Source organism: Crassostrea angulata, chromosome 6, assembly GCF_025612915.1.
Source record: "Crassostrea angulata isolate pt1a10 chromosome 6, ASM2561291v2, whole genome shotgun sequence".
Classification (NCBI taxonomy): domain Eukaryota; kingdom Metazoa; phylum Mollusca; class Bivalvia; order Ostreida; family Ostreidae; genus Magallana; species Magallana angulata.
Window position 1 is genome coordinate 52235129 of NC_069116.1, and position 121896 is coordinate 52357024.

General features: G+C 33.2%; 8 protein-coding genes across 14 annotated transcripts; 2 read left to right on the top strand and 6 right to left on the bottom strand.

The window, feature by feature from the left end:
- Window positions 1-12290: 12290 nt before the first annotated feature.
- LOC128189776 (uncharacterized) lies at window positions 12291-13593 on the bottom strand. The gene has a single exon (XM_052861529.1). The coding sequence runs from the start codon at window positions 13566-13568 to the stop codon at window positions 12582-12584; it is 987 nt and encodes a 328-aa protein (XP_052717489.1). The 5' UTR covers window positions 13569-13593; the 3' UTR covers window positions 12291-12581.
- Window positions 13594-35131: 21538 nt separating this feature from the next.
- On the bottom strand, window positions 35132-37246 carry LOC128187760 (uncharacterized). Its single transcript, XM_052858320.1, has one exon. The coding sequence runs from the start codon at window positions 36394-36396 to the stop codon at window positions 35251-35253; it is 1146 nt and encodes a 381-aa protein (XP_052714280.1). The 5' UTR covers window positions 36397-37246; the 3' UTR covers window positions 35132-35250.
- Window positions 37247-38612: 1366 nt separating this feature from the next.
- LOC128187761 (serine/threonine-protein kinase Nek11-like) lies at window positions 38613-55547 on the bottom strand. Of its 4 annotated transcripts, XM_052858321.1 has the most exons (15): window positions 54953-55546; window positions 54484-54649; window positions 54201-54349; window positions 53534-53695; window positions 52347-52496; window positions 51674-51752; window positions 51380-51453; window positions 51159-51287; window positions 47080-47155; window positions 46844-46967; window positions 46604-46627; window positions 45986-46165; window positions 45219-45464; window positions 40835-40919; window positions 38613-39683 (listed from the first exon to the last, which is right to left on the bottom strand). In XM_052858321.1, the coding sequence occupies exons 1-15, from the start codon at window positions 55105-55107 to the stop codon at window positions 39482-39484; spliced, it is 2001 nt and encodes a 666-aa protein (XP_052714281.1). In that variant the 5' UTR covers window positions 55108-55546; the 3' UTR covers window positions 38613-39481. The 4 variants fall into 4 exon arrangements, with proteins under 4 accessions (XP_052714281.1, XP_052714283.1, XP_052714282.1 ...); XM_052858323.1 differs by lacking the exon at window positions 46604-46627 and having other exon boundaries at window positions 46880-46967; XM_052858322.1 differs by lacking the exon at window positions 46604-46627 and having other exon boundaries at window positions 54953-55544.
- An 89-nt stretch (window positions 55548-55636) lies between these two features.
- Window positions 55637-61503, bottom strand: LOC128187762 (dual specificity protein phosphatase 3-like). Its single transcript, XM_052858325.1, has 3 exons — window positions 61172-61503; window positions 59386-59609; window positions 55637-57309 (listed from the first exon to the last, which is right to left on the bottom strand). The coding sequence occupies exons 1-3, from the start codon at window positions 61348-61350 to the stop codon at window positions 57107-57109; spliced, it is 606 nt and encodes a 201-aa protein (XP_052714285.1). The 5' UTR covers window positions 61351-61503; the 3' UTR covers window positions 55637-57106.
- A 275-nt stretch (window positions 61504-61778) lies between these two features.
- Window positions 61779-73333, top strand: LOC128190399 (phosphatidylinositol glycan anchor biosynthesis class U protein-like). The gene is made up of 12 exons (XM_052862439.1): window positions 61779-61986; window positions 68789-68853; window positions 69276-69347; window positions 69706-69768; window positions 69960-70063; window positions 70406-70506; window positions 70641-70738; window positions 71013-71170; window positions 71704-71847; window positions 72138-72262; window positions 72351-72493; window positions 72971-73333. Exons 1-12 carry the CDS (start codon window positions 61857-61859, stop codon window positions 73085-73087), a joined length of 1320 nt encoding a protein of 439 aa, XP_052718399.1. The 5' UTR covers window positions 61779-61856; the 3' UTR covers window positions 73088-73333.
- A 342-nt stretch (window positions 73334-73675) lies between these two features.
- Window positions 73676-81216, bottom strand: LOC128190398 (tRNA-dihydrouridine(20) synthase [NAD(P)+]-like). Its single transcript, XM_052862437.1, has 14 exons — window positions 81101-81216; window positions 80806-80934; window positions 80084-80129; window positions 79599-79690; window positions 79417-79460; window positions 79004-79064; window positions 78505-78552; window positions 78273-78338; window positions 77772-77929; window positions 76988-77156; window positions 76245-76369; window positions 74761-74910; window positions 74581-74668; window positions 73676-74449 (listed from the first exon to the last, which is right to left on the bottom strand). The coding sequence occupies exons 2-14, from the start codon at window positions 80923-80925 to the stop codon at window positions 74090-74092; spliced, it is 1527 nt and encodes a 508-aa protein (XP_052718397.1). The 5' UTR covers window positions 80926-80934; window positions 81101-81216; the 3' UTR covers window positions 73676-74089.
- An 8-nt stretch (window positions 81217-81224) lies between these two features.
- On the top strand, window positions 81225-101441 carry LOC128190397 (nuclear pore complex protein Nup93-like). 2 transcript variants are annotated; one of them, XM_052862436.1, is made up of 23 exons: window positions 81225-81299; window positions 81589-81776; window positions 82263-82380; window positions 82556-82618; window positions 82848-82976; window positions 83107-83181; window positions 83438-83530; window positions 83854-83993; window positions 84362-84589; window positions 84861-84920; window positions 85034-85111; window positions 85442-85617; window positions 86325-86516; window positions 92108-92234; window positions 92331-92403; window positions 92557-92601; window positions 92962-93078; window positions 93416-93534; window positions 93664-93781; window positions 93911-93994; window positions 96612-96682; window positions 97035-97098; window positions 101011-101441. In XM_052862436.1, exons 2-23 carry the CDS (start codon window positions 81595-81597, stop codon window positions 101128-101130), a joined length of 2472 nt encoding a protein of 823 aa, XP_052718396.1. In that variant the 5' UTR covers window positions 81225-81299; window positions 81589-81594; the 3' UTR covers window positions 101131-101441. The 2 variants fall into 2 exon arrangements, with proteins under 2 accessions (XP_052718396.1, XP_052718395.1); XM_052862435.1 differs by having other exon boundaries at window positions 81268-81286.
- Window positions 101442-102317: 876 nt separating this feature from the next.
- Window positions 102318-119665, bottom strand: LOC128190396 (ankyrin repeat domain-containing protein 11-like). 3 transcript variants are annotated; one of them, XM_052862434.1, is made up of 13 exons: window positions 119582-119665; window positions 114389-114554; window positions 111508-111787; window positions 109963-110154; window positions 108470-108612; window positions 108103-108313; window positions 106357-107919; window positions 105369-105586; window positions 105005-105133; window positions 104554-104652; window positions 104287-104430; window positions 103976-104068; window positions 102318-103851 (listed from the first exon to the last, which is right to left on the bottom strand). In XM_052862434.1, the coding sequence occupies exons 2-13, from the start codon at window positions 114455-114457 to the stop codon at window positions 103681-103683; spliced, it is 3312 nt and encodes a 1103-aa protein (XP_052718394.1). In that variant the 5' UTR covers window positions 114458-114554; window positions 119582-119665; the 3' UTR covers window positions 102318-103680. The 3 variants fall into 3 exon arrangements, with proteins under 3 accessions (XP_052718394.1, XP_052718393.1, XP_052718392.1); XM_052862433.1 differs by lacking the exon at window positions 119582-119665 and adding an exon at window positions 119292-119461; XM_052862432.1 differs by lacking the exons at window positions 114389-114554; window positions 119582-119665 and adding an exon at window positions 112645-113771.
- Window positions 119666-121896: the final 2231 nt, after the last annotated feature.

Sequence of the window (121896 nt, forward strand, 5' to 3'; positions counted from 1 at the left end):
TCTAGTATAATACAGTGTAATAAACTTCTTATTAAATTTTTTCGAAATATACTGAACACAATAAACAAAATTGCAACGTGTAGCCAGACTTTTTCTTTTTAATGTAAAAAAAACAATACTCAAAATTTTACTGCTAATTTGATAATTATTCACCCTTTCAAGAAGATTTCAAAATAATGATTACTATGCCAGAGAATAAAAAAACTCGATATCCCTAGTCCAGATAAATGTTTTTAGTTTGCAACATGTTGAAATTTTATATTTTTAATAAATCGATGTCGGGTTTTATCTGAAAATCTCTCAGCATCCTTCCTAATGAGCAGGCAAGGAAGAAATTGAATTTCTTAATTTGAAGCGTTGAAATTGAAAATCAAACTTACCGCAATCACGTAGTAATAAGCAACGAAATATCTTTTTGGAATCTATAACTATAATTTTCTTCTTTTATTAAGACGTCACTTTCTCAATCAAATAAATCATATTCTAATTACAAGAATTTAACATTCATAAAACCATGAATTAAGCTGGTGATTTCTTTTCACATTCTCTCTTTTATTTATTAGCATCGAAATTCTGCAGATTCAATTGACTACCTGTTGGCTCAATTTTCGTCGAATTCGTGGACACCTCTTACAAATCTCACAATACTCCAAGAATTATTGAATTAGGATGATAAAGTTATAAATCCTTTTGTAGGTATAAGATAATACACGAAATCACGACCCAACGAACCAGCAAAATTTAAGCAATCCACAAATATTGGCCCCAACAAATTTTAAAGATTCCACAGTATCAGGAATCTAGTTTTTTCTTTATCAGTTATCAGTTAAAACACAAAATTTTGTCAGAAAAATGATGTCTTTTTACATACAATTAGTCAGAGAGGTAAAATAACATGCTCTTAGGTACTTTCTTGAAAAAAAGTCATAACTATAGACCTTTTACCCTCTTTCATGACAATAATCAAATATTGTAATCACTCTCATGTTTACGGCTCTATTAGCTGTCAATTAAAGATTGAAAGTCAGTGTCAACATCTAAGAATTTCTTTCTAAGAAAGAGATCGCTCACAAAGAATGCTAGTATTTAAAGACTGCAAGGTATGTTTTGTTCTAATTTTCATTGGTAGGGGAGCTTTTGTATGAAAGTATTGGAAATCATAGAAATTTAAAAAGGTAGATTAAAAAAACTCTGTACTTAATAATAGTTAATGGCTTAAACAGTTATGTCTTAAATCTTAAGGTAGTGTCATTTACAAAAAATGGATTATTGGGAATTTAAATTTGTAAATGACAACAATTACAAATTTACAATTACCAAATTTCTACACGACAGTAAATGTACATATGACAGATAATCTGTCTTCTCAAATGGTAGTTAGATTTTTCCAATATTATTGTAAGAAAAATATCAAGAAAAAAACCCCACTGAAAAAGAACGCAGCCAGCTAAATTGAGGCCACAATTCGCTAGAATCAGTGTATTAAACGATTATGTTTGCAATCGGTGTGATGTATTTTGAAAACTTGCATAACACAGATTACAACCCTGATATAAGATCAGCAAGATAGGTATTAATTCCATACTAAGCACACCGAGATTCCTGGAAATTGCATGTTTTATATCATCCCCATACTTCTAAAAATGGACGAAACCCAAATTTTTTTTTCATAAAGTTAGGATAGAGTCCCTCGCGTGACTTCAAGAACTAATAAAGTTTCTTTGTCAACTACTTTGATTTACATCATGTCTATGATATCTTAAAAATTCAAGAATTGTTTATTAAACACAAAGCTAGTCTTAAGGGTTTTCAAAAGAGAACTAGCAAATAAATAAGTATGAAATACACTCTCCGTCCCAAAAAATTAGATATTTTTAGTAAGTTGGAGATGGACTTTCATTAGCATTAATTTAATGTGGCCAATGAGTTCAATTAATATCCAGTATACTGAATTTTGTGCATACCATCCAATTGATAAGTTGCACAAATACAATGCAAAATAGATAAGGTTTTTTTAACAATGAACTTCGTTGTTACTTTGATGTTTTTAATTCTTAAAATAAATTGATGTCGTCTAGCTATTTTATTCAAAAAAATTAAAACGTGCATGTGTTCAAATTTTTGCATTGAAATTATGCAATAATTTTATTTATTAAAATACATTTATTATTTTGTAAAATAAAATCAATCAGAAGTTATGATACATAATAATTGCTGTGTATGAGCAGTTTCATAATACTTAACACACATTTCTTATGGTCAAGAAATTTTACTGGTCTACTTGTTAAGTTGGGTTTTTTTTATCTTGACATTTTTCAACATCTGCTTATAGTACCGCACACGCGCATATTCTGCGAAATGCAGTTTAATTCTCAAAATAATTCAATTTTTAAGACAAAAGGTACATCATTTCACGTGCACAATGCATTCTCTTTTACTTAAGAGTAATTATGCATTATGCAGAGTACCTTCTCACTTGTTTTCAAAATATATCATCATTAAAATATCTGAATTAAAAAGAGCATGTAGAATATATGACTGAAGGATCTTGTTGCACACGGCTGTATTTCGCAATGTATGTACTGAATATTTATGCAGATTATGATATATATTTCATCAAGTTCATCTGGTCTGGTAAACGCAGCGTAGGGACAAATTCAATGAAACTGTGTGATTTAGATGTACTCTGTGGAGAGTTTTGTAAAACAAGTTTACCTTAAGGACGAATGAAAACGGGTTTTTGAAGTTCAAAAACGTTTTAATGCGTAAACACATTTCAGTGTACCTGTAAAGTTTAAAAAAAATAATCTACCGACAAGATATTTTAGAACCTTTTCAAAGAAAAATTAATTTTTATTTTATGAAGGATCATAATGAAAATTTAGGTTTTTTGAGCTTATAAGCGAATCATTACAAATATACAAAATACTTTTTTATTTGATCATAATATACGTTTTGTATCATACCACGTAGTTAAAAACATTTTGATGTTCATTATGTGCAAACAAAGTAAATAAAAAACCATACCGCTTGGATTTCATAAAAAGGCTTTTAAAACTCTCAATAATGCAATTTATGTATTTTAATTTGGTATTTGAAACTATTTTATATAAAATAAGGACTCGTGTGAAATGTTTTAGAAAGTATAATGAAAAGAAATCAAAATAAACGTATTATAGCCTATTTTACATCATTTTAAAACGTTTTAATAGTATAGTTTTTAAAGCAGTATTACGATGTTCACTGGCCTATTATTTAAAATGTTGCTGAAAGAAATCTTTTTTTTTTGTTGGAAAAAAATTGAAAATCACGTTTCCTGTTACATGCATGTACATTGGTTTATTTTAGTGTTAGGTATAGGGAACTCTTGTGATTTTTTGGATGAAAATAAACTGTATTTTACTATGCTGCAAATTTTCCCCCAATGAAAACCAAAGTCTGCCATCTTAATTTGATTTTGTATTTGTGTTAATTAATAGCGAAATTTAAAGCTGCTTGGTCCGATTTTATATCAAATTTTATGCACGCTTTTAAACGATGGCTATGCTTAGTATATGTATAATAATAGACATTGCAGTAGTTTTACCCATCAATTATGCCAAATTTCAATGAAGAAAAATACGTACAAAATTTGCTAACAAAACAAACGACATTAAAAGGTACCGCGTTATTTCGCCTCATGTTAAATTTCACCAGTGACGACGAGACGGGTATGGTTGTATTACGACTTTGACATCCCTTTAAAAGGTCGAAATGATCAGACAAATAACAAATAAACATGTGTACGTTTTGTTCGCTAATATTTCCAAAGTATGCTTTCTTTACAATCGATGCATAGAATGCGGGTTGAATAACCCCAATCATTCGGGGGACGAAACCAAGCGGTTTCCTTTTCTAAATATTCCCTTGATGCATTTTGGTTTGTTTTTTCGTTTGCCCAAAGATAAATTATTTTTATTTACTTTGAATATTTCTAACTTTGAAAGGAGACTGATTCAGCTGGTGTAAACAGGAGAAAGTCCATAACTTTCTAAAATAAATGATTTGTATGGAAACAATTTTGATACTGTAATTACAAAAAAATCGGACCAAGCAGCTTTAAAAAAGAAACCGAAATAGAATTTGAATATGCCTAATTTAGGTTTATTAACTTCATTTTTTTTAAATCTAGCATTGAAATAAGCAGGGTGTGGCAGAAGGTAAAGTAGGTAAAGTAGACGAACATCCTTAAATCCTGACACAGGGCGTCGTTTATGAAAATATTTTTTTTGAGTATCTCTGTAATATCTTCGGAATTAGTACCATCACATGAGATGAGTATGCAATAAAGACCCTTTTTGTGCTTATTGTTCCATTGGCAACTACAGGTCTTCTACCATGTTTAGGTAGCCATATTGTGTTCCCAATTTTTCTTACTGGTTCGAAATAGTAAACCAAGTTTTGTCACCAGTAACAATATTTGCAAATTGTCTTTTCCATCTGGCAGAAATCTTTCATACTTTCAAAATACGCTTCCAAATGAAATGCACCTGCGATAGCGATATGCCAACAGCCAATATCATGAATCGTGTATCTGCCATTACGTTCAATTATTTCCCTAACTTTTGAGACATTTGCGTTGCCTGTTACAGTCACAAGTCGGCCAGATTTTGCTGCATCTTTATCGGACCTTGTGCCGGTCTAAAATTTCTTTCTCCACCTACAAACTGTCTCATAAGATACCTTATCAGACCCATAAACTTCCCAAACTTCAGTAAAAATCTGCACTAATAAATGACCAGGTTTTGTGCGAACTTTAATATAAGCTTTAAATTCTTCAATATTCTCAACCGTTTACCAAATAGTTTTACAACATTGGTCAACTGCACAACTCATTCTACAGCAAGGGGGTCATTATTCTACGTCAAAAAATGACCCCCGGTAATTATTCTACGGGGGTCATTATTCTTCTGTACACCTGCTTTATTATAATGACTATAAATTTAAAATATGTGGAGCAGAAGGCTCGTGTTTATACCGTTTGAAATGTATTGAAAAAAGCTACTAGTATTCAAGAGTATCATCATCCACCGAATCTTACGAAGCGTTATTGCGTTGTGTTACAATACAAATTACATATCAAACAGCCCTCGTAATATTGAAACATTTTTTTTTAAACCTGTCTACATTTCTATATCGTTTATAATCTTTAATAATTGACGTTCATAAAGATGTAGTCGCAGGTTAGATGGAAAGTAGGGCATTATACAATCAACATTATGCATGATGAGCCTATTTTTGCCCAAATAAGCAATGATTTTCGCACCGTTCTCATTAAAAATATGCAAAATAAAAATCCATACCTCTAATATCTCATAATAAGGACCTCAAATTGGGGGGGGGGGGGGGGGGATATTAGATAAAAGTCCCGTTTTGAATTTTCATCTTGGTCTCAAATTCCCTGAGATTATGTATTCTAAGAAATTAAATTTAATGGTACGACCTTAGGCATTATGGATACATTTTTTCCTCAGAAGTGAAGAGAAAAATCCCTGAGATTTGTAGCTGATATTTTCTTTATATTTCATGAAAAATGACAGTTTTAATTCACGGATTTTCACCTTTCTTGTTTCAAAATTAAGCCATGGTACACCTTATGAAACTAAGTTATTGTTATGAGGCACAATTGAAATAATTCATATTTCAAACTTCATATATTTTCATTTACTAGCTATTGACCTTAAAAGCAATTTTTAAGTTAATACGTTAAGTCAAATAATAAATAAATAAATGCGTATTTTCAGTGGGTTTTTTTAAGTAAACACATGATCTCAAAATCATAAAATGTGTCTGCTTTATTAACTGGTCTTCTAGATTTGAAAAAAATATCACCAGATTTGATTTAATCGCCGACACAATATCTATAATGTTGTGGATTAAAAAAAACTTCTTGAGAACATATGGAAAGTAGATTATGGAAAATTAGGAACATATGTATCCAGAAATTATTAAGATTCGTACGAAGTCATCAAATAATAATATATTAATATTTTAATTATACCCCTTTCGAAGAAGGGAGGGTATATTGCTTTGCTGCTGTCTGTCGGTCGGTCGGTCGGTCCACCCACAGTTTCCATTCATTCTCTTTGCAAAGGATGCACATATTGAATAGCATCTAGGTCATTTCGATTTTGGGTATGATCGAGCAATTTTCGACAGGGTTGTGCCCCTTGGACGTAGAAAAATTCCAGTTATTTGCAGTTTCCGTTCATTTTCTTCGAAGAGGATGCACATATTGAAATGAAATGTGGTATTCAGCTGTATCGTAATAATATCAAGGTAAATTTTGATTTTGGGTACGATTGAGTAATTTTCAAGTTATGCCCCTTGAACGTTGAAAAATTCCAATTATTTGCAGTTTCCATTTATTTTCTTCACGTAAGATGCGCATAATGAAATGAAACTTGGTGAACAGGTTTATCATAATAATATCTAGATCAAATTTAATTTTGGGTAAGGTTAAGCATTTTTGACAGAGTTATGTGCCTTGGACTTTGACAAATTTCATTTATTTGTAGTTTCCGTTCATTTTCTTTGCAGATGTTTCCAAGGGAGGGGGCATAAGTGTTTTACAAACATCTCTTGTTTAAACTGCAAATCAAAGTATTAAAACATCAAAATATTTCAGATAAATTGTGAGATTAAGGAGTACTTACGAAATCAGTCACAGAATGCACATCTAATTAATTTTGGTTGTATTTAGAAAATGATATTATAATATTTTCCTTGTATTGTCTAATCTCCTTCGAAGGTGGATACCTAATACAAAGTATCTTGACCGTTTTACGAAAGCCAACCCTTGGAATAAATTCCATGCAGTAGACGTAATTGGATTATCCACCTTAGTACATGTACCTACGTTGCAAAGTGTAGAAACAACAAAGACTGCAATTTAAGACTACATCAAACATACTTGATAGTATGTGCTTCATTTGTGTGTTTAGCGTACATAAGTATATAATTTGGGGAAAGTTCACTCATTCTAAGAAGAAAGTACAGTTTCAGTCACATTTTGCCCTGTTTTAAAGTGATTTTTGAAAATTTCACCAAAAATGAAAAACGTAGTATTTATTTAAAGAAGAAAACCTAGGAATTCAGAATATATTTATAGATATGATTGGACTTTATTAGGCATGGGACAATGACTTAACATGGAAAATATCACATTTCATTGGCCTATAATGATATGGAGCTAAACTATGTGGGAGTTTCACAAGAAAACGGAAAAGCTAAGACATTTGCTAACGAATATTTAGATAAGACACTTTTCAATTTATTTTCAATCAAATACATTTAGTATATATCAGCATTAGTTTATTTAACCTTACGTTTAAGATACGTTTTATATGAGGGTACCATTATTTGATTTAAGAAGGACAAATCGTTTCAAATAAATCAACCTCGTCTATCGCTTGACTAAAGCCCCCGATTAATCGACTAAACAGAGTGAAATTGACACCCAATCTAAAACTTTTATACGCAATATTTTTACCGTTAGGCAAATATTTACAAATACATTATAAAAAAACATAACATTTTTTGTTCATTGATTTTAATATATAGAAGACTTTAAAAGGTAACTTTCCAAAATATGATATCATTTGACGTTAAATATCTGTTCAATAAAATAGAAATACAAATATGACACCTGTATAACAACTCAAATATATATTTATATAATTAAATGAAAATTATAATAGGAATTGGGTTAGTTCAATCGACAATAATAATCACATTGGATATTTTTATGGTATTTCGGCAATTACATTAAAAAGTCCGAAAGTTTAAAAAATCAACGACTTTGCTCAACACTTCACTGCATTCATGCACATTACACTTGACGTGTTTTTGTACATCAAACATAGGTGTACTATGAGATAAAGATACAGCAAATCCGACAACTTTTCTTATTCATAGGCCTAATTGAGTGTTCCTAATCTGACTAAATCAAAAAAAAAATACACAATACCTAATTAAGAGAACAATATTGGTAAATGCAAACCCTTGCACTGAAAAGTTGTAAAATCCCGTCAATATTGAATTTTATGATTTGATGATTATCAGAAAATGATAATATTAATAACAAATTTTATGGAATAGGATTCCCATACAAGTCAATCAGAATTGGAGGTGACCATGTAGAATAACGAGGAAACTCTGTTGGAACCTCACTGATGTTGTTGTTTTGCATATTTATGTAAATAGCTTTCTCTCGTCCATGGGGCGTGGGTTTGGCAAAAGAAAAGGATTGTAATTTACAGTTCGACAAATCCAAGTATTCCAATTGCGGAAATTTTTCAACCCATCGCTGCAATTCCTCAGGGAGATGCCAAATTGGGTTTGAACTTAGATTCAAAGCTAAGAGCTTTGGATAAAATGAATGTAGTGTCATTTCTTCCATGAAACTCCTACCAAGGCTCTTAACGAATGATTTTTCAAGGTATACAAGATTATTGTAGTGACATTCGAATGGCTGAGATTTAAGATCTTCCCTTGTCTTGTGGTACGCTTCTAATAACATTGCCATCGAATCGTTTATCGAAATCATCGGATTATTTATTAATCTTAAAGTGTTATTCCGTGAAATATCCATTTCCAACAATTCTTGTCCACAAGTGTAGGATTTCTCAGGCTTTGTATTTATTATTGAATCAAACCAGTCTGGTACACTGACTTCTATGACATTGTTTACAATAACCCTTTCTCTGAGAGTATCTGTATATTGCGATTGAACATTTAACTCATTATAGAAACCTTTTAGATAACAGTTGTTAAGTCGCACTTTCCTTAAATTGCGCGCTCTAAAAGGCCACGGAATATACACTGATCCTCCTTGAATACACGTAATTGTCAAATCCACATCCCCAAGGACATCAATATTGTTCAACCATTTCCGAAAATCTCGAAAGTCCCAATTTTCGCTCACCTTAAAGAAGCAGTCTTGGTCGCTCCAAAATCGTTTCTTGCACGAATCCATGAATGTCACATGTGATCCTTGGGTAAATTTGATAAGTAATGTCAATAAAAAAAATATCAAACAAGAACGAAACCCCAGACTTACGCTGTAGTGATACATAACGGGCAATTGCAAGTTTGATATCACAACTAACAGTTTGCAACAATATCAAAGTTCTTAAATACATTTGCTAAGTAATGACGTATGCTTAAAATCCATTCACTAAACGATTACGTTGTTTTGTGGTCTTTCCACTTCAAATATGGGTCAACTATAACACATTGTGTTTACAAATCATATTGTTTGGAAAATCACATTCTTTGGGCATTCTTTGGGTTTTTAAACGAGGAAAATCCTATACTTTATATACCTTACGAAAATACCAAAAAAAAATTTTTTTTTGTTTTCTGAATAATATGTAACATAAAAAATTATACACACATGAATGAATTTAAAAATGTGATTTCAAAAATTTCTAAATCACAAATGAGAAAATCTGAAATTTGAAGAAATAAAACACAATTTTGAAATACTGAAGCAATTTGAGGGAGTATTTAAAAAAGGTTATGATTAAGATATACGTATAAACTATTCATGTAGTTGAGAAATTGTTAAGTAAGGAGGTTGGTCCCTGAAATACAAGTAATGTCAATCATCCGAAAACCTTATAGATATAAAGATGGAGACTTAAAATGTTCATTTATTTTATATGTGACCCAGGCTTCATGCCATTTTTTTTTTAAATATGTGGTCCAAAACAGAAATGATTATTTTTCTGAAATTATTGCTAAAATTTGGCATGGGCATTGAATTTCTGAAGAAATCAAACAAATATTTATAGTTTAAACGATTATTTAATTATGATTTTGATACATTATGAAGGTGAGCACATGTAGTGTATATGAAAGTAATATCCAATTCAACGTTTCAAAAACCTTTTTACTGGTGGTTTCAAATACCGATACATAATGAACACAAGAGCATAGGTTAAGATTGTTAAGAATTGTAGAAATAATCAAATTATGACGCAAATATAAAATTAACTACCAATGCCATCTTTCCAACACTTTGCATAAAAATAGATATTAATATAATAATTCATATAAAAGAAAGAAAAAGGTTGGTGTCAGATTTTATGAATTAAGTTAGCCCGAATTTCCTCTGATTTCGTTTTTTTTTTTTACTGATTTTCGATATTTTTTTTAATTTCAGTTTTTAAACTTTCAGCATCTAGATTTGATTGGCTAAATATGACCAAAAAAATCGAAAGAAATATGCACTACAAATCTGAAAAATGTATCTGCAGTGACAATTAGGACGCTAAAGTTTCAGCACACTACCGAGTTATTAAAAATGGGGGTTTTTTTCTTGAAAACCTTCCGCCACAAAATATCCCTTACATAACTCTGTAAATATATAATTTTCTTTTAACAATTTCATTCAAAAAAGTTTATTTGGCATTGTAAAATATAATTAACATCCTTACATCTAATACAATAACATTTAGGTACATTTAGTACATAGACATGTAATAACGTAAGTTTGTTGTTCTTGAAAATGCAATAAATTGTGAACAAAGAAGCATAGAGAGTATAATTATTGGGCGGGGTAAAAAGTTTTGAGAAAAGTACAGATTTTCTTTCCGTGCACAAATCATATCAACACGATTTTGGTGGCGGGGGGGGGGGGGGGGGCTGGGGGGGGGGGGTGGGGGGATCAGTTACTAGACTTTACAATCAAGCACATAGCATCAGGGATGGGCCAGCCCGCCAGTTTATCTCGCAGCAAACATAATTTTTCATAAGTTTACGTATAAAAATTTGAAGTATCAGAAAGCTGCCACCCCCACCCACACATTTGCTTGTCAAGATTTTTGATGATGAGTAGCCCCCCCCCCCCTTTCAATTTGCTTCCGACGCCACGGGATAGTTAACATGTTAATATTCTTTAAGCAGAATGTTGTCAATAAAGTGACGATATGACATTTCATTGACCTTAATTATTAGAGAAGTAAAGAATTTCTTAAACTTTAATGTTCATAGATATGAAATCAAACGTCTGCAAAGATATTTACTTGATCCTTTTAATTATACGAGTTATTAACAACGAGTAAAATGTATAACTCGCTCTGTTGAAATCGCGTCAGGTACATTGCAAGTTTAAGACCATAAACTGTACTCTCCTACATTTATATAGGTATATGTCATTCTCCCGGACACGTGATATTATAAATTAACTATTTCTAAAAAGCGTTTTAGAGAAATCATGACAGTAAATGCGCTAGTAGGAATAGTTCAAAAAAAAATTTGAAACTGAAACCTAGACAAACATATTTCAGTGGATATAATCTTTGTTATGGAACTTTCCCTACTGCGTTTTACTGTAATAGCATCGCACATGCGCAAATTATAAGTGTGCAAACATTTTAAGAGACAGCAATGGCTTTAGAAAATATCAATTATGATTTTAATTTCCGGGGTAACGGAGAGGATACTAGTACGAATAGTCCCTCTGTAGTTCTTATTGCAATTGTATAATACAAAGTTGCTGAAGGATTTTCAATATCGTGCAAACGTAAATATATCGGATAAAAACGGCTTACGTGCTCGATTTAAACGTAACCTTTTTAAATAGTTGCAAACTCACAAATTTTCTAATGAGTTGATAACTTTTAGATGCATACTTCTTACATTTGAGAATTAATGGATAAAAACCCCAAACCACTCTAAACTAGGATAAGGGTTAGATAAAAATAATCAATGTCATTCATGTGAATAATTACTCAGTGTTGTGAAAATATGAAGTTTATATGACAATATATCTAACACAGGTATCATAATCATTTTATATTTCAATATATAATGCTTGTTTATGATAGCGTTTTTACGTATTAGAGGGTTAATTTTTCATGAACATGGACATGTTTAATCCCTACAGTCTCAATGCTTCGATCAGCTTCTATCTGTAACTTTCTCAGCGATATCATACAGCTCAGTATCATTTGAGGAATGTTCGAAAATAAAATGGCAATCATTTTCTCTTTATTAACTGATTCAGGGTAAACGTTTTGAAATTCATTCAATGTCTATAAAAGAGTAGTTTCTCGGCATATACGTACATTTGTAGATACGATATGTTGAAATCTCTACTTTCATATCCCACGCGTGTGAGTGAATGGGGCAATAACATTTCATGAAACTACTCACTTTGCCTCCCTCTCTCATTCTTTCTTTTTTTTCTTTCTCTCTTCAAATGATCTATTATATAGATCGTTACAACTAATTAATCAAAAAAAGATAAATTGAAATACATCTTTGTTTAATTAAACATCGATAAATAAATAACTAATTAACGGCATACAATATGCGTAAAACTTGTAAAAACTTTGAGCAATTCTTCTTTCTCCCACTTACTCAGTTTGTTTAACATGCATGACTTATAAATGGATCACATTTAATAAACTATTCAAATTGACGTGACACAATTAGAACACCTTATAGGCTGCATGTTTACATAAAACAGTTAGTGGAATTTTTGTACAGCATTGAATTGTAATAATAACAGTTACATTTAAATAAATTAGTGTTTATCGGATGGGGTTTCCACGCAGATCCACTGAAATTGGCACCGATCGGTAAGAATATCGGTAAAAATCTCGTGGTGGACTGCTTATGTCATTGTTCCGCAAATTCACGTGAAGTCCTAAGTTTCTTCCGAAGCGTTTTGGGTCAAGAAAAGAAAATGTTTTTAAATCATTATTTGATAGATCCATATATTCCAATTTTGGAAAACTTCTGTACCATTTCTTTAATTCGATCGGTAAATAAGTTAACCTATTCGAACTAAGATTTAAGGCCCTGAGCTTCGGGTAATGTGAGTGCAGTGTTAAATCCTCCATGAAATGTTTTCCGAGTGACGGATTGTTTGAGTTTTCAAGGTATAAAAGATTTTTATAATGACACTCAAATGGTTGTGTTCGAACCTTTTCTCTGAAGGAATCGCTGATTTCTGAGAGAAGTTCCAGCATTTTACTTCCGGGCAACTTTGGAATGTTCAAAAAGCTGTATGTGTTATTACTCACAATTGACCTGACGAGCGTTTCTTGACCACACGTGTAAGACTTCTCAGATTGCATGCTTTTAACAACATTAACCCAATCCAATAAACTAACTTCCGTTACACTGTTGACGATACTTCGTACTTCGAGTGAATCTGGATACCTCGATTTTACATCGTGTTCGTCAAAGTATCCTCTGAGCAGACAGTTCTTGATTTCCAACCTCTTTAGATTGCGTGCTCTCATTGGCCAGGGGATGTACAGAGAGCCACCTTCGGTACACGTAATTCGAAGAGAAACGTCTCCAAGAGGATCGAGATTGTCCAGCCATTTCCTGAATTTTAAAAAGTCCCAGTGTTCTCTCACTTTGAAATAACAATCCTGATCCCCGAAAAAACTCCTTTTACAATACCTTCGAAAGGAAACATCTATGCCTTTAGAATATTCAAAGAAATAAGCAAGAATGAACAGTTTGATAACAGCAGTACGAGCGTTTTCCATCCTAATGTAAATCATAATTACAAACACAACAAATGGTTTTGAATGAGCTTTGATTGCTTATGTTTTTATACTTAATGTTCATGACCGCACGTGCTTAGATAACCAATCAGCAGAGACATGACAATGCTGGCCTTTCCTATTCCCGCGAGCGGTCAACTATAACAAATTAGGTAAATAAGTCTGATAGGTTGATAATTTGATCGCGGTAGTGAATGGCATATATGTACAATCTTGTAAGAAACATTTTCTCAAGGACTTCCATATTTACATTTATTTTTTTTAAATAGTCTAATGGTACAGATATTGGTAATTTTATCAACAATTATCACATTAAGATATTTTTTTCTGAGGCTGCTGGTCCTAAAAGTATTTATTAATTGAAATGGTTTTTTATAGTTTTATTTTGTTTTATTTTTTTGCTTGTCTTTTGTGTTTTGTTACTTTTTTTTTTTTTTTTTTTTTTTTGTTCTTTGGGGTTTTTTGTTTTGTTTTTGTTTCGTTTTTGGGGGGTTTCTTGTGATTCTAAATATTTAAAGGATAAAAAGTCTTAAAACTGTTTCAAATCCTTTACACATATTATGATAAAGCAATTGCAATGTGCTGTGATTTGCTAAAATGATATTAATATTATTTTACTGCAGAAAAAAATTAGGTCGAGATGATTCAATAGAGTAATGCGATAATGACGACATTTAATTTTAACCGCAAAGAGAACATACAAGTATCCATGTAGTTATTGTCTGAGATTGGTGACAAGTTAATAACCATTTCTTTATTGTATATAAATCTTCATTATTTCTCTAATTACTCCAACTTCTTCCTGTTTCATACTCATTATAAAATGATTTAATACAGTTTTCTTAAATTAAAATTATATTAAATGTTCATTATAAGTAGGAAGCTAATTAGAATGTAGTTAGTCAACACAACGTCATTGTCTAGTTACATCCGATCTTGAAGAACATTTAGTGATTTTTGAATGTAAATTGATTTAAAAATCTTAACATTTTGTTAAAGGACCTTGAATGACTCAAATGAACTAATTTATATGAATACAAGAGTTGTGAATTACTAATATAAAAGTAAAATCTTAAACCATACACAGCTAGTTCGATGTCAATGTAGCAATGTAAAGGTAATGTACTATTCAGAACATTTACAAAAAATGTAATTGCAATTACTTTATAGATCAAAGTGAATGATAGGAAGTGTGATCGTGATTGTCTGTATTACAACATGAAGTAATGTAAGTCCAGTCTCCTTGAGTGTTAAGGTAAACGTCATTCCTCTTTGATAAGCAAATGCTTAACGAGTGTTTTAATTCTTAAGCGTCTGTGCAAACTCTGTTGCATATAGAATCAATGTACTCTGAATTTCATTTAAATGTGTTCCATTTTTGGGAGTTGATTTTAATCAACTCTGACAAACCGAAAGTGAAACAGTGTTTGGACAAAAGCACAAATCATCGCATCGTCGCGTTCATGACATAATATTAGTTTTAAATTTAAAAAAAGCCTACTTAAAGGTAAAATGATCTGTTGTATCCGACAGGCCTGTTATTTCAAAACAGTAGGATAAAAACATTTCAGACGAACATTCGCAGAGAAGTATTCTGTGAAAAATTTTCATAAACTCATACTAAAAAATACAGGAAGTTTCATTCCGTAAATAATATACATAAATTTAATTAAGATCTATAGATGTTAAAAACGGATACATTTTGGCGCCTCTTTGGTGGTTTGATCCCAACATAGCAATCCTTACTGAAAATGATTGATTTCGCTTATTTTTGTTTAGGTATCAATTATACGCATGATGATAATTATTGTAAGAAAATCTATATTATCTGTGTTCGTAAACATACACAATTATTACTTACTTAAAACTGGAGAGAACAAAAATTCATGTAAAATATACTTCGTTAAGGTTGACAGTCTTTTCTACTAATAAATAAACGAACATTCTTTTTTAAATTTTGATTTGCTTGTAATTTTATCTTCAAATTTGATTGTGACTTTGCATTGTTTTTGCCAATTACGCTTTTCATATCCACTATAATTCTAAAATTCAGACTTAATTTACTTGACTAATTTTTGCTTCGGAATTTGTCAATCAAGCGCGTGTCAGTGATAAATGCATATTGTAATTAATTGATTTATGTAAAACAGCAGGCCTTCACCTTGACAATTACGAGTAAACATGCTAGTTTTGTACATGCTTATTATCATAACATTGTCATAAAATGAAATATAAAAGTGTTCTTATTTTTATGTTTGATGGTGATCGCTAAAAAAACAACTTAAGACAAATAACTTCAAATTAACTGTTTATTGAAAGTTACGAATAAAATAAAATAATTATTTTTGAATTCACAAATACAATGTGAGTTACAAAGAGCATGCCAAATCTTGAAGTTTGTGCTTGATTTGATGCAGGTTTTCAGATTTGAATAGCTTAGGGAAATAAGAATTAAATTGAAATGACATATCTTTTTTAAATTGAAAGATGCATAATGTATTTTCAGTGTCTCATTTATAGAACAGGTATATCGATTTTATTGTAAATACTAGATGACCAACGTATTTTTGTATATCTAAATAATTGCTGAATTTTAAGATGTTATTTAAAAAAAATATTAAACAATGAATAAACAATACATGTGTAGCAACTTTAAAGGATGAGTTTTTGGTCTTTTTCCTACTTTTTTTCTACTTTATCCACATATGGTTCACTACATCTTTGGTCACATTTATCAAAAAAATATCTGCCAAAAATATTTCTAAACTTTAGTATCACTGTACGCCTAGAACTAATGAGTATTTACAGAAAGTAATCTTCTTATGTCTCCAACTTTTTATCTGATGCAAAAAATAATTAGTTTCAAAATAAAAGTATTATAGAGAAATATGCATTCACATGTGCACCGCAGTTAAGAAAGATACATTTAAAAAAATAACAAATTTTTTGCAACGCACTTTCCTACAACTAAATCTGTATATTTACTAAAACTTTTGTGGAATATAGGTGGTTCCCAAAAACGTGACTATAAGAGAACAAACTACCAAAAAGACTTTTATAAAACTGACCGAAAAAAGTTTCTTTTTCCGGAACTAACGATGTTCAAACAAAATATCAGTTCTAATCACATTTTCCATTAGATTTATTTACTAGAGTATAATATCGAGACAAAAAGACTTTTACATGATTAATTTTTTTATTATAATTTTTATTCAAAGCGTTTCCATCCTTTTGATTTTGATTTTTTTTATTTTGTGTTCCAAGAATGATGCATTTTTTAAATAAAATCAATCGAGCGCAATCCCCATAAGATAAGAACATTTACCATTTTATCAACGAAGTGAAAGGTCAAATATTTGAGGTTAAATTCGTGTGAAAATTCTTATGCTTTGTTATTTTGAATAACAAAATAGTCCAATTGCCTTGATTCCTAACCATCTGTCAAGGAGATGCATATATAATCGATCTCCCACAAGTGTTACCACTTAATGTATTTTGAATAAAGTAAAACCACATGGACGTGCATGATGTCCCACTAACCCTAAGAATGGTGGGAAATTCCCTTAAAACTTACAATAGGTAAGAATAGTTTCTATACACTTGGTACAACTCTGTCCTCTATGTGACCTCAATAACCCCTGTAAGCAGATTGCGGGGTTTTTCTCTTATTTTCTTTTTTGACAAAGATTAATTTCTCATGCAGCTAAAAGCATAAATTTATTAATAGTGTTGATAGAAAGCAATCTTTTCTATCATTTTCCCTATTTGTAGTCAATGTTAAAATAATTTTTCAAAAAGTTTTGCATGAATGAAGAGCTCGTCGTGCGTACTCATTATACAAAGATAATCGTACAGAAAACTTTTTTTTGCAACAGGTAACTTAATATCTCGTTCGACGATAGTGTAAATTAACCTTATCCAGTTTTTTTCATTTTATCACAATGATTTAGCACTTTTATTGTCCATATGTATTTTTTGTATTTCTCCTACATAAAACATGTTTATAAAAATCAATCGTGATAATTAAGCACTAATTTATAATCATATTAAAGATATTTTGTATGTTAGAATGCTCAAGACCCAATAAAGAATACTTATTGGATTTCAAAGAATGTGATTTTTGTATGTCCTGCATTTCGAAGTTTTCAATTAATGTGTATTTTTCCAAGTTATATGCAGATACTATATATATATATATATATATATATATATATATATATATATATATATATATATATATATATATATATATATATATATATATATATATATATATATATATATTATCATGATAATAAAATAGCTTATAGAATATTTCTTTGTATTTAAAGTAAGAACTTGCGTTAAGTAAGCCATGTCAAGTTACGTTTTTTATTATATTATTTGTTCAACTTGCTCCTGTTTTTTTTTCATAAAAAAGACTGTTCAGAAATGAAAATCTATTTTCTGTCCTCTAATTAAAATGTTATTCCTAGCACTTACCTTTGCAAATTTAATTTCTTAAGCAAATATTGATGCCATGTGAAAGTATTTGTGGTTTTTAAATATTTTTGTCGTTTATTGAGAACAAGACACATTAAGAAATGGCTTATTCACTACTTTTGGAGCAGAAATTTTTAAAATCCTAATTCGATTTTAATGCAAAGGGGGAAGTCCCAGTTGTGTTTGAAGATTAACAATTAGTCAAACAAACCTTAAGTAGTTACGATTGTAAATCAACCTTCATTTCCATGTTGTGAAATATAATTCAACTATATTATTTGGTAATTAAATAAATTTACCATATATGCATAATGTTTTTTAAAAGTTTTTTTTTACAAGCAGAGTAATTAATAGACAAATTTGATTTTTTAATAAGTTACGTTTATCTTAATGTGCACAAAATTATAAATAATAAATGTATTAGTTGGAAACTTATTTAAAGACCTCGCTAATATTTGAATTATTATTGTTCCGTTTAGTTTACTAGATACATGTATTTTTAGTAGTCTAAGTTTTATTTTTCTGTTGATAAGATTTATTGATTAATTCAATATTATAAACTGTATCTTGAATGTTTAAGTAACATGCGAAATTAATTTTGGAGCAAAAACATTTCGAAAAATATGGCTCACTTTGGTTTTGAAAACAGAAAGACAAAATGTAAAAAATACCAGCAATGCTATATTTCCTTCGCAATAGCTACGCAAGGGAAAATAGGATGAATGAAACCTCTTGTCTGCTTCAACAGTTTATATTGGCACACAATTCTATTTCTTCATAACTGCAAAAAATTTGTTTCTTACCTTTACAATGTCTAAATCAGAAAAAATGCTAAAAATAAAACGCCAAAAGAGGCTTTAAACGACAAAAGAACTTTTAAATTACCACTTATTTTAAATAAGATTGTAAGATTGTCCAATTTTGGTAGGTAAACCTTAAGGAAAAGCTTGTAATACTGAAAAAGCTGAAGATATTGTCTTACACGAAATATTGCTTTTCATTCACTTGCTTTTTATTTGCATAGCTATTCACAACATTTCATTCTTCTTTTTGAGACAATATGCATGTACATACAGACAAGCTCAAACATACACCACACATTGAATACTCCAAGTAAAAATTACCTTTTAAAAAAACGTAACCACAAGTCTTCAGGCGACATCATTTTTTACATCGTAAATAAGAAATTACGTAACATTTTCCACCTTGCAGTCTCATTCACTAGCAATGCATATTTTGTTTACCAATCAATACAATAGCCAACCAACAAAGTCATTGTGATGTACTCTAATCATTTGAATTAATGGAATATAAATATTTTTTTCTTAATTCGGTCGGTAAATGATGGTTGTTTGTGTCCTTGCCAGAAGAAACAAATATGCAAACGCCTTTTTCAAAGTAGGTCTGTTTTTCTTTAAATGCTCCTTATAAACGTTGAATCAATGATTTATTTCGTGTTAATTCATTCATAACTAGAGGTCAATGTTACAGCTGAAGTGCTCTTGTCCTGTCCTTAGGTTCTTTTCTCAGTGCTAAATAGCTTAATAAAATAGTGGTAGCACGTACTGCAACATATTTGGTGTGTGCTGAAATTCCATGAAAGAGGCTGCATGGTAAACACAGATCTACCTTTGACTGTTAGATAGGAAGTTTTGGTCTTAATTGAAGTATTTTCTAATGATTTAATTCTGATTGTAACACCTCATTTGATTGGCTAAACAAATTCATATATATCGTATAACATAACTTGCCTACGTCACAATAAGACGCGCGTGCGGAACGTATTAATCCGCTTGACGTTACGTTTAAATTTTGTACAAATTAAATTATTTTAACTAATTAATGGGCCTTATCATCTAATTAAGTAGAAAATTAAATTATAAGGAATGAATTTAATTTCTACCTATGTTATACGAGTATAACTTAACTTGGAACAATTTACGTATTTTTATAAACCGCTTCGCGTTATCTGCCCCAAGTTATGTTATATCGTATAACATAGGTAGAAATTAAATTCATTCCCTAAAAAATCCAGATATTTCAGTTTTTAAATTATAAATATTTTTCATACATATCTCTCCTGAACTGCTATAATTTATGGCAGATTTAAACAAAAGTGATGCTATCATGTAGTCTTAGGAAAAATCAAACAGGTTAAGTTTTCAGTTATTGTCTTTTATTGTCATTTCTACAATATTTAATCAAAGGATTTATTTTCGGTATTAAAACACTTAGCTTTGGTTTTTATGGAATTCTACAGATAAAACTGGCGTTGTCACCTTACTATAAAAACTTTATGTGAGTAACGTATGCAAAGTTTGTTGAAGATTGTTGCATAATATAATCTTGCTAAGAAAGCTTTAACATTAATTATACTTTTCTATTGTAAAATCTGCTGTGCTATTCTAGGTAAACTTTGTGAATTTTTTGTCATATCAAAATAAAATTATACACAATTCTTTATTCATAGAATCATTCTTTGTTTAAATCAAACGAATGCCTAAGAAAATGTAACGTCTATCTTAATGTGCCTTCTAGATGAATTTTAAAGTTTAAAAATTAAAGCCAAAATGAACCTACCTTTAAAGACAGCGTTGTTAAACGTTGTACGGCTTTAGATGGAGTTAATGTCTTTTGATTATTAATATACGAGTGGATAGGTATCCCGATAGCACAACCAATTCATGTTTTATGCGTAGTTTATTAATGACTTTAATAGTGATTGAAGAGTTTTGTTCACCATTTTCTTATCTCTCAAACTTGCACATGTACTTTCTAACCCCACTGATGTGTTTTCACTAAAATGAAATTTCAAAGTACTTCATTTATGCAATCACGTAAAAACAAGCACCTCTCTAAACGTGGTAACTTTCTGATACTTTTCGTTTGTAATGTGAGTGTTGGAGTGTTTCTACATTTTTAAATAGCATCCTAATTTAAATCACAATGATAAACAAATATAAAAAGCAAACAGTTGTTCAGTGTATAGAAAATAATTTAATGCAATAATAATCTAAGTGAAAATAAGTAACATTTGGAATATAATATACAACACATTTTCAATATATACAATTTAAAAACACACAAATCTACCCTTGTGAACATTTTTCATAGTTAATATAAATAAGTTTTACGTCCTTCACTTGGGTTGGAGAACTACATACAAACTCCGTCAGCTGCTTATACAAAGGAAAGCGACGTCGAACTGCACGAAGATAATTACCGAGTCTCCCTGCGTTGCAGTCGCATTCGATTGGATTTTCTCGAAGATCTAAGATGATAGGCGACAAAGACAAATACTTATCTATATTCAATGGCACACTTCGAATTTTATTATTCTTTAGGTTTATCAATAAAGGCACAAAGTTCATGGTCTTTTCTATCGGAATGTTAAATGTAAAATTTTCTACTGAGTTGTTTGATAAATCGATCTCTCGTAGAGTAGGAAAGTATTCCCGCCAATTTGAAAACTGCACTGGAAAATTAACAATGTTGTTTGAGTTCAATATAAAAGTCCTCAGCCTTGGGTAATATGCTCTCTCTGTCTGTGCATCCATAAAATTTTTATTCAGAGTTTCTACACCGGAACGCTCCAACAATTGAAGTTGTTTATAATTGCACATGTATTCAACAGATTTCATTTTTTCTAGGAAAGTTTGAAAGGAATCAAGAAGAGATTTGGTTTGCTGTTCAGTTTGCGGCTTTATAGATACAGGTTTAAACGTCACGTTTCTCATAACAAGTGTTTCCAGTGTTTCTTGTCCGCAGTCTCTCTCCTTCGTGACTAAAGTTGAGACAACATCTTCCATTGTTGGAAGATCGACCTCAATTTCGCTGTTTACGATCTCCAGGTCCTTAAGAGAATCTGGGTAGTTCTTTTGGGTTTTCCATTCTGAGAGGTAATTTCTGATCAAGCAGTTGTTTACCTTAAGCTTTTTTAGGTGCCTGGCGCGATATGGGAAAGGCAAGTAGATGTAAGCCCCGTTGAAACAATGAATGTTCAGTGAAACATCGCCAACAGGGTCCAAAAGCTTATCTAACCAATGACGAAAATCGACGAAGTTGAACCAGTAAGCTACAGTAAGCATGCAGTCTTGGTCCCCATGCAGATTTGTGCGGCAGTATCTGTGATAAGGGTTGTCCAATACCGACCCTTTACTGAGGTTCATCACCGAGAAAGCTACCAACAAAACGAAAGTAATAATTCTCATTTTGAAAAATGTATGGTAAATACCAGCATTGGTGGCTGTTTATATCCCTTCATAACTTTAATTATATGTATTATGAAGGCCAATCATTTTTCAAAGTTCAACCCTCTCACAGAAATCATGGTTTAACTTTCTGACATTTTGGAACTCAGTAAACTATAATTGAATATGAATTATGTGTCTATTCGTCCATGTGAATACATTACCTTACCTGCAGTGAAGTATGTGCGCTTTTTATTGCATCGCTGCTTAGCTCCATATCTTCTGCATTTGAAAGATTGCGGTATTTTAATGAAAAAATGAACAGATTCATCAAAAGGGTGTCAAATATCACACATTCTTATCTGTGTCATTGTCACTTTAGAATCCAAAATATTTCCAATCCAGTCGTCTTAAATTCATCCATCATTTTTTAGCTTTAGATGTTTCTATCGAATAGTTTAAATGGCAACAATAATCTTAAGTACATTTACATGTTTGAAAAAAAATTACAATAAAATGTCTTTAATATTTTTATATATTATATTCAAGGAAACTATTTCAAAACATAAACGTTTTCACTGTATATGTACATTTTTTTTAGAAATTGTATCATATGTTGACAACATCTTTATGAAGATTTTATACACGTATTCAAGTTATCTCTAATCGGTCAATTTAACACCCCAGCGGTTGCTGGTAGTATCTACATGCTTGCTAGGTACTAGTAACTTCATAGAAAATGTCACATAAAACGGATAATCGTAGGTAATTAGACAATATGCGTTCATAAATTATTATAATGAATTTTATCTTCTTTTTTTGGAAAATTTTACATCACCAACACCAATTACAAACAAACTATTTTGAAGGAATTTTCATTACTTTGTAGGCCTACCTATCATCTACGCGATATATAGACGTAAAAAGTTTCTACTTTTGAACAAATGTTGAAGTATTTCAAAATTAGTTTAAATTTAGTACCTGTGATAAAAACTATTTTTGGAAGCGTTTGTTATTTTTGTCATATTTTCCTAATATGAAAATATAAATTGTTTAAACATGCATACTTTTTTTAACATAAGCCTATATGTCAAAATAAAATAGGTCATTTGAGAATTTTTCTGATTAAAGGTGCATTCAAAATATTTAATAAATTATGTAAAAATAAAGTATTTATTTCTTGCAAGGACTGTTCTATTATGGGGAGTTGTTAGTGTAATAGTTCCTTTATTTTTGCGGAATCAGTCCAGATTATTCAAGAAAGAAATAAAATTCTTGACTTTGGCAATCTTCACCTTGAATTGATTGTGTTTTTCTGTGTGTAACCAATATTTATTTGTTTACAACATAGAGGGAACGTTGTGTACTTTTGTTGAGCTTTGTGGTTTTTAAGCCATTGTCGGGACATTTATCATGACACACCTGTGCAAGGAAAATTCAAAGGTAAATCAAACTCGATTGGATGATATAGTATGAGGTTCTTTCTTTTTTAAATGCTTTACTTAGTTCGTTTCACAGTTTTCTGTCGTCTTGTTATAATATTTTTATGCATTATTATACTGTGCAAAGTTATAAATAATGGGTCATGATGAAAACATGGTAAAGAGCAATCTTTTTTATCTTTTACTATCAATCCTGAGAAATAAAAGGTTAAACGATGTTCATTTCAGAGATTTTTTTATGCATCACACATATAAATTTTTTGAAAAAAAATCAATCCATAGAAGTTTACTGTCAATTCTTTTATTCAGATATATGAATAGGAAAGTAAAATTTGCATTCACTGAACAAGTCCAAACATTTCATGAAATGTCAGTTGTTCAAAAGTTTATTAAGATTTATAAAATGCGATACATTATACATACTCGTATACATGTATTTTAGGATTTTAATATTTGTGCTCTTTTGTATGGTGTTCCGATGGGGCCACTTCGACCTTCGCACTTTCGCCTTCAGGGCTAAGATGCAAGAGTGCGAAGATGCGAAAGCGCGAAGTTGCGAAGGCGAAGGACCGAAAGTGCGAAGATGCGACGCGAAGATGCGAAGGCGAAGTTGCGAAAGCGAAGATGCGATACTTTTATCGCTCCTTCGCCCTCGCATCTTTGTACTCTCGCCCTAAGTGGTCCCATCGGAACACCATACTTATGTCAACATTATCAAAAATTGAAATTTTATCTAGTTACAATCTTCAGCCATACTCTGACAGCCTTGTCAGTTCTAGCAGTGGTATAATGAATTATTGGATTATTTATGACCATATCAATATTGCAGATTCGTATGTTAGAAATGGAAAATATCATGATGCAAATTTATAGCTCATGATATTTTAATTCCATAGCATTGTGCAGACTCGTAGTGTAAAATAAATAACCAACCATGACAGTCTTACAGCCTGAAAGAGACTCACACTGTGAGTAAATTTTAGAAAACAGCTTAAGACCAGTTTAACATCAAATTAGAATAAGCTAATTGTACAATCTCAATGCTTTAGGACAGGGAGTGAAAATAAAGACTGTTTTTAAAGATTATAAACAATACATATATCAGAAATAGAACATTATTTTAATCCAAAAAATAAGAACTTAAACTTTAGTTCACCATTTTTAAAAGATGAAATGGGAATATGGAATCAACATACAAGTTTACAATATTTACAACAATATGTACAACAAAAACATAGCTGACCATTCATAAGATCAATAAAACTAAAAACAACATGATAGCATCGCACCTTTCGTTGGCGCTGTAAAGTACAGAAAATATCAATTTATCTCTCTTATACATTACGTAGTAAAGTAGAAGGCCTGAGGACAAAAGTACTGGTGGAATACGAAAGCGTTTACAGTGTTTAGCTTGTTACGTTTTGTAGAGTCTAAAATTAAATATCAAATAGACAACTCTAAAATACATGAAAGAGTAATTCACTTGAAAAAAAAAACGTATTAAGATTAATTAAAGCATCACTGCAATTTCTTTGCAGTGGATTTTTTATAAAAGTCAAAATAACTGTCATAATCCATAAATAATGTCACTAGAGCGTGGCAATTACCCTTGAATCGCGCCTTGTACAATGTGATATATTAAAAGTAATGAATACTATGCAGTGAAAATTTTAGATCTGCGTTTAAAAAAAGACATTTTAATCTATAAATTGCAGCCTGACGCATTTTTATGATATTTTATGCATTAGTGACATTACTTTTGCATGTTAAGCCTTGTTGTTCATTTCTGTCTTTACATGAATTATTAAGTACATATATACTTCCATAGAATAAAATAAAAGCCAGCATATTACAATATAGAATTTGTTGTCGGCTAAAATAAAACAATCGTTATATCAATTTTATGTAGCCATTGAAATTACCTTGTTATACAGCCTCGAGCTCATATTAGGATACTGTCTCATACTTTTGTTACACCAGACATTAGTTACGTCAATGTAGTTGTGTAACTTGTGTTAAAAATGTTGTAACGATATGTAAAATATGGTTATAATGTCTTCTTCTTTTTGATTTAGCGATATAAATGGTATCCAGACAAAGCGACCCACGCTGTATAATCATAGGAAGCTTGTTTTGTTTCGTCTTTTACAAAAACGACGTAACTTGTCTTTTGATTTATTTGTTGGTATCGTATTTGTCGGAAACATTTGGATATATTCCGACATTTGTTTTCCTTGTAATTTTAATCAACAAATGTCTGGATTTTTTCTTTTGACAGTAGTAGCGTAAATTAGATAAGTGTTATTTTAAGCTGACATCTTGGAATTTTAAAGGAGCTTAAAAGGTGTCATCAATTGTTTTTATGACATAGTTTCATGTTTTGTCATTTATACTGTGTAAATCTTTGTTGTCGGGAATTTCATTCATTAATTTTCTCCCTAGTATGTGTACACGTATGATATCATGTGAATGTAAATAATTCCTTTGTCTCGGGGTTTGGTTATGTACTCATTGTGTTTCGAAATTGTTTACATGGGAGCCATCTTAGGTACAATAGATTTCTGTAGTTTAACAGAGGCATTAATAAATTATAATTAATAAAACTTGAATAAAATAATGTTCAACCATTCATAATTTTTAAGGTTGATGGCCTTTTCCATATACCACTTTTGTTTCCATTTTAATTCAATTGTTTTGTTTTTGGTATATATACTAGTTAAGCATTATTGTGGCTGGGAGACCCATTTCTTTTAAACTATTATGTCTTGTTTTTCTTGTCAACTGTTTGTGGATATTCCAGCTTATTTTGATGTAGTTAAGGATGTTTCTAAAAGTTTGTGTCATTTTCAATAAAGGACAATGTTTTTATTAGTTCACCTGAGCTGAGAGCTAAAGTGAACTTTTCTGATATCACTTTGTCTGTCGTCCGTCTGTCCGTAACCTTTTCACATTTTCAACATCTCCAGCACAACGATATCTTAGGCAAAGGGGATTCAAATTTATAAAGAATAAGGACAACGTCCTTTTTTATGGGGAGGTAATTAGGAATTGTTGAAATATTTTGAGAAATTTTCTCCGAAAAAAAAATTAACCAGAAAAGCTGAAACTTATGTGAAAACATCCTAAGGTAGCATAGACTCAAAGTTGCGAAAATCATGATCCCAGGGATAAGGTTAGGTCACAATAGGGGTCAAATTTTACATATTTTAAAATATATAGAGTACATCTTTTAAAAATTTCGTCTCAGAAACCGATTGGCCAGAAAAGCTGTAACTTGTGTGGAAGCATCATCGGAGTAAATTCGAGTTCATTCAAATTATGATCCCTCGGGAATAGAGTGGGACCAAAATTGTAGGGGGGTCGAATTTGTGCATCGGAATATATAAAGGTAAAATCTTTAAAAAAAAATTCTCTCAGAAACCGATCGGCCAGAAAAGCTGTAACTTATGAGGAAGCATCTTCCGGCAAGGTAGATTCAACTTTCATGATCCCCGAGGGTAGGCAGGGGCCACAATGGAGAGTCAATTTTTAAACTTAGGGAAAAGATTTTAAAAATCATCTTCGAAAACATAACTTGCCTAAAAAGCTATAACTTTAGTGAGTTCAGATAGTGTTGATTAAAATTTGTTAAAATCATTATCTTCAGGAGTACAGTTGGGCCACATAGAGGGGGTCCCATTTTACAAAGGAAAACATTTAAATTATTTACAAAAATTCAAACGTTATCATATATTAGTTTCTTTTATATACAAACATTTTGATATATTGTTGATTCTTTAAAATTGTTAAGACTCTGGTCCCTGGACAATTCTTGGGCCTCACAGGGGGTTCAATGTTTGATGTAGGTTTATATTTTATATATAAACAATTGTTTAATATCTTCTCGAGAGCTGCTATGCTCAAAATGTGATATGACTGTAAAATCATCCTGTTACAAAGGGGCTCAATGATTAACCTAAGAATATGCAGGGTATTTTTTTTCTATACATGATCTATTATATTACATTGTATAATAAAGCTCTGATTAACACGACGTACAGGATCTATGATGCAACAATTTGTAAAAGTAAAAACCCCTGGCTTCTGCCTTAATGTCTCATGAATATCGGGGGTTTTCCTTCTTTTTAACGTTTTTATCTACTTGAAGAGGACCTTCGAAACGAATTCTACCTCTTTTTCATTGTTTAAAATAAAATCAGTTCATCTCAGAAGATTTTTGAAGGATTATACATAGATATAATTCTGAATGACGGACAACTTGTCTCGAAAATTTGAGAATAATCTTTTTCCGTATTGTAGATCATAAAAAGTATAGATATAAAAAATTTGAGCAAGTTTTTGTGCGCTGTAAATTGCAAGCATTTGTATTCTCTACGGTTTATCAACCAGAATTTCCCCTCAAAACTACCTCCACACCTTAAACATGCTAATATGGCATTCGTTAATGCGGCTTATAGGTGTCTTGTCTGCAATGCTAGCTCCCATTCTACCCATAAGACAGAAAAGAAAACATTTTTTTGTTTTATTTTATACGCAAATTAGCAAAAACGAATACTTGTGATTATGGGGTTTATAACTTGTATATACATGTATATATTATGTAGCAATTGTAGAATTTAAATTTTCTTTTATGCAAAACGACTGTATTTAATTTCTCTCTGCGTTTTACATTCAAAATAAGCTAATCTTTTGCCATGGACACCAAAGCGTTACAAAGCGTATTCTGAAAAGGTACTTCTCGTGTGTTTTGCTCTCAATCAGAATTTTGCAAAAATCAGAAATATGAATTTATTAACATTTTCTTGACATTTTGTTCAAACTGCTTCTATATGTAATTTCCTTTTCATTATACTGTACATGAAATGGATTTACGTTGTTAAAATTGTGGCCTTTCTTTTGGTGGTCATGATAAGGTTTTCTTGTTGAACTTAGTAGTCGTAGGCCTATGGATATCAGCAGGGGTTCCCCGTAAAATGCCCGGATAAAATAGAGAACCGACGTAATTAATTTCACAATTATCAACCAACATTTTATAAGAATGAAGAAAGCGTTTTTTCTTTATATGATTTTCGTAATTAAAATTTGTATCACGCAAGAAAAAAAGATTTAAAAAAAAAAAACTAACAAAAAGATAAAATAATGCAATATACATTTGCATGCATACTTCATTATATTGGATGTTTCTAAAGCATAATTCTTTTATTATTTCTAATGCAATTTCGTGTGTGTGTGTGTGTGTGTGTGTGTGTGTGTGTGTGTGTGTGTGTGTGTGTGTGTGTATATATATATATGTTTGAAGATTCTAGCTATATCTTGACGTCCATTTGGGTTATATATTTTTTCAATCCAATATCTTATATCAATACATTGCTGTGAGGTCATTATTCTATTCTTGCAGTCTTGAGAAGGCTGGAAGGTCAACCATTTAACCATTACATCTGTCTAAAATTTTAAGAAATTATATGTTTCGATAAGAAGAGGTCCATTGATTTTTCCTTATAAATTTAATATTTTTTTCATATATTTTCATACAGAGTTTTTTTCTAAATGGTTCAATACAGTCTAAAATTGGCCACGACCATCAAACTCTCGTAACATTTACCTTTTTAAAACTATATTCCGCTGTTAGTAAGCTCGGTCTGTTTTATAGATAGGAGAGATGGTGGTCCTAGTCATATTTAAATCTCTTAGAGACGAAGAGCTTTGATTTAAGAAATAAGAAAAATTCAAATTTTAAAGTTAAAATATATTAGGAAGTTTTTAGTGCGAAATTATAGTTTATGGTATAAAAAGTGATATCTCAAATTTGAATGATCATCTAGTTCTTCTATTTTTCAAAATCCTGCTCTGTCAGGTAAATCAAGAAATGAAAAGAGTCAATCTTTACAGAAATGTCTTGCTTCATAAATTTTCTCTGAAAAAATATTTAACTGCATAAATAAATCAATGGCTTTAAACTATAATAAAGTACCACGTGTCTGACTTGTTACCATTAGTTACCATTATTTACCATTGGCAGTATACAGTTTCAGCAATGAAAGGGAGATAAATTCATTTAAGCACTTGATGAAAATAAAAACATTTTTAGCGGCTGTCAAGATAAATTCATACACTACATGTATATATTTTTTCAAAACTGCTCAATTTTTCACACTGGAAGTTAAAAAAATTTCATTTAAGATGTTTTTTCGTCAAAAAAAATTCTAACGACCAGCGCTATATTTTTAATTGTATAACATAAGATTTTAGAATTGTTTTATATTTCGTTTCAGCTTGTTATGGGTTTTATTGTGTTTTGGTTGATACATGTATATATATATAAGTAATATTATTTTTAATGATTAAGATAAATATGCATTTTATCTTGATTTAGACAGGTATTTTAGTTGCAGTGAGCTACATGTAGTTACCTTACTCTGCTAAAATTTGGCATAATTCGTTACTTGAGCGATGTAGCCCATATGTCACTTTTTATGGACCAAAGTTTTGAGGTGCATTCAGAAGTCAAATATGATAAATATTTTAATGGAACTCATTAGCGAATGCAATCTTTAAATATCTCAGAGTCGTGTGCAAACATCAAAAAAAGGAAGACAGTGAAATTTTAAACACATTTGTTTTGACAATTATAAATGCACTTCCATTAGTGTTGTTTTGATATTATGAAATAAAGAACAAAATCCCGTTCATTTGACTGTTGATATTGATGAAATTCCTGTTAATTTGACATGAAACATTAATCTTGACTGTCTTTATCACCTGTTGCATTCTTAATTATTTACACCAGTCTTTTTATCTATTAATGTCTACTTACACACTTTTCAAACACCGTGTTCGTTTTCAAAAACACCATTTTGCCAACGTTTGATTTTTGAAAATGATATTTTTAGTTATTTGAAGGATTCGGTTTGTTCCGTTAGGAGTATAAAGAGACGGTTCAGGCGCAAGCGTAATTTACAAGTTTCTTAAATTTTGTCATTGAAAATATCCTTGAAATAATGTTGTTATTTATCTACCATATTAGAATATATTTTAACGATTTATTTTCTTCTAACAAAGACTTAGTAACCCTTATGTCTTGAAAAGACAAAATGCCACTTCTTTCATCTGCAACAATCCAGTATGGAGCAGTTTTGTCATAGTACGAGAATTGAAGTCAATGTCGCTTTTGCGTTAGTAAGATATTACACGAACATCATTATCTGAATAACATTAGTTGATTTTTTTTTTTTTATTAAACTGGAATTTCTAAAATAAATTAATGACAAAGTGTAGCTCAATGGGTAGCTTTACTCTTTGTTTCTGATATCTCAATAAAAAGTAGCTTAATGTTTGTTTTTGATATCTCAATACATAAAAAGTAGCTTAATGCTTGTTTCTGGCATCTCAATAAAAAGTAGCTTAATGCTTGTTTCCGATATCTCAGTAAAAAGAAGCCCAATGTTTGTTTCTAGTGTTTCAATAAAGGGTAACACAAGGCTTAACTAACGTATCTAAATGACGGGTAGCTCAATGCTAGGTTCTGAATTTGTTTCTCAATGACGGGTAATAAATGTTTGTTATTGATATCCTACTAAAGAATAGCTCAGCTGAATACTATAACATCTCATCGCAGGTAGCTCAGCTCAATGCTTTTTACTGATATCCAATGAAGGATAGCTAGAATCGTGTTATTAATATGTCAAGAAAGGTTAGTAGAACATATTGTTAGGTTTATCTCGATGGAATTGTTAAATTTTTTCAATGTCATTTCAGTAAAAGAAAGCACTCGTCACTTTTATTAATCTTTCGAAGTTAAGTGTAACACAAAGCTTTCTACTGTCATCTAAGAAAGAGTAACTCAATTGTTAACAACCATTTCAGTAAGGGAAGCATAATTCTGGTCAATACCATCATAGTGAATGGTAGAATAAAAGCTTATTAAGAAATAGTAAGTTGAAAGCTTTTGTCCTACATATACAATAAATTGCACAAGTTATTTGTGTAGTACGAGTTTTTGTTCTTTGTGTATTTTCAAAACAAATATGATACTTTCTACTGTACTTTTAATTAAGTAGAATTAAACTAGTATGTTTATAAAAGATTATGTATGCATTTTTGTATGTATTTTTGGTTTTTAGACAGGGAAAACATTTACATCCATCAAATGTGTACCCCTCCCTACATGTTAACACCCCCCCCCCCCCCCCGAGAAAAAAAAAATTTCAAACGAATGTAACATTGACAAAAACATTACCCATTGTTTATACCGAAGGGTATTTCTTGACATATTATGGCATCTAGTGTACATGTATTTTTGTGTATTCTTTTCTGAAAAAAGGTTTTTTGAATATTCTAAATTACTAAGAGATGGTTACCAGATTGATAGCAATGAATTAGGTTGTCAATACATATAAAAAACATAAAAAATCGCTATGACTTGCACCGGAGAGCAGAGCAGTATATGAAATGCATGTAGGTAGGATGAAGAACCGCACTGAACTTGCCTTGGTCTAAATCGATCATGAGAAAAGTGTTTTCTCTCAACAGATAACTTAAGCTTGCTAGATGGTTTTTGGTATGCAAAACCTTATTGTTTAGAATATTAGTTCTCTTGGTTTATTGATGGAGGCGAGCGATCGTGTGAGTGATCCATTAGAATTCACCTGTTTGTTCGGCGAGAGGATTTTTCTGTAAAGTTCCCGGTCTGTCTGCCGAGTTCTGTCAAACCGTTTCCTTATTTATGACCTCAATTGGAGCCCTCTCACCTTTCGATAATTGTAAACTATCGATATCCATTTCTAAATTCATGTAAATAATTTATAATTGATACGTTAATCATATTCACCGAGCTCTCGATTTGTCCGATGCGAGTCTTGCCAACACTTGATTGCAGGTGTCAATTAGATTGTTCAATGCACTTTACAACAAAAAACAAAATAGTGCATTCCTGTTGGTTTTAATGGGAAATAGTACGCAAATGGAACTGTCCCGTCCATTCATAAATCATGTTTTTATGCTTTAAACTAACATTAACAAGGATTTTGGAGGAATCCTCGTGAACAATTTCAAGTCGCGATCAAGCGCTATGAATACCAATCATCACCCAAAATAATAGCATTCATGAGGAAAAAAATGGACCGAAAGCCGATTGCTCTAGCTGTAGGCCGCCAGTATATAACAGAAGAAAGTGCATTTTACAGAAATGCTGATTGTTGTACACATTAACAAACGGAAGATGCACAACCTAGAAGGAGCAGTTAACAGAAAATTCCAAATCAGACAAAAGTTGTCCATTGCAATTTACAGAAAACCCCCGAATTTTGTATACATAAAAAAACAGAGGCTTGGTATGTTCACGATCAAAACAGACCTATGTTTTATAGGTTCAATTAATTAATTGGTTGGCAGTTTTATTCTGATCGATTGCTCGATGGCGTAAAGTCAATACGGAATTATATGTTTCTCTAATAAAAGAAATCCCAAAAAACAAACACAACGACTACTGTAAAAGCAAAATACCGAGACATTAAGAGAGAGAGAGAGAGACTACGTGTAATGTGTGATATATTTATATCTATGTAGCGACAATAAATATTTGGTACCTAGTACCATGTACATGTACATATGTATATTCTCTTTGTTATAATACATTCATGTTACGGTAAGGAGAAATGACTTCAAACGAAAAATGTGTTTAATAAGTTCATTTCATTTCATTTCTTTAATAATTACATATATATCATGTTTACATTTTTGATCGTATGTTTGATACATGTAGGACTTTAGATTGCTGAGAATCAAAATGTGTACTTGTACAAACTTTGATTCTCAATAATCTAAATTAAATTAAGGACACTTGGTCTGTGTCAAATCACGGTTGAACTCTCTACAACTCTGCTGGTCATAATTTGATATATTAATAATGTATTTTGTTGGAAAAAAAATTAAATGAAAAATTTAAAATAAGCAATTTTGCTTCACTTTGCACAACTACTGTAATAATTCACAGTAACTCGGCAGCTCACGGCAGATCCAAGCATTGGTGGGACAATACAGCCTCCTCCAATGAAAATACTCAGACAATAAATGCTAATGACTTCACAACATCAAAGTTTTGCTTTGCATGTTAATGATTCGGGAATGAAAGCTACATTCCAGGTCCTAATAAATTACAGGGGTTCGATTGATGTTTTGTTAACTGTTAACACCTTCCGTCTTTTTAATTTTATTCCACCTGCTGCAGGAAACATTTTGAATGAATATTATTGACTGCATGGTCTTATAACATTTGTAATTTTGATTTAAAAAAAAATGTTTAAATATGTATGAAAATGAGATGAATAATAACATGCCTTACTTTTTTGCCATAGGTCTAGTTCCCTTTCTATTACTTTATGAAGTGGGTGGGGGTTTACAGTCTTTCTTTCCATCTATCGATACATTTAAATACTATTTTTGAAACATAATAAGTTATTTGTTGCACAATGCTTATATTTGAAAGACAGAATTTCTGACAAAAAATAAATGAGCTAAATTCAAATAATAATACAAATACAACATTTCTAAAACCTGTCAAAATATTAAGCACGAAACACTTTTGCTATTACATGTATACTTGTAATACTTCGTTTCAAAAATATATTTATTTAATTCTTACACAAATTACAAAAGTGTGCAGAAGAAAGTATTATTATAAATTTACTTATTAATTAATGCAATTAAATTGATTATTAATCCTCATCAAGCAATAAACACTGTGCCGGATAATTATGCCAGTGCCAAGGTGACATTTTTGCACCCGCTTAAGATGCAGTTTCGGAAAAATCCATGTATATATACCAAATGATAGACCATTGTCTAGAGAGATTATAACCACTTTTGTTTTTAGTGTGTTTCACCTGACAGGTGAGATATTTACCTTTAAAAATTAAAATCCCATAGGAAAATGATAATTCCCATAGGAGAATTGATTCTCCTACAGGAAATAGACAATCCTATAGGATTTTTAAAAAGAGAATGGTATTTCCCGTAGGAATTTGATTCAGAATGTAGTTTTCCTATAGGATATTAAGTTTTCCTATCGGATTTTATCAAATCCTATCGGAATTGAAATTCCTATAGGAAGTTCTTGTATTCCGAGAGGAAATTTCAAATTACCTATAGGAATATTGTTTTTCCTATGGGAAAAATTCTTTTCCTATAGGAATTTATTTTTGAAAGGTAAATACCTCACCTGACAGGTGAGATACAATGATAAAAAAGGTGGATGTTAACTCTTTATGGTCTATCATATGGCATATTTGAATTTTTCGAAATACGCAGCTTGAGCGGGTGCAAAAATGCCACCTTGGCACTGGCATAATTATCCGGCACATTGTTAATATTTTCCTTTAAAAGACGTAATGGTTATTGCAAATAAAAACAAAGCTACATACGGAATAACTTATTATTATGATTTATTATAATGTAGACAATGTCACAATTAAATGTTATTTACAATGAAATACATAAATTAAAGTGTATACATGTATTTGTACATATGCGAAACAAAATAATTTAGAACGAATACATTCCTGGACAGCGCTAAACTCCAAACAAATTGAACAGTTGTAGTAGTTTAGATTTTGTATCATTCGAATTGTCCTCGGGAGCTGGTTCGGATTTGGATTTCATGGAGTTTGGGGACAAACTACATCTAATGTCCGTCAAAAAATTCAAAATCGGAAACATATTCTTAATTTTGTTAAGATATTTCACGAGTTCAAATGTATTGTACGTGCAGAGGATAGGGTTATTCCTTAGGTCCAGTATAACTGGAATGGGTTCGTCCAGATAGGAAGCGATATCCCTGGGTACATCTGAGATTTTGTTGTGCTGGAGGTTGACGAAAAAAATCTTTCGTCGACCAATACTCTTTGGTTTTTCGAAACTAAAACTGCGTAAATGATTTTTGGATAAATCGAGAACTTCAAGAGTAGGGAAATATTTGTGCCACTCTCTCAGATGATCCGGCAAACGGGTCATACGGTTGGATGAAAAATTGAAGGTCCTAAGACTGGAGTAACTTGAAATGTCCGTCATTACGTCAAAGTGTACGGACGAAATGCTATCGCTATTTGATTCTTCTAATTGAAGGAGGTTGTCATAGTTGCAAGTGAAATCACGCGTTTTTGATTGTCGACGCATAGCAGAAAACGCTCGGTCAAGAGTCTTGGATGAAGGTGGAGAAGAGGTCGGAAGAAAAGAAAATGAAATGTTTCTCATCACGTGACTCCTAATTGTCTGCTGCCCGCAACTATAGGATTTGGATAAGGTGGTCATTAAGGTCCTCTGAATGTTTGAGTTAACGTCAGTTCTTATAATAGAGTCAATCATGGAGAAGTCTACAAGACTATCCGGGTAGGCTGGTTCAAGGTTGTACTCAGAAAAAAAACCCTCTACGACACAGTTTGTTATTTTTATCTTCTTCAAACCACGTGCTCGCATAGGCCAGGGAAGCACTACTGATCCTCCCTCCAGACACCGGAGAGATAGCTCGACGTGATCCACTGGGGTCTTCAAATTATCCAGCCACGATCGGAAATTCACAAAGTTCCACTGGTCTTGTATGGTGTGCGAACAAAATATGTATCCTTTTACCGGGCTGTAACAACTGCGGGCCCTTCGGACTGACCTCACAGGCCAAATCAAAAAGGTCAGCAACAGTAGCAGGGGCAGCGATGCAGACATGGCTGTTTATCCTGGACACTTTTTCTGTAGGATTGCATGAGCGGAGTTTTATGTTGATCTTTATAAGTGTTCCCCCAGCAGGCTTGCAGGGTGTGGACTAGGGACGTTTCCTGGTCTCTGTGTACGTTTACCAATCACTGTGTGTTAATGTCGGTCTTTGTTTGTTGGAGACAACTATGTCACGTCCTGAATCGGCCTCGATATTGGATCAAGGTTCTCTATTCGTCGGTTTCAGATCAGGAATGCTAATTAGAATACTATATTCTGGTGTGTGTGGTTTAATAATTGGGTTCAAAATATGCTTTTTGCATAGAATGATTAAATTAACTTAGCCTTCTTCACACAAATACATCACAAATAAACATTTATTATTTATGTGTATCCAAATTTACTCGTGTCTTAATTTACAAATCAAATTTGTTTAACTTTGTAAGCTTACTTTGCATGTTATTTATCATTTTGGTATTAAAATGTTAAGCAATATTGAGCATTATTGTATTCATAGTCATAAAAGTTACGAAAAATCTAAAGAGAAAATGTTAGATTTCCTTCATATTTAGAATTGTATTTCCTTAAGAGAGTCGAACTTCTAAGAGGCTGATACAATTTTGAGATTCTATCAAGACTTTTTGGTCTTTTTCCCCCCTTCAAACTTCACTCAAAATAATTTAACGTGCATAATAGTTTATTATCATGCATAAAAACAAACGGAAATGCCTTTGAGAAAGAATCGTAAATGGTTGTCAGAGAAGTCACGTGACACGAACACTGATCATCGATTTGTGGGCTATAATTTCTTGTCCTGTGCAAGGGTCAAAACGGACGTCATAAGGATTCAAAATTTTGAATTCCTGTGATGTTGTTTAAACTAATCAGAAATTGCATATCTAGTGTAAAATTGTTGTTGGCATTATATAGTATATCAATAATAAAAGACCTTTGCGAGAATTTTAGGTCGAGATGCAATAAATTTACAAAATATAATTCTCATAAAAATATTGTCTACCATAATTTTTTTTCAAACAAAAATATAAGGTTTAAATTATGCATTACATATCAACGTCGCAAAAGTATGCACATTTGGTTGATTCATTATCAAGGAAACATTATTTATTCATACGGAAGATCTGATTTAATCCCCACCCAACAAAATTCTTAAAACTATGCATTATTTGCACCATAAATTATCTATGATATATCTCTACAGAGAAATTTTTCACCACATAACGAATATGCACCAAACAGTAACGTCATCTATAAAATGCAACATAACTCCGCCCCAATCAGAGATACTGAGAGCTCTCAGAAATAACAAACTAACGAGTACATGAGCGTTTAGCAAAAAGAACTCGCACAGTAATAAACATTAAAATCGCTTGGCGACATTACCCTCCAATATTGAATTATTTATACACAGCATCATATTTATTCTTCTTTCACCAACATATAATTTTGAAAGCCAAGGCATATCCATTTTCCTACAAAACAGCCGAAAGAAAAGTTGTCTATTTTTATCTAAACCGTTCAATAAAATCTCGATGCCGTGCCTCTTCTTTTGCCCATTAAAATAGTCATTTCAAGCTTAGCTTGGGGTGGTGGATTGGTGTTTTTTTGGGTTTTTTTTTAAATCTTTTTTTATTATTTTGCCTCCGCAAATACGTAAAATACGTGTCATAGTAGATTAGTTTTTTGTTAAAGAGCAAGAGTCAGTCATCTGTCATTTATCAAGGTCGAATTTATAACGTCGTCTGTCTCCCCTCGGGGACAGCAGGGCAGACCGCCCTCAATCACGTAGCATCGATTTTGATAGTAGGGGAGGAGAAGATTTATACGACCGTAATCTAACAACAAAAAATTAAAAAATTCTTTTGCCAATATTTCAAATTCCTAATCCATGGAGGGGTTGCGAAGTACTTGGAACTTCTGTTTTAGTTAATTTTAATTATGTTAATTTCCTTTTAATTTTTAACATGTTTCTAAAGAAGGTGAGGGGCAACTTCTGCAAAATTCCCTTTTCTTTATGTAAATTAAGAAAAATGTTTGTTGCGAGGAAAATGCCCCCCCCCCCTGCTACGTGCCCTTCCCCGGTCCGTGGATTTCTAAGGATGATTTCGTCTGTATTCATAACAACCTCTAGAGGACAATGACCATGTATTTGTAACACACCTTCTGATTATACTGAACATCATACTTCATCCTTTTTGACACAAACTCAATCTATTCAAGACTTTATTATATTAAAAAAAAAAGCATCTTTTTTTATGATCTGCACCTGGATGGGTGCCATGTTTTGATTGAACAAAGGATTACACTGGGTAAGTCAAGACAGTATTGCATGGTAAATGAAATGAACACAAAACGTAGACGATAGGAAGTGGTATGGTTACAAATGATTTACACCTTGAAGGAGGAAAAGGCAAAGTCTTGCCTATATTAAAGTATTTCTATTATTAAATTAAATATCTAAAATAAAAATAAAATAAAATCATAGAATACTTTGAGTACAGCATAAATAACATGGACAATTCCTGTGATGAATGAAATGATATACATGTATGGCATATGATGGTTTGTTTTGGTCATAATAAAATGCCAGGACCAAGGAATGGTATACAGGAATGGTATACAGCAGATTGACATTATGCAGTAGTAAGAACTCAGCACACTCTAGCATCACAACTCATGAAACACCCTGTATACAAGTAATACTTTTGGTACAAAGATAAACCAAGACCTGACACACTGTTACACAACATGAATGGAATGCTTTTTGTATGGCAAGTGGCAATCTGACAAAAATTATGAATATTGTTTTATCACAGACTGCAGGAATAGTATGGTATTACTCTGAAGCACTTTGTAACACTAACAAGTGTTTCATTGGACGGCCTTAACCAGAGGTCAAAAGGTAAAACAGCATCTAAAAGGTCAAAGTTCAAGGTCATCAATACTTGGAGGGCTCTTTTATGGACGGTTCAAATAGCATTTTGTAAAAACAACAGAATTCACATGTTACCACAAAAGCATGTCCAATATAAAAAAGAGACAGGTAAAAATTCACAGGTTTTCTTCCATTATTAAGACATCAGAATGGAATTTTAGCCTGTTCTTCTAGAAATAAAAGCTGGTCCACAAGAAAGCAGTCACTGGGATTTTTTACGAATTCCCTGAGTCCCTGCATAATGGTCTCCTCAGAGTCCACTGATGATGTCTTTAAGTAGCGTGCCTGTTTCAGATAATCGTAGGCCTTCTGAAACGCCTCCTCTCCTAAAATCCTCTTGCATTCTCTGAGAACAAGTTAAGGTTTTCAATATGTTGGTTTCTAAGTATACTTCTATTGTACCTTCTGTAGGTCATTATATTGAATTCTGTTTGTTCTTACCTACCATAATATTCATGCATTAATTATGTACTCATTGCTTTAGACAGTCAACTACATAAATTTGCCTTTTTAAAAAATATGAAGAGTGTATAAATTTGTGTTGGTCTTTTCATCCTGTTTACTTCTTTTGCGTGTGCAAGTAAGTTAATTGGATTGGCTCAATGATTATTTATACATGTATCAATAAGCATAAAATCCAATAATTCATTTTGACAGGTCAAAAAGCATTAAAAAAAGTGCTGTGTAATCTAGGATCTCTTAGGGGAATTGTTTTCTCTTACAAAAAGATAGCAGCTATACTTCAAAGGAACAAGATTTTTAGAAACCGACCAAGATGTATTGCATTTGCCATTGGATGCTTCTACATTACAGGAATGCATCAAATGCACTTTGATAGAAAGTCTTACAAAAAATGAACAAATGCCATTTAAGGTAGCTCCATACTCGTAAAATTCTCTGAGGAAAGTTGAAAAACCGAACTGATTTCGACTTAATAGACTTAATGTCATCAATTGTTAGAAAAAATATACATGTCATCACACTTTTTGAGATGCCAGATAAACATAAACTAAAGCATATTTTAGCATTAGAAAAATGTATTTTTTTCTGTTAAAAGTAAAATCTTGTTGGCAGAAATTTGTTTTTCTTGTTTAATTTTAATGTCAACTTTATCAGAAAACTAAAATTACAAAAATATTTTAAAATTAATCGTTGGAATAAGAAAAACTATAGCATTTAGACACACAACTGAGAGAAAAGTAAGAAAAAGAGTTATTTCCCCTTTGCATAGATAAAATATATAAAAATTTGGAAATTTAGTATAAAATTAAGTGCGAAAATATCTTTAACCTACCAATAATTCTAATTACATCCATGTGATTATATTCACACAAAATGAATAAAACTATCTTGCACAATTTTTAAAGAATTCAAAGTTTTACAAAAAAGTGTGACGTCACAGAACACTGGATCTACTTTAACTAGGGAAGGTAAAGTACTAAAAAAAAAAGTGATTTTGATGAATTAAGATAAACTGTAAATCTTGTATAAGGATACTTGGTGAGGTTTTTAATTTTCTGATCCCTGACTACAGGTCCAAATGCACCCGCCTCTCTGTCATCGGCCAGGGACATGGTGGACTCTGAAAAAGACAAAAAATATAAAGGTTACATGATAATCTACGCCTTAACCAACGGTATTATTACAAACATACTAGTAACAAAAATCTGCCAGGGACATGGTGGACTCTGAAAAAGACAAAAAATATAAAGGTTACCAGAGACATGGCGGACTCTGAAAAAGACAAAAAATATAAAGGTTACATGTTAACCTACGCCTTAACCAACGGTATTATTACATACATGCTAGTAACAAAAATCCTGATAACTGCATTTTTTAAAACACATCAATTCCTTGGTAAATTTTGGAAATCAAATTCATATACATCCAGGGTTTGACATTAAGTTTTTTATTTACTAGACCAGTTGGGCTACCTCAGCAATTTTTCACTAGCCCTGACTCTTTTACTACTAGCCCTGACCAATTTTGACAAAAATAAATTAAAAGTAATGACAAACATAAAATATTCAATACCTGTATCTGTTTAATTGTGTTGGTTTATCTTTACCAATAATGAATCACTCAACAGTATAATTTAAGATTTAATTAATTCAAACTGTACTATTAATGATACAAGTATTTAACGGTTGACCAGGGACCAACAAAACTTTAGGGAGACTTTACTTCGATCTCCTTAACAGAGAAATATGGAGAAGTTTGAGAAATCAGGGAGACTTTCATTACTTGATAATGGCATAACAATAATGATGATATACACAGATTTATCCTTTAATAATTTAAATTAGATTGGAAACAAGTCATTATGATTAAAAAATAAAACAAATTATAAAAGTTATAAAAAAATTATCAAGTTTATTAAGTTTAAATAATTTGATGTATTCATACATTTTAAAGATCAAATGTTTCGTAATTGTGTTAACTAAAATGAAATAATATCAGTCTCTGTTTTGTAGTGTATTTTGATGGCATTAGTCCAACCCAACCATTATGTTGAAGATTTTGATTTTTTTTTTAAAGATATTGTAACTGTAAACAAAGAGTTTCTGATTATTTTAGCATAAATTTGGCAGTGTTATTAGCTAATTACAAGTTACTTACAAATTCACTGTTATATCAACACTAGCCTTAACTCTTTTCCCCTTAGAGGTTTCTATCCTTTAACCCTTAATGACGCGTTTTGACGACCCTGGCCATATCCTTAATGACGACTTTTGACGCACCCTATATACAGCTCTTAATTAGACCTCTAAACACCTGTTGTTTATTATAAACATTGACTGGTATACACCTGGCCATGTATACGGATGGTTGTTCACTCATTCTAAATAAAGATATCACGTGATTTACCTGTGTATGGTGGCGTGATGCATTACTACAATAAACAAAGATGGCGGACTACGATGCGGACATCGCACATGTTTTCACTTTTTGTTTATAATCAAGTTTAGAGGCAGAATTTTCTAGATTTATAGGTAGCGAGATTGAAAGATGAAAGCCAGATGTCAAATTCATGCAAAATTTTGTGGAAAATTCTATGTAGTTACAGAAAACGGAACACAAGGTGTGCATTACCTGCAACCCCTAAATACACGAATATACCGGTAAATTTGTATTTTTTCAAAAAGTCAACACACTTAGTTAGTTAACATGCGAGATTTATCAAATCCTCTTACACCATTTATCATGTTTATTGAAAAAAACCCCGTAAATATAAGTCTGAAAACGATAGACATGAATTGAAAAGTCAGCCACAGGTACATTTAATTATTTATGATCAAAAAACGAATTCCATGATTATAATGGAATCTTTCTATAAAAATTATTAAATAATTATTTGTAATACATACATTTTTAAATATGTTTATCAAGTATCTGTTGTGAAATTATTCTTAATAAAACTTTAATGTAGAACACTCAGTTTTATTTTCATTTACCTGTTAGCACCTGTATTGCTTTATTGTAGTGACTTAAAAAAAAATTTTCAATGAATATTAAAATTTTAATTTATTACAAATCCGTTGATATATAATTTTCTATGTGTTTGATTTGCTTAGACCTGTAATAAGTCTATTCAAAAACACACACCAGCTGTGTTCAGTTCATCTGAAAACAGTCTAAGGGTAGCCCAGGGTAGAATGTTAAGGATATGGCCTATGCGTCAAAAGGTGGCATTAAGGGGTAAAGAGTTAAAGTAATTAACATCGTTTTGTACAGCATGTGGTTGCATCAACCGTATTTATAACCACTTAAAGCTATACATGCTATAACTTGCGTCAATTTTGAATGACAGTGAAAACACATGTGTTTGTCTACTTATAAAAGTTATCCTTAATCTGTAAATTACAATGGTGAATTCCATCTCGTTACAAAGATATAGATTTTTAATTGTTTATTTTCCTGCCAGGAAAATATACCTTTTCATGAATATTGATGAAGGAAGAGCAAACCGACCTCATTGCGCATGTCCGCGGAGAACTAGGTGGCCGTTATTGTTTGCCTAATTAAATATCCAACTTGATTTTTAATATGCTTAACAGTTGTTAATTTGAAATACATACATGTATAATGAGTAAAATACGTTTGTCATTCACGATACCCTTACTTCTGCATTAACACTTATAGGATCTATAAATAGCACATAGGGGAAAAACACAGGTCTACGTCATTTTTTTAAAGGAAGTATTCATATCTACTCACAGGCTTGTATTTTTTTCTTTTGTTTGTACTCGTATATCGGACAAATTTATGCTTTACTCAAAATATCATTTCCTTTGTGAAACTATCACAATTATGAAGATGTTGACCCTTCACCAGTTTTGGTATGATAGGCTAAATTTAGCTGTCGATATCACGTGATAGATTGATATTCACGAGGAGGCATTACTTTCCTGGCAGGAAAATAAATATTTTTTATTGTTTAATATTTGATATATTTGTTACGTGATCGAATTGAGCATTATAATTAACAGCATAAAGGTAACTTTTATTAGTAATCAAACACATACATTTTCCCCTTTATTCAAAATTGACGCAAATTATAGCGTGTATAGCTTTAAGATAATACAGACTGGATTAATTAATAACAAGAGGCGTAAGCTGAGTTTGTGAAGATGTCTTTAGAATTAAATAATTATCATTTTATTACCCTTGGGGTTAATTTACACGATTATGAACTCTGTGTTCAAGGCGACGTTAAACTTTTGGTTCGGAGGAAATTCCGACACAGTTACCGATCAAAAAGTGAGACTCAGTATTTCCCCCACTTCAACCTCTAGGTTAGTCCTTGGGTTTTACTTAAATGACGGTTTGTAGAATTAAGAAGAATTTATGCCTGTTAGGAAAAGAGCTTTTACTTCTACTAAAATTAATATTACAGAAAATTATATGCACACTTTTTTTCACACGACCAGTCGGGCTAGTACACAGACATTTTAACCCGACCGGAACTATCGTTTACTAGACAAAGTCGGTCGGACGTGCCTTAGTGTCAAACCCTGACATCTTTTTTTAAATCAACAAAAATGTGCAGATAACACTTCTGCATGAATTGCAGTGTTTTAGGTAGACAACTACCAAGATAATCAGCTATATGGATTCGAAGATTACTATGCAGGAAACAAAATAAACTCTATCAAATAAAGTATAGTGACTATACAGAGCTCTCTCTCTCTCTCTCTCTCTCTCTCTCTCTCTCTCTCTCTCTCTCTCTCTCTCTCTCAACCAATTGAGCAAGCCATGTTTTTATAACAGATACTGCATAAATTAAAATTTGTATAATATAAAACATAAACCTTTGTTAACCTTTTCACTCTCTACATGTGCATAGTGTAAGTTAAAGGTTATATACAATTTTACCACAGACTGCAAGACTTTTCTACAAATTTTAAAATCAGGCATTTAGCATACATGTTTTTCGTTTATATATATCAATTTTTTATGTAAAAATCTGAGCTCTAGAATTTAGGTGGTGTATAACAAAAAAACATACAATCCAACAATATTGCAACCCATGAGCTGTGTCAGACAGAAGTATATTTTGAAATCTTAAAACTGGTATGTAGATTCAGATGATTTTACTAAAAACATTCCTAGGACAAGTTTTATTATCCCAAAATATTGTTCATGTACATAAAAATGTATATTTCATATGAATTTTGGCTATCTTAGGTTATGTTATAAGAAAAATGTGGCATGCTTAAGGTTGATTTACCAGGTGGGTACAAAAATCGGCCAATATTGTTCCCCATCATTTTCATACATGTAAAGAATAAGTTAAAGTTGTTTTTGAGTTATTTAAGCATCTGCAGCATGTATGTAAATTTTGATATATCTAAGCACTATAATAAACTAGTTCCCTGACCTGCATCATCTCCTTTGGCCAACACATCCTGCATGATGTTGTATAGCTGGTCCTCATCATCCACTAGTGTACCCAAATTAGAGGATGCCTTGGAATTGCTGACAGACTTAACGGGTGACTTCTTGGGTTTGACTGTTCTCTCTATGACGGTGTCACCGGCTTCATCGGAGTCTGATTCATCACCAGAAAAATCATTCTCAAACTGGGAGTAGTAGGTATCAGCCAGTTCAGGGTTATCTGGAATTCCTGAGAGGTAAAAACAAATGCTTTGAAAATCAATATAATGTAATAAATGCTTCAAATGAAGAGTACAGACCACTAATATAATGCAACATATTTCATAAGTATTTGACTAAAACATATTCTTATCTTTGTCTACTATTTGACCATTTTTATTGTTCAATATGTACATGCTTTCAATAAAATTCTTTTTTGAAAAATTCTTCCTTCTAATTTAATAAAAATGTTTATACTGTCTATTAATGTTAAATATCAATGTTTAAATACATTCAAACATTTTAAATATCTTATCTTCATAACACACTTTGAATTAAGATGAAATTAGACTTCAGAAATAAACTGTGCATGAAATTCAGACAAAACAAGTACATTCTTTGCATGTAAGACTTGCAGTATTTATTGCATTAGTAATGGTGCAAAGGAAATGTGAACAATGAGGAGATAACTCTAGATCAATACACATGTATAATATTTCTATGGTAAACTGTAATAAGATTATGAAGAGAATGGTTCCTATATGGGCTTACCATCTTTAAAATCTAGTGAAGAGTTTCGGATGTCATAAATCATTTTATCTTTGAGAGGGGTTATAGGTCGTTCATCGTGACTACTGAGAGAGGCTGAGCGGGGGGCAGTCAGTGTTTTGTAGAGGGGCATTATAATGTCACCATCATCATCACTTTCTTCTTCCTCTTCGTGATACAAAACTGAAAGTAGACATGTGCTGTGTTTACTTTCATTTTGATCTAGCCCCTGGAACTGGTTTTATAGAACATTTTTGATTCATTAGTAAATATTGACAATTATTGTAGGTATTATGATCTATTATTGGGCATGATATATCAGTTAGTTCATGGCTGAAAGAAAAAAAAACTGAAATTTTTTTGTGCTATTTTGTGATCATTTTTCACACAAATTCAGACATGAAATAAGAGAAAAAACAGATAAGATATATTAGTATAAAGATCAACAGATTGAATAGATTGAAAATAAAGTAGGTCTATTCAAGTACTTATACATGTATTTTTTTTCAATCTCTGAAATTTACTTCGTGTACTTCAAATACACAACTAAACATATATTATAAGTCTTCAAGAAATAATTCTTTCTAAGATAGACAGGCAATAATCTACATTATGTGTTACCTATCTCTTCATCTCCATGATATCCTTAATAACAATTCAGCTTTGTTATATATTTATTTGTAATTTCTCATTATGAATATTTAAATTGGAATGATATTGATTCATAATATTAAACAAATTTCAATAATAATGCACATTAAATTGAATAAGATGGATTTCCTTGAAGGAATTGCCCTTGTGTAGTGATAAATTTAGACTTTGATGTCATTAGGGATAGTGCCACAAACAACGAACACTCACTGGGTGCAGTGCGGGAACCAAACCGACTCTGCTGACCTTCAGCCGCTATAGCGGGGCGTCCTTTGACCGTTAAAGCTTGCTTGAACCTCTCTCCTTCCCCCGAACCTCCAGCCCAAGCAGGTACCTGTTAAAATGCCATATACATGTAATTACTGATATGACCCACTGAATGAACTTGTCATTGAATTTGATAACTTACAATAGTATACAAAGAACGTTCAGAAGCTGCTACTTACACTGGACTTGTGGAGGGTGCTCTGGATTCTTGAGTTTCTTTCCTGATTTTCTTTTAATTGCACTTTTGCTACTTCTCTGTTGAATACATAAAAATATTAATCAGAGGATAAAAACATAGGTAATCATAGATTACTAAGCTCACCGAGACGGAGCATCACCCTTATGAGACATCACCTTCATAAGACCACCTTTATCATTTTATATGAAAATCATACTTTATGATCTTGGATATTCATGGATTCTGTTTTGACAAAATATCGTATATCATCTGATAAATTTTTTTATGATAATCATATGTTCATATGTTAATCAATACAATGATATAAAATTAAATATTGTATCATGTCATATTTCTAATATAATATATATCATATAATAAATACCGTAATAAACAATAATGAGATTTGATATTGTAACGTATGATATGACATTGTATTGTGTCATACCTTATTGTATTTGATCACATAATACAATATCATAAAATATAATACAATATAGTATCATATTACAATATCATATTACATAATACATCATTACACTGAAACATGATATTATATTGTATAATATAGAATGATATTGTATTGAATGACACTGAAACATATTTGATACATTATATGATATTATATCATATAATACAATATAATTTGATTCCAACATTGTATCTTATCAAATGATACAATATTATGTGATATGGTAAAATATTATAAAATACATTATTATATTATACATATTGCATCATATGACACAATAAAATATATTACAATATCATATAATACAATTTCATGCGATATGATAATATATCATATAAACCAATATCATATCATACAATATCGTATGATACAATATTATATAATATTACAATATCATATAAAACAATTTCATGTGATATAATTCTATATTACTGAAACCAATATCATATTATACAATATTGTATGATACAATATTATAGAATATACAATATTGTATCATAGGATACAATATAATATTTTGCAATATCTTATGTAATTGTATCATGTGATAAAATAATAAATTAAAAATACAATATAATATTATACAATATTGTATCATAATATACAATACTATACATAACAATATCATGATACATAATCATATCATAAAATATCAAAAAATTGATACAATATCATATCGTATCGTATAACTTTTTATAATATAACATATGATATCATATTTTGTTTTCCCTTGGACTGAAATGTCACATTTTCATTGGTTTAAACATAGCACGTGATTGCCTCATATATCTCTATATTTGTTCTGTGAGAAATAATATTAGGCAATATGGCCGTCATTGGTCGACGCTTCGCTTACTCATTTCGACATTTCATAGTATTTTATACATAAACTGCATGCTGTAAGTTCTTAAAGTATTTGGAGTTGTTGCCCTTTGAAATTCTTTAAAATTAGAGTAGTTGCCCTTAGAATATTGACGTCACATTGTTTTGTCTGGAGCAGAACAAAATGGCAGCGACGAAATTTGCTCAAATCTCTGCAGAGGAAAAGGAGAAAACATTTGAAATTAAATAGCAACAAAACATTGTAAGTAAACATGGGTAAAGCAAAGATTTTGAAAGAGTATTTTAAAGGTGAGATGAAAATTTTGAAGAGTTTAAATGAGTTAAATTGGACGAGATGTAAGGCATCTTGTACATGGCTTTGCGTAGATCATCGCTATTTGTGAATAAATATGTCGCTTGATAGTCCTCGAGAAAACAAAACACTTATTAGGTTAGTTACTGACTCACTACGGAAATATATTGGGTTGATCAATCTCATAGAAGGCTCGGCTTCGCCTCGCCATCTATGAGATTGATCAACCCAATATATTTCCGTAGTGAGTCAGTAACTAACCTAATAAGTAATAGTATCATATCAAACAATATTGTTTCATATCATACAATACTTTATCATAGGAATCATGTTATATCATTTATCAACAAACACATCTATCTATCGAGCTGGTTTGAGTGAGGTAGGAGATTTCTTTAGCATCCTTGATAATGGAGATCAGGTTCTGCTTCTGAAGCAACCTCTGCATTTAATTTATAATAAAGTTAAATCAACTATGCAAGCTATCATCTATAAAACATGTGACCTGTTCCAAAAAACTAAACCTCATCCAGCATCCGAAACCTATGGCTCAGATTCAGACTTCAAGCCCATCAGGTGCATTTGTATCATAAGACGCATCATCCATGCAATTTTGGTGAAGTTTGGACCAGTAATAACTAAGATATCATCATCAGAGGGCACTAGCAATTAAAACCTTAACTTCCTCCAGCATCCGCAACCTATGGCTCAGATTCAGCATCCATGCCTGTCAGGTGCATCTGTATCATAAGACACACCATCCATTAAATTTGGTGAAGTTAGGACCAGTAATAACTAAGATTTATTTTTTAGCATCCTTGATAATGGAGATCAAGCTCTGCATCTGAAGCTACCTCTGCGATTCATTCATATTACAGTTAAATCAACTATGCAAGTTTGAAATAGTACTATCATCTATTAAACATGTGACCTGTTCCTAAAAACTTAACTTTATCCAGCATCCGAAACCAGACTATGCATTCAAGCCTGTCAAGTGCATCAGTATCATAAGACACACCATCCATGGAAGTCTGGTGAAGTAAGGACAAGTAATAACTAAGTTATCATCATCAGAGGGCACCTGTTTCAAAAACTTTATCTAACCAGCTCTTAAAACCTTAACCTCCTCCAGCATCCGAAACCTATTGCTCAGATTCAGCATTCAAGCTTGTCAGGTGCATCAGTATCATAAGACGCACCATCCATACAAGTTTGGTGAAGTTAGGACCAGTAGTAACTAAGATATAATCATCAGAGGGCACCTGCAACAAAAACTTAACCAGCTCTAAAAACCTTAACCTCTTCCAGCATCCGAAACCTATTGCTCAGATTCAGCATTCAAGCTTGTCAGGTGCATCAGTATCATAAGACGCACCATCCATACAAGTTTGGTGAAGTTAGGACCAGTAGTAACTAAGAGTAATCATCAGAGGGCACCTGCAACAAAAACTTTAACCAGCTCTAAAAACCTTAACCTCTTCCAGCATCCGAAACCTATTGCTCAGATTCAGCATTCAAGCTTGTCAGGTGCATCAGTATCATAAGACGCATCATCCATACAAGTTTGGTGAAGTTAGGACCAGTAGTAACTAAGATATAATCATCAGAGGGCACCTGCAACAAAAACTTAACCAGCTCTAAAAACATTAACCTCTTCCAGCATCCGAAACCTATTGCTCAGATTCAGCATTAAAGCTTGTCAGGTGCATCAGTATCATAAGACGCATCATCCATACAAGTTTGGTGAAGTTAGGACCAGTAGTAACTTAGATATTGCTATCAATGGGTACCCGCAACAAAAACTTTAACCTGCTCCAAAAACCTTAACCTCCTCCAGCATCCGAAACCTATAGCTCAGATTCAGCACTCAAGCCTGTCTGGTGCATCAGTATCATAAGGCACACCATCCATGCAAGTTTGGGGAAGTACAGACCAGCAGTAACTAAGATACTGCTATAAAAGGGCACCTGCAACAAAAACTTTAACCTGGTCCAACAACCTTAACCTCCTCCAGCATCTGAAATTTAGGACCCAGATTCAGCATCCAAGTCTTTCAAGTCCATAGGTAGGTCCAGATGCATCATCCATGCAAGTTTGGTGAAGATAGGACAAGTAATAGCTTAGATACAGGACCTGCAACAAAAACTTTAACCAGGTCCGGACGCCGACGCCACCGCCAACGCAAAGGGTATAGCATAAGCTCTCCTTGACTTCGTCTCGGTGAGCTAAAAACCTCATATCACAAACTGTAGAAAATTAATAATACATTGTACATGTATCTGCTTTGACAAACAAATAATAAACATTACAGTTTTGTCTCATTAAAAAAAATTATCATATAACTATTATATTCAGCAAATACTTTTTGTACAAGGCACTTTTCTGTAACAACCAGCTAGCTTTCAAGTTTATAAAGAAAAACTGTTAATTTTTAAAAAATTCTTAATTGGTATGAATTAGGCCCAAAACTGACCTGAGTCGTTTGGCTTCCTCGTCGGCTTGCTGGAGCTTCCTTAACCTCATTCTCTCCCGAGGAGGCAGGTTCTTGTACTTGACTTCCTCCTCGGTAGACTTCAAGTCACTTAAGTAGGACTTCTCTTTGCTGCAAAACAACAGGCATGTAAATTAATGGTCGAGCAAGCATCCCTTGTTGCCTGCTTTCCAATTAAAAATGATAAACATGCTAGAACTTACAGTAATTTAGCAATGTCCTCAGCATCTCTGCTACTGTTCTCTAGACTTTTGGCATGGAATTCTTTTGAAAGTTTCTGCAACCACAAGAATTTTTAATCAAATTTTATGGTGGCACTTACAGTTAGTGTATTAAATGCCTATTCATTCTTTTGACAGTTATATCATAATATCTTTTGTTGTTACCTTTGTTATTTGGCTACATGGTCTTTGCCATTCTTATATCACACTTACACAATATTCCATTAGATGTAATTTAATTTAAGGGTTACAAAAAAAGTCTTCAGGAAAACTTACTGCGATGTGGTTTTTAATCAATGGAATTTTAAGTAAATCTGTTGCTGATGGCCTTTTGTCTGGATCTTTGGACAACATTCTGAATTTCAACAATTAAAATTTTTTTATCATGTTTATAGATATATGTACAGTACAAATAAAACAACAGTAGCATCAAGTATTGATGCATTCATGTATTTCCTCGTAAATACATTGATTAAAATGCCGTTTAAATTATATAGATATTGCTCCTCATGTGACAGCTCAAAGGTTTGTTTGTGGTTAACCAAGCAAGAAATACTTTCAAAAATCACAGCTGACATTTAAAGTCCCATAAAGTTGATTTCTGAAATAATTTTTTCTAACTGAATGCACAGAAATCATTCACAAATGATAATGTCTGTAAATTGTATACTGTGGTTTCATTAATATTCAAGGGTATCAATTTTCGTGGATAAAGTGAAAATCACAGTTTCAAGGATACGTAAATTCAAGGCCAATGACCATATCAATACAAAATTTTAATAGAAATTGCACTTCAATGAACATTTAATTTCGTGGATCAACTTAACAACGAAATCCACGAAAATTGGTATTCAACGAATATTGATGAAACCACAGTAATATAGTAAGTTCACTAAATGGTGTCTGGTCTGTATACTCAAAGTTCACAATACACTGTTCTTGTACTCACAGCTTTAATACATTGTTGAGCTCAGAAGAGAACTTCTCAGGTAGTTTAGGGACCTCTCCCTCTACTATTTTGTACATGACTGCCATTAAACTCTTTCCATCAAAAGCATGGGTCAAGGTACACATCTCATACAAAATACAGCCTATTGACCTGTGGAAGACAACCTCACTTAGTTAATTATATTAATGTTATGAAAATTATAAACATTGCAGTCCTGTTAACCATAAAATGCTTTTACAATTAAGCAAAACAACATTTAAATTTTATCAACATTTATAATGCAGTAAATTTTAAAACCCTTTGAATAGGAGGATCTCAACATTACCGTATCTAACACTGTTGTATTCACTGAATTTTATACTCATCATTTTGAAATAAAAAAATGATTTAATGAGATAAAGCAAGGAGTTACTGAGTTATGCATATAGAGAGTAAACTGATTAACCTATTGATATGATATACTGTGGAATCATTTTTATTAGTGGGGGTCAATGTTAATTGGTAGCCAAATTTTTTCCTGGTTCATGGGGACGTAATTTTGTTGGTAGGAAGTTGGGGATAATTTCAAATGCTTGTATATACGTTCAAGGGGATGTAAATTTGTGGGTAACGGTTAGTTACCCATTAAAGCCATGAATATTGGTCCCCCACAAACAATGATGATTCCACAGTAACCACCATACATCATCAAGCAAAAAGTTTCGATTATCTCCATTAAGTGATATACAATGTAGGTATATACTATGGATTAAATATATTTGGTATTGAAATTGTCCATAAACACACCACAATGAATGAAATGCTATCATAAAAGGGAAGGTAAATTCTAAGATATAGTCTCAAGTTTATGTTCTGAATGTATATTCAATATTGTTCTTTATCAGCGACAAATATTTCCTTATAGCATGGTCTCATCAATATTTTGTTGACAAAACGATCAAGTCCATGAATTTTAAAGTTCCATTATTAAGTAATAAAGATGACAAAATGTATGATAGTCTGTTCATATTGAAAGACCATAGTCCACAAACATTGATATCCTCAAAAATCAAAACCTTGCACTTTACTTAAACACCACAAAAATGTGTGTTCATGAATATCAATGACACCATTGTACACATCTTTCCCTTTGTAATTTGAGAACATTTTGCTAAATGTCATACATTCACCAACAAAATATATTTTACCAAATATCTGATTTAGAGTTATATCCTTCATGTTTCAGTACTTCCGGACTCATATAATATGGAGTTCCAGTGAAGGTTGAGGCTAAATCTGTGGTTCCCATTAGTATTCTGGATATTCCAAAATCTCCTACTTTTATCATATTTTGTCGTAGAAATATATTTCTGAAAAGAGACATTAATAAGTTTTTCAAAGCAGTGTTCATTAAAAAGTAAAACAAGAACAAACAAAATGCAATTATATAAATATAAAGTTTGATAACTCCTTGACATAAAATCTTTATATTAATTTTATATTGATCTTTGTGATGCTTTTGAAAGTTTCAATTTTAAATAAATTCATGTTTAATGACCTCTTGTTTCCAATAATATCTAAAATTCAACAAAATTTAAAACATGTAACTATATCTGCACCTGTTCAGATATGGAAAAGGTATAGCAGAATTGAAACAGTTAAGAATTCTATGAAAACTAAAGGTTCAAAGAAAATTATCACCAGAGCTATCCATTCAATTCTGAAAGTTGCTACTGGTCTATTATTTATTTTCTTTTTTTAACCTCCACCAAAGTTATCCAAAACTGTTACAACATTAAAAATAATTCCTGTAAAATTAATTAAATTATCCATATTTGAAATATACAGTCATGTGCACACTGACCCATTCTTTACCTGGTTTTAAGATCTCTATGTAGGACCCGCCTTTGATGCATGTAATGAACAGCCAACAGAAGCTGCACAAACCAGTCCATTATCAACTTAGAATCTATCTCCTGTTTGTTCTTCACACATTCATTAATTTTACAGTCTAAATCACCTCCCTAAAATAAATATCAATCAAGTTTTAAAAAAGCCAGTTCTATCTAAAAAAAAAAAAAAAAAAAAAAAAAAAAAAAACATGACAGCTATACTCATAGGGTCTCTCTAAGAACACTTTTTGATTTAAAATAATTACCTCACAAAACTCTGTAACAATGCAAAATGATTCTCCATCTATGAAACTATCATGAAACTTGACAATGCTAGGATGATCAAGTTTCGAGAGAACTCTGGCCTCTCGAACTGCATCAACTGTTTCATCTGGTTGTAATTCTCCCACTGAAATCTCCTTCAAAACTTTTCTATACAAAAAATGCAACATAAAAAATATCAAGCAAGTCGTTGTCAAAATGTATGCTGATGATTTAAAATAAACAATTCATTGTATCTGAATAAAATGACTGAATCAAGTGTAAACCAAAGGGTGCCTGCCCTTATCAGGTAGATTTAGTTTTAATATTATATATGAATTCACTCTGAATATAATTTTTGCATAGAGTTGCTTAAAATTAATCCCCAATCATGTTCTGAAAAAATCAAATAGCAATTTTACTTTAAAATGTACATGGAATTATTCAACTGTTGAACAATACTTGCATACGTACAAATCATATTCATCTGTTTCAGGATTTTTGGATCTCAGATCTTTGCATAGATAAGCTGTGCCAAAGTTACCCTTCCCAAGTTTCTTCACTATTTCATATCGATTGGCTAGGACCTTAGGTGTCTTTTTGGACGATTCCTTCTTCTTGTATGACATACTGACAAAGTCTTTGTCGTGTAGACTTGGAACTCTGCCAGTTATCTCTATCACAATCAATTATTCGTCTGCTTCCAACCTTCGTCGCGTAACTCTCATAACATTAGTAAACACTAATTACCGGTTGAAGAAATATATGCAAATAATGCTATTGGTATCAAATGGGTCTAGTTATGTTGTTAATCCTTGGTGCAGATATCTCAAACTATAAAATATGTTTTCGTTGCAGTGTGACATAGCGGCCATTTTTTAGCGTCGTTCGTTACACACGAACATATCATGTTCATTGTTCTTTCATCATAACAGTCATTTCTCCGAATTCCAAGGACAGTTAAACGAACAGTTAACTAAAGCAACAGACGGTTACCTGCTTTCCGTCACCTTTGACTAAAATACAGGTGCTACTGTTTACATGCAGGTACCCGTTTCCCCTACTGCATCCTGGGTACTAAAATCAAGATCTTTCAGACGTTTGACAGAAAACCAAGCTCTAAAAACGGAATATTTCCGGACCAAAAGTTTTGTTTCATCATTTTATTTGACATTATTTATACATGTAAACATAACACAAAATATCGAAATATTACAAAATAATAAAATCAATTATCTGATCCCCGATAAAACTGAATGTCTTCATTAAAGTATTCTAATATCACAGACAAAATATTGATGGAATATTACAACCATGACTACCCCCCCTCCCCTAAATTATTTGCTATATATTTTAAAATTTACAAAATACATTGCTAAATATATGTATTACTATGTGACAAAATATCAAAAAAACATCTTCATATCGAATAAAAATATAATTTTTTTCAAGGAGCTAGAATCTACCTGATTTTAGAACAAATGGAATTTTATGAAGACATTTCAATCTACTAAAGATAAACAAATAGACTTATCAATATATAGTTATTGTAAATTAACAAAATATGTATGCATAAACAGATAAAAAATTTTAATAACCCCCCCCCCCCCACCCGATCTGTTTTTGCACACGTAATTTGTATACACTAATGCCCTATACAATTAATTACAATTAAGGCCTTGATGTATGCCTACAATTTATGGAAGTAACAACTTTTGTGCAAAAGGGGCAAAATACGAATGTAGTGATATAGGTTTTATGTACTCACATATATCAAAAGTATACAGAGACATAGCTGGCAAATTATACTGTGATTACAAAGTTTTTCAAAAGAACATTATATTTGATGGCTGCGTGTTTCGATAATACTGCCAGTAATGATTATCATGGAATCAAGTAGAAAAATGATCAATATCAGCTTTCTATCTCTTAATATCACAGAATGTTAAAAAATACTATTGGTATAGATTAATACAACAACGTCGAAGCTATAACATATACAACTTATACATGTATTATTACTAGGTAGATGAACTGACCATGGTTTAAAATCGTAATAGTTTACAAAATTCAATTTATTGAGCTGTGTGTACTTAAGACTATGTAACTTATTTCAGAAACAAAATGAATGTTTTTATTAAAAACAAGCATACATTAGTATTCATTTTATTATACATGTACATGTATTACCAAATTTGATGGGGAAAATTATAATTTGAAATGAAGAAAAAATACAACACAAAATATACATAATTATGTATGGGTTATCCAATACAACTAACAGTATATGCATCAATCAAAAGTTCTTGTACGTGTTAATGTACATCTTATATAAAATGATGGCTACGTGGCACAATTAATTGGCACAAAAATTAAAAACAAATTAAAATCAAATTCACTAAAACAAAATATAAAATCATATTGTATGTGCAAAACCTCAGTATAGAAAAAAGGCTACTTGGAGGATGTAAATGCACTCTAAAGGAGCCCTGAGATAGGTCTACAGAATATATAAAAAAATACATATCGGATATAAAAATACACATCTATCAAAACTAAAAACAATTTAAAATATCCAGTTACAACTTGACCAGGGCATAAGCTTGTACTGTAAGTATATCTCAAAGTCTAGTAGGTCTTGTGAGCTTCATACAGTTCAAAGTTGAGTATAGCTAGCTGTCTGAGGAATCCATCGTTGGGCATAACTTCTCGTTTGGCCCTTACTGCTCTCACTGCATTCATGAAGTTCATCCCACGCTTCATCATAAGGAAAGCCAGGACAACTGTAGCAGACCGACTGATGCCTTGATTACAATGGACGAATATTTTCCCTGAAGAAAGATAAAAATCTTATAGCAGTCATGGCATGAAACTTGATCATTCTTCAATAACTGTATACTGGGTTATTTTCATCCAATGTTATTTTCGCCCTTCTTCACTTACAGTTTCACGATGCCCAGTCATGAATTTGCACAGACATACATGTATATAGTTGTGTTTAAAGGGATATGATATGAGACATTATCCTGAAAAAAAAGATCACCAGGAAAAATTCCTGAAAAGGACAATAGGCTGTCCAAAAATCAATGCTCTATTCTACATCATCCCCATATGTAGCTTTAGGAGAGATCATTTAAAAAAATAAAACCTTTACCTACAATCTTATCTTTTTCAATTTTAATTTACATTTTGCAAGCTAAATATTTCAATCTGTTGAAATACTAATTGTTCAGGGCACATTATCGATTACATAGCAAATACTCAATTTTCTTTATAATTGAAAGGGAAATTCATTTAACAGCTAGTCTATATGTAGCTTGAATACTCACTGTATTTGTTTTTGCCTTGCTTTTAGATAATGATCACAGTTTTTGTAGGTGTCTTAAAATGATGACAATTGATATATTAACCCTCACTAAAGGTTTTGCCCTGTAGACTTTTTACAATTTTTTTATGCAAATCAAATGAAACAAGAGATGTTTGTAAAACACTTATGCCCCCCTCCCTTGGAAACATCCACAAAGAAAATGAACGGAAACTGCAAATAACTGGAATTTTTCTAAGTCCAAGGGGTACATGTATAACTGTCAAAAATTGCTCTATCATACCCAAAATCAAACTAGACCTAGATATTATTTAGATAAATCTGTATACCAAATTTCATTTCAATATGTTCATCCTCTGGGAAGAAAATGAGTGGAAACTGCAAATAACTGGAATTTTTCTACGTCCAAGGGCCATAACTCTGTCAAAATTTGCTCAATCGTACCCAATATCGAACTTGACCTAGATATTATCATGATAAACCTGTATACCAAATTTCATTCCAATATGTTCATCCTCTGCGAAGAAAATGAGCGGAAACTGCAAATAACTGGAATTTTTTTACTTTCAAGGGCCATAACTCTGTCAAAAATTGCTCGATCGTACCCAATATCGAACATGTCCTAGATATAATAATGATGAACCTGTATACCAAATTTCATTTCAATATGTTCATCCTCTATGAAGAAAATGAGTGGAAACTGCAAATAACTGGAATTTTTCTACGTCCAAGGGCCATAACTCTGTCGAAATTTGCTCGATCGTACCCAATATCGAACTTGACCTAGATATTATCATGATAAACCTGTATACCAAATTTCATTTCAACATGTTCATCCTCTGCGAAGAAAATGAGCGGAAACTGCAAATAACTGGAATTTTTCTACGTCCAAGGACCATAACTCTGTCGAAAATTGCTCGATCGTACCCAATATCGAACTTGACCTAGATATTATCATGATAAACCTGTATACCAAATTTCATTTCAATGTGTTCATCCTCTGTGAAGAAAATGAACGGAAACTGTTGGTGGACCGACCGACCGACAGACAGACAGCAGCAAAGCAATATGCCCTCCCTTCTTCGAAGGGAGGGCATATTTAGGTAAATCATATCATTATCCCAAAACACACAATGAAAAGTCAAGAAATAAATATGAATTATTTTATATTATTTTAATTTTTAAAGTCATAAGGTCAAACACTTTACTGAAAATAGGCCATCATCTGAATGTGAAACATAACTTTAATCTTTTTTAATTTAATATCAATATAAAGGGTCATACCCAAAATTGGCTCATTATCTACAAACACAGCAAAAAAAGGCTTTTGAAACTATCAACTATGAGAGAATTACCTCATGGCAGATAGAAGGAAAAAATCTACAGTATACACATGCAATGATAGTTAAATTTATGATACCCAGGCCATTTCATGATGGGGCATGAAATTTCATTTCTCACAAAATGATCAACATTTTTATCATTATTACAACAAAACACACACATGAAGCTTTTAATAACCACCTCTAAAGTAAACCAATCTCTAAAGTACTAACACATACTCCTGTTGGTAATTTCTTACCTCCCTTGGATAGAGCTTGATCAATAAAATTGGCAGCTTTCTCAAAGTGTTTGGAGATATCATAGGTCAGGATATCTTTAGCCTGCAGTCCAAGATACTGGATTGCTACATCTTTGAAGAATGAAGCATCAGTGTCAATTTGACCTGGCCTGGTACCCTTGGCACAGTTAACAACGTGGGTGATTCCAATTTTTTTCAATTCCTCTTTGTTCGTGGCAAACTGCCTGAAATTTTTAAGAAAAAATTGTTTCTTCATTGGAGAGAAATTCAAAGATCATAATTTCTATTCCTTTAACATAAAATGATTCCATAGCAGGATGCAAAATATGAAATATGTATTGCATATACATATATATAAAGGTTTTTTGATACAGGCCTCAGTTAGAGCTTGTGTTATATCTCTCATCCCACCTATTTTCCTCTCAAATAGCATTAGGTACATTGACCAGCAATGGTATCGCCAGATACTTATCTTTTTAGTCACCTAAGCTTACTGTTCGAACTGATTTATCTGTCTTGAATGCCTCTGTTATAAAACAAATATTTATAGACATGGGTTAAATTATTCTGGGTGGAGTGAAATAAAACAGTAACTGGGTACCACAGGAATTGGCACTAGAGTAAGACTGACTAGTTAGTTCATTACATTCATTGTTGATCATCACATTTACAAGCAAAATTGGTATTAAGTTATCCTACATTTGTTTTATCAGTACCAAATATTTGCCAGTATCAAACAATATTTTTAGAAAAAATTATTGGAGAGAAATGAAGTAAAGAGTTTTAGAACATAACCCACTTTTTCATCCAATTAGCAGTCACTATAAATATTCTATTAAGTGATGCTTTTGATCGTTAGAATTTCTGTAAGTTCAAACGACTTCACATTTTCGATTGACAGCTTAGAGATCCGTAATACAAAAGAGAGATAATATTTGATTAGTGCAGAACTTTTGATCAGCCAATGAAAAAGTGGGTTATGTTCTTCTAAGTACCGGTAAGTTAGATCATATTAAGTTAAATTTACAAGAAGGGGCCCGTTCCCTTCGCTTCCTCCTTCTTGATCACATAAATTTTACTTAAAATGATATAACTAATAAACTACTACTTAAAAAATCCCTCCTATATAATTATAATTATTAGAAGTAAAGAGTTTTAAAAAATCCTTACTATGTAACAACAATACAGAAATGAATTCCCTTTCTGTTTGGGGAGTTGTTTAACATTTGCATGATTGTTTAACTTTACATTGTTTACACAATAAAAATGACCACCCAGATTTGAGCTGCCCAAAGTCCAAATCAGAGAAATGTGTTAAAACAAATTTAACAATCAAGTCTAAATTTTTGAAGAAGTGTGTTACTGAACCACATTTATGGTCCATCATGTAGTCAAGTTATTGCTTCCTTCACTTTTTTGATGATTTGTAATTAAAACAAACATACCCATCAATGAAGTACAATTCAAATCAATTAAAGAGATAAAAACCTAGATTTTTTCATTAATTGATACATCTTTTGTTCATACCCATTTCTCCATACATGAAAAAAACAAACATCGTACGGAGATTCAAAATGGAAAATGTTTACATCTTTTCTCCATATTAAATACTCGGAACAGGTCACACAACTTAATCAGATTTTTAAAGTGATAAAACATTCTATCTAGTAAATTGTATGAAAAAATTTAATGGTGCTAATGTTTCCACAGAATTTGCATATAAATAAGGTCGTCCATCTGAAACTTGGGACAGAGAATAGTAGATGTATTTAAAACATTTTCTTACTTATTGCCTATTATGATCCCTGGATATACTTCGTTGTAACTGTCCTTAGGAGTGGATGGAACAGAAAAAAATTTCGAGTAACCAGTAGGGAGATCGTCATTTCTGTCAAGAGCTTGGATGTCAGCATTTTTCAAGTAATGTCGAACCCTATTTAGGGTAGAATCGTTGTATTCCATCATAAACGTTTTAATTTCTACCCCTAACAAAGTCACAGGGGTTTTAAAATTTGTTTACATATATATGACTTTCTTACTAGGCTGACAACACAAAGTGACAAAGGAATATAAATACCTCTTACTCCAAGATATTTTAAGATCGAAATCGAAAGTAAACTAAAGTATCAGTTTGAACTTATATGTTTCGTGTTCTTCTTCATTTCCCCCTAATTATTCCGTTTTATGAGTATCCCTATTTCTTTTGAAATCTCTTAGTGATAAATTTACTCAAAGGATGCTAAAAATTTATATTTCAAGCATTGATATTTTTTTCAATTTAATTTAATTCAAGAAATTCTATGTAAAGTTTAATTCAAGAAATTCTATGTAAAGCTTAATGACATACACTGATTATTTGTCTTAATCTTTCGAAAGCTTTTTATAGTATGTCTCATGGTAAGTGCTGTATATTTTGTAGCAACACTGAATAGAAGCATTTATTGATCCACAACGAATGAGAAAAGGACAGAATGGTGCTACCGACAGCAATTTCATTTGTTTGTGGTGTAATACTAAGATTAGCATTGTTTAGATCATCCCTTCCCGACTGGTTGAGTACGAAAACAGAGGTGGTCACGCCGTTAACATCATGGGGTCGTGGTAAGTACAATTCCATTTAATTTAGCCATAGACCCTAATTAACCGTTCATACACTTTGCACTAGCTAGTTTTAGATATATAGCTCTACGGGAAATATGGGGGTTCGTAAGGCTACAGTTCCTTCTTCACCAACTAAATTAAAGTTTGCGGCGCCCATAAACTTGGGCTGATTAACCTTATTTCCTTACACTTTAATGTTGACATGTATATAGACATTATATTATAGACGTCATCACTTTACTTGCCTCTTATTTCCCCCTATTTAAAGTGATTGTTACGTCAGAGTTCACGTTGGTCTAGTGCCGTCTAGCTCTTTAAAAACTCCCTTGATAATTAAAACTATGCATAGTGTACTGTTTTGTTTACTTAATAAAAAGCATGATGTTCTTGAAATTACACATTTTGTCTGGTTCTCCAAAGTTTATCTGGTTCTCAAAAGTTTTACTTTGATTCTCATGAGAATGCCATTTGCAATGTTTGGAATTGCATTGTGGTTCAAAATTTACTGATGCCGAAAAATTATGACAGATCAATGGGCAAGAAAACCATTGTGCCATCACTCGATTGTATCTGAATGTGTACAGAGATTAAAGAGTTGGATGTTCCAAATCCGTGTACATTGTGTCAGCAGTATACAATGTACCATACAGTACAATGTAAATGTATAGTCTTTAATTATTAGAGATGAGAGCGTGAAATGGGGAACCATATTTTAGGGATCTACTAGTCTGATAAAAATAAAGCATTACTGGTATGAGTAACTGACACCAAAAATATCCTTTGAATGAATATGCAGTGGGTCCGAATTTTCTATTCGCACACTCCTTGCCAGTAGTGCTCACTTTGCTAGCCAGTGCTGCGCTCACTAATATGTTTTATGGTGTGACTGTATTGAGGGCTAGACCATTAAATTCTATGAATTTTTCACTGTTAATTTGCACAATTGGATCTGCCTATTTTTCCATTCATAACACCATATGTCGCATGCTCAGTCTGCATTATGATATCATATTAATAGAGGCAGATATCACTTGACAATTTTCATGAAAGCATCAAAGATTTCAAATTTGAAAGTAGGTAAAAATGACCAAGAGAATAACAATTGTTTTACGAATCTTTTAGATATATTATTCCTTTTCTGCCATCTTTGAAAAGTTCATAGGTTTAAAGTGTAATTTCTATTTTTAGTTTTTGGTATATTATGTTTTTTCTATATGGAGAGCTTTAGTCTCAGTGATCAGAAGGGTCTTCGCCCTCTATCATCATTCATCAGCCCTTTAAAAGGATTTCTCATGGTGACTTTTGATCTGCAGATGAATTTATGATACTTCATTTTACCTATTACCTAATAATTGTAAAATGTCTAAAAAAAATATTAAGGTATGACTATTAACCACAAAGTTAGGGCTGTGACGATACTGTACTTAGCCGATACGGTACATATCACGATACATTGCAACTAAATGAATAAGGGTTAAAAATTTATTCAATCTGTCGATGTATTACCGCATGTCCAAAGTTATTTTGATATATATATTTAAAATGAGCGTTGCACAATTTACAATTACTTTAGTCTCATATACACTACTTTTTCATAAACATGTAATCCAAAGTTTTCCACACTCCAGATTTAGCTTCCTAACAGTTTTGACAACTTTACGAGGTTTTCCGCCATCTTTGTACTTTCATATTAAGCGCGCGGACTAAAAATAGCTGATATATGAAGCTCGGATATTTTTGGAAATTAAAAAAAAAGTTCGCTTAGGTATCGTTGTATTAATGGTAAATGTATCAATCCAAATATCGTCAAAATAAATACCGTGATGCACCGGTGCATCGGTGGATCGTCCCATCCCTAAAGTATGTTTTGTATTGAGGTAAATCTGTCCAAAACAAGCTCAAAATTTTTGGAACACAAGTTGCTATTGTTTGTGTCTGAGGAACTGTATCTCTATGGCATGTCAGTCAGAGAAATTTCTCGTAGAGCTAAAGATCTACATCTGACCTTGTACTTATCTTAGCTGAGATTTTGACCTACCTGCTTCAATTTTAAAGCAAAACACCCCTATAATTCTTCATTAGCATTTAAAGAATACATGTACATTTTTATTTCAAAGAAGACTTCAACTCATGACTTCTGGCTCTAGAGGATTATAAAAGGGTCACAATTTAAATTCAAATGTCATGTCAAATTATGAAATACTTTTGAAGGAAAATGTAAAAATAAAAGTTGCAATAAATACATGTAGCATCGATAAAATATAAGATATGCTATTTATTGTTTGACCCAAACTCTTGTTTTGATCTCATTTTGTTGATTGTTTTCATATGAGAGAGAGAGAGAGAGAGAGAGAGAGAGAGAGAGAGAGAGAGAGAGAGATTTTCTGTTCATCTGAAGGTTAAGTGCATGTATATGACTAAATGCATGAATACATATTTTTTAAATCAGGATGTTTAAGTTTGTGCAGCAAAAATATTTCAAGTTTACAGCAGTTTTCATTTCATGAGTTAAATGTAAAATTCCAAAGTAATAAAAAGCAATGATAACAAACTTGTTTTACATGTTTTATCTCTATATGATAGACATCCAGTATATAAGCAGGTCTGAACTATTGTCACTGATAGCCATGAACTTGTGTTTGTAAATCTGTCCAAACCAATCAGTGATACCAGATTCGACCAATTGTAAAACTTTTGGCTTATGCATATACTTATGCAGCTGACGATACTGAATGTGATGCAATTGTCAAAGTTTTACCAAAAAGGAATTGATATCGTCAGAGTGAATAACAGTTGAAATTGATATTGCAAAAAGTCCAGTACTGTAGAATCATTTAAATTCATGGGGGCCAATTTTTGTGGATTGTTTAAATTTTACAGGTTCGTGGGGACGTAATTTCGTGTTTTATCGTACATCTAAAAAAAAGAAATATGACTTATAATCATAATTTAGTAATTCGTGGAGGATGTAAATTCGTGGATGAAAGGTACCCACGAATTCCACGAAAATTGAGCCACCACGAAATCTAATGATTCCACAGTATTTCCTTATTGACATTTCCCCGCTTTTTAGCTCACCGAGACGAAGTCAAGGAGAGCTTATGCTATACCCTCGGCGTCGGCGTCGGCGTCCGGACCTGGTTAAAGTTTTTGTTGCAGGTCCTGTATCCAAGCTATTACTTGTCCTATCTTCACCAAACTTGCATGGATGATGCATCTGGACCTACTTATGGAATTGAAAGACTTGGATGCTGAATCTGGGTCCTAAATTTTAGATGCTGGAGGAGTTTAAGGTTGTTGGACCAGGTTAAAGTTTTTGTTGCAGGTGCCCTTTGATAGCAATATCTAAGTTACTGCCGGTCCGTACTTCACCAAACTTGCATGGATGGTGTGCCTTATGATACTGATGCACCAGACAGGCTTGAGTGCTGAATCTAAGCTATAGGTTTCGGATGCTGGAGGAGGTTAAGGTTTTTGGAGCAGGTTAAAGTTTTTGTTGCAGGTGCCCTCTGATGATTATATCTTAGTTACTACTGGTCCTAACTTCACCAAACTTGTATGGATGGTGCGTCTTATGATACTGATGCACCTGACAAGCTTGAATGCTGAATCTGAGCAATAGGTTTCGGATGCTGGAGGAGGTTAAGGTTTTAAGAGCTGGTTAAATAAAGTTTTTGAAACAGGTGCCCTCTGATGATGATATCTTAGTTATTACTTGTCCTTACTTCACCAGACTTCCATGGATGGTGTGTCTTATGATACTGATGCACCTGACAGGCTTGAATGCTGAGTCTGGATTCGGATGCTGGATAAAGTTAAGTTTTTAGGAACAGGTCACATGTTTAATAGATGATAGTACTATTTCAAACTTGCATAGTTGATTTAACTGTAATATGAATGAATTGCAGAGGTAGCTTCAGATGCAGAGCTTGATCTCGATTATCAAGGATGCTAAAAAATAAATCTTAGTTATTACAGGTCCTTACTTCACCAAACTTGAATGGATGGTGTGTCTCATGATACAGATGCACCTGACAGGCATAGATGCTGAATCTGAGCCATAGGTTGCGGATGCTGGAGGAAGTTAAGGTTTTAATTGCTAGTGCCCTCTGATGATGATGATGATTATTACTGGTCCAAACTTCACCAAACTTGCATGGATGATGCGTCTTATGATACCAATGCACCTGATGGGCTTGAATGCTTAATCTGAGCCATAGGTTTCGGATGCTGGATGAGGTTTAGTTTTTTGGAACAGGTCACATGTTTTATTGATGATAGCTTGCATAGTTGATTTAACTTTATTATAAATTAAATGCAGAGGTTGCTTCAGATGCAGAGCCTGATCTCCATTATCAAGGATGCTAAAGAAATCTCCTACCTCACTCAAACCAGCTCGATAGATAGATGTGTTTGTTGATAAATGATATAACATGATTTCTATGATAAAGTTTTGTATGATATGAAACAATATTGTTTGATATGATACAATATGATATCATATGTTATATTATAAAAGTTATACGATACGATATGATATTGTATCATTTTTTTTTATGATATTGTATCATGATATTGTTATGTATAGTATTGTATACTATGATACAATATTGTATAATATTATATTGTATTTTTAATTTATTATTTTATCACATGATACAATTACATAAGATATTGCAAAATATTATATTGTATCCTATGATACAATATTGTATATTCTATAATATTGTATCATACAATATTGTATAATATGATATTGGTTTCAGTAATATAGAATTATATCACATGAAATTGTATTATATGATATTGTTATATTATATAATATTGTATCATACGATATTGTATGATATGATATTGGTTTTTATGATATATTATCATATCACATGAAATTGTATTATATGATATAATTATTGTAATATATATTATTGTGTCATATGATACAATATGTATAATATAATAATGTATTTTATAATATTTTACTTTATCACATGATATTGTATCATTTGATAAGATACAATGTTGGAATCAAATTATATTGTATTATATGATATAATATCATATAATGTATCAAATATGTTTCAGTGTCATTCAATACAATATCATACTATATTATACAATATAATATCATGTTTCAATGTTATGATGTATTATGTAATATGATATTGTAATATAATATTATATTGTATAATATTTTATGATATTGTATTATGTGATCAAATACAATAAGGTATTACACAATACAATGTCATATTATACGTTACAATATCATATCTCATTATTGTTTATTACGGTATTTTATTGTATTATATGATATATATTATAAATATGACATGATGCAATATTTAATTTTATATCATTGTATTGATTAACATATGAACATATGATTATCATAAAAAAATTTATCAGATGATATACGATATTTTGTCAAAACAGAATCCATGAATATCCAAGATCATAAAGTATTATTTTCATATAAAATGATAAAGGTGGTCTTATGTAGGTGATGTCTCATAAGGGTGATGCTCCGTCTCGGTGAGCTTAGTAATCTATGATTACCTATGTTTACCTAAAAAAATTGACAAGAATGAAAATAAAGTTCATACATAGATTTATAATTTTAAAAATCTGTCATCTTTTACCCATTCAAGCTTTCTCTAACTGGTAGCAATTTCTCGACATTATCATCTTTGTATTTCCATGTTGTTGCAATGCATAATATTGTCAACTATATATATTTTGATGTGTCTTTTACTCAGATGCAATAGACTTATTTGAAAATAATAGGTTGCAGTAAGTTAAGGTATCTCACTACTCATGTTTTGATTTCACTGCGCAGATGATCATTATATTTAAAATGAATATGATTTTATTTATTTAATCATCACAGATAGATTATTATTTCATAATTACACAACATTCATAAAGAAAATCCATTTGAATTCAAGAAACAAACAAGTTTTTTGGGGAACTATTTTTTCGTGCGGAAGGTTTTTTAGACGAAAATGACAGAAACAAGCAATTTTATGAATTTTCAATATACTTTTCTTTTTATTATACTTTATTCGTTATTCACATTTTTAACATTTGATAGGTTTGTAACATATTTTATAGGTTCTGTGTGACATGTAAAAAATCAAATCTTGAGAATGTGATAGCCGTTTAGCATAAAATCATGCATATATATAGAACATGTCTGAATTTTTTTAAGCCAAATTTTGCGAGAATTTTACCTTTGAAGCCCTATATCTAAAATTTGACATCACTGACCCCCATGTTATATTATGTCAAAATGATACTGAATACATATTTAGGCAAACTGGATTAATCTTATAAAATTCTTGATATTCAAGAAGTTTTCATTTCAAATCAAATTGTAACTATTATAGAAATTGTCTATTTTAAGTGCAAAAAGGTCACAAAAAATGTTATGCAGCTTTGTACAAATTTTTTTCGTAATCCCTCTATTCAGTGTGACCATTGTTAATAATTAAAAACAATATTTGAAGAAATAAGTTTGCTTCATCAAAAGTACTGACAACAAACCCTAATCAGGATGAAATTGCATTTTAGGTGCAAAAAGGTCAAATTAAAGGGGCCATAACTCAGGGGATAGATACTGTTCCCCCATTATCTTTGTATTTTTTAAGTTTGTTTTGTCTACAGATTTCAATGATATACTTCTCAAGAAAATCTTGATACAACAACATTGAGGAGTGGGATACCTTAATATAGTTGTCCAGATGAGAGTTGTGGCCCATGAGCATTTTGTGTATGAATAATACCATTACCTTTATTATTACAGCAATGGAAGGGCTGGCATTACATAGAGAGGGTATTTCTCCTTACTCTGGAGATATTTTTCATGAGGTAAGTTATACATTTTTCAACCAAGTGTAATTTAAATATCTTTGTTGTGAACATTTAATTTTGACTCTTACAACAAAAATGTAGAATGCTTTGAATTCATTAATTTGCGTTCTATTGGATCAGACATTGATCAAGTGAGAGGGGCTTTTTGCTGTAATATTGTAAATAATTGTGGAATCATTAGAATAGCTGATGACTAGTGCATGTACAGAGGGAAGACAATGTTTAGATCAAGAGAGTTTTTGTCAAAGTCCCCGTTGAACGAATGATAAAACCTCATTTTAGTGAAGTCTCCCATGAATAAGATACACTCTACTCAGTAGATAGAACATTTAATTCATTTGAAATTAGATTCCCAAGAATGTTATACTTAGGTGTACAGTTGCCATATTAAAACATTGTTTTTTTATGTATATTTTTAGAGTCCTTTGATGCTGAAAATCCTGGGATTCATCAGTAGATTCTCACCAAATACCATCAATTTAATATTTGTGGTAAGATTTTAAAAGTACTTGAATATGTATTACACTTTAATGTAAATTCGTTAATTAAATGCAATACCTATTCAAGATTACTCTTTGTTTAATACCCCAAAAATTGAATATTCATGGTAAAACCATAATAAAATTATGTGTACAATATATATGAAGTTTATATGTAATGTTAAAAGAAGCATTAGTGTCTCTGTTGGTTTTGGTTATTATATTATGTAAGACACTTAGATGTATTCCTGCATGTACATTTTTTCCCCGTACATAGAATCATCAAATTATTTTCTCTTTTTATAGACTGCGACAGTATTTTATGAATAAGACAAGTAAATGGATTAAAACTATGTGATATATTTTTCAGCTGTTGGATATCATTCAGGGAATGATTCTGCTGAGAATAGCAAATACATTTGGAAGACATATGGTATAAAAAAGCTTTTGTGACCTACCGGTATACAGACAGACATTATTTCAATTTAATATAAAATTTATAACAAATATAAACCTAAAAATGTTAACATATCAGTTTTACAGTACATAGACTACAAATGTTTTGTACTACTATTTATTACAAAGTGTACAGACAAGTTCATACATATATATGTATCTTGACAGCTCCTGAGGCAAGCAACAAGTGTGAAGAATTACCATTCAGATGCCAAGAAAAATTTACTTCGAAAAGAAGACTTGATGGACCTTCAATTTTACGTCACTGTAGCGTAAGTTATCACAAAAGCATGATCATCATCATTGATGATGTAAACTTGTCACAAACATGTACATATATACATTTATCTGTATACATAACATTACATGTATTTAGATTGTAAAACAATTGTTATTGGGCAACACTTGATTTGTTTGTTTGAATTTGGAAAAACAGTACAAATAGTCTGTTTGAATTTGGAAAAACAGTACAAATATTTTTTTTAGGTAAAAAAAAAAAAAAGTACATGCTTTTGGATGTATCTGTATGTATGTAGATTTAACATGTATGAAATTCACATTCTTTACTTAAACTGTGTGTATTGAGATGGTAGAAGTGATTCCTTCTTTTGCAGGTTTTCCTTCAATCCATACAGCATAGCCACTTGTCTAGCAAGGTCCACTGCTGTTTTCAATAACATCATCATCCTCCTCGCTCTCTATCAAATGCTTAAAGGTCAGTTGGTTCCAAATCTTCATATACACCTAAAATTAATCAATTTTCCTCCTAGTCTCTGTTTCTCTCTGTAACTTTTTGATTTGGATTGTAGTTACAATGTTATCATTACATTTTCTTCCATTTTGTTTCAGGAAATTCATTCTTATCAGCAGTTTTCGTTGCATTGGCAGCCTACATTTCTATGTATCCCATCATTCTCTGTGTGCCTGTGGCAATTCATTATTTCCTGGTTTGTAAATTAAAATAATTTTAATTACCTGGATTTTTATGTTTTCATCAAGTTCATGGAAACACATGATATTCAAGTACATTTACAGTAATATACATATATGTCATATTTTTTTGTTTGTTCCTTTAATAAATTTGATATTCTTGTTAAAAATATGGATGATTGATGAAATAGAAATTTGAAAAATTTATTTACTCTTAACAGTAACAGGTAAAATGTTTGTTTAAAATCTTGGAGAGTTAATTGCAAAGACAATGGTATGAATTATTTTCAGATGTCACGTAAAGGGGGAATGCATTATACCGACCCAACAACTGTGGTTAGCTACCTCCAGATTCTGGGCGTCACATTTGTGTCTTTAGCCATCATGTTGCTCTTCTCCATGCTGTTTGTGGGATCATGGGAATTTATTCCTTCCACATATGGTTTCATGTAAGAACTTTTAATAACATATTATTTGATAATCACTGTAGTCTATCATGTAATCGATGTGTAAAGGTCAGAACAGGCATATTTTCACATTTAGGTTTTGACAATAAGATGCATGTTCATGTACTATAAAGTCATAAACATGTACAATTGTAGTTTTTAAAGAGTTGGTAATCTCTTATCTTTGTAATTAAACATGTACATGATATTTACTGTATTAATTTTTTTCTGAATAGTACACCATTATAGTAAACCCAAAGTTTAAAGCCTCGATCTTCAATAAATATTTTTTCGTCACATGTAATGCGACGAAGGAAGTTCTTTTGTTGTACAACAATGTATATCATGTTCCTTACTGTTATTGTCATGCTTTTCTCTTAATTGTTAGAAATGCAATAGATATTAAACGATAGCCTTTTTCATTTTTTGTTGTTGTAATTTTGCCTTGGAAAGTATAACCATATTTAAATCATTCTCGCTTTTTATATAATCTAGAGGAGAAATATTAATTTAACCTTTATCTGTTATGGTTTCAGATTGGGAGTTCCTGACTTGACCCCTAACCTTGGGCTGTTTTGGTATTTCTTCACCGAGATGTTTGAGCACTTTAGAACGTTCTTCATTTGTGTGTTTCAAATCAATGTTGTGATATATACCATTCCACTGGCCATAAGACTCAGGTATATTGTCACATGTTAGGGGCAGAATAGATACATACATGTACCTGTTGTATGTAGCTGAACATGTCAGTAACTGTTATTGTAAACATGATACTTTTCATGTAAATTTTAAGCATTTTAATTGGGATTGTAGTATCTTGCCTAAACAAAACTTATGTTTTAAAATATGAAATATGTGCAACAAAAACAGGAAGTGTTTTTCTTCTCATACATATATATGAACTTGTACATGCATACATACATGTATGTGTGTGTACATCTAAACTCTGTAATTTTCCTTCATCTTTCAGAGAACACCCAACATTCCTTTTCTACATGCTGTTGTACACAATTGGAATCTTCAAATCCTACCCAGGCTATGGGGATGTGGGTCTAATGTTTGCCTTGCTACCTCTGTGGAAGCATGTTTATCAGTGTAAGGCGTCTTCATTTTTTGTGTGTAGTGATTTAAGCTTAGGAACAGATTTATACATTACTGAACAAGTCCTGTTCTTTATTTACAGACATGAGGAATACGTTTGTTACCGTGTGCATGTTCCTAGTATGTACCGTGTTCGCTCCTATACAGTATTACCTGTGGATCTATGCAGGCAGTGCCAATGCCAACTTCTACTTTGCTATCTCTCTGGCATTCTCTACAGCACAGGTATTTCATATTCTATTAAAATTGATAATGTTTTATATATATACATGTACCTACTTGTACATGTTTATTCATACTTGAAGTGTTTACATACTGTGGAATTGATAGGGAGCCAATTTTCTTTGATCGTCAGTTTGTTATAGGTTTGATGGGAAAGGGATGTTATTTTTTCATTTTTTGGATTCATTATCATAATGAATAAGTACATGTATAAGCGTTTTGTTTTATAATTTAATAAGGGTGTTAATTCATGGAAGGGATGTATCCACAAAAATTGAGACACCATGAATTATAATATGTACTAGTATATAACTCTATTTCATATATGTCTTAAAGATACATTGTACATTACATGTTACATGTACAGTATTATCATTTTCTTGTCAATCAAGCACAGTATGAATATATACCTACAGAATTCTAAACTTGAAAATGAATTTGAGAAATAAAAAGTGATAATTTATGTAATTTTTGCTACAGATACTGATGGCTACTGATTTGCTTTTTGGATTTCTGAAGAGAGAGTTTTACCTTCATAATGGGGACAAACACAAACTGCCGGATGGGACAGATGCTCAAATCATCTTGGACTCTTAACTTGGGGTTTAAATAAAGACTTCACAAGGAACAACCAATAGAGCTAAATTGTGCAATTTTATTTAATGTTTACTAGGATTTTTTTTGTTTCATGGAGAGAGAGAGAGAGAGAGAGAGAGAGTGAATTTATCACAACTATGAATGGCTGGACTTGCATGTACATTTATTTCAATCTCACTAATTTTTCATACAAGTACATATAGTTGATGCTGACGGAAAACACTTTTTGTACTTCTAGAAGACTGTAATTTTGAAAAAAAAATTGACTTACCCGGTAGTTTTTATTTTTAGAAATGATAGTCACAAATGTTAAAATCACCCAGAATCATCACCCAGTATTCAGAAAATAACCAAGTATTATAAATGCCCACAATAACTTATTAGCTACATGTATATATACCAGCACTATTACATGTCTTTCCATTTTTAGCTTTCATCTTGTACCTGACAAAGTTTTTTAGAGTTTTCATCACAGTCATAATCACATTTTCTTTTGGTCACTTGAGAAGTTTCAGAGTTTTCTCCCTTGGCACTGGACTCTTAACTTGGGGTTTAAATATAGACTTCACAAGGAACAACCAATAGGGCTAAATTGTGCAATTTTATTTAATGTTTACTAGGATTCTTTTTTGTTTCATGGAGAGAGAGAGAGAGAGAGAGAGAGAGAGAGAGAGAGAGAGAGAATTTATCACAACTATGAATGGATGGACTTGTATGTACATTTATTTCAATCTCACTAATTTTTTATACAAGTACATTTAATTGATGTTGACAGAAAACATGTTTTGTACTTTTAGAAGACACAGTTTATAATTTACAAATAAAACTGTGATTTTGAAAAAAAAATTTACTTAGTTTTTATTTTTAGAAATGATAGTCACAAAAGTTAAAATCACACAGAATCATCACCCAGTACATGTATTCAGAAAATAACCTAGTATTATAAATGCCCACAATAACTTATTAGCTATATATACCAGAACTATTACATGTCTTTCCATTTTAGCTTTCATCTTGTACCTGACAAAGTTTTTTAGAGTTTTCATCACAGTCATTATCACATTTTCTTTTGGTCACTTGAGAATTTTCAGAGTTTTCTCCCTTGACACAATTTTCTTCATTTCCACTGTCAAATTTTAATTTATTTTTCTCAAACTTGAGTTGCATCCATTGAACTCTACATTTCTCCAGTTGCTCTGAGGGTTCTTCCACACGACCATCCACAATGTCCAATACTGTGGTAGCAACAGCAGCGGACGCTTGCTCTGCAAGTTGTTTCGATTTCTCCCAGTATGGGGTGGTGAACTCATTGGTGTGTAACTGCAGCACACAGTTAAAAGTTCTATCCTCACTCTTTTCAGTCTACCAAAAAAATATGAGACAGCTTTGAAACTATACATTGTAACTTAGACTAATGTTTAAATTGCACCAGGAACTCAAAAAGATTTTTTTTTATTATGCTAAACAGGCTACATGTATAATAATTTTCTTACTGTGTTGTAAGTTGGCTTAGGGAGTTCTTTGCTTCTGGTCCATTCAAACAGCTTTAGTTTAGGGCTAATTTTACAAGAGAAGTCTTTCCTACAATTAAAGAAAAATATGATAGAACTCTTACATGCCATGCAAGTGGTTAAAAATAATGGTATCAGTAACAGATACTTTCTTTTACTTACTTTTCAAACCTAAGTGGCATACATATCCTGTATCCCCCATTTTCATTTGTTTCTATGGATACTCTATCTCCCTGCGATTCAGCACCCTCAGATATCTTGGACAACTTCTGCCTCACTTGGAGATAGTAATCTTTTAACCCCCATATCTCACTACAAATTAAGACTTCAGTCAGTACGCAAAGCTAATTATTCTCAACTTAGTATTCAAAAAAGGATTCTGATATTAAATGAATATAATTTTTTTTAAACTAACATTTAAGGAAGGAGTCTTTTCATTATCAAACATACTTCTTATAATAAGAAATGCATGAAATTTTGACACAGTCAAACGGATCATATTACTTAATGATTCTATCAGTTTAATTAAATTTGACCTTTTTGTTTTCGGATAAAGGTCAGGTCAAGGTCACTACCTTTTTCCTCAACGTAAAGAGTGATAAAAATAAGTGTAGCTCTTTATAGTTCTGTAGACATTTGTTTAAGATTTGAAGATTCAAATCTTCAATGAAATCATAGACCATGAGAGTGTCTATCAGCATATACTACTAAATTGGAATAAATTTTATACTAATAAAAATTGATATTGCTTAGCCCGCATTTCCTCTAATTTTCTTAAATTTTGAAGAAATTTTGATTATTTTTTTATGCTTCCAATAATAAAATATTTCTAATTTTTATGTATTATGAAGACTTTATATAAGAATATAAATTGGCAGAAAAGCTAATATATTGACCGTTTCATAAGAGAGAAAAAACTGATTTTAGTGATTTTTTCACAAAAGTCAATGTATAGAATGGGCGCTTTAAAAAGCGTATAAAAATGTTATTTGATAGGAAAATCATATTTTACAAACATATTCTGAAACCCAAGTATCATATTATTAGTTCACATTAGTAAAAAAAAATCCAACATTATTGTTATTGTTTTTAAAATGCTAAAACAGACTCATTATATGTATATAATCTGCAGCAATTCTGAATTGCGCAACATGTGATATTTTCCTACGCCAATATTACGCCAAAAATATAGTCCTTGTTCCATTCTAAACATTGATTACATTTTTCTATGCCAAGTTGTATGATAGTAAAAAAGAAAGAAAAATATACTATTTTAATTTCCTTTCATCTTGATTTAATGAACAATTAATCAAATTTACGTTTGACAAGTCGAAAACCAGAAAACACTCCTTCCTTAACTTGAAATCATTAAATATTGGTCAGCATAAGATACATTGTATAAATCTAGTTTGCAATCATCCACAGAATGTTTTTTAAAAAGGCAAAATAGATTGTAAATGACAATTTTAGAAAGATAAGGTTTATAGCCTGGCAATAATATTAAACGGCAATATCAAGTTGTCAAGAAATTGATTTACAAATGTATTAAAGTTGTATAATGTAATGTAATAAGAACAAAAAGATCCTAGAAAAGAGATAATACATGTATTGCATGTGCAGAACATGTGTACAGAGATTTGACTTGCCTGATATCCTCCATGCTCATTGCTGCCTGAGTTAACTCCCCTTCTGGATAGTCCAGCATGTTGTCATGCATCATCTGGAGCACACAGTATTTAGTGTTCACCCAGTTGTTGTCCCATTCTATGGCCTACGATCACAACAAACAACAAATCTAATAAAATGTCCAAGTATCGTAACAAAACACATACATGTATGACAATCCATGACATTGACACTGGGACACTACAGATTCAGGAAGAGGAGCATTTGTTTCAATTTCGCACTTGTACTCATTAACCAACAAAATGTAAATATTCATAATATGATTTGAATTGTATTCCTAGATCCTACATGTATGTCACATTATTCTACATCAGTGTATAACTGTACATGTAAAAGGTTTTATCTCTTTCTCAGCCAATGATCACAATGCCTATGGGGACTGTTCTTGACAATCTTATTTACTGAATATGTTCATATGTTCTTGACAATACTTGAACAATAGCCTAGATCTACAGTAATTCTTCCTTCAATAAATGTATAGTTTCCCTTTCCCAAGTCTTAATACAAGCAACAGCTTTAAAACAACTTAATTGCTAGTAACACTTTTGTCAATGCTGCTGTGCTTCCTTAATTGTATCATTAGTTGTGGCTACAAATGTTTATTTTTATCAAGATAAAAGACAAAGCAAAAGAAACAATACATCGAAACTTAAATAAAAGTTTCAAAATGAAAAATGAAATTTTAACTGAGAAATTTACTCACTACTTTAACATATTCTTTGACCACATCCAGTAATGGAAGTTTGCCTTCTGCTCTGAAGATGGTTGGGTTCCACTCAGCGGCCCGTGCAATCATTGCCGAGGAACAACCTGTGGCCTGCTTAAACACGGCAATATCCTCGTACACCTTTATAACCTCCTTAGATCCACCACTGTCAAATCAAAAGGATTGTTATGAATTCTCAAAATTCACAATTATGAAAATAAAAGTCGGGCTGATAAATTTCCGTCAGAAATTATACACCGTCAAATCAAACATAGTGTTAAAGCTGAACACCGCTCGTAAATAGGCACTGTCCGCCATATTTCTCTTTAATCACTGCTGTCCCTACAACCCTTATATAAGGGACAGACCTCTAAACAGTTCAAAGTACTTCGCTGTAGAGGTCTCACCTGTGTGGACGTACATTTTGCCTCGCCGTGTTACCCGGTCGCGATGAAATTATCAAATTTTAGGCACTTTTTGAAGCCAGGAGAATACTAACATCAAATAAATTGGTCAATGCATTATTAACGAACAGAAAATGAACATAAGATAAGAAAAAAATGCATAAAATCTAAAGACCACGAAAGGAATACTACATGTCGGCCACGAGGTTCAGGTGTGCAATCGGGTGTAACGAAATTGAAGGGTTTATATACCAGGTATCTGTGTGACGGTGCCTATTTACGAGCGGTGTTCATCTTTAATATGGATTCTTTAAATAAAATAAACCAGAAATGAAAGTTTGACTGTGATATTATCTGTCAGAACTTATTCAGTTTACTTGGCAATGACTGGTATGGAGAGTGATTCTGCGATCGTCTGGATGATGTTGTTACGATTAGGATGTCTAGGCCTCTCTTCCTTTGTCCTACCGTGGACCCCTAAGGCTGATACACCAGTGCTCTCAATCAGTTTGACCAGTTTCAATGTATCCTCCAACTAAAATTCAAGGCAGAAAATGAAAATATGTGACCTACATACCGGTATAAAGGTACATGTGCAGGTAGTTGTATTTAAAGTCAGAAAACAAAATACAGCAAATGCTGTTACAAACCTGTGTCAATTTATTTTAAATTAAAAGAGAATGAGAAATGTAACTCTATCTATCTAGCTATTGGTTCATGATTGCTTATACTTGTTTCTACCAGGTATTTGTATCCACATGAATTTGTGCATTCTACCATTCTAATACATGTACTTTGTTTTTATTCCTTTTTTCTATTTACCGGCAATATTTATTTCATGTAAAATTTAAAAAATTAAAATCGGAACATCAGTTTACCTCAGGTAGAATTCGGATCTTACAAGTCACAGGCACAGAGAGTCCATTAACCAGCGTGGTAAGAATCTGAAACAGGCAATTTGTATATTAAGGTAAATACCAGTATACAACATCTATCTCATAAAAAACTTCAAACATGATCTAAATATAACAGAATCGAACCTTATTTCTGCATGTATGACATTAATAATCTTGTAAAAACAGTAACTTGGTAGTTGAAAAAAATAATTACCTCTTTGATCTTTTCTGGTTGACTAAGTAAGGCAGCTCCCATTCCTCCCTATATGAAAAGTGAATGTCTGTCTTTAAATCAACAACAAAATTAATGTTAGAGGAAATATCATTTGAAATTCTCAGAAACTGCCTCAGTCAAAGGGAACTACTGTAAGTCGTTTTAATTCAACTGTGTTAAAATTTCACAATTTCTATTAAAGTACCAATCACAATGGTTTTAATTTCACGCTGCTTAAAAATCAATTGATAAGAATATAAGCATTGAAACATTTTTGAAAACTAATGATGGTATTCACGATGGGTTTAATTTCGCGGAAAAATATTAAATCGCGAACATAGTGAAATTAAAACCATCATGATTATTTACAGTATTTAATTTGTACCTTTTCAACAAAAAAAGTTAACAAGTGCAACTCCCTAGACCCACTTTCATCATCCACACATGCAGATAAGATATAAGGTTTACACATGATTTCTGCAAATAACCTTAAACTCACCTTAATTGAGAATTCTTTTGGACAGCCCATATTGATGTCAACACCAGAAACTAAGTCTTCTCTGTCAATGCATAGAATACAATTTCATCTTTCAAGATATGATAGACATTTGTATTCTGATGTAATAGTACAGCAAAAAGCTTTTTCTTCTTTTTCTAAATTCTCACATTTTCATCCAGTGTAATTTTCACACTCCTACACTTGCAAACAGCTTTGCCCCATATTGAATTAAGCCAGACACAGTGTTATTTAAAGAGAAATAATATGAGACATTAGTTTTTGCCCAGTCCTAAATTCGCTTGCTGACAACGAAGTCGAAAGGGGCAAAAAAATATTTCCCTGGATCAAAGAACAAGTATTTGATATTTCTGAAAAATCTAAATTGGATTTACGAACAGAATACCACTACTCACATTCTTTGGGCAGCTTTCAGAGCTCTCTTTGGATCAGCAGTTCCCTGAAAGTACATGTGCATGATCATAAACTTTGGCATTCTCTACTACATTGTATAAAGCTACATTTTATAGTCAAAAGCTTAACTATAAATAAGTGTTATTTTGTTCATAGTAAAATCTACCAAAACACATGTACTTACAATCTGAAAAATGAGCTTGTCTTTTTCTTGTGGATGTGTTCTAAAGATGATAGTGCCATCACTCAAAACAAAATCTGTTGTTCCTAGGGCATCTTTGCACATGAAAAAAGTACATATAATTATTTAGGAAATACTAATTTATAAAGAGAAAATGACTGCTTGCACAAGCATTATTTACAGCAGGAATATATCGAGCTTAAGCTGTACATTTTCAATTTTTTTAACTGCAAATCATCTGATAATAGTCCTCATTTTTATCCTAGAAACTCTTTAAGATCCATATCTGAGGATCAGGGAGAAAGAAAGAGATGTAAATAATCTATGCTAATTAATTTCTACATTTTACTTTGTCCATTTTAATGGAATTGGTATTGATACTGTTAGGACACTCCTACAGCTTTTAATGAAGAAGTTTATAGATTTTGAATCAATAGTAAGAAGTAAAATCACTACAATGTTCAAGTAATTTTAAATAGTTTACTAACCATTTTCAACTCTTTTAGACTTTAGAATTTTGAAGTCAATAATTTCCTGTAAAAAGAAAAAAAAAATATCATTTCTAAAATTAACAGCAGATTGATTATCAGTCATGTGTATGATCAATGCATCCAAATGGTAAACCACACTTTATGATTGATCCAAAGCAGAAATCTTGGAATTTTTAATTTAGTTTATGCTGCACTCGCCCACATGGTGGCAATGTAAATCATATTCATTTTACAAATTCAGGATACATGTAATTTTAACCGATTAACAGGTTGGGACCAATCTCCCAAATGTGATATAATAGCCCGTTTGGGATATAATAGCCCAAATGGAATATAAATTCAAAGTGCAAAAAATATTTTTATTCTATTTTAAAACTTTTGATATAAATCTGCATTAATGTGAATCAAATGCAACAAGAAGTTTTTCTATATGTCTATAGTTTGTAAGATTGATCCCCAAGAAGTTTTGGATATACTGAGGGATCAATCTCCATAATAGTACAGCTACAGAAAAAGTTGTTTACCAAAAGTTATTGTATTTCGTCTATTCTAATGCGGATTTATATCAAAAATTTCAAAATCAATTTTTTTTATTTTTTGCACTTTAAATTTATATCCCATTTGGGCTATTATATCCCAAACTGGACTATTATATCTCATTTGGGAGATTGGTCTCAACCTGATATGATTTCAATTCAGATTTTGCTAGAATATGTTACCTCACAGTATACTAAATCAGCCCCATATTTCACGGCCAAAAGCCTCATAGGTAAGGTTCCAACCCGGACCATTGGGGCTAAGATGGTCTTATTTTCATATAATTCTGAATTCTTCACCATCTTTAGAACCTGATAACAAATGTCTTATTACTGAACGAACTATCTGATAATATTCACGATAAAAAGATGAATAAAAATCATAATTCAAAAAATAATAATTCAAAAAATAGTAACAGCAAATAGATATTTATTTATTTATCATTATCATTGTTTAACATCATTTATCACAACTTACCCTGAAAAATGCAATACACTACCCAAAAATTGAAAAAATCATGAACTTATGGGCGCAGCCATTTTTGTCAATGTGTACCTCACGCTTTGAGCAAACAGTTTTTAAACCTTCTCTGCAAACGCTAAAAAGACTTGCGCCTTTTAGCGCATGCGGCTGATGACTTTTGTATGGCGGCTTATTTACACATGTGAAAGTAAAAGTAATGTATATTTGCATTAACTAGGTAAACATTATCTCACTTCATTGTAAACTCTCATTTGTGCGGGATATAGAATGATTATAAGCAACTAAGATTGTCAAGAACATAATTTTATACACCCGGCACCCGAATCTTAAATATAAAGGCTTTTTAAATAAGTTTAGCTTAGCAGGTAAGTCCTTTGTACAAATAAGATTTATCATTTATAGGGACAAGTACTACTTGAATTATAAACAGGTTTGTGGGGTTGATATGTTTACATGAAACGTTTTTCACTTCGTGTAACTAGGGGAAAATGGAGACAGATGTTGCTGATTTTTCTGATCTTCGACAACAAGCCGAGCAGCTGACTGCTGAATTTGACAGCGCCTCAGACTTACCAAGAGTCAACAGGAATATAGCACAGATCCTTGAAGCAGGGTCCCGTCTGCTGTCAAAAGTTGCCCCCATCAGTCAAGACTCCACTGATGTTAGAGCGTAAGAAATCAAATGATTCTATTGTTTCATTCTTTTTTGAACAGGTACACGCAGGCCACCATTTGGTGGTTTGACTTCATTCCATTTACTAGTCAAATGCCTGTATGATACTCCTGTGGGAGTCAAAGAGAAGGCAAATTTTATTCATTTTAGAAAGAAAATGCACATCAATTTTCTGTCTGGAGCTTATTAATGTCATTCAAAATACAATACACCTCATTTGTCAAAATATCTATTTTTAGTTTCTATCAATTTAGCAAATGATGAAAATTAAAAACAATTAAGATAAACAATAACATTTTTACAATTTGACTAAGTTTTGAGACAACTTTATATTTAAACGATGCTCTGTTTTTGACATATGTCTACATCAATCTGTAAGGGTCATTGTTTTCCAGAGTTTATTTGATATGAAATATAAAATAATTTCTAAATCAACCATGAATTGTTTTTGAGCTCTAATTTTATGAATACATTTTCTTCCAGGTCCATATTGCTGGGTACTAAAGGATATGATGTACCAAAAATTTCTCAGAAACTAGAAGGCTTGAGTGCATCCAAGACATTTGAGCCTCTAGAACCAGTAAAAGACACTGACATTCAAGTAAGAAACTGTAATTAAACCAAAAAATTTTTGTTAGTAAAGTTGAACTGAATTTTTAAACAATATTAGCAGCTAGTACATACTGTTTTTCTTTAACACAACTGTCCCTAAAACCTTGCTTTTAAAGCCTCTTTTGAAAAGTACTAAAGGATGTTTTGTTTTCTTTTACTTCCAGAGCTTCTTAAAAAATGAAAGAGAAAATGCTTTGTTGGCAGTGATTGAGCAAACAAGGAAACATGTAAGTAATGAACCATAGAAGTCATATGTATTTTTCATTTTAAAAATGTTAGTCTTTATGATGTATCTACCGGTACCTGTTACACTTGTTATTTAAGAGAGAGTTCTGTTTTAGTTTTAAGAAAGCAGGACAAGATTTACATTCACTAATCTTTATTTAATAAGCCCCATTTAATAAGCCCCTTCTCTTTGATTTCAAAGGTATGACAAACAAAAAACAATATTTTCAGACATTCGAGGAATCTGAGAGGAGACACTGGGAATGCATGGAAAATGAATGGGAAAGAGAAAAACAAAAAATTCTGAACACACTTCGGGGTCTGAACCAGGAGACAACAGACTTCCAACCAGAGGCAGAGGTAAGGCTGTAAAGCATGGTGAAGTCTAGATGGTAAGCCTTAGTGTGTGCATTCTCCATGAGCTGTAAGTTTGTCTTTTGTAATTCAAATTATATGTGATGTAATAATAATTTTTCCTTCATTTGGTTAGAGTTTTGCTGTGGATCCTGTCAGCATGCATGGTCGAAGTAATCTCAACAACATAGAGATGGCATATGCTAGACAGGTAAAGTTTGCAACGTACATGTTAATAGTACATGTATTAAACAACATAACATTGAATTCTTCTAAGCAGTGTGTGAGGTTGGGCAGAATAAAACACAACATGCAAAAGTATAGGCATGTAAAGGGGACCTTCCTCATCAGAATTATATACATGTAGATACCATTTGTATAGAAAACTTATTTCTGTTGTTTAAGAGTGCATGTATCATTTGAATCATAATTTCTCCTGATGTGACTAGGTTTCTGTTGCTTCCTAGGTGTACATGTACAATGAACAAGTCCTGCAGGGCAGCATCAGGCCCAGCCTGGTGGACGCCTTCTCTGATGTGGCCGTCAGTCTTGATGATAAGGTACAGTTCACTGTTTCTGGTTATCACACTTATACACCACAAAAGTATGTTAGGTGATAAATAAGGGGGAATTTTTGTCTAATTTCCCCATCACAAATGCAGAAATCGTAATCATTATAATAAAGATAACATGTATCTCATTTTGTTCACTTTATTAAAGAAAAAATGAGTTTGTGTGAGTTAAAGATAAAGTAAAATTGTTTCACCAGTTTGGGAAATAATGCTAAATGAACTTGTCCCTGTATATACCCAATAAAGTTGTTGCCTCTAATTCTTATTGGCACTTTATTTTGTGTGATTGGTCATTTTGATTTTGTCCCCAGCCTGTGATGGACCTGTGGGAACAAGTGAGGTACATGGTAGATGTCCCCATGATCTCCTCTAACAGCGTGAAGGAGTCGCGCACAGACTACCGCACACAGGCCGCTTTTGTTCAGAAAGGCAAGGAGTACCTGGAGCAAATGTAAGCCGTCCCATACAAAATATCATGTACTTAAAAAGACCTGTAAAATGAATTGATTCATGTACTTTGCAGTAGTCATAAATGTAAAATTTACAAAATCCATGCACACTTGTAAAACTGATGGACACCTGTACTTAGCAGAAGTGTCAGAGTCAAATATACATTGATGTAAAATGTACATTCAGATGTCTGACAAATGTGCAACATGTATCAGAAGTATTTCCTAGAACATTGTCAATTAAATTAATCATGATAAGAGATACAGTACTGTACATGTATATCAATAGTTAATGTCATGATGCATGTCTCAGAGCTTTTCTTGTAGTATAAATGTAAAGATGATAAAAGATAAAATTGCTGCATTCTAGGTACTCCAAACACATACAGAACACGATCTACAGTAACCTTCAGCAGGCCCAGCTTGGGGGAATCCCCTCCACCTACAACCAGGTCAAGAGTTACCTCAACGTCCGCCCGCCTCACATCAAGGGCCTGGAGGATGGGCATGTGGACGGACACCCGGTCTGGGCTATGATCTATTTCTGTCTGAGGTGTGGCGACCTCCAAGCTGCATTACAGGTCACAGAAAAAGCATCGTAAGTACATGGACTCATTTTGCTTATCATTGTCAATGAATGACCCGCACATTGATTAGGATACTTAAAGGTGATTTTCAGGTTAGTTGTGTGTGCAAAAACTCTATTTTAATGATGCACATCTCCTTATTTACTGATTAAGTTATTAAATAAGAATCAGAAGTTGTTTAAAGCAATTTTAAGGAAAAATGTCCAAATAGAATTCAAGTAGATATTACTGGTACTATACACTTTACCCCAAAAGTTGATCATAAGGCAATTTCTCTTTCAGTCACAGTCTTGGGGACTTTCCTGCTTTTCTCAGAGAATATGTCACAGATGAAGACAACAGGTGAATAAGTGTCACATACAAGTATTTATAATAGATGATACTGAACAAAGATACTTCGTATCAAATATTGGTTGAAAATTCTTGTTTTAAAATCATAGACATTGTACATGTAGATTGTCTGCCGCCAGCGAAACAAAGATCAATCTTCATTATCGCCGAATCATCAAGAATCAAAACGATCCTTACAAAAGGTAATTATTCAGAGATTGCTGCTAACTTTTTCTTCTGTCTGTGAGAGTTATTTGTGGACTTTTACCATAATTGCCTGAACATTAAAGTTTAAGAAATAAACTGATTAGTTTCATGTTTTTCAGAAGTTTTGTGTGGTTTTGTTGTCAGTTTCTAATCTTTATTGTAATTTGTAAAACAAATATTGCTTTATGTTGTATTTGCCAATGTTTGTTATGTTGATAATGTTGATCAGTGCATGGATATTGGTAAGTAGCTTGCCTTGTAATGTAAACGGATACATGTGTTAATTTGAACTGAACTAGTTCTAGATCCTAGACTTGTACTTACAGGGCAGTGTTCTGTGTAGTGGGGCGATGTGATCCTGCAGAAGATCATTCAGAGATAGCCGATAAAATCGATGACTACCTGTGGATCAAATTATCCCAGATCCAGGTGGACTCTGACCCCTCGCGACAGGACGGCTTTACTCTCCAGCGGCTACAGAGTCTGCTTTATGAAGACTTTGGTAAGTTTTGTCACTTAGTATCTGATGAAATAATGTAGCATCACATGTAACAGTTTTGTTATGAAGTGAAAGTACAGACTTTATTTTCTCCTTGATGGTTAAATTTGTACTATTTTTGGCTACATTTGGCAAAAAAAGTTATAATTATTGTATCAAAAATTGGAAATAATGTTTATGTGTGCCTTATTTTATTCCCCATCTTATAACAAATAAGAATTCATTTTAAACATTTACATGTAAATAGCACTGCTAAGTTTTGTCATTGCATGATATGAAATACTGTACACATTCCAATTTCTAAATTTAGAAGTTATCATATTAAAGTGGATAGCTGATGGATTTGTCCACTTTAATCAAATATACTAAGGCATTTGAAACAAATACACCTGGAGACTGCTTCAAACACTCTAATTTATGATTATGCTAATCAGTTTATGAGTTGATTGGGAAGATTGTGCTTAATTTGGAGCAGACAAGTTTATGTATGTTTTAAGTTGGAGTACTCTGTACATGTATATGTATTTACCTGCATCATTATCAAATGATTGATAAGTTTACCTGATAATCTGATTATGACAATGTCACAATTTTATTTCTTAAGAAACCTTGATTTTCTGTTTACACTGACCCACTTCTTTTTTATCCTACTTTTCCATGACACTTCTATATTTCCATATATATATAATTATATATTTTTGCTACTCTAGGTGAAAGCCATTTCAATGGGTACCAGAACCCCTTCCTTTACTTCCAAATTCTCATCCTGACGGCTCAGTTTGAGGCAGCCATTGAGTTCATGTCCCGGATTGACCGCCTCCTCTGCCACGCTGTCCATGTAGCTCTGGTTCTGTATGAACTCAAGATGCTGATGCTCCCTCCTTCTACTCAAGCTCAGCTGTGTAAGTACATTGTATAGTGTGTAACACAACTTATCAATTGACTTGGCAGATTGTTACACGCATAAAACTGAACCCAATCGAATGATTTCTCATCAGTTTATTCCATGTGTGTATCAATGCGAGGTTGAACAAAGACTGACAGAATTTCTTATACAATATCTTTTAAATAGAAATAAAATGTCAAATTCCCACGGACAGGACGGAGGTAATTAAAAGTTAAAACAGAGATTAATGTGAAAATGCCTAGCCTGTTTATAATCCAAAATTTAATTGGAACCAAATCTGCCAAGTCTCACGATTTGAGCGATAAGGTGTGAAAGATAGCGGGGAGAACTGTCAAAGCCTCTCCCCCATTCATAATTTACATCATTTGCTGACCTTACAAGAATTTGTAGAATTCTTACTACAATGAAATTAAGGTTACAATTTACTCTTAACACCTCCGTCCTTAAGATAAAAATTTAACTAGAAAAGTTGAATTTTTTCAAAATTAAAATTGTAAAGATAATTAAAATTAGGAAATAATACATATTTCAAAACAATAAAGTTCACTGTTTTACATTGAAAAAAAAAATTGTCCATTAACAATCCATTAACAGATTACAGTCCAGAAGTCACAAATTATACTCAATGTAAAAGCAATAGTTAACAGTCCATATTTTTCAAAGTCACTGTCACTATTCATAATACACTCGGATAGTTAGTTTATATACGCGATAAACTGTCTGCATTTTGATTTTTAGTGCCTCTGCGGTATCTTACTTCAAAATCAAACGGTTGTAATGAAAGGGTCCAGCGTAAGAGTCTTTGATTTCTGTCTTTCATGCGATGAAGCCAGCTAAGTGGATTATGGTCTGTCTCCACAAAGAACTTCCTGCCGTCCAGGTAATAGGAGAAAGATCCGATGGCCCAAACAATTGCCAAAAGTTCCTTTTCAATTGTTGAATAGTTTTGTTCTCGCGGCAATAGTTTTCTACTGATGTAGGATACTGGATGGTCACCATCTATCATTTCTTGGCTGAGAACGGCTCCTATTGCGTATTGACTTGCATCAGTTTGGACAATAAATGGGTTTTCAAATTTTGGTGTAATTAGGACTGGTGCTGTCATCAAGGCCTCCTTCAAGAGTTTGAATGCCGTCACTTGTTCCGAGTTCCACTTTAATTTTGTCGGTTCAGATTTCTTCAGCATGTTGGTTAGCAATACGGAAATTTCGGCGTATTTCGCTATGTATGCACGGTAGTAGCCCGTCAATCCCAAGAACGACTTCAGGTTTTTCTTCGTCACCGGAAGAGGAAAGTCCTGAATCGCCTGTACTTTAGATGGATCTGGTGTAACGCTTCCATTCCCGACAATGTGTCCCAGACATTTCAATTGTGTAGCTCCTATCTTACACTTTGAAGGGCGAACAGTCAAGTTAGCTTCCTGCAATTTCTTGACAACATTCTCGATATCCTCAAGGTGAGATTCCCAGGAATCTGAGAAAATCACTATATCATCAAAATATGTAACAACATTTTTCTCGTCATGTAACACCTTGTCCATTAGGCGTATGAATGTTGCAGGTGAGGTTTTCATTCCAAATGGCATAACTAAAAATTCGTAAAGTCCATATGGGGTCACAAAGGCTGATTTTTCTCTGGAATCTTCTGACAACGGAACTTGCCAGTATCCCTTGGTCAGATCGAAATGACTTAGAAATTTGGCATTTCCAACTTTTTCCAGGATGTCGCTGATTCTTGGGACTGGGTATGCATCTGACACTGTTATTTCATTGAGTTTTCGGTAGTCAATGCAGATTCTGATAGTTCCATCTGGTTTGTTTACAAGGACAACTGGCGAACTCCAAGGGCTATTTGATGGTTGAATTTGTCTCTGCTTCAACATTTCTTCAATTGCGTCCTTCACGGCTGCTTGTTTTGCTTCAGGAATTCTATACGGTCTTTGAAATATTGGTGTTTCTGTTGTTGTTCTGATGCTATGTTCCGTCAGGGTACAATGACCAGGTTTGTTGGTGAAAACATTTTCATATTTTATGAATATTTTGCGGACTTCCTGTTTTTGACAATGGTCTAAATTTTCGCCGAAGTTCAAATCGCTTATGGTTTCGTTGTTTTCAGTGCATGGAGTCGCTTCTTCTAGTCCATCAGTGTCTTCTGTTTTCTCAGCAACAAAGAGTATGGATCTTTTGTACTCTCTCAAGAGATTTATATGGTACACTGCCACTCCGCGTCGTCCTCCTACATTGACTTTGTAATTGACATCATTGATGCGTTCTGTCACACGGTAGGGTCCTTTCCACTGAGCCTCCATTCGTGATGATTCTGATGGTAACAGGATGAGAACTTCATCTCCAGGTTGGAATTCTCGCCTTGACGCTGTTTTGTCATACCATGTTTTAACGAATTCCTTCCTTTTTGTCAGATTTTCTTTTACCACTGACGTAACATCCTGTAACCTTTGTCGAATCTTGATTATATGCTCGATGGTTGACATTTGGATTTCCTCTTCTCCTGCCATAAATTCTTTTATTACTTCCGTTGGTCCTCTGATTGGCCACCCGTAAAGTAGGTCAAATGGTGCGAATCCCGTCTCCTGATGAGGGACTTCACGGTACGCGAACAATGCATATGGGAGTAGAGTATCCCACTCTAGCTCCTCAGTAGTGCAAAGCTTCTTTAATATCGATTTCAACGTCCCATTGAAACGTTCAGTTTTTCCATTTGCTTGAGGATGATATGGTGAAGTTGTCACTCCCTTCACTTTCAACAATGTGAATAACTCCTTGATGAGTTTACTCGTAAAGTTAGTTCCTTGATCAGTCAAGATAACTTTCGGAATGCCTACCCGGCTACAGAGTTCAATGAGAGCGTTTGCCACACTCTCAGCATCACAGCTTTTCAATGCGAATGCTTCTGGGTAACGCGTTGCGTCATCAACAATGGTGAGAATGAATCTGTTTCCTTTCTTTGTTTTAGCCAAAGGGCCTACGATATCCATTGATATTTTGAAAAACGGAGTAGATATAATTGGCGTATTGATCATTGGGACTTTCACATTGGTTCTTTTTGCAACTTTCTGACATACGTCACATGAAGAACAGTAATCGCTGATTTCATGGAACATCCCTGGCCAATAGAAAGATTTCAAAATGCGTTCTTTTGTTTTCTCTGTTCCAAGGTGTCCTGCAAGTGGTTGGTTGTGTGCAAGTTTTATGATCGATTGTCGGAGAGGTTTTGGTAGGACAATTTGATATCCCTGCTTTTGTTGGTTTGCCGATGTCCATTTTCGTTTTAAGATTCCATTTTCCCAATAAAATGCGAGTGGTATTGTGCAGGCTGTTTCTGTCGATACAGCCTTATCCCGACATGATTTTAACTTTGGGTCATTCCTCTGAAGTTCTGCAAGTTTTTCTGCATTGATTCCATGTAGGTTCTCAATGTTTACAGTCTCTGTTGTTTCACTGTCCTTAATTGCTTCAATCTCTTTTGGTTTTACATCAGATTCATTCATTTTTCGGTCAAACAATACTTCTTCATTTGTTTCTTGACGCACTTGTGCTCTCGTCACAACATTAACATTCTTCCTGCTAATGACATCATTTCCTAGTAGCGCATCTGCTACCAGAGAAGGAACAAGACCAACCTGTGCATGTCCTTTGAAGTACGGAGTGTCGAGTTTCACTATCCCAATTTTGGCCTCAAATGGCTGCCCGATGGCTGTGTACAGTGTGGTCTTCTGTCCCTCCAAAATGCATGAGGAATCTACAAGGTCCTCCTTGATTAAAGTCATGGACGCTCCCGTATCCTTCACAAAGGAAACTTCCCTGTCATTCACGTGTCCTGGAATGTAGATTAATCCATCACATTCATGTTTAATTATTTTAGACACTAATGAAATTTTAGGACATTTATTAGCAAAATGCCCTTTGCCATTGCATTTAAAACATATCACATCCTTCCTGTGATTTCCATGGTTTTGACCATTTCCTGGTCCCGATCCTTTGCCATTCCCAGTAAATCCCTGAGATGGTCCAGATCCTTTGCCATTCCCGGTAAACCCCTGGGATGGTCCAACTTCCCTTGGTCCTTTTGGCGGTATGTAGTCCTCGGCGGCTTCCACGACAGTAGATGATCCCTTGTATCTTCTTACCCATTGTGCTTGTGCTGGCGGTAATGCTTTTAGAAAAAATTCTTCTCGCAAAATTTCTATTGGATCCTTGTCCTCAATGGATCTCCTTAGGTACTTATCTATTCTTGAAAACAACCCTCTGTACGTTTCATTTCCTTCACGTTTTACGTTTACGAGTTCATTAAAGTACTCATGTGGGCGTTTTCCATATCGATCAACAAGTGCCTTTCTTAAATCACCGAATGTAGATGATGACTGGGATGAAATTTGACGAGTCTCACCTGTTAAAAGAGTTCTTAATTGTAAGACTTTTTGTTTCTCATTCCATTCAGCTTGCTCCCCGATAGCCTCAAATTCCGATAGAAATGTTAGTATGTCATCACATTTCGGGTCAAACGGTTGTAATTTGATTTTAAATGGCATAGCTTTTGCCGATGGTTCATTTTCCTGTTTTTGCAGTTGAATTTTTTCCCTTTCTAAAGCCAATCTTTCCATTTCTATCTTAAGTTTTTCGCGTTCCAAGGCAATTTTTTCTCTTTCCAACTCGATTTCCAAATTTTGATCCTTCTTTGTTGTTTTTTTCTTTAACGGCGGATTTTTAGGTTGCCTAAACAATTGCGGTTGTTCTTCTACAAGCTCATCTTCTGTAAACTCGATTAGTTTCTGGGTTGTAGCTCGCCTTGGCCTTCCTGTGTCATCAACCTCCGTGTCCGACATATTTAATAGGTATTGGTTCACTTTAACTAAAAATTGTTTCCCCACAATAATTAGTAAAATACACTTTTACTTCAATCGTTACACCACGACTATGAGTGAAAGTATCCCGACGCTGCCACCAAATTGTTACACGCATAAAACTGAACCCAATCGAATGATTTCTCATCAGTTTATTCCATGTGTGTATCAATGCGAGGTTGAACAAAGACTGACAGAATTTCTTATACAATATCTTTTAAATAGAAATAAAATGTCAAATTCCCACGGACAGGACGGAGGTAATTAAAAGTTAAAACAGAGATTAATGTGAAAAATGCCTAGCCTGTTTATAATCCAAAATTTAATTGGAACCAAATCTGCCAAGTCTCACGATTTGAGCGATAAGGTGTGAAAGATAGCGGGGAGAACTGTCAAAGCCTCTCCCCCATTCATAATTTACATCATTTGCTGACCTTACAAGAATTTGTAGAATTCTTACTACAATGAAATTAAGGTTACAATTTACTCTTAACACAGATAATTGTACAGTTAGCTGGTAGATTGAAACAATCTTTAAACAAATGATCAAGGTTATAAGTATTGTGTTTTTAATCATCTTAATGCTATAATTCTGATAAAAAAATATGGTCTGGTGTTGGCTATTATGGGAGACTGATAAAAAGAGATCTATTGATAGAATGATGTTATAACTGAATCTCATGTTGAGAAAAGATACCTGAAATTTGTTTGAATTGTTTGTTTAGTAACTAAAGAATCATCTGATGAAGGACCCTTGAGGAGACTGAACTTTGTCCGCCTCATCACTATGTACACACGCAAATTTGAAGCCACCGACCCAAGGGAGGCGTTGCAGTATTTCTACTTCCTAAAGTAAGTCCTTGGGCACTCTCTCACTATCACATTTCAAATTCAATAAATTGCACAAATGTCCCATTTAATTCACCCTGTTGGTATTTTTCATTGCAGTGATCTGAGGACGTCCCAAGGAGAGAATCTCTTCATGTCGTGTGTTAGTGAACTTGTGTTGGAAACTAGAGAGGTAATGATGCATTATGAATTGCACTTTAGTTCAGAGTGGATGTAAAATGAACCTCTTGCTCTCTACAATTATTATTTTGAATCTTCATATGCATAACCTAACTTGTACCTGTACATTCCTTTATTCCCTGAATGTTTACACTCTGTTCTTTAGTTTGAGATGCTGTTGGGGAAGATGGAACCAGATGGCACAAGACGAGTGAGTTTGGAAAAGCTGTAACCTGTGCATTGTATAAATCTCTGTTCACATGAAACATTGAAATCCTCCTGTCCATAATTAAATATGCCTAGAAAGGCTATGACGAATCATTATAAACCAAATAAAAAAATTCCACAGTCAAGAATTCAGACCTGTCTAAATTTTGGTCATCCTAAATCTTGATTTGAATAGATTTGAATAGAAGAGAAAGAATATGAAGCTTAATTGTTGCCTTGTACTTTTTATGCATTTCAAAGTGCATTCCAGAAACTAAATGTATCTAACATAGAATTTTTAGGATGTCCAGTGATATATTTCTGGTAAATCTGATTAGTTTTAATTATTTACTCCATGTTGTAGTTGGGTGCAATAGACAAATTTCACCATGATACGCAGAGAATCATTGAGCTGGTTGCCAGGGATACAGAAAACAAGGGAATGTTTGAGGAGGCTGTCATGTTGTATGATCTAGGAGATGTGAGTGTGTGATTAAAGTCGTACTAAATTTATAAGCATGTTTATACAGTAAAACACAGTTATAACGAAGTGCCAGAAAGCGAATGAAAAGCGTGTTCATTCTAATACTGTTTTACTGTACTTTGCACAGTTTCTTCACATCTAATGGCTTCAATATGTACAATGTACATGTAAGAATATCAGTGTTGGAAAAAGTAAACCACATTTTGATTTTTAATGCAGATAAGTGCAAAATGTTAACTTCATAAAATTTCTTAAATTATCACATAGACATACTAGTAGTTGTAGACAACAACCTATGTAGGTTTATGTACTAATGCAGAAATGTTTTACCCAGAAACATGACAAAGTGCTGGAGTTACTGAATCGACTGATCAGCCAGGTGGTATCACAGCCCAATACCCCCCAGTCTGCTCGGGACAGGCTCCGAGCCATGGCCCTCAGTATCGCCAAACGGTGAGGAATGGACTGTACTTTGGTCATAAACCTCTAAAATACCAGACAAAGTTTCAGATTCTTTTCTGAAGTTTTCATTGGATTGGTTTTCCTCACATTACTGATATACAGTATCTATTTCATTTACAGGTACAGAGAGAGGAATAATGAAGGGTCAAGGTCAAATACCAGCACATTTTACCTTTTGCTTGACCTTTTGACCTTTTTTGATTCTTACCATGAAGGAAATGTAGATGAAGCTTTTGAGGTACACAGAATTTTCCTTGTGTATAATTTTTGTAATTTTTTTTTTTTAAAGATATGAAATATTTGGATATCCTCTATCTGTATGTGTAAATTGGTGATTCATCCTGACATCCTGGATTTTTCTGTGTAGGTGATGAAGCAGTTAAAATTACTTCCCTTGACAGCTGATGCTGTGGAACATAAAGTGAACGCCTTCAGGCATTACACAGATGAGGTGACATATCAGTTTTATTGATTTGTATTATCCATATAAAGACCTGTTTACTCTTACAATTTCAAAATTTTTCTTATGAGAGTTGGATGGATGTGTCCATTTTTAGACTACATTAGAAAGTTTATTCAATATGACACTCTATAGAAATTGATTTTAATTTAATTATAGACAACATATATTTAATTTAGTTGATAGAGTGAATGTTCTCCATTTTCTTACTGTCGACTTCATGAATGTTTTCATTTTTAGCTCACCTGAGCTGAAAGCTCAAGTGAGCTATTCTGATCACATTTTGTCTGTCGTCCGTCTGTCCGTCCGTCTGCCCGTCCGTCTGTCCGTCTGTCCGTAAACTTTTCACATTTTCAACATCTTCTCAAGAACTACTAGGCCAATTTTAAACAAACTTGACACATATCATCCTTAGGCAAAGGGGATTGAAAGTTGTGAAAATTAAGGGCCACACCCGTTTTCAAGGGGAGATAATTAGAAATTAATGAAAATTTTCCAGAAATTTTCAAAAATCTTCTCAAGAACCAGAAAGCAAGGAAAGCTGAAACTTGTGTGGAAGCATCCTCAGGTAGTGTAGATTCAAAGTTGTGAAATTCATGACCCCCGGGGGTAGGGTGGGGCCACAATGGGGGGTCGAAGTTTTACATAGGAATATATAGAGTAAATCTTTAAAAATCTTCTTCTCAGAAACTAAACAGCCAAGAAAGCTGAAACTTGTGTGGAAGCATCTTCAGGTAGTGTAGATTCAAAGTTGTGAAATTCATTTTCCCCGGGGGTAGGGTGGGGCCACAATGGGGGGTCGAAATTTCACATAGGAATATATAGAGTAAATCTTTAAAAATCTTCTTCTCAGAAACTAAACAGCCAGGAAAGCTGAAACTTGTGTGGAAGCATCCTCAGGTAGTGTAGATTCAAAGTTGTGAAAATCATATCTCCTGGGGGTTGGGTGGGGCCACAATGGGGGGTCGAAATTTCACATAGGAATATATAGAGTAAATCGTTAAAAATCTTCTTCTCAGAAACTAATCAGCCAGGAAAGCTGAAACTTGTGTGGAAGCATCCTCAATCAGTGTAGATTCAAAGTTGTGAAAATCATGATCCCTGGGGCTAGGTTGAGGCCACATGGGGGGGGGGGGGGGGTCGGGGGTGGGGGTGTTAAAGTTTTACATAGGATTATATAAAGTAAATCTTTAAAAATCTTCTTCTCAGAAACTAATCAGCAAGATGATTCTTTATAATTGTTAAAACTTTGGCTCCAGGACAATTCTTCGGCCTCACAAGAAGGTTCAGAGTTTAATGTAGCTAAATATTCCATATATAAACAAGTGTAAAGGATCTTTTTGAGAACTGCAATACTCAACATGTGATATGACTATAAAATTGAAGCAGGCAGCTATTTTTTCATTAGAATCTTTTTGTATTACTGTATTGAGTTATTGCCCTTGATTTATTGATTCTTGATTATTTTAATTAATGCATCCACTGTTAACCAATTATTGTGATGATTATTTTTATACAATAATAAATATTCAATGTATATAAGTTGTTCAGTTTTGGGTTAGGCCGGATTAGTTTGTTTATTTTTGATTTCCAATCTTTAGATACTATGAATTATTTAAGGCCGGCACATATATAGCGACAGTGTCTATTGCATCAAGATGAGTGACTGTTTGGGGTTAAACTTAAACAGGTATGGATAGATTGAGTGTGTGATCATTCCTGCTCTCTCTAATCTACGTGTTTTCTAACCTTTGATACAAAGTGTGCGGTCATTCCTGCCCTGTATCGCATTAATACAAGTGTGCAGTCATACCTGCTTGTATTGGTGGTGGTTGCGGCGGAGCACTAGTGTATGGTCATCCTTGCTGGTGTTCAGGCCTTTCTAGCGCAAGTGTGTGGAACTCCCTGTTTGCGGTAGGTTGAGCTGTTGGCGTAAGTGTGCGGTCATCCCTGCTGGCTTGCGTAAACGTTGGTACCTGTTGAGTTGTGTAGGTGTGCGGTCATCCCTGCCTGCGTAACGTGTGCAGGAGCGGTGATTAAAGTCTGCTCTTGTAAATATTGGCAGCAATCAGGGCTATCCGAGTTCCAAGGGGGAAAAATGAATTTTAATTACTGTAGATTCCTTATTTTACGCGAGTACTTAATTCCGCGATTCAACGATTTACCATCAAATCGCGAGAACATAAAATCGCGAATGGCGAAATTTTTGTCATAGTTTCATGTAGTTTACATGTCTCCAAAAATTAAAAGCGAGATTTTAGAATTCGCGAGACGGGCTTCTCGCGGATATTAATTCCTCGCGTTTAATTAGGAATTTACAGTATACAGGATCTACATGTATTATTGTACATTGTCCAGATTGTTTGTATTATGACTCCATTAAGCTGACTTTATCATACCTATTGTTCCTCAGGTGAGCGATGTGGCACATGGGCCTCTTGTTTTAAAAAATGGGGGGGGGGTGTTGGTGTTGATAAATGCAAGAAATAAATATTTGGGAACCTACTGGAATATACATATATAGTTAAAGTATACATCATTTGAATGAGTATGTTTTCATGTTTTAATTGATGCTCTCATCATTGTATTTTTATATTTTCATTTGTAGGTCAGAAGATGTCTACCAGATATTTTGATAGCAACCATGAACATATTACATAATCAGTACAAGAATGCCAAGTAAGTAACACCAGATTGCTTTCTAAGGCTGCTGAAGGCACTGTACATAAACAGATGTCAATTAAAAATGTCAAATGTTGTAGATAAAGTTTTAGCACATACATATATTGTAGCTCTGTATGCACCTTTATATATTGTGTAGCAAAATTTGAACTTTTTCTTCAAATAAACACCCTTAGAATTATAAGTAATTTTAATAATTTAATTATTTGAATATAGTGTTGGTTTATTAGATTACAGACACAACAGATGTTTAGCACTTTATACTTATGTAACTCTAAACATCCTGTGTCCAACACAACTTTAAAATTATCAGTGATAAACTTGAACAGATGACTTACTAATATTTCAGAAACTCAGCTCCAAGGGGAGGCTATTCAGGACAAGGCAGATCAGAAGATGGAGGCAGAGAAACGGTAATCTATATTTATAAAAGGTTCTTTTTAGCTCACCAAGACGCAATCCGGGGAGCTTATGCTATACCCCTGGCATAGGCGTTGACGTCCTGACCTGGGTAAAGTTTTTGAAGCGGACCCTGTATCTAACTTATTAGTTGTACTATCTTTACCTTTAATGGCCATATCTAAGTTACTACTGGTCCTAACTTTACCAAACTTAAATGGATAGTGCGTCTTATGAAACTTATATATTTCATGGACTTGAATCTGAATCTGAGCCATGGGTTTTGAATGCTGGATGAAGTTAAACTTTTTAGCTCACCTGAGCTGAAAGTTATCAGCTTTCAGCTCAGGTGAGCTGAAAGCTTAAGTGGGCTATTCTGATTACGTTTTGTCAAGGGTCCATCCGACCGTCCGTCCGCCTGTCTGTCTGTAAACTTAATACATTTTCAATTTCTTCTCCAGAACTACTTAGCCAATTTTAACCAAATTTTGTACATAGCATCCTTTTGTAAAGGGAATTCAAGTTTTTTTTTATTGAAAGGCAAAGTCTTATTTCACAGGGAGATTATTAAGAATTATTGAAAATTTGTTGGTATCTTTCAAAAGTCTTCTTCTCAAAAGCCAATAGGCCAGAAAAGCTATAACTTGTGTGGAAAGATCCTCAGGTAGATTCAAATTTGTTCAAATCATGATCCCTGGGTTAAGGATGAGACCACAATGGGGGGGGGGGGGGGAATTATTCATAGGAAAATATAGATAAATATCTTTAAAAAATCTTTTTGTAAAAAAACCATTTGCCTAGGGCCACATAAAATTAATTCTCTGGTTCTCAGGCCAAATTTTCCAAAATTAGATGAGGGAGGGAGGCTTTTTTTTTTCTTTTTTATAGTTAAAAAAACAGATGAGGGAGGCTTTTTTTTTATTTCAAGAAAGAAATTAACTACCTAAAATTTAAAAAACAAGATTTTCTTTATTCATGCTGTTTTATTATTTATTAAGGATATCTATTAAATATTTTAACAGATAAAAACACCCCAATGTATGTTTGAAAATACAGTCCAACTTTCAAAGTACAATGATATTTTTAATATTTAAGTCAAATGAAAAAACATCAATTCTTTTATAAGTGAACAGTTTGTTTCCATTTTTTTCTGCTTCTTTGCTCTGGAGCTTTAAACATTCTTCAGTTTTAACGGGGCTGTCATTGTGAAACAACACAATCATGACACATTGCGTACTGTCCTTCTTCTGTATCTGTGTCTTGTGTCCAACAGTGATAGCATATTGGGGGAAATACACCAGAGCTGTACATGTAGTAGGGGGTCTCAATTGGAGATGCACAGGCTAAATTTGATCTCATATAAACTTTCTACAACAGAGCGCATATTGAGGGTGCTTTCTCAGGATTATCAGGTTTTAATTCCTGAAGTTCAGATCCACATGAAAACTGATAAAGTCCAATGATTTTGGTAAGCAAGGCACTTTCTTGAGCACCAAGTTTAGTAGCACTATATATGACTCTGGGTTTCTGGCAATCTATGCAGGTTCCCATTTGTTTCACTGTTTTGGCAGTCTGAGCAGATAGACTAAATGGAATTCCATGTCTGCTTGCAGTTGATTGTGCTCGTTTTGATGATACAGAAGGACAGTGTTCCTCTGTAGTTTTGGTTCAAAAACCTCACTGAACTCCTTGTAGTGTCCTTCTCCTTTAATAAATGACAGTCATTTAAAAATAAAGAAAAATACCAATCCACTTTACAAAACGTAAAATGACATATATGATGTTTACTCTAAAATACCTGGCACTGGATCAGGAAAGTTGTGTAACTGACTAGAGATATCATTATGCAATCTCGGGGCCAATCATATCCGACAGTTACTGGGACCACATTTCTTCACAGTTAACTTGAGTTAAGAAGTAAGTCCTGAATACACAGTAGATATCGTTAAACCCCGCAAGTTTATAATGGTTGAAATCGCGGCGTCCAAACTGTTCTTGTGTTTGCCAACTGGCAAAGAAACGAAGGCACCAAGTAATTTTTCTGGGGAGGTCCAACTTTTCCAATCGAATTTTATCGATTTACGCCCTCGTACAGCTCTAACAAAAAACATCCATCGGAAAATCTCTCAATTATAGTCTGCGGTAGAATTAAAAGGGTTCCATGGCGGATACAAATCGAATCAGCAGACATTTTGATTCGTTTTAAGTCCAAAATTTCCATCGACCCCATTTTTACTAGTATCGTCTATATCATCGGGAGGTTTGGATCATTAAGTTTTTACTCACGAAAAATAAGCGACTTAATGATTAAGACTACACCGGAAGCTGCGCATTAGAAACGAAAGTAAAAACTATATGCAAACCGAAAGCGGAAACTTTTTTTCCCGGAAAGGTCTCCGCATTATCAACTTTTTATTTTATTGAAAATGCAATAAAATTTGCAATGCGGCACCCTCAAAACGGATGCGCGCGGGCCTGAGAACCGTAATTTCAATTTTATTTAGCCTAGAAAAGCTGCAACTTTAGTGTAAGAAACCTTAGGTTGTATAGATTCAAATTCATCAAAATCATATTTTTCAGGAGAAGGATGGAGCCACATTTTTTAAAGCAGGATCTGTTATGCTACATTGTCGAGATATTTTGTATATTACTTCATAGAGCTGATTTTATTTTGTCTATTATTGTTCAAGTGAGCGATGTGGCCAATGGGCCTCTTGTTAGCATTTCTTGAACATATGAATCGGATTTACTATTATCTTATCCAAATTAAAAAATATAAAATCTTTTCTGAAATTTTAGAAACTAGGGCAATTTATCATGCAGTGTACTAGTATGTAATGCTTTCAATATTTTATGATGAAGAAAGATATAGGTATACCTGTAACTCTTTATGATTGAAGAAATTTTTGTTACAAATCTATCAACAAAGTGCTATTCTGAACTAAAAAAGCACCGCTTCATAATATTATGCATTGTGAATTGGCAATGTATGTAACTATATGTTATTTTCATATACATTTCATATTTTTATTTTTATGCCGCGAAAGTAAAATAGTGCTTTTTCTATTCACGATGTCTAATTTTCTTTAAATCATGATTAGAATGTTTTATTATCAGTTTTAAAAAACCTAGCAGCACTTCATTACTTCAACTTTGTTTCATTTAAATCTATTGATATTGACTCTGATAAAAATCAATATGAAGAATTTTAAAAATACAAGGTAAAATTAATAGCAGAGGGATTTACACCTTAAAGACAATTCAACCACATATATTAAAAGGAAATGAAAGGTTTTTGTCTAGAGGATTATAAAATCTTGACTATCATTGGATAATTTTTACTGTATATCATCTTTATTAAACTTTATGATAGAGTGAGCTTTGATTAGTTGGAATCAATGCCTGGTTTTCACACGTGCACCTGGTTTTGTGTTGTATCACACAATACACTCACACAAATGAACAACTCTGAATAGTTGTAGATCACGCACATTGGTTTTTTATATTTTAGACACAACAGATGTAGATCATAATGTTGAGCACATTATGCTTACTTATTTACTTATCCTCTTCGCACCTGGTGACGCAAAAGGCTATACCCAGTGATCTCAAAGGACCACCATCTGTAGCGGTTCTCTCCATTTCACCCCAGGTCTTTCCTGTGTTTTTGATCTCAGTGGTCAGAGTTCTTCTCCAAGTTTCCTCTGGTTTTCCCCTCTGTCATTTTCTGTTTGATGGATTGGGTCCATTTTAATGCCACTTTTGAGATGTTGTTGGGGTCCCTATGTTTTGCTTTGATAACATTAATTAAACATCCTGTGCCCAATATGACTTAAAAAGTTATCAGTGATAAACTTCATTTAACAATGAAACACATGACGTATGTAAGCAACTGGAAATTAGCAGGATTTCCTTTTTCGTTTCAGTACCTAAATTATCTCCGAAGTCAGGCAAGAGCCTTGATAATGTTTGCAGGAATGCTGCCTTACAGACTGCCAGGGGACACCAACGCTCGCCTGGTCCAGATCGAAGTGCTTATGAACTGATTCAAGACGGTTACCAGTACAGGGTGCTGAATGTTGTGTTCAAGACTTTATATTGTAATGAATTGATAATAAATTAAATAAAAAAATATTTAAATATTAAGTAACTCTCATTACATAACATCTGACAATGTTTAGTGGTTTTTCTGCTAAGAAAAGGCAGAGTTAATCAACAACTGTTCAATCAACAAATTGGAAGAAGATTTTTTAATTAAAAACCTGATATCAATGTTCGTCCTTGCTGCTAACCTTATGATAAATGTATTGTCTATGATTTGGTTGGAGGTAAGAAATGAAGCTGAACAGAATTTATAGAGTTTTTTTAACTTGGTTTCTGTAAACAATATGTGGTTCATGCCGGAATAAAGGTTGTGAGAATTACTTAAAATGTACAAATTTTTATGCAGCTGCATAAACAGCCAATGAAAGCGTTTTCCTGCTTATATTTATACTTTTTGTGATAATTATGCTAAAATTATTTGATGACAAAATTACGATTGAGCAGGAAATAATCCAGACACAGTCAAGCACACAGGTGTGGAATAATATACCATTTATACTGTATGGTCTGATTTAGTGCATTATTTTGTGAAGAAAATATTTTCATTTCTAGTACTTTTTTAGCATTAGAGAAGTTAAAGTTCTAATGATTACATATTTTTAAGTCTCAATAGATGGTCAAGATAATTTGTAACGCAAAGAAATATGTATTATATGGTGAGTCCACATTTATTTAATACAATGAATTAAGAAGAGATACGTCGCATGAATAGGGTTGCCACTGTGTTCAACTTGGTGTTGTTATACTTCAGTACAATTCATAGAAATAACTTGTATATAAGCTAAAAAAAACTAAACTAGTCTTTATTTGGCTGAATATTAGTGAAGTAATGCTAATTTGTAAGAGCTTATTTCAATAATATTCTTTTATTTTCTTCCCACTGATTTGCAATATGCAGATTGGCTTTTTGCGCTACTTGGATGGCAGTTTGAAAGAGTTCACAAAATAAGCCTATTCAGTACATAGATACTACTGGAATTTACTGTAGATCATGTTTCAGTTATTAGTATCTGTAAGAACACCACTCCATGATAAATGTAAATATTGAATCGTTTAACTCTTTGTGTTCATGAATTAGTCATACCCATGTCTACAAATTCTTTGTTGATAAAAATAATACAAATGCCAATTTTCTATTTCTGTACATTTTATTTTTAATGCATGGAACAGTCTCTCCCATGGCATTTACCACATGTGACAAAAATAATTTGAACATTAAATATCTCAATGTTTAAAAAATGAGTACATATACATGTCTTTTATCTTGATACATTGCTGTACAACATAAAATACCAATGAACAAGAGGTGCTGGGAAAATCCAGTAAAAATTGAACCAGAGGCACAGACCATCTAAACATGTAATATACATGAAACACAATAAGAGATGCTCAGTAAACAAAAACAGCACTAAATTAAATGGGGAATATTGCCTTTGTGTGATTGGATTCCTGACAAGGATAAAATCAAAAATATAATGTCATAAAATAATTTACTAATGCAATGAGATTCAGGTATTTTGAACCTTTTTGTTTAATATTAACCATTCACATGTCCAAGTTTAAGAATTTAAGAATATTTCAAAAGTAAAATTCACAAGGCTATAAATGATATATCTTTGTTCTTAAACAATTTAAAATAGACTGGGTGTACTTGTGACTCTGCTTTATAACATGATTTCAGTACAACCAACGTCCAGATTTCTACAAGGCTTCATTGTGCAACACTACATCTAATATGCAGCTAATGGCTGAAAGACTGCTCCAAGGGAAAATGTCATGCAGTATCTCAGTTTTATAAAAGCAGAGAGTTTAGAACTGAATCTAAAATGTCTATCAGCATTTTTTGAAGAAAATTTTCAAGAAAATTATCCATGAAACCAGAACTTCTATTTTTTAGTGATATTTTCATAAGCAATATACATTTACATGTACCTCAATGATATTTTAAAAATCCTTTTGCCTTGTTAAACTACACAAAATTATAAAACTACAGCACTTGAGGCAAATTATCCAAATTCTGAATTACCTACACTGTATATTTGAAAAGGCATATGACTGCAAGTTGTGTGAAAGTGTCAACTTGTAAAATGCTGGGGACTGTTGCAGGTTTGCACACTTAACTGTTCAACCTGCATCACAACATAGATCCGGGGGGCTTGATGCAGTGTCCCACAGATCAAAATCTCAATCTAAATGTGACCACCTGCCTCATGCACATGCTCCACTTTCTGTGGTGCACCCTCTGTATCTCTCTTCATAATCTGCTTTCTTCTTTCAATCTTTTACCAGGTATAAGCAACTACAGTATTACTCCAAACCACACTGTTAACACAGCACATAATGCATTGCACCATACATTGGACATTCTTCGCCGTCCATTTTATTTCCCTCTCTGAACATCACAAGGATGCTCTCAGTGGCCTACTTTCACTTTCACTTTCACATCTCCCAAATTTCAAGGGACAATGTCCACTCTCAAATTTCTTCCTGGGCTAAGTCAGATCAAATTCATGAACTTGGACCATAGGCACGCTGACTTCATCCACCTCTGGTGTGGCATTATTGTCACATAAACCCAGCTCCTTCATCTTCCATTCCCAGTCGAGTTTCTGAATCGCATACAAAGAGTCCGCCTCCATATGATGTCGACATAACAAGTCCTCCTAAAACAAAAAATTTCTTTATTTTAGCATTTTGTTAAACATATTTTTACCAGTAAAATATCATTAGCAAAATACACCTGAATTATGATAACATAAATAAACTATTTTTACTGTGTACGATTACCTTGAGTTTTTCAAACTTGTCGTCTAAATCTTTCAACCATGATAAGAATTGTCTGCCATTATAGCGAGCCCTTCCACTCTTCTCTTTCTCCTCCTGAAACAATTCCAGGGAAATAGGAAGCGATGTATATTGAGTATAATACTCGTGTAAAGTCTTTAATAGATAACCAAATATTGAAAATCTTTACAGACATCCAAACATTAGTGATGTTATTTCAGTGTGTATACAAATATTGTCAATACTTCTATGAGTATAATTCTTTGCATATATCTTCTCCTTTTTGTGAAAATGACAAAAATCTGAAATATTACCTGCTCTGCATCCATTGCATGATAGATTTCTTCATTCTTTAATATTGTACACACACTGAGCGGCAGGTTCTGATTGGCCATCGCACGAGCTGCCCGCCCGTGCTCTCGGATCCTCTCTTGCTCCAATGACAAAATCAGTTTCTCCTGAAGAAGTGTCAGAATACAAATATTCATAAAAACATGTTACATACAACATACGCGAGGAAAGTCATGAGTAGAAAATACTTGAGGATGTCAGAAGAATTTAATCAGAAATTTCTGACATACCCTTTCTGTAAGATGTTGCAATCTCAGCTTATAGCGGACTTTTTCCTGATTGATAAATAATTCCCTCATGTCCCCTTGAACTGAATTTGGTGGCGATAACTGCAAAAAAAATAATAATCAAAGTTGATAATATGAGACTAAATTAAAAATGTTTCCTCGCTAAATGAGTGATGAAAAAGAAACAGACATATATTAGGGTTTTTTAACAAACAATCTAAACACAAATGTTTATAAAAGCTGGTTTTAAGATCTTTATTCTATAAAATTGAAGAAAAAAAACATTTTTCCATAACTACCACCCATATTTTAAACAGCCACAGGAGGGCAGACAAAAAAGTTTTTAAATATAGCCTGATCTCCTTATTTGCTCTTTACTATTGCGGCTAGTTCTTTACTACAGTATTAAACCAGGAGTCAAAGATAACTGACAATATGAAAGTGGTGTTCTTACCATTGGTACAGAGAGAGTGCTGGCTTTCTTCCCTTCCAGCACATAGCCACAGCTGACCATTAAGTAGTCTTTGAAGCCCTGAGGAGCTTTAGGATGGACTATGGACAAATTATTCTGTTGCCGAATCACCTGTTACAAAAAGGAAAAACAAAGGGATTTTTTTAGAGAAAATGCACGTGTATTCATTATCATATGCATGTTTGTGCTTAAAAAACACATGCAATATTGGGCTAGATTATTTTTTTTCTCTTTTAAAAAAAAATACAATTGTACGGTGCCCTTTAGTTACATCACACAAAAGCTACACTTGATATTTGATGCACAAGATATATATATATGTGTATCACTACAGAAGACAGGGTACCTGTTTTCTAATGGACAAGTATAACTCGAATGGATTGGGGGGCTTTTCATAGGACACGGGTGGCAGGGTGATAGCGGGCTCAGTGGCAGGCTGGGGAGCGGGCTCCGTCTTTGGCCGTAAACCCTTTCGTTTCCGTGGCAGCATGTGAACCTCCTCATCCTCCGTTTTACTCTTGGATGTGCTTCCTGTTTCATCCTTGTCTGACGATTCTTTACTTCCTGTACACAGATGACAAAAACTAATCAATAGGAATGCAGTGTTCAAACAGCTAACCAATTAATTACAATGTACAGAATTAATTCTGTACATTGTAAATAATTGGTTAGCTGTTTGAACACACAGAAAAGAAATTCTGTGTCTAGTTTCATAATTAATTACTTAAAGTATCCAGAATTTATGATCTTAGACTTCAAACAATTGTGCAAAGCATAAAGAAATACTGGCAGAAGGTCAAATATTTTAAAGAATTCAGCATAGAAACAAACAAGGTCTACATAAAACATGCATAAAAAATCAATGAATGCCTTATAACAATACCATCTGACATTTACAGGGTACAGACTGTGAGAACTAATTGAAAACTTCTTGATCTGATACACTGTGTCTCAAAATGTTGGGATAAGCAAATATTTAGAATGCTATTTACAGAGCAAGTTGTGTAAATCAGCTCATGCATGCAAAGGGAAGTGGGGTTTGTGTAGTTTGATGTTAATGTTTACAATTCACAATGACAAGAACAAATCAAAGTCTGTTCAGGTTGATTCATGATCAAAACATTCCTGTTTAAACAAAATATTTCATTATTAACTTGACAGTCCAATATTTTTGTGCATATTGTCCCAGATTGGCACCTCAGTTGTTAACTGTTGCATTACATTTACTTAATGTAGTATTTGACTGCCATTCTGTGACGTTATTAAGAGGATAAACATTAAATAATAAAAGGCAATACTGTAAGCATTTCTATCCTCTTTGCTGTAAGAATTACCTGAGTCTCTATCTTTCTCCTTTGGTGGTGGTCTACCCTGTTTCTGCTTTTCCTGCTGCATGGCCTGAGTGTGAGAGCGTAGTGTCCGCCTCGTCTGCTGGGTTTCTCTCTCCTTCTCATCGTCCTGTCCTTTCTCCTTACCATCCTTCTCACTATCCTTCACTTTAGAACTATTGTCTCTCTCTTTACTCTCCTTTGAGGACGATGAAATTTCCTCAGACTTCTGATCACTTTCAGTATTGACTTGTGAGTCTGAGGACACCTCCTTGTTGTCTTTCTCTTTCGAGTCTTTGCCAGAATATTTATTACCGTCCTTGGACGTCGTCCCACTGGATGAGGACCGCGAGGAGGCTGGGCTTGCTACAGGCTGGATTTCCTGTGAACCCAGCGCGGTGGCGGTGCTGGTCTGGGGGAGCAAGCCCCCGGCCTGCTGTTCCTGAGTAGGATTTAATACATAGGGGAGAGATTTCTTGGATGTGTGAATCTTCGCTGACTCTGGATCCTGACTGGATGCTGTTGATGTTTTGGGAGGGATGATGATCTTCAATGGGGGTACCTTGGGAGAACAAGGCTTGCTGTCTCTGTTGTTATCACGATCTACTCTGGGCGAGGACTTGAAATCCTTGCCCTCCACTCGTATAGGAGACCCTATCCGATTAGAGTCGGACCTTCCTGAATGATTGCTGCCATCTTCACTTTTCGGTGAAGCCGTTGATCGAAGGTCCCATTTAAGTCCACTAGAACTGACACTAGAATTTGGCAGGTCATTTGAATTCCCATTGTTGGCACTGTTTGACACATAATTATTTGAACTACTAATACTATTTCTTCGAGGAATATTTGAGCTATTTTGCAGAAAACTTTGTTCATTATTAGAACTACTTGATACACTATTGGTCTCCCCACCACCTCCTGATTTCCCAGTAGTGGTGGAGGTACACGAATTTAGCACTGAATTGACACTGTTCCGCTGAATGTCTGATGTTGTCGAGTCTTTTAATCGCGAGTGACTCGAATCCACAGTTGGAATCCGCATCCTATCACGATCATTATCCAAATTGAACGAATCTCTGGATTCACTATCACTAAATCCTTCACTTTGTGGGAAAAATGGCTGAGTTTCCGACACTTTTAACTTGTATTTTTGAGAGCTGTGTTCAATGCCCTGACTGTCTGGCTCCAGGTTATTCAACCTGTTGAAGCCTCCAAGTTCAAAGCCACCCATGTCTGACGATAATGATGATGAGAATGGAAGTTTCACCTTGGAGGCGGGAGATTCAGACCTAGTAGCACACACTTCTTCCGTACCTCCCGACTTGGGTTTGAACCTGTCACTCTGTAGCTGGGGGTCATACAAGTCACTCCCGCTGGACGCTGGACTATCACAAGAGGATTGAATGTCTTTGTTCTCACCCGTCTCCACCAGACAACTGTAGATGTCTGGAGACTTGTCACTCTGTTCATCATTCTGTTCACGCTGGAACTTAATGAAGATGCTTTTACGACTACTTGGTCCCGAAGTTGCATTGTTGGAGTCTGATTTAGGATTTCTTGGCACAAAAACTACAAAAGGATGGTAAATTTAACAAAAATAATCATATTTCAACTGTAATTACACCTATAATTAAAAAATAGGGAAAAAAGTTTATTTGATTCTCTTTTGCAACAACATTGATTAGTATTGATGAAAAACTTCTTAAAAAACAAAGAGCCATACAAACAAGATACAACATCAAAGAAACGTACTATCCATATCGTCGTCCTTGCAGGAAGAGTTACTCTCTGGGGAGGTGGGGGAGCGGGCGTCGTCCAGACTGGAGCTGTCACTGCTGGAGGCGATGATCTCCTTCCTCAGCAGCTTCACCATCTCCTGGGAGGCGGCCACATCTACAGGCGTCTTACCCTTACTGTTGGCTTGCAGGGGGTTAGCTCCATGCTTCAAAAGCAGCTCAACCAGCTAACACAAAAATAAGATAAATCTCACTTTTCAATAGCATTTAAAATCATGGAACATCAACACAAGATTTTTCTTCTTTGTAATTGTTATTATGTGACTGACAAATAAACAAACAAACTTGTACAGTCTTCTCTTGACCTTTGACCTTTAACCTACCTCAGTGTGTCCATTTCCTGAAGCATCGTGGAGGGGCGTGTCATTCTCCAGTCCCTGTACATTGACATTAGCGCCTGCCTTTAGCAGCTGTTTTGTGACTGATACCCAGCCTCTATTTGAAGCTTCGTGAAGAGGTGTCCATCCTGAATTACAAAATATCTTAAATATAGGTGTCTGACGTAAACTTGTACATGATGTACATGTATTTGCTTTTTAACAACATCTAAAATGCATGTATCAGTAAGAACTTCAATTTATTTGACAAACTCATCTCATCAACTGCGGTAGAGGAACTTGTTATCTAGAGGAATTTTATTTTAAAAAAACAGTGCTTAAATATGCAATACCGATACATGTAGTACCGTAGTTTTATTGTTAAAATACCAACTCCAAATGACAAATTTGTGGCTCGAGATTCTATTTCTTATGGCTTTGTTTCCTTGCCTCTTGATAAATTTCTACAGATTATATTTCACAGAAAAGTGACTCAGACATGATGTAAGAACACATAAAATCGGGTCAAGCACCTGACTATTAAACAGGTAGGAGGGTGTGATCAACTTTACAATCAATAGTTGACAAAACTGCCACTGTTCACAGAAAAAACCCATGTCTGAGACAAGTTCTATGAAATTGGTGAGATAAATCAGAAATTGATGTTCTTGCACAAGTCTCAGTTCATATGTGACTTGGGAGATCAATGAAGAACTATAAGAGTCTGCCCAGAGACCTGTGCTTTGCTGATAAGCCTGCCAGCTTAAGCTGTCTCTCGACCTCTAGCTAGGGTGAATCACAAATCAATACCTTCCCAATTAGACTCTGAATTGACAAGGTCAGACCTGTCTCTTACAATCAGCCAAGCACAATTCCATAGAATTCAAAATCAACCCAGCTTATAACAAGCCAAAATCAATGTACTAGCCCACTCCCTAGTCAACTTGAAACCTGCCACTGCCGTCTGCGATCCAGTTAATGCATGCCTTTTTTGCAATATAAGATTACCAGTAATCAAATTGAAGTCTGTTCTATCTAGTTTATAATGATATTCTCAGAACAATGTATAACAAATCTTTTGCACTTAAATATTCATAAAAATTATAAAACACTATTCTTTTGTCTGGTTTTAATCAGAATAGTTGGAACTTAGCACTTAATATGCTACCTGTCATTCGTCATGCAGAGAACAAACAATGTCAAACATCCAACAGTTCCATCAATATCCTACATCTATTTAATATTCAGCACTTAATGCAATGACTTGGAACGAATATGTTATGAATTCCACCCTCAACGAAAACAAATTCACTTTTTGGGAAGAAATTTTATATACAAAAGCATAAAACTTAATAGCTTTTAAACAATGTGTGTTTTAAATGCCATTGGCAAAATGGTATATAGCAACAAGGGAGGTTTTTAATCAAAATAAAGATTCTAGTATATCACACAGACATGTAGGGATGATGGCTGCTCTTGTCACCAAGAATGACTTTTACCTGCAAAGTCGGCCACATTCACGTCAGCCCCAGCCTTGATCAGTTTCTTTGTCTGTTTCACATCCCCTTTAATGGCTGCCAAATGGAGAGGGGTTTCCCCACGCTCGTTTCTTTTGTGCACTTTTTTGTCCCCTGGCGTTTTCTTAACAGAAGGAACCGAGGGTTGAGGGGAGGTGGGTTTGGATGATGAATCTAGAACAAATGAAAACATCAGGCATGAATCTACTTGATCAATATCACATACACAAACAATAATTGGTGATCATATAAAGTTCATACCAAAAAAACCATCAAAGCAATATGGAATTGAAGATACATGTGTAGATTAGATTAAAGTACAGACAGAGGTAGGTCAACTAAGTATCCAATTATTTCTAATTCATTTTCCATTATTGATCTACAATAAAACATAACGAGCAGAAACAAATGGTTTCTTTACAGCAGAGACATGCTTGCCCTTAGGGAACGGTATCAGTTAATAAACAACACGACAACACAATGCTTGTCAGGGTGTCAGCCTGGTGCAGGTTCACAGGAAACAGCAAACACTGGGCTAAATCCCATCAAGGACAGACTTTATGTAATATAATAGCCTTGATAAACTTTAATTATTGATGAGCTATTCATAAAAAGAGAATTAATGTCTGTTTAATGCACTAAAATTAGATCTTTTCACTAGATGGACAAAAACTTGTATGAACTTGGGTTTCCTCCACAGAACCATTCTATTTGTGTCTTGTCTACTGCAGTGTATGCTTAATAAACAGCTAATGCATTTACAAAATGTCATAGCCTGCCATTATAGCTGTAGATGTAGAGTAAATCTCGGAGGAATGGTGGCTAGAACAGTCAATATAATCTTCTGCTACTGAGTCAGGCGATGTGATATTGATTCTACACCTACACATTCTTTGTACAAATATCTACCCCAAGTCATTTCAAAATACAGCCAAGGCCTGGAGCTATAAATCATTGTAACAACTGAAGCATGTCATAAATATTTAAACATACCATAACATTACCTACATTTAAAGTCACCCCATCTATTGTGTTTTTATTGTACGAGTCATCAGGTAATGAAGATTCCTATTACATTACTTTTAAATGAGATGCAAAAGGACTGGTGGATTACTTCATGGTTAATTCAGAGTTGATTTTAATAAAAGCTTTCTTTCTCATTGTAGAGGAATTAGTAATCATACACTGTACGTCACTGAAGGCTCAGAGGTAGCAAATTGCTGAGAACTTCCATCGCATATTATTCTTGCAACAGATGGGAAAACACACATCCTTATCTACCAAAAAATTTAAATCTACTGTGAAATTTAACCCACTTTACATTTATCTTGCCACATTTTGATGGAGGGGGAAGACTGTAAGCAGCAGGTTCTTGTCTTTTTTTTTTTACAAAAGGAAGGGAGGGGGTTTGTTTCCTAAACACTTTTATTGTACATGTACTATATACTCTCAGTAAAAGATAATATAAAGAAAGGGGAAATGTAAGTTTAATAGCAAACATTCTCTGATGAAATCAATAATACAAACCTTGTGAATCATCAGTCATTTTCATCAAGAACAACATCTGCTGTCTCTCGGAGAGGGGCCCTGTGCGAGGGGAGGTAATCCCACTGCTGGGGGTCTTAGATACAGGGGTGGATCCATGGTGGGTGGGCGACATTTCAGAATTTAACAGGGGCTTCTTCCGTTTGGGTGTGGTCTTTCGGTCGTCTTCATCAAGTTGAGGTGGGGAGTCGGACACAAGGATTTTACGTTTTAGGGTCTTGCTCTCTGGTTGCGGTGTTCTTATAAGAATTGGCTTCTCCTGCTGTAAAGAAAAAAAAAAGATCACTGGGTGTTCATGTTAAGCATTTGATTGGGAACAATGATGACAAGCATAATTTGAACAGTTGATTTCATGGTCATATATCATAGTAAGCAAACTATAAAACATTCCCTTTATTGACCTAATCAACAAAATATTTGTACAAAATTCAGACACTATGTCAGTGATTACAATGAGCAGATTTATTCTGAAATTTCCAGCTGCGTCTGTTTTCACATTGCTATTTCTCAACCATTGCCAAAAAAATTGCATTAGATAGAGAAAAAAAAAGGCCTGGACTTTATCCTTATAATCAGATCAGATAACCTGCACTCCCATAGCACCTAAAGACATTTCCTAACTGGTAACCATGGGAAACAGTAGTAAGGACAAAAGTGCAACAGAAAAAGGTCGCCTAGCTTCATAACAAAGGAATCATCCCTACGTCAACAGCACACCTGCCGCCTCAAGGAGAAGGAAAGTCAGCGATATCAAACCATGCCCGAGACAATCATCATTAATCAATAAAACAAAGCACTTGGGTGACTCTATGAATTTCATTTTTGTATTTTTTTTTCTTCAAAGTCTGTATTTAGATCGATGGTAGATTTGGCATCAAAGTACTCATTGATGTATAATACATATCAACTATTAAACTTTAATTAGATATAAAACTAATGTAATTAACATAATTTTGCAATTTGGACATAAAAGAGAGAGGGGTAGTTCAAAGGTTCCACTTATTTTACAAAATGCTATGTACATGTACACTCTCCTGCATTTACACAACACAGAAGAAGAATAAGGATAACACAGGAGATATTCAGACACTGCAGTGATTTCTGTGACCCCTCGCATACCATCTTGATGGAATTTCTGACCTCTCGGCGTCCCGCGTCTGGGTGTTTCACCTGGCGAAACATGCCAGGCTTACATGTATCATGACTGATATCAAAATGATAGCAGGAAGGACCCTGTAATAAGGCCTGCATGATTGTCACTGACACAAAATGTTCATTGCACAGTCACAATGTTTCACTCGATCAGGGGTATATCTCAAGCTGGAACGAAATCACAAGGAATCAAAACTTCATTCACTGATTTTGCCACTCAAAGATGATCAGTCTCAAACTGTTTAAATCAAACTCCTGTACCGGTAATGATATCTTGTTAGTTCATTAATAAATCTCTCTCCAGATTACATCACAAAGTCTACCACAGTAGATTCCACAGATATTTTCCAGTTGATTTTTTTCTCTAATAACACATAGAACTATCCAGTCCTACCAGCTGATTTTGTTTGTAATGACAAAAAGCCACAGGTACACACAAATCACAGCCTTTCAATAGGTGTAGACCTGTCACAATACACTCCAACCATTCATCATAAATCCTGGCCTGTTTTTGTCAAGCTGTATGCTGCCTCACACACACACACAGCACAATTCCACTCAGGTAACTTAATGAATTGAAGAATCAAGTTGGAAATCCCAGCTTTCACTGTTGACAACACAACGCTGTTCCCTGATGCTAGTGCAGACCACTAAGTAAGCAGTAAATGTCTGCTCTCATCAAAAATTGCTGGTCTCCAATACTGACTCACTCCGACAGATCAAACACTGCATGTTCTTCACAGGGGGTAATCCAACACCACAGAACTGGCTTGTAACACTTTTTGTCGATAGACTACACTAATTGCACCAGAATCTATCTCGTATCACATTTCTCCTCTAGTATTGTATATCTAATAATTTTTTTTCTTTATTTCTCCTGACAGTTTATCAATGGCTTCCTATAGTCATATTGCTCACATCAATGTTGAAAATCTCTGTTTATATCATTGTTATACGAAAATGACATTAGTGATTTTACATAACCAATGATTGTTCTCACATCAATAATTTATAAATTATGACTGAACAAAGACATCAGCGTGTCGATGTATTGTCAGGGTTTTCTCAATTATGTGTCCACCTACATACTTTTTGCTATTTTTCTTCTGAAGAAAGGATCATACTAATGTGCTCACAAAAACTCTTCAGAACAAATGTGCTAATTAAATCTTCATGAGACATTTTTTATGTGTACAGAGTACTACAGACTTTGGCATGTTTTGAGACTGGCCCTCAAAAACCCCATTTTGAGTACAGTGTTTAAAAGTAATGTGACCTGATGTGTCTGGGAGTGGGTATACAATGTTAATAGTTATTTGACCTTCAGGCTAATCTTTACACTGGGCTACACAGTGGCCTGTGTACATTTCATTTCTCACCAACAGTATAGAGATTATTTATAGCAGTATATCAAGGTGACAGGTCTCAGCCTGTGGGAGCCCCAAGGACTGGGGGCCCACACAGGGAACACAAAGCCGTATTCTGGCTTTTGTCCTTCATTGTGTATGTTACAAAAGGACCAAAAATAAAATTTAAAACCAATCTGATTAGAACTATTTTCGACTGCTTTTGTATTGTGTGCAAAACGTTTAATGAACAATTCTTAATGTCAATATATCCGACTAAGGCCCTGCATTATGTTGCCACCTAAGACTTAGCAGTTGGGAGAAAAAAGAGACTGTCTGCCTTGGAATAACCTCTGTTGTGTTACCTTTTGAGGAGGCGATTTCTTTTCAGACATGTCCAATGATGACGACACAGTAAGTTGTAGTGAAGGCATGCAGGCATCACATCTGTCCGGAACGTCATGTGATCAAACCAGTCAAGTCATCAGTGGCTGTCCAGAAGCTTAGTCTCATGGCCAGTGAATATGTCATCTACAAAAACACAGCAAATAGAACCATCTCAGAATCACTGCTCTAGAAACACAATATACTAGTACAGCATACATGTCAGAGTAATTTACTTTTAATTATTATAGTACATCATTAGTATTAATTCATTAAAAAGGTGGTAGATGCCCGACATATGCAGGACAAAACTAGTGTTGTTTAATAATATTGTTTGATCAACTCTTTATTTTTGAGACATACTGTATATATTTATATATACATGTATCGGTATAATTATATGAATTGATGAAGTTATCTATTGAAGGTACTCTCGTTTTGGATACTAACATGGCATTAAAAAAATTAAAATTAGTTTTGAGGGCAGACCCTTTTAATGAAAAAGTGTTTACACACTCTACTGGGTTTTTCCAGGACTTTTATTCTCATCAGAATACAAATGCGCAGATAATATTTGACCCGAAACAATAACTGTCCTTCATAACCTGCACATGTCAGTGCAGAATTTAAATTGTAAATAGCAGAGCAAGCTTTACAGCTTACAGTCAGATGCGTCTGCTTGGCAAAAATAATTCATTCATACACGTTGAACACACACACATCAAGTACAAAGGAAATGGGCAGGCTATACAAGTCTGAGGTTCGCATCTACTTAGATTGTAAACATGCCGGAATGCCTGAATATATCTTGCAGAGATAGCTAGCTAGCAGTATGCAAGTCTGTTTATGCCTAGTCATTATGTGCATGTGTTTATAGAAATAGGTCAACCCATCTATCAAATAAAAACTCACTGCCACTGACATGCATCTAAAGGACAAAAACTTAGATACCAAAACGAAAATCAATAGAAATGGTAGTCATCAGAACAACATTTCAGTCTCCATTGCAAAATGGTGGCTATAATGTACTCCCCAATAAAAAAAAAAAAATGGAAGCTAGTCTAAACAAAACTTAAGAAATTCTCAACATCCATTGTAAAGGTAATACAAGGCGCTTCATAAAACATTACCCTATGCACGTTTCTGAAAGTTAAACTTCTAATACAGTGTATTGATTTTATCTATTTTTGACTTATGAAGGGAGTTTCTTTAAACATCACAGCTACACATAAACAAAAGCTTTGGAGTGCAATCTGACATTCCTAAAACGTCAACGATGTAAGGACGTACTTCCTGTTCAGACCACAGAGTTTCCAGAAAATTCTCTCTGATTTATTGACAAAAATAAAAAAAACGCTGTCATGTCTTGGACTGAAGATTTGCCAAGAACAAAGACATTCTTTGTTCAGAAACACACAAATGATTGTTCCTCAATCAAATGCTCTGCCAGATATCATTTGCATTGGTTTGCAGGATTTCGCCATATTTAGCCCTCTTTATCACATGGTATTGGGTGTTAATGCCACCACAACTAACTACCCTTTCCTCCAATTGCTGAATAGGGCCCAATTAGCAGTATCTAGTGTGTGTGGTTACATCAATAATCTCTTGAACTAACTCCAAGGAATTTCATGCAATATCACCAAACCTGACGAAAGATGAATTGTGGTAGAAAAATAACATGATTGTTTCTGTAAAATACTTTACAATAAAAAAAAAAACCATTTTTCTTATTAAAATGTTTCACAAACATAAACGCAAACATAAATGTAGGCATGTAAAGAGCAGGGCATTAATAATTCATACAAGGTCACATTAATGTATTCAGAATGGAAATGTCAGGTCATAAATTACATCAAAAACAACATTTCAATTTCAAGCGAAAGCTACACGACAGAGTTAAATAAACTGTGTATAAATGGAGGTCTAGCCGTCTTGTAATCAAGAAACAAAAGAGATTATGACTTTACATGATATTAGCACTGAGATACACAAGTGTCCAGAGACTATTATGATAGAATTATCAACAGGATCATACAATGGTAGTCAATTAGAGATAAAGCTTGGTCTCTGACAAGTTTAGAACAGGACACAACAAGTACACGTACTCTGTCTGACACATGTGTAGGTACTTAGACAGACAGATCACTTTATGTAAAGTCTAATACATGTATAACTCTCATTGCCTGTATCTCAACTATCTGGCCTTCAGAGAAAGCTCACAACATTTTTTCATTTTGGGGTTTTTGTCACTTATTTCTATTATGCAGTATGACAAACAATGAGTGCTTTGCTCTTCAAAATAAGATATCCATCAGTTCCCTTTTCCTACAATCAAAACAAGTTCAAATTTACATCTCTCTCTCTCTCTCTCTCTCTCTCTCTCTCTCTCTCTCTCTCTCTCTCTCTCTCTCTCTCTCTCTCACACACACACACACACACACACACACATTGATCAAACTGACATTACATACTGATATAAAAGTATGCCGAACTGGGTCATTGAAGCACACTTATCAAGGCTGAGGTTTTATGAAAACTTAAGAAGAAATTCAGAATTTTTAAGGCTGATACCTCAGTAGGATTCATCGAGAAAAAGGGGATTTATTGATATAGTCAACAATGTTTACATTCATTAAGGCTAGAGACTAGAGTTATCAATAAATAAGAATAATCTAGACTCAATCTAAGATTAAACAAAAATTTGTTGTATCAATGATGTAAAGATCAAACAAAGGTTAGAAAACAATGGGAAACTCCTTTTTTCTGGCACATATGTTCTAAATATGTATCACATGGGCTGTATACCTGTGTAAATATAACAAGGTGCAAGATGTTATTTAATCCCCACTTTCTTATATGGGGTCAAAAAATGTGGACATACTTATTTACTTGATCTCATTTGAGATGTTCTTATTCAAGGCTGGTTAACATTCAAGAGTTATTCATATTTATATGTAAATTATGCAAGCTTATTTTTTAAAAAGATATATAAACACTGTAAACCAGTCTATATAACAAACAATCAAACATCACAACATGTATTATGAAGGGACTGAGGCTTAATGATATACTAGTATATGGCAAGAAGAAATCAATCTTTCACAGGCAGAGAAGTATATATTAAGACATGTACATGAAGCCACAATGAAGGACTTCATTACATGTCATACAAAGGTTTAATCAGGAATATTTTTAACATATCGGTTTAATTGAAAATGAAATAGCTAAATATATCATATCAAACAAGTAATACATATAACTATTGATTTGCTTTATTCATATAGCTAATTTTATCTTTTGTATCACATTTTAGGTTCCCTGCTAAACAGGAAAAGTACAATTCTAACTGATTTAAAAAAAATGTCATATTTCCAAGTGTAGTCTATAAATTCCAACCTAAAATGGATGTAGAAAATAAGAAGAAAAAACCCACTATGATATTTGTTACAGCTCAACCCTGACTCACCATTGTGCATTACATTAGAACCATTTTAATAAGAGCTTGGACTTTAGGTAGTTGGTGTCAAACTGCAATGTGACGTAGGCCTGTCTTTTTCTTTGTAGGCCACTCAGCCATTGCTCTTTGAAATCAACAGGATTTGTCTGGCTTTTGAGCTAAGACTACTCAATCGGTGTATATTTCACCTGAAGCCAGCTTCATTTTTGATTTGTTTTGGCACAAGAAATAGATAGTTACGTCCTACTGAAAGTCCAAGGCCTTGTTAAAATGGTTCTAAAATGATCTACACAAACCATAGTAAATGAACAAATTGATAATACCAAGTTATTGTATGGTAATGAAAACTCTCAAAATATTTTTGAGGCTCTCTGGATGTTTGCAGCTGGCCAGTTTCAACAATTGTTGTTTCACTTTGCCAAATAATAAACACGAGATTGATATTCTGTAACTCAAACAGCAGCGAGCTCTTTTAAGAAGTTATGTATTTCAGCATTCCTATATGTATTCTGTAATTCATAAATCTAAGAATATTGGGAACATACAATATCAATAGAGCATGGAAATGCTTCGAATTTCTTATACATGTATAATGAAGTACAGTACATGTTGGAGAAAACAATCCTTATCATTCAAATGTGTATGGCATAAACATTACTTTATCTTTACAACATTGAAGCATGGTACTTGTATACAGAATTATATCATGAAGATATTTCTAATTTCCCATTGTATTTTACACCCACTTTTTTCGAAATAAAAATAATGCTCCTTTTGTCTAATTCCTCAGACTAAAAAGTTAAAAAAAAAAATATTAATTTATACATACAGTCTTTTCATTAGGTTTAAAACGACTTTTTTACGACAATACATGTATTGCATGTGGAGTGAGAGAAGGGTGGTTAGCTTCAGGGATACAAAGATTCATCTTATATATTTGATTTGATAAGTTAACCTTTCTTAAAACCATGTCATCTCATAAAAAAGTCAATAATTTCAGTTGGGCCACATATCACTTAATCAAAGAGACTTCTACATGATCTGAAATAGCTAAAAATTTATATATTTTACGATGTATGGAAGGAAATGCATCAATATTATGAGACTGAAACAAAATCAACTAGGCTATAAAGGTGTATCTATGCACATAATCTTAAGACTCTGAATTTGTATACACTTTTCAATTTCTTAAGTTGTCTATACATACTGCCTGTCTTGACTCTATATTCCATGGAAATTGATCAATCAAACTACTAATGCTTATTGCTCTAAATCTCCAGAATTATGGTATTCCATGTAAAACAGATATAACCATTGTTTTGTTTTTACTGAATATGGCACTGTAAGCCTATATATAATGAGTTATAACACTATCTAAACATTCATTTTGGTAAAAACACAGATATTTTCAAGACTTCACTTACTCAGTCAATTGACACGACATATTTTGCACATATTTGAGAGACATCATTGGTAAATCTGTGCTGTAGTTTGACAACAAAGACTAGTCCAAGCTAGGAATCCCACAAGAAGCGTGGATTTGTCTCGCAGTATGGCCTATTTTCAAGAAGTCAAATGACATTAACTAGAAGCAAGATGTACTTTTTGTGTGTGACCCCATTTAGTTTTTTCTTTGTGCTTTCAGAAAATTATAATAATTTTGATGTAGCAAACATACTTTAGGGGCTATAAGGGATCTTTTAAGGGTACTCACCTTTGGAGGTCGCAAGTCTTTGATTCTACGCGGGGAAAAAAGCCTACCTCTGATTGGTTAGAACACCTTAACCCCCGACAAGGATTTGTTACAAGAGTTTTCATTAGCTAAGAAATAAGTCTCGCGCTTACGAGAAAAAACAAACAGTTTATTTTTATGAATGTTTTATTTGATTTTTCGTGTACAATATTATACCCATTTTATCTTAATATCGATTAGATATTGGGATAAATAAATTAACGAAAAAAGATAGGTTTCAACCAACCATAACAAATTTTAGGTTGCAACATGGCGGCTTGTACTTTAGTGACTCGAAAGATCGAGAAATATTGAGTGTTTAAGGATTTCTAATCCATGTTTGACTGAAAGTGCTGATATTTTTTATTGGGATTTAGCATTGCAATGTTGTTATAACCAAAAGTTTTGAGTAATGAAGGCGTGCCAAAAATATCAAAAGTATTTGCAATATGGAAGCCATTATGCCATGGCGGCCGAAAACGACCTTCACCTCTTCATTTATTTTTAGTTCCAATGACCTAGTTAAAATGGGAGCTATCTGAGAAATTATGAGGATGAGAAAATAATTAAATCGTAGTTTTTCTTACGGAAATGATATTTTTAATTTTATTTAGGCCTAAGTGTGATGAACATGCATCTCGGTTTTTTATTCATTTTTATTCCTTTTTTTTTTATTTTAGAAAAAAGTTGTTTGGGGTGACAGGCAATATTTGTAATTCAAATTAAAAGAAAACAAATTGCGTTTATTTTTAATGGCAGATCAAAGGAAAAGGCTAACAGACCGGTCGTACGGACTTCGTCAAAATTCTGCGATTGTACAGTAACGTTATGCATTTTGTGTAAATTACATGTATATACGATGTAAAGCCTTTAGACAGATTTGTTAGACCTAAATAGGCAATATTCAGTCGTTGGGGTGTTGTGGGGAATGCGATATGAACCGTTCCACGGTATGCTCAACCCAGTTTATTTTTTTTATTTTTTTCATTTACGTATCTGTTGAATTGATAACTGCAAAATTGCGAATAGCTCAACGGTAATTTTGGGTTGACAGAGCCCGAATTTACAATTGAGCTACAATTCAGCAGCTATTGAAATTATTCCTATAATTAATGCACATATATGCATTCTCTAATTCCCCGTGCAACCCGTAATGTCTTAGGGTGCAAGGATCTGGGGACAAAAATCCACCGTAAGCTCCAGACCCAGACTGCAAAATAAGGCCGCTCGCTATAGGGCCTGTCTCTGAGTGCCTACAAAAACGCTTCCAACATCGCAACCCGCGTTGATCTAGGATGATGCCCAGCATACACACAAAAAAGCCTTGTTGTATTTTTTCATATACAAGATGCAAATGATAATAGGGTGATTAAGAACATTCATATTTGGTCAATCACAATTGAACGTTCCAGGGAGTATAGGTTAAAAAAAATGTATAGAAAAGTAATTTGAGTAATATTGTTGAGTCATATTATACTCTAAATATTAAGAAAATATTGTTCGAATTAAATGAAAGAGAATGCCTTGAATTGCTTACTATGATTGGGATAAAACAAATGGTAAACTGAGGACATACCGATTGTATAAACACTGGCGTCGGAAGCAAAATGAAAGTAAATAAATCCGTGGGGGGGGGGGGGGGGGTATACCTATACCTATACCTCCAAAAAAAAATCTTATCTACCAAAATTTTTGTTCCCAAATCATGAAATTCCTAATGTGTGGGGGTGGGTCCCAAATCATGAAATTCCTAATCAGTGGGGGGGGGGGGGGGGGGGGGGGGGGGCAGTATGCCTATGACTCCAACTTCTCAATCTTTCAAGGTGAATTTAGGAACAATTATCTTTGCTGCGAGAAAAAGTGGGGGGACTGAACACTCTACGACGCTATGTCCTTAATGGTTAGGTCTAACTTTGCAAAAAAAAAGTGGGGGGGGGGGGAGGCTAAGCCCCAGCCCCCCGGTTCCGACGCCTATGATAATCAAAGTACTGAAGAACTGATGGGAGTTGATTTTGTCGATGTTTATTTATTTTAAAATCAATGATATGTTATTTTGCATGACAAGTACATGTATGTAGTTTCTAATTTGAATTACGCATTTTTTTATAATATGAATTTTTTAACTTTTTCGATTAGAATGTCGAGAAACCTCCATATGAATCATGTTAAATAATATTTAAAGATAAAATTAATTCAATCAAACTATGTATCAGTGGTAAAAATATTTCTCGAAAATTGTATGGATCCAAGCAATATTGAACTCTAGTCTCGTTCAATCAAACGCTCGGCTGACACCG

Excerpts from the sequence above, each read along its gene's own strand:
- LOC128190398 (XM_052862437.1), bottom strand. The coding sequence starts at position 80,925 with ATGGTGAAGAATTCAGAATTATATGAAAATAAGACCATCTTAGCCCCA. Across the intron at positions 77,930-78,272 it reads AGATCCGAATTCTACCTGAG|TTGGAGGATACATTGAAACT; the intron begins GTAAACTGATGT and ends CTTGAATTTTAG. Across the intron at positions 77,157-77,771 it reads TCCATACCAGTCATTGCCAA|TGGTGGATCTAAGGAGGTTA; the intron begins GTAAACTGAATA and ends TTGATTTGACAG.
- LOC128187760 (XM_052858320.1), bottom strand. The coding sequence starts at position 36,396 with ATGTCTGCATCGCTGCCCCTGCTACTGTTGCTGACCTTTTTGATTTGG.
- LOC128187762 (XM_052858325.1), bottom strand. The coding sequence starts at position 61,350 with ATGATGGAATACAACGATTCTACCCTAAATAGGGTTCGACATTACTTG. Across the intron at positions 59,610-61,171 it reads GGGATCATAATAGGCAATAA|GCAGTTTGCCACGAACAAAG; the intron begins GTAAGAAAATGT and ends TAAAAATTTCAG. Across the intron at positions 57,310-59,385 it reads TCAAGCTCTATCCAAGGGAG|GGAAAATATTCGTCCATTGT; the intron begins GTAAGAAATTAC and ends ATCTTTCTTCAG.
- LOC128189776 (XM_052861529.1), bottom strand. The coding sequence starts at position 13,568 with ATGATTTACATTAGGATGGAAAACGCTCGTACTGCTGTTATCAAACTG.
- LOC128190397 (XM_052862436.1), top strand. The coding sequence starts at position 81,595 with ATGGAGACAGATGTTGCTGATTTTTCTGATCTTCGACAACAAGCCGAG. Across the intron at positions 84,921-85,033 it reads GTCACAGATGAAGACAACAG|ATTGTCTGCCGCCAGCGAAA; the intron begins GTGAATAAGTGT and ends TTGTACATGTAG. Across the intron at positions 97,099-101,010 it reads AAGATGGAGGCAGAGAAACG|TACCTAAATTATCTCCGAAG; the intron begins GTAATCTATATT and ends TTTTCGTTTCAG.
- LOC128190399 (XM_052862439.1), top strand. The coding sequence starts at position 61,857 with ATGGTGCTACCGACAGCAATTTCATTTGTTTGTGGTGTAATACTAAGA. Across the intron at positions 69,348-69,705 it reads CCATCAATTTAATATTTGTG|CTGTTGGATATCATTCAGGG; the intron begins GTAAGATTTTAA and ends TATATTTTTCAG. Across the intron at positions 70,064-70,405 it reads CAATTTTACGTCACTGTAGC|GTTTTCCTTCAATCCATACA; the intron begins GTAAGTTATCAC and ends CTTCTTTTGCAG.
- LOC128187761 (XM_052858321.1), bottom strand. The coding sequence starts at position 55,107 with ATGTCATACAAGAAGAAGGAATCGTCCAAAAAGACACCTAAGGTCCTA. Across the intron at positions 52,497-53,533 it reads AACTCTAAATCAGATATTTG|GTCAATAGGCTGTATTTTGT; the intron begins GTAAAATATATT and ends TGTCTTCCACAG. Across the intron at positions 40,920-45,218 it reads GGCCAAAGGAGATGATGCAG|AGTCCACCATGTCCCTGGCC; the intron begins GTCAGGGAACTA and ends TGTCTTTTTCAG.
- LOC128190396 (XM_052862432.1), bottom strand. The coding sequence starts at position 112,776 with ATGCAGGCCTTATTACAGGGTCCTTCCTGCTATCATTTTGATATCAGT. Across the intron at positions 105,587-106,356 it reads GGAGAAAGATAGAGACTCAG|GAAGTAAAGAATCGTCAGAC; the intron begins GTAATTCTTACA and ends ATCTGTGTACAG. Across the intron at positions 103,852-103,975 it reads ACAAGTTTGAAAAACTCAAG|GAGGACTTGTTATGTCGACA; the intron begins GTAATCGTACAC and ends TTTTTGTTTTAG.